The sequence below is a fragment of the Bos taurus genome, chromosome 5 (genome assembly GCF_002263795.3).
Source record: "Bos taurus isolate L1 Dominette 01449 registration number 42190680 breed Hereford chromosome 5, ARS-UCD2.0, whole genome shotgun sequence".
NCBI classification, from domain to species: domain Eukaryota; kingdom Metazoa; phylum Chordata; class Mammalia; order Artiodactyla; family Bovidae; genus Bos; species Bos taurus.
This window is the reverse complement of record NC_037332.1, coordinates 58913371-59041336: the sequence shown is the minus strand read 5'-3', so window position 1 is coordinate 59041336 and position 127966 is coordinate 58913371. Positions and strand designations below refer to the sequence as shown.

The 127966-nt window shown below is 36.2% G+C and overlaps 4 protein-coding genes and 7 pseudogenes across 4 annotated transcripts; 8 read left to right on the top strand and 3 right to left on the bottom strand.

The window, feature by feature from the left end:
• On the top strand, positions 10847–11786 carry OR6C305P (olfactory receptor family 6 subfamily C member 305, pseudogene; annotated as a pseudogene).
• On the top strand, positions 25219–26157 carry OR6C74 (olfactory receptor family 6 subfamily C member 74). The gene has a single exon (NM_001390548.1). The coding sequence runs from the start codon at positions 25219–25221 to the stop codon at positions 26155–26157; it is 939 nt and encodes a 312-aa protein (NP_001377477.1).
• On the top strand, positions 35570–36501 carry OR6C307P (olfactory receptor family 6 subfamily C member 307, pseudogene; annotated as a pseudogene).
• OR6C301P (olfactory receptor family 6 subfamily C member 301, pseudogene) lies at positions 58232–59001 on the top strand (annotated as a pseudogene).
• On the top strand, positions 65744–66684 carry OR6C291P (olfactory receptor family 6 subfamily C member 291, pseudogene; annotated as a pseudogene).
• On the top strand, positions 78684–79246 carry OR6C3SP (olfactory receptor family 6 subfamily C member 3S, pseudogene; annotated as a pseudogene).
• OR6C300P (olfactory receptor family 6 subfamily C member 300, pseudogene) lies at positions 91435–92358 on the top strand (annotated as a pseudogene).
• Positions 100702–101646, top strand: OR6C7 (olfactory receptor family 6 subfamily C member 7). The gene has a single exon (NM_001390664.1). The coding sequence runs from the start codon at positions 100702–100704 to the stop codon at positions 101644–101646; it is 945 nt and encodes a 314-aa protein (NP_001377593.1).
• OR6C271P (olfactory receptor family 6 subfamily C member 271, pseudogene) lies at positions 104922–105861 on the bottom strand (annotated as a pseudogene).
• Positions 116299–117234, bottom strand: OR6C3 (olfactory receptor family 6 subfamily C member 3). Its single transcript, NM_001390544.1, has one exon. The coding sequence runs from the start codon at positions 117232–117234 to the stop codon at positions 116299–116301; it is 936 nt and encodes a 311-aa protein (NP_001377473.1).
• Positions 117235–123874: 6640 nt separating this feature from the next.
• On the bottom strand, positions 123875–124813 carry OR6C1S (olfactory receptor family 6 subfamily C member 1S). The gene has a single exon (NM_001390546.1). It carries the CDS (start codon positions 124811–124813, stop codon positions 123875–123877), a length of 939 nt encoding a protein of 312 aa, NP_001377475.1.
• Positions 124814–127966: the final 3153 nt, after the last annotated feature.

The window sequence follows — 127966 nt, the reverse complement described above, 5'->3', positions numbered from 1 at the left end:
AGGAATACCCAGCAGGTTAAGGAACAGGATAAATGCCCACTAAACGAAACAAAAGAGGAAAAGATAGGTAATCTACCTGATAAAGAATTCTGAATAATGATAGTGAAAATGATCCCAAATCTTGAAATCAAAATGGAATCACAGATAAATAGTCTGGAGACAAGGATTGAAAAGATGTAAGAAAGGTTTAACAAGGACCTAGAAGAAATAAACAAGAAAGGTTTAACAAGGACCTAGAAGAAATAAAAAAGGGTCAATATATAATGAATAATGCAATAAATGAAATTAAAAACATTCTGGAGGCAACAAATAGTAGAATAACAGAGGCAGAAGATAGGATTAGTGAATTAGAAGATAGAATGGTAGAAATAAATGAATCAGAGAGGAAAAAAGAAAAACGAATTAAAAGAAATGAGGGCAATCTCAGAGACCTCCAGGACAATATTAAACACTACAACATTTGAATCATAGGAGTCCCAGAAGAAAAACACACACACAAAAAAAGACCACGAGAAAATATTTTTGGAGATAATAGTTGAAAACTTCCCTAAAATGGGGAAGGAAATAATCACCCAAGTCCAAGAAACCTAGAGAGTCCCAAACAGGATAACCCCAAGTCAAAACACATATTGATCAAATTAACAAAGATAAAACACAAAGAACAAATATTAAAAGCAGCAAGGGAAAAACAACATATAAAACATAAGGGGATCCCCAAAAGGATAACAGCTGATCTTTCAATAGAAACTCTTCAGGCCAGGAGGGAATGGCAAGACATACTTAAAGTGATGAAAGAAAATAACCTACAGCCCAGTTTACTGTACCCAGCAAGGATCTCATTCAAATATGAAGGAGAAATCAAAAGCTTTACAGACAAGCAAAAGCTGAGAGAATTCAGCACCACCAAGCCAGCTCTCCAACAAATGCTAAGGGAGATTCTCTAGACAGGAAACACAAAAAGGATGTATAAACTCGAACCCAAAACAATAAAGCAAATGGCAATGGGATCATACTTATCAATAATTACCTTAAAAGTAAATGGGTTGAATGCCCCAACCAAAAGACAAAGACTGGCTGAATGGATACAAAAACAAGACCCCTATATATGTTGTCCACAAGAGACCCACCTCAAAACAGGGGACACGTACAGACTGAAAGTTAAGGGCTGGAAAAAGATTTTCCATGCCAATAGAGACCAAAAGAAAGCAGGAGTAGCAATACTCATACCAGATAAAATAGACTTTAAAACAAAGACTGTGAAAAGAGAAAAAGAAGGATACTACATAATGATCAAAGGATCAATCCAAGAAGAAGATATAACAATTATAAATATATATGCAGCCAACATAGGAGCACTGCAATATGTAAGACATATGCTAACAAGTATGAAAGGGGAAATTAACAATAACAAAATAATAGTGGGAGACTTTAATACCCTACTCACACCTATGGATAGATCAACTAAACAGAAAATTAACAAGGAAACACAAACTTTAAACAATACAATAGACCAGTTAGACCTAATTGATATCTATAGGACATTTCAACCCCCAAAAATGAATTTCACCTTTTTCTCAAGTGCACACGGAACCTTCTCCAGGGTAGATCACATTCCGGGCCATAAATCTAGCCTTGGTAAATTCAGAAAAATTGAAATTCTTCCAAGCATGTTTTCTGACCACAATGCAGTAAGATTAGATCTCAATTACAGGAGAAAAACTATTAAAAATTCCAACATATGGAGGCTGAACAACACGCTGCTGAATAACCAACAAATCACAGAAGATATCAAAAAAGAAATCAAAATTTGCATAGAAATGAATGAAAATGAAAACACAACAACCCAAAACCTATGGGACACTGTAAAAGCAGTGCTAAGGGGAAAGTTCATAGCAATACAGGCATACCTCAAGAAACAAGAAAAAAGTCAAATAAATAATCTAACTCTACACCTAAAGCAACTAGAAAAGGAAGAAATGAAGAACTCCAGGGTTAGTAGAAGGGAAGAAATCTTAAAAATTAGGGCAGAAATAAATGCAAAAGAAACAAAAGAGACCATAGAAAAATCAACAAAGCCAAAAGCTGGTTCTTTGAAAAGATAAATAAAATTGACAAACTATTAGCCAGACTCATCAAGAAACAAAGGGAGAAAAATCAAATCAATAAAATTAGAAATGAAAATGGAGAGATCACAACAGACAACACAGAAATACTAAGGATCATGAGACTACTATCAGCAACTATATGCCAATAAAATGGACAACGTGGAAGAAACGGATAAATTCTTAGAAAGGTACAACTTTACAAAACTGGACCAGGAAGAAATAGAAAATCTTAATAGACTCTTCACAAGCACATAAATTGAAACTATAATCAGAAATCTTCCAGCAAACAAAAGCCCAGTTCCAGATGGCTTCACAGCTGAATTCTACCAAAAATTTAGAGAAGAGCTAACACCTATCCTACTCAAATTCTTCCAGAAAATTGCAGAGGAAGGTAAACTTCCAAACTCATTCTATGAGGCCACTATCACCCTAATACCAAAACCTGACAAAGATCCCACAAAAAAAGAAAACTACAGGCCAATATCACGGATGAACATAAATAAAAAATCCTTAACAAAATTCTAGCAAATAGAATCCAACAACACATTAAAGAGATCATACACCATGACCAAGTGGGCTTTATCCCAGGGATGCAAGGATTCTTCAATATCCACAAATCAATCAATGTAATACATCACTTTAAAAAATTGAAAAATAAAAGCCATATGATTATCTCAATAGATGCAGAGAAAGCTTTTGACACAATTCAACATCTATTTATGATAAAAACTCTTCAGAAAGCAGGAATAGAAGGAACATACCTCAACATAATAAAAGCTATATATGACAAACACACAGCAAACATTATCCTCAATGGTGAAAAATTGAAAGCATTTCTCTAAAGTCAGGAACAAGACAAGGGTGCCCACTTCTACCATTACTATACAACATAGTTCTGGAAGTTTTGGGCACAGCAATCAGAGCAGAAAAAGAAATAAAAGGAATCCAAACTGGAAAAGAAAAGACTCTTACTGTTTGCAGATGACATGATCCTCTACATAGAAAACCCTAAACAATCCACCAGAAAATTACTAGAGCTAATCAATGAATATAGTAAAGTTGCAGGATATAAAATCAACACACAGAAATCCCTTGAATTCCTATACACTAAAAATGAGAAAATAGAAAGAGAAATTAAGGAAACAATTCCATTCACCATTGCAACGAAAAGAATAAAATACTTAGGAATGTATCTACCTAAATAAACTAAAGACCTATATATAGAAAACTATAAAAGACTGGTGAAAGAAATCAAAGAGGACACTAATAGATGGAGAAATATACCATGTTCATGGATCAGAAGAATCCACATAGTGAAAATGAGTATACTACCCAAAGCAATTTATAGATTCAATGCAATCCCTATCAAGCTACCAATGGTATTCTTCACAGAGCTAGAACAAATAATTTCACAATTTGTATGGAAATACAAAAAACCTCGAATAGACAAAGCTATCTTGAGAAAGAAGAATGGAACTGGAAAAATCAACCTGCCTGATTTCAGGCTCTTCTACAAAGCCACAGTCATCAAGACAGTATGGTACTGGCAAAAAAACAGAAATATAGATCGATGGAACAAAATAGAAAGCCCAGAGATAAATCCATGCACCTATGGACACCTTATCTTTGACAAAGGAGGCAAGAATATACAATGGATTAAAGACAATCTCTTTAACAAGTGGTACTGGGAAAACTGGTCAACCACTTGGAAAAAATTAAACTAGAACACTTTCTATCACCATACACAAAAATAAACTCAAAATGAATTAAAGATCTAAACATAAGACCAGAAACTATAAAACTCTTAGAGGAGAACACAGGAAAAACACTCTCCGACATACATCACAGCAGGATCCTCTATGACCCACCTCCCAGAATATTGGAAATAAAAGCAAAAAGAAACAAATGGGACATAATTAAACTTAAAAGCCTCTGCACCAGAAAGGAAACTATAAGCAAGGTGAAAAGACAGCCTTCAGAATGGGAGAAAATAATAGCAAATGAAGCAACTGACAAACAACTAATCTCAAAAATATACAAGCAACCCCTGCAGCTCAATTCCAGAAAAATAAACGACCCAATCAAAAAATGGGCCAAAGATTTAAACAGACATTTCTCCAAAAAAGACATACAGATGGCTAACAAACACATGAACAGATGCTCAACATCACTCATTATCAGAGAAATGCAAATCAAAACCACAATGAGGTACCATTTCAGGCCAGTCAGAATGGCTGCGATCCAAAAGCCTACAAGCAATAAATGCTGGAGAGAGTGTGGAGAAAAGGGAACCCTCTTACACTTTTGGTGGGAATGCAAACTAGTACAGAAACTATGGAAAACAGTGTGGAGATTCCTTAAAAAACTGGAAATAGAACTGCCTTATGATCCAGCAATCCCACTGCTGGGCATACACACTGAGGAAACCAGAATTGAAAGAGACACATGTATCCCAATTGTCATCTCAGGACTGTTTATAATAGCCAGGACATGGAAGCAACCTAGATGTCCATCAGCAGATGAATGGATAAGAAAGCCATGGTACATATACACGATGGAATATTACTCAGCCATTAAAAAGAGTACATTTGAGTCAGTTCTAATGAGGTGGATTTAACAGGAGCCTATTATACAGAGTGAAGTAAGCCAGAAAGAAAAACACCAATACCGTATACTAACTCATATATATGGAATTTAGAATGATGGCAATGATAAACCTGTATGCGAGACAGCAAAAGAGACACAGATATATAGAACAGTCTTTTGGGCTCTGTGGGAGAGGGAGAGGGTGGGATGGTTTGGGAGAATGGCATTGAAACATGTATAATATCATATATGAAAAAAATTGCCAGTCCAGGTTCAATGCATGATACTGGATGCTTGGGGCTGGTGCACTGAGATGACCCAGAGGGATTATATGGACAGGGAGGAGGGAGGCGGGTTCAGGATGGGGAATACGTGTATACCTGTGGCAGATTCATGTTGATGTATGGCAAAACCAATACAATATTGTAAAGTAATTAACATCCAGTTAAAATAAATAAATTTATATTAAAAAATAAAATAAAAAAATAAGATAAAAAAAAAAGAGACAGAACTCAAATTCATTTATGTTTGATTCCATAGGCTTGTTCTATTCAGTTTCAACATTTCTCAGTAAGTTTGTGACCAAGAGTGGTTTACAGACATGCCAAGATAGTGATAAGTACTTTTTAGTGATTGTGTTTGAAGTTGCAAAAAGGAGTCTTTCAGGCTTTCAGACACTTAGAAACAAAAAGGCACTTTTAGTAACCTGATGCAGTACCAGGTTATATCAGACTGGTATTATAATTTGCAAGTAGTAGCTTGTCATTAATACGTGTGCCAATCCATTTAAAAAGCTGGAAAGGTCTGTAACATCACAGGGCAAATATATATTAATACTTGGAGGATGCTCCTTATACATTTACCATATGGCATATTATCAACATGAATTGTCTTGAATGATATAGACAATTTGTCAGATAAATTGTCTGACAGGCTAATCTCACAATCTCTCTCTCTGTTTCTCTCTCTCACACACACATACATCTTTAGCTCTACTCCAATCATTTTATTTATTTCTTTTTTCAGGTATAAAATCATCCATAAATCATAGTTTGGCATGAGGCCAAAATCAGTTCAGTAAAACTCAATTTAATAAAGTTTTCTAAATGTTTGAGAAAATATTCTTTTCTGTTACAGTTAGAGCTATGAAAAAATAAACCTGGGTCTTTGGAAGCCACTAAATATAGTATGTTTACATGACTATGAAAATAGTATAAAGAAAATCAGAAAATAATTGGGGAAGATAAATACCAATCACTTGTCTTGATTTCCTGTAGCCACCCTTAGCAAAAGCTAGATTCCCTTGAAATTTCAGGCTGGATTTTCTACACTCATGGTCAAAAGAAGTGTATGTAGTTGTTCTGCCTAATAAATGTTATCTCTGTATCACTATGTACTTCTCAGCCCATGGCAGCTTTTCAAACTTCTCTTGTCCTAGGAAAAATAATGAAATACAAACTCATTCAGGATTTTAATTAATAGCAGTGTGCCAATGCTTGTGTCTTTGATATATGTTTTAATTTTGACAGTAGTATCATGAATTTGTGAAAAAGCAACTGATGACTAACAAGCCTGAAATTTTTCAGTGTTTTTCCTTGAACACATTTGATCAGTCTTAATCCTTAAGTAATGGGAACCTGGGGGCTTCCCTAGTAGCTCAGACGGTAAAGCATCCGCCTGCAATGCATGAGACCCGAGTTTGATCCCTGGGTCCCCTGGAGAAGGAAATGGCAACCCACTCCAGAATCCTTGGCTGGAAAATCCTATGGACAGAAGAGCCTGGTGGGCTGTATGGACCGTGGGGTCACAAAGAGTCGGACATGACAGAGGGACTAACACAACAGAAACCTGAGCCTGCGTGCATAAAACAACAGCTAACAGATTAAACCTCTGAGAAGAAATTCTTTCTGTCTACTAGTCATTGAAGGCAAAATTTTGACAGTTACAGTTTATGAAGATTCAAGAGCGTGGGTAAAAATGTAGGCTTTTAGTTCAGAGTGCTGAAATTTTATACCCTAGGAATAAATATAATGAATTCATTATTTCTCAAAAATGATGAAAAACAGATTTGAATAATCTTACTATTTGTTGTGATCAAGGTCATCAGACTTTACCTGTGTGCTGTGATATAATAAATTCTATTTGTAGGCATAACTTGTCATCCAGAGCCTTTAACATTTGCAGATAGTTTTGAGTATAGATTAAAAAATTTGCAGGTATACCAGAGGGAGATAAAATGACCAAAAATAATGGAAATGACACCAATAGAGAGACCCAAGATGATCTAACCATATTTAAAACAGTCTGTAAATAGTTAATATTTCTTTAAATAACTAAGAAATTTGTAACTTAATTGATGTTTGGACAGTAATCAACAAATATCAGAGCTCTTTGAACAAAAAATTATTTTAATCTGGCTTGGTATGTGAAACTCTTCCTTAAAATCAATGTGTTTTTATGCTGGTATGACCTACAAATGTATCAGGATCCTGGATGTGTTCTATCTTGTGTATTCACCATTCCTTGTGCACTTTCTCATGATAATGACTGCAAATGACTCACCATCATATCAGTATTTCAGTAGTGAGAGGCAGTAAAGAGGAAGAGGAGGAATAACTACTTATACCAGAAGATAATCCATGGAACTGAATAAGATATCTTCTTTTAATATATCCTTTGGACAGAATTTAGTTATATGGCCACAATAAGTTGCAAGAAGGCTAACTATATACATGGAAAAATATTCATTCCACATAAGAAAGGTAGAGACTGCTTAGTTATTAAAGATCAGTCTCAAATCCAATAAAAAACATCACAAAAATATTTGGAGAAAAGAAACTGAGGTCATATATGACATGAAGTGGAAGCTATGTCTGGAAAATTAACACTGGTACTTTATTTTCCACAAACTGTGGACAGTTCCTACAGAGATGGGAATACCAGACCACCTGACCTGCCTCTAGAGAAACCTATATGCAGGTCAGGAAGCAACAGTTAGAACTGGACATGGAACAACAGGCTGGTTCCAAATAGGGAAAGGAGTACGTCAAGGCTGTATATTGTCACCCTGCTTATTTAACTTATATTCAGAGTACATCATGAGAAATGCTGGGCTGGAAGAAGCACAAGCTGGAATCAAGATTGCTGGGAGAAATATCAATAACCTCAGATATGCAGATAACACCACCCTTATGGCAGAAAGCAAAAAACTAAAGAGCCTCTTGATGAAAGTGAAAGAGGAGAGTGAAAAAGTTGGCTTAAAGCTCAACATTCAGAAAACGAAGATCATGGCAACTGGTCCCAACACTTCATGGGAAATAGATGGGGAAACAGTGGAAACAGTGTCAGAGTTTATTTTTTGGGGCTCCAAAATCACTGCAGATGGTGATGGCAGCCATGAAATTAAAAGACATTTATTCCTTGGAAGGAAAGTTATGACTAACCTAGACAGCATATTGAAAAGCAGAGACATTACTTTGCCAACAAAGGTCCATCTAGTCAAGGCTATGGTTTTTCCAGTGGTCATGTATGGATGGAAGAGTTGGACTGTGAAGAAAGCTGAGCGCTGAAGAATTGATGATTTTGAACTGTGGTGTTGGAGAAGACTCTTGAGAGTCCCTTGGACTGCAAGGAGATCCAACAAGTCCATTCTAAGGACATCAGTCCTGGGTGTTCTTTGGAAGGACTGATGCTGAGGCTAAAACTCCAATACTTTGGCCACCTCATGTGAAGATTTGACTCATTGGAAAAGACTCTGATCCTGGGAGGGACTGGGTGCAGGAGGAGAAGGGGATGACAGAGGATGAGATGGCTGGATGGCATCACCAACTCGATGGACATGGGTTTGGGTGAACTCCGGGAGTTGGTGATAGACAGGGATGCCTGGTGTGCTTCAATTCATGGGGTCGCAAAGAGTTGGACATGAGTGAACAACTGAACTTAACTGAACTTAACTGAAAGATTGTCCAGGAATATGAATAGTCACTTCTTTTTGAATTTGTCTACAATGTTAAGATGATTATGACAGCAGATTTCATTTTTTTTTTTTCTTAGAATTCTACTGAAACTTCTCCAGATGTTTTGGAATAACTTTTATTTGTCCTTTTGTGCATATATGTATATATGTGTATATACATGTATATACGGCTTCCTTATATGAAGGGAAAGAGTCGAATATGACTGAGCGACTGAACCGAACTGACTGATGGCTTCCCTGGTGGCTCAGAGGATTAAGCGTCTGCCTGCAATGCAGGAGACCTGGGTTTGATCCCTGGGTTGGGAAGATTGCCTGGAGAAGGAAATGGCAACCCACTCCAGTATTCTTGCCTGGAGAATCCCATGGACAGAGGAGCCTGGTAGGTTATAGTTCACGGGATTGCAAAGAGTCAGACACGAATGAGCGACTTCACACACACATATATGTGTATAATATATATAAATGTATGTATACTTCTTTAATAATAATAATGTGTATTTTAGAAGTTGGAAATAATAATCTCGATATTTTCAATGCAGTAAGCATTGTTTTATCTAGTACTTCTCACAAAACCTTAATCACTTTATATGCTTCCTGTTGAAGATACCAAGGAAGTAATAGTTCCTTAGAGATGTCATTAATCTTTTTTATTAAAAAAAATGAAGTATATCTGCTATAAAATTATTTGTACAAAATGTACTCTTAAGAGGAGAGTTTTGAAAAATATAACTCTTTCAACTTGATCCTGACCTTCAAATTTTTATCTGTGCAAACCTGAACAATAGGACTGTCCCACTTCATGTATGTTCATTGATGAGAATAGATATCTATAGTTAATATTTCTGGAATTACATGTTACTCATATATTTGAATACCCTTATAATAAGGAAACATATGCCTCCTAAACTTTGTCAGTAAGTCTAAGATTCAGTATGCGTTTGAAATGTACCAACTGGTGACTCATCTCTCAGGCTATGCTGAACTCAAATTTGTTCTTATTTTTATCTCTATGACAAAAGAATAAAGTGGTAAGTGTAAATAATAAGAGCAGATGGAGAAAAATTTCAAATGGTCAAAATTTTCTCCTTATAATTTTTATTTCCTAATTTTTACTAAGCTAATAATTTTCACTTACTAATTTATGTATTTTAATTTGAAAATAACTTGCATATTTTCAGTCTTTTTTCAAATTTTTCCTTAGTTTAACTCTATCTCTAAAAACCCTTCTTAATGTTCTACTTTTGCATAATGCTTTGCTTTTCCTCTTTTTTCTACTTCTTAAGCCTTCTACAGTTTCCTGAACACATATTTGCATATTTCTATCTGATCCTATATCCTGCATTCTTATTTTTACTTTTTCTTACATGGACTCTCAGATTTGTAACACAGAAGAAAACATTAGTTTCTTATAACATATACTGAAAATTTCATACTATTTCTGCTAATTTTGTTTCAGGATTCCAAAAGGAGAATTTTGAGAATGGTAACAGAAATAGAGAAAGTACATGACAATAAGTGCAGCAAATAAGTACATTCCCAATTTACCATACTGACTTATCAGAACTGGATCCCATTAGCCATGCAAGTAAAGCAAATGAGTATCAGGCATTTGACTTGATTAATTAGTAAAATGGTATAGATATGTTAGTCCTGTTCATTGATGGTGGCTAGGACTGTGTGTGTGAATGTGTGCATGTGTGTATGTATGTTAAATGCATAAGGGCTGATATACATGTAATGACAGGTATCATTTTGCTTTAATAATGCAAAGCGTTCAATTAAACAGGTACTGGCATTCATCCCAACCCTTGCAATAAAATCAACAGAGGAAAAAGCATTTTTGTATGCTTAAAATGTTTATTTAAGTTCCCTTCAACTTATTCACGTATTATCAATCAACATTTATTTCCATCATCTAGGATTTTCCATCATCATCACAATTTTACAATTGTGAATTAAGACTGAATCATCTGTTATATATGCTGGAAATGCAAACTACCATTCCTCCTGGCATAACCATTTTTAAAACACAAGTGTGAATTGTGTTACTCTATCTGAAACATAATTTTGCTAAATTTTCTTTGAACATTAGTTACCAATATTATTTTTTTCACTAAAACCATTTTCTTTTTTTCCTACATAGAACTGGAAAAGTAGAGGATATTAATGGAAAATTATACAAGAGTGACTGTTTATTTTAGCAGGTTTGACTGATGACCCATGATTGAAAGTCATATTATTTATCTTTCTACTTATCACCTACTTGCTGAGCATCACTGGCAACATGATCATCATCATATTCATCCTAGTGGATCCTCACCTCAAGATACCCATGTATTTTTTGCTTCGGAATTTTTCCTTCTTAGAAATTTCCTATACTACTGCATGCATCCCTAATTTTCGAGTTATGATGGCAACTGGGGACAAAAACATTTCCTATAGTAGATGTGTTTCTCAAGTATTCTTTGTCTTCCTTCCTGGAGCTTCTGAGTTTTACTTGCTAGCAGCTATGTTCTATGACCACTATGTAGCCATCTGTAAGCCCCTGCATTACACAACCATCATAAACAGTAAAATCTGCATTCAGCTTGTCTTCTGTTGTTGGACTGCTGGCTGCTTTATCACCTTTGTGCCTTTCCTCTTAGGTCTAAAACTATTTTTGTGTCTCCAATGTTGTTGAGTATTTCTACTGTGACACAACTGCCCTCATGCAGATCTCCTGCTCAGACACACATATAATTGAGACAGTGGGATTCATTTCTGATGCAATGACTCTTGTGGTCACATTAGTAATGGTGATAATATCATATACCTATATTGCAAGAGCAAGTCTAAAAATTCCTTCATTGAACCAGAGGGAAAAAGCTTTTACAACATGTTCTGCTCACATGATTGTGATATCTCTTTCCTATGGCAGCTACATTTTCATATATGTAAAACCTTCAGTCCAAGAAAGACTATCTTTTTCCAAGGGAATTGCAGTGCTCAATACCTTTGTTGCCCCACTTTTGAATCCTTTCATCTACAGCTTACAGAACCAAGTGAAAATGGCCTTCATGAATACGATACAAAGGGTTGTTTCTTTCTTATACAAACGAATATTATATTTCACTTTATATAAATGAAATAAAGAGTGGGGTCTATAGTAATAACATTGTATCCAATTATAGCTTCTGATACATGTTTTCTCTTTTATTTCCATTCATCTTTGTACCTTTCAAGCTTTATTTTTTCAAAAATCTTTGTTACAACACAGCTTTTTCCTATGTTCTTCAATAGATATTTTTTTTTAAAAAATCACTTTCTTTTCTTTTATAAGCTGGAAGAAGTATACCTAAGTTTTCAAACCATCTACTTGTCTATGAATTCTATTTAGTCAAGAATACAATACTTTTTATTTAAATTATATTTAATGTAGCATGCAATGTAAATGTTATTGCTATCCTTTATTTGTACTTAGTTATAACCTACTTAAGCTAATATTTCTTTATGTTCCTTTGTAATACTACCAATATATTTGTACATAGTCCTTTTGATTTAATGAAAGAAAATTGTTGCAGAGATTAACCCTTAGTGTTGATGGTCAAACTAGAGGTGTTTATTTTTTTTTAATGATTGTTATTTTAAAATAATTTTCATAGAAACTAGTTGCTTAGTTTGTATTTGAGAATTGGTAGCAGGCAATGGCACCCCACTTCAGTACTCTTGCCTGGAAAATCCCATGGATGGAGGAGCCTGGTGCGCTGCAGTCCATGGGGTCGCTAGGAGTCGGACACGACTGAGTGACTTCACTTTCACTTTTCACTTTCATGCATTGGAGAAGGAAATGGCAACCTACTCCAGTGTTCTTGCCTGGAGAATCCCAGGGACAGGGGAGCCTGTGGGCCGCCGTCTATGGGGTCACGCAGAGTCGGACGCGACTGACGCAACTTAGCAGTAGCAGCAGCATTTACAAGTACTTAAATTGCAGATGAAAATGTATTATTTTACTAGCCTATTTTAAAAGTTAATAATAAAACATAATGAATATAACATATTAATATTATAATAATATATAAAATAAATATAAATAATAATATTAAATAATAAAATATTAATAAAACATAATAAAACATATTTGGTGTTTCCATATATAAAAACACACCTTTCAGTAACTTGGGATACTTCTGAAACTTATTGAGAGGTGCATGTAAATAACTGTTAAATAAAGAAAACAATGCTAGTCAATATATTATTTTCAGATTATTGTAAGTGTCAATGTATAGTTACATAGCTATGTCTCCTCCCAGGGAAACCAAGATGACAGAATAAACTAATGTTTTTTTAAGGATTTTTGAATTCTTAGTCATAAAGTGAGTGGAATTTGGGGAACTCAAATCAATTTGTGTGTCATGACCAAAGTTTGAAAATATTAAATAGAGTAAAAAAGGTTTTCCCAGGTACACATCATTTTCATGATTTTTTTCTAGAAATGTTTGTGCATTTGACTATAATATCTTTTTCATTTCCTTTTAGTATTTTGATTTTGAATTTGAATAAAAGTTTTTGATTTGAATAAAATATGTTTGAAAAATGCTGTCTTATTACAGACCAGAAAAATATATAGCCAGGGAGAAAAATACATATAGTATATAAGTGATAGGACAATTTTACATGTTTTGGTACAACCAGTTAATGAATTATATCTTAGAAGATATGTGTCAGGTATATGATTTCAGGAATAACATTTTAAACATTGGTTATCATTTTATTTCATCATTATTTCATTTTGAGAAAATATATCTAATGATCTTGGAACACTATTTAACTTTTAGAAATTTTAAGAGCACAGAATATGAAAAAACATGTAACATATTGGGACAATCTTATACAAGTAAAACCTAAGGCTCTCTCACTGTTCTTTTTAGTTTTGATTCTGTTATGTGTGAGTCAGGAAGAATTTGCTTAAAAAACACTATCCAAGTTAAACCAATAACTTATCATGGAGCTATTCTGAAATGTTTAACTCATATATTTTTAAATGTCTGTCATTTACTACTCATATTGCATAGATGCTCTACAATTCAGGGTCTAGCACTTCTAGAATACAACTTACCCATTCCTATTCTGCCCACTCCCAGGAAGATTAAAGTTATGTTATCTGTCTTCTCTGCCATTTTGCTTAGTCTGTATCATATCACATTTCTTTATATCTAATAGACCCACAACTGTTAGCATCTGAATTTGAATCTCCAGATAGTTTAATAGTGCTTTTTTTTAAAAAAAAAATCTGTTCTTGAACAAGTAACACAGTTTCTTCAATACAAGGTCAGCTGAGCTTCTACCTGAAGTACTGAAATGCTTTACCTTGAAAATGCGTTCAGCTTTTCTGCTGGACAGCAAACATGATATTAAAATAAGATCTCTGTTTTTTTTTTTTTTTTTTTTTTGAGAACTCAATAAAGTCACTGGTAGGGGTTTTATATATGAGCAAAATGATAGTTCAGTAAGTATAAGATAAGATCATTTTGAAGGGGACAGAGCTAAAAAAGAGAATCACACATGTCAATGTATGGGAAAACCTACCACAATATTGTAAAGTAATTAGCCTCCAATTCCAATAAACAAATTAGTTTAAAAAATAAAATAAAATGTGCTGATGATGGAAAAAAATAGAATCATGAAAACAAATTTAGAAAGATTTTAGTTTTCAGTACTCCTTTAGAGGAGTACTAAATTATGTAATGATTAGTAAGTGATTACTAGTAATAATGATTAGAAGTAGTGATTAGGGAAAGTTACTCAGTAATATCTGACTCTTTGGGATCCCATGGACCATACTCCATGGAATTCTCCAGGCCAGAATACTGGACTGATTGAGCCACCAGGCAGGTTCAGTGATTAGTAAGAGGAGAAATATAATACATGGAGGTGGACCAAGAAAAGTGGGAAAATATTACTAAAATTATTTTCCACAGATGCTTAAATTCAGACCTTAGAGAAAACAGTTAAAAAAGTAATGGCTTCCCAGATGGCCCAGTGGTAAAAGAATCCACTTGCTAAAAAGGAGATGTGGGTTTGAACCCTGGGTTGGGAAGATCCCCAGGAGAAAGAAATGGCAATCCACTCCAGTATTATTGCCTGGTAAATCCCATGGACTGAGGAGCTGGGTGGGCTACCACTACATGGGATCACAAAGAGTTGGACACGACTTAGAGACTATACAAGTGCATCATAGAAATACTGGATATAGAGTATCTGTAATAGAAAATCAAACTGTTAAAAATAATGTGCAAGTATTCAGTTCAGTTCAGTTGATCAGTCGAGTCCGATTCTTTGCGACCCCATGAATCGCAGCACGCCAGGCCTCCCTGTCCATCACCAACTCCCTGAGTTCACTCACACACGTCCATCAAGTCGGTGATGCTATCCAGCCATCTCATCCTCTGTTGTCCCCTTCTCCTCCTGACCCCAATCCCTCCCAGCATCAGAGTCTTTTCCAGTGAATCAATTCTTCGCATGAGGTGGCCAGAGTACTGGAGTTTCAGCTTTAGACTCATTCCTTCCAAAGAATACCCAGGGCTGATCTCCTGTAGAATGGACTGGAAAGTATTAGGTCTAAGTAAAATAGATAACTCAACAGTTTTCAACCATTTTAACTTCCAGGATTTCTCAGTTAAAATATTTGAGAAATGTCTGTGTGAATAAATCTAACCAGTTTATAAATGGCAAAATACTCAAGTGTACAAAAACAGTAGAACTAAAGAGTTAAAGGAAATGTAGATATTTCCAAAAATAATACAATAAGGGCCATAAGAAGTTATAGAAGACTGCTGCCTCTTGGTGAAATGACCAACATATTAATGACAAAAAATACCTAACCCAGGTTTTGAAAATCACGTGGATATACAAGCCTACTTCCTATGGTTTGTACAACAATAAATGAGTTGAAGGAATTACAAATTATAAATAGTACACATATTTTCCCATGTATCATAAGGAAGATGATAAAGGAAAGCATTTTTGGTTTCTGTTTCACTCAGCTTTCTTAAAGTTCTGTCCTTTTATATGATACAGATTTTGAAAGCATAAACTCATTACTTGGATTAAAGATAAAACAATATAATAAATATATCTGCAGGTTAATACATTTAGCAAAAAATAAGATACTTATTAAAAAATAATAAATGAGATTTTCTGTGTTAAATGAACACTGGTGGTTATAAGGGCTGTAAGTTAAATTCAGATACTGATGGAAAAATAAAATGTGAAAAGTATGAAGTGAAGTGAAAGTCACTTGGCCGTTTCCTACTCTTTGGGACCCCATGAACTATGCAGTCCATGGAATTCTCCAGGCCAGAATACTGGAGTTAGTAGCCATTCCCTTCTCCAGGGGATATTCCCAACCCAGGGATCAAACCCAGGTTTCCCACATTGCAGGCGAATTCTTTACCAACTGAGCCACCAGGGAAGCCCATGAAAAGTATAAATAACTTTGTGTAGAAATATGTGTAGAAATAACATGTATTCCATGGGTAGAAATAACATGGACTTAAAAGTCTATTATTGAGAGGAGCCCTTAGGACCATAGATTATAGTTGACTTTAATATTTCAAATGTGCTTCAGTAATTTTTTCTTAGATATCACTATAAGTGACTAACATGTTCTTTAAAATAACTCTTTAAAATATTCATAGAGTAAGGAATCAAATTGTAAACAATAAGGTAATTTATGTATTGGCAACTAGAGCTATACAAGCTCTTAAAGAGGGGAATATCTGTTAGAATATAGCGATCTCTAGGTCTGTCTGTTATAAGACTTCAGCTCTTATATGACATTTTATGCAGGGAAAAATACTTCCTCATGGTTAAGATTCTGCAAATGCCTTTCTTTGTTGTCAACCGCAAAAAAAAAAAAAAAAACACTTCTATTGCCATTTTAATTATCTTTATTGTGTAGTTTTGTTAAGATTCACAAAAGGGAAATAAGAATCAATCATGGAAATAGAGTTCATTTGACTTGGACTGATAGCTTAAACTTTACTGAAAATTGTTATTTTCCTGTTTATGTTTCACAAATAGGTGGTTGAGTATAAATTCTTGAGATAAATCAAAAATTTATACTCTTTACAATGTTGAATCCCTACCTAAAATGTTTAATGTAATTTTTAGTCCAAAATTTCTCTTTTTGAAATATATATTCCTAAAGTTTTTTTTTAGTATTTATTTATTTTTTCCCTTTTTTATTATTATTATTTTTTTACTTTACAATATTGTATTGTTTTTGCCATACAATTTGGAAGATTCCCAAAAGTGGGAAAAAATAATTAGCTACACAATGGCACCCCACTCCAGTACTCTTGCCTGGAAAATCCCATGGACAGAGGAGCCTGGTAGGCCGCAGTCCATGGGGTTGCTAAGCTGAAGACTAAGCGACTTCACTTTCACTTTTCACTTTCATAGATTGGAGAAGGAAATGGCAACCCACTCCAGTGTTCTTGCCAGGAGAATCCCAGGGAAGGTGGAGCCTGATGGCCTGTCGTCTTTGGGGTCGCACAGAGTCGGACATGACTGAAGCAACTCAGCAGCAGCAGCAGGAAATTGTTTAGTCTTACATCACAGTTAACTACTACTACAGTTAACTACTGTGATGAAAGACTAAAACTGTGATGAAAGACTAAAAAATTTCCTCAGTTCAGTTTAGTTCAGTTGCTCAGTCGTGTCTGACTCTTTGCAACCCCATGAATCACAGCATGCCAGGCCTCCCTGTCCATCACCAACTCCTAGAGTTCACTCAAACTCATGTCCATCGAGTCAGTGATGCCATCCAGCCGTCTCATCCTCTGCCATCCCCTTCTCCTCGTGCCCTCAATCCCTCCCAGCATCAGAGTCTTTTCCAATGAGTCAACTCTTCGCATGAGGTAGACAAAGTACTGGAGTTTCAGCTTTCGCATCATTCCTTCCAAAGAAATCCCAGGGCTGATCTCTTTCAGAATGGACTGGTTGGATCTCCTTGAAGTCCAAGGGACTCTCAAGACTCTTCTCCAACACCACAGTTCAAAAGCATCAATTCTTTGGTGCTCAGCCTTCTTCACAGTCCAACTCTCACATCCATACATGACCACAGGAAAAAATATAGCCTTGACTAGATGGACCTTTGTTGGCAAAGTAATGTCTCTGTTTTTGAATATGCTATCTAGGTTGGTCAAAACTTTTCTACCAAAGAGAAAGCGTCTTTTAATTTCATGGCTGCAGTCACCATCTGCAGTGATTTTGGAACCCCCAAAAATAAAATGTCTGATGAACAAAGGTAGTGGAGGTGATGGAATTCCAGTTGAGCTATTTCAAATCCTGAAAGATGATGCTGTGAAAGTGCTGCACTCAATATGCCAGCAAATTTGGTAAACTCAGCAGTGGCCACAGGACTGGAAAAGGTCAGTTTTCATTCCAATCCCAAAGAAAGGCAATGGCAAAGAATGCTCAAACTACCGTACAATTGCACTCATCTCACACGCTAGTAAAGTAATGCTCAAAATTCTCCAAGCCAGGCTTCAGCAATATGTGAACCGTGAACTTCCTGATGTTCAAGCTGGTTTTAGAAAAGCCAGAGGAACCAGAGATCAAATTGCCAACATCTGTTGGATCATGGAGAAAGCAAGAGAGTTCCAGAAAAACATCTATTTCTGCTTTATTGACTATGCCAAAGCCTTTGACTGTGTGCATCACAATAAACTGTGGCATCAAGAGATGGGAATACCAGACCACCTGACCTGCCTCTTGAGAAATCTGTATGCAGGTCAGGAAGCAACAGTTAGAACTGGACATGGAACAATAGACTGGTTCCAAATAGGAAAAGGGGTACGTCAAGGCTGTATATTGTCCCCTGCTTATTTAACTTATATGCAGAGTACATCATGAGAAACGCTGGACTGCAAGAAACACAAGCTGGAATCAAGACTGCTGGGAGAAATATCAATAACCTCAGATATGGAGATGACACCACCCTTATGGCAGAAAGTGAAGAGGAACTAAAAAGCCTCTTGATGAAAGCAAAAATGGAGAGTGAAAGGTCTGGCTTAAAGCTCAGCTTTCAGAAAATGAAGATCATGGCATCCGGTCCCATCACTTCATGGGAAATATATAGGGAAACAGTGGAAACAGAGTGTAGCTAATTAATTTCTCCACTTTTGGGAATCTTCCACATTTTATATTCCTATGTTCTATGACTACATTGTTGTGATTCAGACTCTTTCATTGCCTGATCAATATGTACAGCAAATGTGCTCTCAGCTTGTACTTGGCTCCTGGGAACTGGATTACTAAATTAATCTTTTGATAATTTGAGCACAGATCATAATTATTTTGATGGTATTTGGGTATCCAGTTTTTCCTGTAGTATTGGGTTGGCCAAACATTTCATTCAGATTTTTCTACTGGATATAACATCACAGAAATACAGACATATCGAGCCAAAATTTCAGAATCAATTATTCTGGAACTCTGGACACAAGCAAATGTTTACAACAACCAAGTGAGTGCTGAATAAAGAAAAATCGACTGAAAACCATAGGAGAGGTTTGCAGCATTTTTATTTTCCCTTGTCCAGCCCCCTCACTGGGTTTGCATTGGTCCTGATGGTGGCAACCCCATGTTCACTGTATGGGAACTTGTTTACTAAGTTGAAGTAAAGTAGAACAGACCTTATTCTCACTTCTGCATTTTATGATTTTAATAGCTTAATTAATGTGTGGCTTGCTGTGATTTTCCTTATTCTAAATAACATTCATGTATGTTTCTAATTCCATATTTATAAATTTTGCTCTCAGAATTTTGTTATTGCTAACTTAAAGAATGGCACTCTAATATTAGGAAGTTCAAATATCCCCCATACATGTAACTACGCTTGGAAGGAGGAGAAAGGTAAAAGTACTCTTCATGTATATGGGAAACAGGCATTTCAACAAGAGTTGTACATCGAACCTAGAAACAATCCATACTGACATGGCTGGAAGCAAAAAGTGTTCCAGAACAGATGATGCTGAGGAAAGAGAAAATGAAGATGGAAGCTTACCTAATGTATTTGTTATTTTTGAGGATATAGCTGCACTTCTGGATTCTGGCCTGAGTTGGGAATACTGAAAAATATGTAAATACTTATGCAATTATTTTAATGTAAATTGATCCCTGTGGATACAAAATATTGTTAAATAGAGAAAAAGCATGTAGACAAAGATGTTGCTCAGCTTGAAAAAAATTTCATTGTCAAAATTGTGTAAATTAAGATAAAACTGATGATCATTATAAAAGTATGAAAATATAATAAAAATGAAAAATATTAATAGAAATTATTTTTGTGGTGGTGATTTAGTCTCTACATTGTCTCAGACTCTTTACAACCCCATGGGCTGTAGCCTGCCAGACTCCTCTGTCTATGGGATTACCCAGGCAAGAATACTGGGAAGTCTCCTCTGTCTCCTGCATTGCAAGTAGATTATTTACCCACTGAGCCACTGGGGAAGCCAACAAGAATACTGGAGTGAGTTTCCATTTCCTTCTCCAGGGCATGTTCCCAACCCAGGGGAGAATTAAGTATATAAGAAAATGAATAACTTATTTTTCATACTAGAAATCCAATAGCATAAACGGAAAATGTCATTTAAGAAATAGTAATAAATATCAAAAGGGACAAAAACTGACACTGGAAATCTCCAGAGAATAAGAGTTAATGATAGGTGAGGGATGAAGCAGGAGGCTACTAATTTTCATTGGCAGAGTTCCAGAATTTTTCACTTTTTGAATTTGCATATATATCTTTAATTTTTTTTTTTAAAAAAAGCAATTTTATTAAAGTGGTACTTCAGGTTGAAAAATAACACAATAATTAAACCACTTTTTAAATATTTTTAAATTTTTATTTATTTATTTGGCTGTACCAAGTCTTAGTTATGGCATGTGGGATCTTTGATTTTTGTTGCGGCATGCAAACACTTGGTTGTACCATGTGAACTTAATTTTTTTTTTTTTTTTGGAAGCAGAGGTCATTACAGAGTATTGAGTAGAATTCCGTGTACCATCTCCTCTAAATTCTGTCCATTCTTACTGCCCAGACTTGCTGTTGCTATGCTTGGTCATATTTAGTGAATTTGCCTTATTTCTTGTTCTGTTCTATCTTCATCAAAATTTTAGAATAAAGTTCATCAGCTCTCCTATCAAGATAATTCCATTTTTAATTCATCACATATATTTATTCAGTTAGTACTTAGTACCAGGGTTCTTCCAGATCCTAAAATTATATGGATGAAAAATATAATAGACAAGGTTCTACTATGATGCAACTGGAATTTTGTAGGAGAACCAGATTTAAAAAGTGAAGAAATGACATGTAGAAATAAATATTGATAGAATTATAAGCAATAAAAGTCTATACATAAAATCCATGAGAAGAGAAATGTCTCCTCACAAATGGTCACTTAGCAAATTGACTTTTTTATGGAGATATATTGGGTTGCCCAAAAAGTTAATTCAGGCTTTTCCATGAAAATGTTAAGGAAAAATCTGAATGAACTTTTTGGCCAACCCAAGATAATCTGAGGTCTCGAGTTTGGTGATGGAGTGAGAGCAGAGATGGGGAGAGAGGTGACAAAGAGCTCGAGAATGAAATATAAAAAGAAAAGAGTGGAAGAACGTGAAGATAGGACAGGAAGGAAGTGAGGAGTTATACCAAGGATTCTTTGCTGGTCCCTGGTACCTTGCCATTCAATTAGGTTTCAGGATATAATTTTAGCACAGATGTGGAATAATATGAATTAAATTTTAGAGAACATATTTTTATTTTCTCTGTAGAAAATGGATTGGATGAGGGAAGGAAGCAAAGATTATTTAGACATCTCCTACAGGCTATTATTAAGACTAGGTGGAAGGTAATGGTTTATTGGATTAGAATGGTGGCAGTTGTAGCAGACACCATCTTCTAATTACAAAATGTTTCCTGCTGGACTGAAAAATAGATAGGTGCATTTCACTTTTCTTTTCTTCTTCTTTTGTTTTTAATGTATATTTGTCATGGACATGTAGGGTAACTTAGTATTTTTTTTTTAATTCCTATGGTTTGCAACTTATGAAAATGAGAAGTGAACGTGTAGTCCCTCAGTTGTGTCCAACTCTTTGTGACCCCATGGGCTGTAGCCCACCAGGCTCCTCTGTCCATGGGTTTCTCCAGGCAAGAATACTGGAGTGGGTTGCCATTCCCTTCTCCAGGAGATCTTCCCAACCCAGGGACTGAACCCTTGTCTTCCACATTGCAAGTAGATTCTTTACCATCTGAGCCACCGGGGAAGCCCTCATACAACTTAGAGCTGCCTTAAAAAAAAAAAAAAAAAAAAAAGTGTTTTTGTCTTGTTCTATATTGATCTGATCTGATCTGATATGGAGCTTATGGATTATAATTTCTCCACTCAGTCATTTTTCAGATAGTCTTAACATCTTGTGCAGTGTTCTCCAGGGAAAACTTTCCTTTAAAAAAAATGTTTTAAATCAGTTAATCCTCTTGAGACACATGACATACTGCTTAAAAAAGGATGATACCTATAATCTTAAAGCTACAAAATAAACAACTGGGCTTTCCAAGTAAGACAGAACCGTTTCAAAATAAAAAGGAGCCTGAAATCTTCACCTTTTATTTATTTTTTCTTAACTGCTTAAAAAAAGAAAAAAACTATTTGTTTTGCTCTAATCTTGAAAAATATGCTCTAAGTTAAATAAAACATAAATTGGAGAATATTTTCTATCTTAAAAAAATGAGAAGAAATGAAACTGTGTTTCTTACTGTGACAGAATCCTTGAATTTACACATTTGAGTGTGTATTACTGAAGCTAAGGTTGTTTGGATAAGAATGCAAAATAAAAGGATGGGTTAAAGCAAAATATAAAAACATGGTGGATAAGCAACATTAGAAATTGCCTCTATCCTGGAACTCAGGTCAAAAGAAGAAAGTCAACAATGAAATTGCTACTAAAGACATTAAGGTTTGGGGGAAAAGTCTGTTTTTGTTTTAATTATAATAACTTTATTGCATGAAACTGGGAGAAATATTCAATCCCTGTTTATCAGTTGAAATAGGATGGCATGCAATAAGAAATATTCTTCTTTCACAAATAAGCATTAAATTAACTTTTAAAAGTTACATTGAAGGAATCAATTGTTCTACTGTAATAAATCTTTGAAACTTTCATTTCCTAGAATCTGGCTTTCAATATATATTCTTCTCAGCATTAAACAGAATCTCAGAAATTCTCTTTATTAAATGAATGCTGTTTACCTCAGATAATTGTAAATGAGTGTTCCTTTAGTGCACAGAGTCAGTGTAAATAATGTGGATTATGACACTGGACTGAACTTGGGAAATTATTTTTGTATTTATCAAGCAGTCATATTGAATTTAATAGAATTTAAGCCTTTCAAGAGCTGTCTAATTTTAATATTATAAGAGAATCTCTTATCTTGTACCTGTAAATTGTCAAAGCGGTTATGAAAGCCCTTGGGACTGTGTGCTTGTGCTTAGTCGCTCAGTAGTGTCCGACTCTTTGCAAACCCTTGGTTGGTAGCCCACCAGGCTTCTCTGACCGTGGGGATTCTCCAGGCAAGAATACCAGAGTGGGTTGCCATGCCCTCCTCCAGGGCATCTTCCCAACCCAGGGACTGAACCCAGGTCTCCTGCATTGCAGGCCGATTCTTTACCAGCTGAGCTACCAGGGAAGTCTCCCTGGGACTGTAACAGTAGTTAAACAATGACTATTTTACTTTTACCCAGCAAGAATTTATTTGAGGTATTAGGAAGAAAATAATGTTGTCAAGGAGTTTAGAATACTTGTTTAGAATGTTTAATTTAGGGTTAGGCTAGTGTGTGTGCCTAGTTGCTTAGCTGTGTCAACTCTTTGTGACTCCATGGACTGCAGCCTGCCAGGCTCCTCTATACATGGGATTCCCCGGGAAGGATACTGGAGTGGATTGCCATTTCCTTCTCTAGAAGATCTTCCTGACCCAGACACAGAAGCTGGGTCTCCTGCATTGCAGGAAGATTCTATACCATTTGAGCCACCAGGGAAGCCCCTACAAAATAGAGTAACCATTTATGAATCTACCTCTGACAAAATACTCTGGCAGTTTATATAGCTCATCACAATTTATTGATATTTGCCTATACATTTCACCTTTAAAATCAACTAACTTTATATTTCTAAAATCTCACTGAGTATAAATTTTACTTAGAATATAAACACATTTAGAAGAAAGGATCCATTGAAGAGGATAGAAAACAAAGGAGGTAAAAGAAGGAAGACAAAAATTTTAGTTGCATTGTATTCATTTATAATCATTTGAGATGTTTGCATATTAAGTCCAGAATTGTAATATAGAAATATAATAGGGATAAAATAGTTTCAGATATGACATCATATTATTCTTGAGGAAAATATTTTCATTCTCTAGAAACAATTGATGATACACTTTTGTGGTGATGAATGTAAGATGTAAGGATGATTTTGAAGAAGACAAAAAAATAAGAAAACAAGATGGAGAACAGAATTTCGAATTGTCATGTATTGAACCAGAAAGAAATGAGGTTAGAGGTGAATAAATAAGAAGTGGCGCCCATGGCGACAGGGGGAGACACATGAGGCAGTGATGCACCAGGCACGTCTAGATAATCTTTTATTGTTTTAAATACCTTATTCGAGAACCTTGCTCATTACTGCAGATATTTAGTAAAGTGTGCTATATAACACACTCCATGCAGGATGATATACTTTGTATCTGCTTGAGTGAATATCGGAAAAAAGAGCACAACCGGAGTGAGTAAGATGAAAGTAAATTCAAATCTTCAGGTAGAGTAGGAAAAGCAGAACTAAAAGTAGTCATGAGGATTTAAATATTGAAGTTTATAGAAGTTTGGTAAAAGTAATTCCCACTTTATATAGGCTAGGGATATTTAGGTCAAGTTACATTAATTTTTAAAGGTGAAAATTTCACCTCAGGTGAAATCTGACTTTCAGAATTATAAAGTTTACCTTAAACTGTAATAAACACAAAAAGAGATGTTTGGCAGAGTAGAATTAATCATCTTTCTGTAAAATGAAGATAATGACATTTAACCTTTCTTAAGTAAATGGCTTTCTGAAGATCTTTGGAGGCTCTGTGTAGCTTTAGAATCTGTGACCCAAGAAAATAGTTCCATCACTTTGTATTTTCATCTGTATAAAAATAAATGATTCTTTTAATAAATAAAGAAGAAGAAAGTTATGTAAATAATTTAATGTATACTAAATAGATTGGAAACTTTGAAAATACAAGTTAAGATACTATTTTTTTCTCTTTGTTTCTATTTTTATAAGATTATCAATGTACTATGTTTTCCTTTGGGAACACATGAATTTATGACACTTGAGAAAACAAACAAAAAAACCTCATGAATTGCACTCAGTGAAATTTTGAATAAAGATTATATGAGTACATTTTTATAGGCTGTTATGCCTTTCTGATTCTTCTTTCTTTCTTTTTTTAAATAGAAGTCAGCAATGAAAAACCACACAACAGTAACAACCTTTATTCTTCTTGGACTAAGCAATGATCCACAATTACAGGTGGTTATTTTTCTTCTCCTTTTTTTCACTTACTTATTGAGCGTCACTGGAAATCTAATCATCATCACCCTTACCCTGCTAGATTCACACCTCAAGACACCCATGTATTTCTTTCTTCGAAATTTCTCATTTTTAGAAATCTCATTCACAACTGTCTGCATCCCCAAATTTCTTGTCAGTATGGCAACAGGTGATAAGACCATTTCTTACAACAATTGTGCAGCACAGCTGTTTTTCACTATTCTCTTGGGTGCAACCGAATTTTTTCTTCTGGCTGCCATGTCCTGTGACCGCTACGTGGCCATCTGCAAACCCCTGCATTACACGACCATCATGAGTGACAGAGTGTGCAACTTACTGGTCTTTGCGTCATGGTTGGCTGGTTTCATAATAATTTTTCCACCACTCCTCGTGGGTCTCCAGCTTGATTTCTGTGCAGCCAACACTGTAGATCATTTCTTCTGTGATGTATCTCCTATATTACAACTCTCCTGCACAGACATAGATAAAGTAGAAATAATGATGCTTCTCTCAGCCATTTTAACTCTCCTGGTTACTCTGGTGTTAGTGATTTTCTCCTACACAAACATCATTAGGACTATTCTGAAGATACCTTCTTTTCAAAAAAGGAGGAAAGCCTTTTCTACATGTTCTTCTCACACGGTGGTTGTGTCCATTTCTTATGGAAGTTGCATCTTCATGTATGTGAAACCCTCTGCCAAGCAAAGAGTGTCTTTAAATAAAGGGATAGCTCTGCTCAGTACTTCTGTTGCCCCCATGTTGAATCCCTTTATTTATACACTGAGAAACAGACAAGTGAAATATGCTTTTAAGCTCATGATCAAAAATATTGAGGCTTTCTTAATAAAGTGAACAACATTAGTGACATTCTTGAGTTTATAAGTAAAATAAATCAAGAAGTGTGAAGTGTGTTGTGCATCTCTTCTATGTTTGTGTTTTACATAATATTACTATCTTCCATGACTTACAATGTTCATTGTGACTTGCCTAAAAATCCCAGTCTAACTTTCACTTCTATTTTCTCCTCATGCTCAGATCACATATACATTTCTTAATATGATCATATTCATTTGCCTTTTGATTTGGTGACTCTGTTGATTTCCTTTAAAAATTCCCTCAGAGGAAGATAAAGTGAGACTTCAATTATCCATGTTCCTTTCCACCGTTCAGAAATTTAGATTTCAGTTTGGTGCATATTCTATGCAGAGTTTAGTACCCCACCTAGATTTGATCACCTAATCAGCTTTTCTGCAGTGGATTCCAAGTTTGAATTCTGAATAGAAATTTGGAACAAACCAATTTAATGCATTTCTTAAACTACACACATTGATAGTTTCAAATTTTCAACCAGGCTTGGACTACTGGTATATGTTTAGAAACAGATTGAAGAAAATCTAGAGATGTTAAGGCAATACTGCCTTGCAATAACCAGATAAATTATTGCTAACATTAACTAATTATTTACAATGGCCAGGTTTGTGAAATGTACTAGCCTGCATCTTGAAAACAGCATAAGACATGTATTATCATGCTCACTTAAGAATAACAATCTGTAGCCTATTTAAAGCTTAAGTAACTCGCTGGATTAGAATAATTAATATTGTGAAAGTGACCATAGTACCCAGATTCTTTCCCTGATTCTGGGAAAGACTGAGGGCACAGGGAGAAAGGGGTGGCAGAGGATGAGTTGGTTGGATGGCATCATCAACTCAATGGACATGAATTTCAGCAAACTCCGGGAGATAGTGAAGGACACAGAACCCTGGCATGCCCCTGGAGGAGGGCATGACAACCCACTCCAGTATTCTTGCCTGGAGAATTCCATGGACAGAGGAGCCTGGTGGACTACAGTCCGTGGAGTCACAAAGAGTTGGATGTGACTGAAGTGACTTAGACTGCAGGCATGCATGCACAAAGGAAGGAAGAAGGTACAATGGAGAAATGACCATCTCTTAGTTAAGTTTTTAATATCCATTCATCCATGACGGTCATACCTTGGTGGTGGCAAATTATGCTATAGTTAACATGGGGGCCCTTATATCTTTTTGAATAAGAGTTAATTTTCTTCAGATAAATGCCAAGAAGTGGAATTTCTAGATCATATAGTAGTTCCATTTTTAATTTCTTTGTGAACTTTATAGTATTTCCTATAGTGGCTACATCATTTACATTCCCACCAATAATTCACAATTGTTCTTTCTCTACATCACTTGTTATTTGATGTCTTTTTGTAATAGTCACTCTAAAATGTGTGAATTGATATCTCATTGCAGTATTAGTTTGCATTTCTCCAATTATTACAATTTTGAGTTATCTTTTCATGTGTTAGTTGTCCATCTGTATTCCTTTGTTAAAAAATGTCTATTCAGCATTTCCACATATTTTGCCAATATTTCAAGTTAGGGATCAGCTGGTTGCATCTACACTATTTTGGTTCTAGATACTAATCTCTGTCAAGTATTCAGCTCTTCAGACTGCAATTTGACCATATTTATTGGGCAAACTGATGAGTAAAAGTGAGATTTCATCTCTCTCATCTCTTCCTGATCCCTGGGACCTAGTTAAAGGATGTAGTCACTGAATCCAACTGTTCCCAGAAAGGAGTTATCTCCTTTCATTTCTTCTTGGTAGTCATCAGAATAAGGAGTTTGGGGATAAAGAGATACACATATCTACTTGGAAAACCCAAGATTCCATCTAGATTATTCTTGGGAATGATATTTTACTTTCCCCTAACTACATCCCCTAGTCAGTCTGGTTGGCACAACTTCCAGGTGGCAACATCTTCACAGGGGAGGACCTTATGGATTTGCACTTAATTCTGGTCCAGTTCAGTTCAGTTCAGTCACTCAGTCATGTCTGACTGTTTGCAACCCCATGGACTACAGCACGCCAGACCTCCCTGTCCATCACCAACTCCCAGAGTTTACTCAAACTCATGTGCATTGAGTCAGTAATGCCATCCAACCATCTCTTCCTTTGTCGTCCCCTTCTTCTCCTGCCTTCAGTCTTTCCCAGCACCAGGGTCTTTTCAAATGAGTCAGTTCTTCAGATCAGATGGCCAAAGTATTGGAGTTTCAGTTTCAGCATCAGTCCTTCCAATGAATATTCAGGACTGATTTCCTTTACGATGAACTAGTTGGATCTCCTTGTAGTCAAAGGGACTCTCAAGAGTCTTCTCCAACACTACAGTTCAAAAACATCAATTCTTCAGTGCTCAGCTTTCTTTATAGTCCAACTCTCACATCCATACATGACTACTTGAAAAACCATATCTTTGACTGGACAGACTTTGTTGGCAAAGTAATGTCTCTGCTTTTTGATATACTGTCTAGGTTGGTCATAACTTTTCCAAGGATCAAGCATCTTAATTTCACGACTGCAGTCACCATCTGCAGTGATTTTGGAGTCCCCAAAAATAAAGTCTGTCACTGTTTCCACTGTTTCCCCATCTATTTTCCATGAAGTGATGGGACCAGATGCCATGATCTTAGTTTTCTGAATGTTGAGTTTTAAGCCAGTTTTTTCACTCTTCTATTTCACTTTCATCAAGAGGCTCTTTAGTTCTTCACTTTCTGCCATTAGGGTGGTGTCATCTGCATATCTGAGGTTATTGATATTTCTCCTGCAATCTTGATTCCAGCTTGTGATTCATCCAGCCCAGTGTGTTTCATGATGTACTCTGCATTTAAGTTGAATAACAGGGTGACAATATACAGCCTTGACATGCTCCTATCCCTATTTGGAACCAGTCTGTTGTTGCATGTTCAATTCTGCCTGTTGCTTCCTGACCTGCATCAGATTTCTCAAGAGGCAGGTCACGTGGTCTGGTATTCCCATCTCTTTCAGAATTGTCCACAGTTTGTTGCGATCCAAACAATCAAAAGCTTTGGCATAGTCAATAAAGCAGAAGTAGATGCTTTTCTGGAACTCTCTTTTTCCATGATCCAGTGGATGTTTGTAATTTGATCTCTAGTTCCTCTGCCTTTTCTAAATCCAGCTTGAACATCTGGAAGTTCAGTTTGCATATTGCTGAAGCCTGGTTTGGAGAATTTTGAGCATTAATTTACTAATGTATGAGATCAGTGCAATTTTGTGGTAGTTGGAGCATTCTTTGGCATTGCCTTTCTTTGGGATTGGAATGCAAAGTGACCTTTTCCAATTCTGGTTAAGTTTCATTAACAGGAGCTTGTCATTCAGTCACTTGACTCTTCTGAAAAAAAGTCTGAGTGTGAGTAGGTGATGTTGGAAACACTGATGAAATTATACTAACTGAAAAGGAGCACCAATTTTTCTGGAAGTGCAGGGACAGAATAACCTAGCATTTAGTGAGAAAATACCTTCAGTTCAGTTCAGTCGCTCAGTCATGTGCGAATCTGCGACCCCATGAATTGCAGCACGCCAGGCCTCCCTGTCCATCATCAACTACCGGAGTTCACTCAAACTCACGTCCAACGAGTTGGTGATGCCATCCAGACATCTCATCCTCTGCTGTCCCCTTCTCCTCCTGCCCCCAATCCCTCCCAACATCAGAGTCTTTTCCAATGAGTCAACTCTTCGCATGAGGTGGCCCAAGTACTAGAGTTTCAGCTTTAGTATGATTTCTTCCACAGAAATCCCAGGGCTGATCTCCTTCAGAATGGACTGGTTGGATCTCCTTGCAGTCCAAGGGATTCACAAGAGTCTTCTCCAACACACATAGTTCAAAAGCATCAATTCTTCAGCGCTCAGCTTTCTTCACAGCCCAGCTCTCACATCCATACATGACTACTGGAAAAACCATAGCCTTGACTAGACAGACCTTTTTTGGCAAAGTAATGTCTCTGCTTTTGAATACCTTAGACCTTAGCAAACATGAGTTGGGACAAACATTTATGATCTTTGTCAGTAAGAACTATCCCTGGAGCCTCTCTCCAGAAGAAAAACACTCCATTGAAGATCTCTTGAACAGTTGCAAACAACTTAGGTTTACATTACAGTTGATTCTGCAATCCTCACTCAGAAAGGTTATCAAGATAAAAGACACAATAAAGGAGGTCACTAGCAGCACCCTGCCACCATCCTAAGGCAAAATATTTCTTGATGCTTTTCCCACCCCTACTCTCAGCCAGTGAGTAAGGGTGAAGAATACCACATGTCTGATGGCATGAACAAATAGGACAGATTGGATTGATTAAGGATTAAATTGGATTAAATTAAATAGGACAGACTGAATTAAAACATTCCATCCACAACCAAGTTACATGATGGGAACCCTTGAGGCCTACCAGCCAAGTGGAAGGCTATGCTGGTAAAATAAGATTTTAATCTGGGTGCCTCTTGCAGCAAAATTGTAAACACTTTCTTTTTAAGAAACCTCATGCACACTTAGGTTTGTATTTCTTGTGTGAAGACTGAGCATTTGGCTGACTCTTCTGAAATATTTGTGACTTGCACCTTAGGAGTGAGAGAAAAGTCCTCCAGTTTAATTAGAGAGCTCACCAGAATGATGTACTTAGGAGAAATTTCAACAGAAGTCAAAATGCTTTAGAAATGAGGGGTGGCTTTATTTGTATATATGTCTGTACCTCTTGTGGTCAGTCTTGTCCTGGACTGCCTTCTCAAGAATGTTTTACAGCTTTGGCAGATTTTTCATTTCCTTCAGAAAATTAAAAACATTGTCTTCTAATTGGACAAGTTTAGGCAGATTTTCCCTTTAAAAAGTTGAGAATTAACTAACCTTGGGGTTCCTCTGAGGTTATTGTTGATAGAGGAGCATATTGTAAACAACATCCCTAGGGGTTCTCATGGAATTTATAGGAAAAGGGGAAATGTGAGAACATGAAGCTCATGCTTTCACCTGTGTAGTGAATAATAAGATTTCCGTCTCTGTGGCAGTAGGCTGTGTTCTTTTGTCAATATTTGTGAAGTGGTGATGGGCTAACCTGTTTGCCTCTTAAGTGGAATAAAACTTCATATTGTTCTTAGATTTGCATAATATCCTGTATTTGGTAGAGTATGAGAAAGATAAATGTCACAGTTGTTTAAAAATTGTTTATTTTTATCTCATTTAAATATTCAGGCTGGTATGCTAAAAACTCTTCATTAAGTCATTGTGTTTCTATGCTGATGTAGGCTATGATTGGTTCAGGGACCTGGGTGTGTTCTGTCTTGTTGATTCACCATTCCCACTGAGATTTTGAATACTCATTGCTCAGAATACTTCCATCCCAACTGCATTAGAACAGTGGGGTTGGGGGGAGAGAAAGAGGAGAACAAACTCCTTCTATCAAAGAATATGCCAAAAAGTTGCACAAAGTATCTCCATTTACATCTTCTGAATAGAATTTAGTCAAATAACCACAACAAGTTGCAAGAAAGGCTAGCTACATGTACACGTAGATGAATATTCTATTTATAGTGAAGAAATGGAGAATGCTCAGTTATTGTGAACTATTAATTTGCATTCTACTAGACAATACCACAGACACTATTTGGAAAACAAAAAAGAACAACTTTTCTTTGGGCATGCCTGAATTGTTAATAATTATGCATTTAGCCTAAGTTACAAATTTATCTTGTTTTCTATAACAAGCTATGTTCCCCATCTAATGTTCTTACTATTTATTACTAATTAAAATAAAATAATCTCTTTTCTTTTTCCTTTCAAATCTTTATCTTTGTATCTGGGATTTCAAAACATGAATGTGTGGAAGGGCAATAATATATTAGACAAATTATACTTAATTCTTTGGAAATACATTAAAAGCAGTTATATCTATATAGACATTAAATTATTTAGTGCCTAGAGAGAACACTTTATAATATACAAATTTGTTGTCCATTGGGAAATAGTGTTCATGAATCTCATCCTCCTGAGAATTCTCCATCATCTTTAGATATTTTCCTTCGGGGCACAGAAGGCATAAACACTACAAGAGTTTACTAATTTGTTTGGCACTCTGGGTAGTACATAGAAAAGTATTCAGTTTATAATGGGGACTTTAAAGTAGTAGCCTAAAAACTGTGTTAAAAGATCTAATCAAATTGTTTCAAACTTTGCAATATATGTAACAAACTATAATCACAGATTATGAAGTGGAGTGAAATGCATTTGGAGAGGAATGAAATATCAGTACACTGTTCAGCATGATGATGAAAACAATATTGAGGCAAAGATATGTCAGATGAATCAATATGTATATATGTCTTCTGTAAAGAAGGTGTTGGATTTTTAAATGTTTTTGGCAGACTGATTTAGGACTCAACATATGAAAAGAATTGGTATGTTTTAAAATGTAAAGATAATATTTTCTTTTATATACATATATGTGTATGTATGTATATACACATTAGTTCTATTTTACCTTATTTTTGTTAACCTTTTAAATTTTGATTTAGGGGAAAACAGTGAAAGAAGTGTAATGCAACATAACAAAAATTTACTCTTGAAATTCTTTCTTTTGTGTGTGTGTGTAATTTAGCTGGTATTCACAATATCTAACACAACTAACCCTAACTGTGTTCATAGACCTTCTTTTTAATGGTTTGTAATGTAAAATTTTATAGTGTCTGTTGGGGAATCATTGCTGTGATATGATTGGTGAACCTGGACAAAGGAATGATGTAACATGATAAAATTCTTATAAGATTATTTAGATATATGCATTCTACAATCATTGCCATTATGATAAGTTGTGTAAATGAGAAAAAAATTATAACAGATTGATGCACAGTTTTCTGAATGTTCAAATAATGTCCAAGAAAAATGTCATCTCTTTTCATTCGTAAATTTCTATATATTAATATGTATGGGTTTGATACATGAATTTGAGCAAATGCACTATATTCTGGCTTCTAATTATTCATAAAAATGTTTTACTACTAAGAGGACAGCTTTAGAGAGAACACATTTTCAATTAATCTTCATGTCCACTTTTACTGGCTGTGCAAACCTAAATAATGTCTCACTCAATATATGCCAGTGAGGGGAATAGTTGTAAATAGACAATATTTCTTTAATTGCACATTACCCAGACACTTAATATCCTTACAATAGGGACATATGTGTCTCTTAATATTTGTATCACCCTATTATGTGATTCATTATGTATTTAAATTTACCAATCATCTTTTTTAGACTATGCTGCTCTCAAAATTGTTCATGTCTGTATTTTAGATAGAGAACAAAAAGGTAAGTATAAGGAATATAAGCAGATGGAGAGAAATTTCATTCATAAAAATTTCCTCCTTTAATATTTACATATTTTAACCTTACTTTAATTTTTCCTTCAAACTCACTACCCTATCCTTGAAAACCTTTTCTTACCTCTCTTGATTTACATAGAGCTTTACCATTATGTTTATATTTCTCTTCTCTTAACTTCCTCCACTTCATACAATCTCATGATGCCATATTTATATTTCTCTCTTTGCCTCTATATCACTTATCCTTATTTTTCACTTTATTATACCACATCCATTCTCAGAATCATAACCTGCAGAGGAAAACTGCAATTTCTCAATACACGCATTGACTTTACAGACTGTACTTGCAGATGTTGTTTTAGCATATAAAATGGAAAGGATAGGTTACATCAGAGACTAAGGAGATGGAAATACTATAAAGAACAAAAAATAAGACTTAAAAAATTCTATTTATTTAGCTAGTTATTTTTGGCTGGGCTTTCCCGGTGGCTTATATGGTAATGCAGTAGACCTGGGTTGGATCACTGGGTTGGGAAGATCCCCTGGAGAAAGGAATGGCAATCCACTCCAGTATTCTTGCCTGGAGAATCCCATGGTCAGAGGAACCTGGCAGCCAGTCCATGGGGTCCCAAAGAGTCGGACACAACTGAGCGACTAACACGTACACATTTTTGGCTATTCTGGGTCTTTGTTGCTGTGCGGGCTTTCTCTAATTCCTGGGAGTGTGGTCTACTCTGTATAGTTGTAGTGTATGGGCTTTTCATTGGGGTGGCTTCTCTTGTTGCAGAGCACAGGCTCTAGAGTTCAGGCTCAGTAGTTGTGATCCAAGAGCCTACTCACTGTGCAGCATATGAGATTCTCTTGAACCTGAAGTTGATCTGGTGTCCCCTTCATTGCATGGTGAACTCTCAACCACTGGGCCACCAGGAAAACCCAAGAACAGAAAATAAGACTATTTCCAATGCCCCATATTAATTTATATGAAATCCGATCAGGATAGCTATGAAGATAAATGAGTCTAAAATCAGGCATTTGAGTTTGGTTAATTGAGTAAAATGGAAAAGATGTACTGCTGCTGCTGCCGCTAAGTCACTTCAGTCGTGTCTGAATCTGGGCGACCCCACAGACGGCAACCTACCAGGCTTCTCTGTCCCTGGGATTCTCCAGGCAACAACACTGGAGTGGGTTGCCATTTCCTTCTCTAATGCATGAAAATTCAAAGTGAAAGTGAAGTCGCTCAGTCGTGTCCGACTCTTCGAGATCTCATGGACTGTAGCCCACTAGGCTCCTCCATCCATGGGATTTACCAGGCAAGAGTACTGCAGTGGGGTGCCATTGTCTTCTCCTAGCTCTGTTTATTGAGGATGAATAGTGTGTGTGTGTATGAAACCTGGGCTTCAATGATAGATATAATTTTGGTTCTAGTCTGAGAACTTAACCGGAAATGGCATATATCCAAACTCATGGATGATATAAAGAAAAACAAAGCATTTATTATACTTTAAAAGTTCTTTATATCCCTGATTGACTTATGTAAAAACTATAAACAATTACTAGTTATATAGATGATTCTCTAAAAGAACTGCAAGCTGAACTTTTAATTAATCTATCCAGATATTTTGCACATGCATCTATAACTATATCTGAAAAAAAAAAAAACACTTTTAAAACATGAATGGGCATTGTTTTGCTATGATGAAAAATTGCTTTGCTGCTGCTGCTAAGTCGATTCAGTCGTGTCAGACTCTGTGCGACCCTATAGACAGCAGCACACCAGGCTTCTCCATCCCTGGGATTCTCCAGGCAAGAACACTGGAGTAGGTTGCCATTCCCTTCTCCAATGCATGAAAGTGAAAAGTGAAAGTGAAGTCGCTCGGTAGTGTCCCGCTCTTAGTGACCCCATGGACTGCAGCCTACCAGGCTCCTCCGTCCATGGGATTCTCCAGCAAGAGTACCAGAGTGGGTTGCCATTACCTAACTTTACCTTAAATAGTGATTATTCCTGTTATGTCTCCATTGGGTTCATATTTTTTTTCTTTTTCTTCTATTCAGACAGAGCAATTGTCAGAAAACTGGAATGGGAAATCATACAAGGGTGGTAGTGTTTATTCTAGCAGGTTTAACAAGTGACCCACAAATGAAAATTGTTTTATTTATCTTCCTCCTACTCACCTACTTGCTTAGCATCACTTGCAATCTGATTATCATCACGCTTACCCTGGTAGATACTCACCTGAAGACCCCCATGTACTTTTTCCTTCGAAATTTTTCCTTTTTAGAAATTTCATATACTACTACATGCATTCCTAAATTGCTGGTTATGATGGCAACAGGAGACAAAACCATTTCCTATAACAGTTGTGTGAGTCAAGTGTTTTTTGCCATTCTTCTTGGAGCATCTGAATGTTACTTACTGGAAGCAATGTCCTATGACCACTATATTGCCATCTGTAAGCCCTTGCATTACACAACCATCATGAACAGTAAAATCTGCATGCAGCTTGTCCTCAGTTGTTGGGTTGCTGGATTCTTTGTCATCTTTCCACCACTCCTCTATGGCCTAAACCTTGACTTCTGCGCCTCCAACGTTGTTGATCATTTCTATTGCGACTCCACTCCCCTCCTACAAATCTCCTGCTCAGATACAAAGTTAATCGAGATGATGGGATTCATCTCAGCTGTGGTGACACTGGTGATCACACTGGTAATGGTGATTATATCATATACCTGTATTGCCTTGACCATTCTAAGAATTCCCTCAGCTAGTCATAGGCTTTTTCAACATGTTCTTCTCGCATGATTGTAATATCCCTTACTTTCGGCAGTGGCATCTTTATGTATGTTAAACCTTCAGTCAAACAAAGAATATCATTTTCCAAAGGAATTTCAGTGCTCAACACCTCTGTTGTTCCATTTTTGAATCCTTTCATTTATACCTTAAGGAACCAACAAGTGAAGAAAGCCTTCATGAATATGATACATAGAGTTGTTTCTTTCTCAAAGGAATGAATATGATTTGCACTATACATAAAGAAGATAAACAAAAGGGCATCAGTCAACAACAGCATATCCAATGTAGTTCTAATACACATTTCCTCTGCTTTTCCTCTCATTTCTACAACATTAATCTTTATCTAAAGCTTTATTTTTATACAAATTTTGTGCTAGAATTTTAATTTTATTTATAGTCTTCTATAGAGATTTATTTTGAATCTCACCTTCTTTGTACATGTGAAAGAAATTTAGACACATTTTTAATTTTTCTTTATCTCTTAGTTCTAGTTAGTCAAGCCTAAAAGTATCCTTACATTTGAAGTATATTTAAATCAGCTTGTGATGCCATGTTATTACTATCTTTTAGTTGTTATCACTTAATACCTACTTAAATCTAATATCCATTTATATTTTTCATACTACTCATTTATTAATGCATATTCTATTTAAATAATAGAAAATTAAAACATAAATTAATATAATGTTCATATTCATATTTTAAATGTTTATTAAAATATTATTGTTTTAATACATTCTTTAGAAATTGGTTCTTTATAAGAAAGTGTATTTGAACATTATCTTTTGAGCAAAATAAATGATAGGCAGGAAGAAAACTACATATAATATGTAATTGACCAGACAATTTCATATGTTTATTTAAAAACCATAAAATGAACTATACTTTAAAAGCTATTTGGGTCTTAAACATAATTTTAGGGAAAATGTGTATTTAAACCAATTGTTACATTTTTGGTGATAATTCAAGTATCATTTTTATCCATTTTGTGAAAGTCGAGCTAATGACTCTGAAGCATTATTAAACTTTTAGAAATTTTAAGAACACAAAAGTTGAAGAACATACATATATACATTTTGAGACAATCAAATTTAAATAAGACTTAAGGCTCTCTAAATTCCTGACTAATTTTATTCTGTTATGTGCTAATTGGGAGGAATGTCCTTTGAAAACATAAGTTCAAGTTATACCACTACTTTATCATTGAGCTATTCTGAAATATTATATATATTTTAAAGTTCTATCATCTACACTGTATTTAACATAGAGCATGTACTGAAACTCTTGATAAGGATCCAGCAGTTTTAAACTAAAATGTCCCAATTCCTATTTCTTTCTGTACCAAGGTAGATTAAAGTTACATCATCTGTCATCTTCATTATTTCAGTTTGTCTATGAAATATCAATTTGATTATTTCTAATCATGCTGGTACCTGAGGATTCGGGATCCTGAATCCTCAGAGAATTTTCTACTACTTTTTGTTTGTTTTTGATTAAATTATATCTCTAACACAGCTTTTAAATAGAAGTACAACTTACTTCTTAAGAAGGCTTACATGTGAAATGCTAAAATACTTTATCCTTAAATGCTTTCATCTTTTCAGCTCTACTGAAGTAGCTGAACAACAAATATAGAATTAGAGATAAAAACTCAGTTTATTGACTACTCAGTAAATGACAGAAACTGGTAGGTGTTTTATGTAAATCATATAATTTTGGAAACAACTGTGTGATATAAAAATTATTATCATTATGCATAAGAGCAAGGAAAAACTCAGTGAAGCTACTAGAAAGAAAAATCAAGAAGACAATCCTATTAATAATTGCATCAAAAAGAATAAATTGCTCAAGAAGTAATTTAACCAGGGTTGTGAAATATTTCTAATCTGAAAGTGTAAAACATTGATGAAAGGCATTGAGTATGATGCAGATATATGGAAATATATTCTGTATTTATGGATTAAAAGAATTAATTATGTTGTTAATATATCCACACTACCAAAAGTTATCTATAGATTTAATAAAATCCCTGTTAAGATCCCTATGACATTTTTCACAAAACTAGAACAAATAATCCTAAAATTTTATGGAATGACAATAGATCCCAAATAGTCAATGAAATTTTCAGAAAAAAGAACAGTGCTGGAGATCTCACGCTCCCTTACTTCAGACCACACTATAAAGTTACAGTCATCAAATCAGTATGGTCTTGCAAAAAAAAAGAAAAGAAAAGAAAAAGACACAGAGATCAATGAAACAGAATAGAAATCCCAGAAACAGTGCATGATGCCTAAGTCACTTCAGTCATGTCCAACTCTTTGTGACCCTATGGACTGTAGCCCACCAGGCTCCTCTGTCCATGAGATTCCCCAGGTAAGAATACTGGACTGAGTTGCCATTCCTTAGCAAACAATTCAATTAAAAATTGGACAGAGGGCCTTAATAGACATTTATTTTTTCCCCAAAGAAGACGTACAGATGGCCCACAGGCACATGAAAAGGTGCTCTACATCCCTGATCATCAGGAAAAAGCCAATCAAAACCACAATGAGATACCATGTCAAACCAATCAGCATGGCTATCATCAAAAAGACAGTAAATAATACGTGTTGGTGAGAATGTGGGGGAAAGGCAGCCCTGGTGCACTGTTGATGTGAATTTAAACTGATGTAGCCATTGTGGAGAACATCATGGCAATTACTCAAAAATTAAAAATAGAACTACCATACAATCCAGCCATTCCACTCCTGAATATTTATCTAAAGAAAGCAAAAACACTAATTTGAAAAAAAAAGATGCACCCCAATGTTCATAGTAGCATTATTTATAGTAGCCAAGATATGGAAATAACCTAAAGTCCATCAAGAGATGAATGGATAAGGAAGAAGGGATGCCTGTATATAGGCAATTATTACTCAACCATGAAATGAAATGAAATTTTGTCATTTGTGGAAACATGATGAAGCTGAAGGGTATTATGCTTAAGGAAGTAAGTCAGACAGAGAAAGACAAATGCCAAATGTTTCACTTATACGTGGAATCAAAAATAAAACAAACAAATTTAACAGAACAGAAAGAGACTGACAGATAGAAGAAACTAGGGTTACCAAAGGGAAGAGAAGTTGGTGGAGGGTTAAAATAGGTGAAGGGGATTAAAAGATATGAAGTGCTATTTTTAAAACAAATTACTTAGGGAGATGAAAATTTCAAGAGTAGAAAGATGCTGAGCTCACCTCCCCCAATGAATACATCGAAAACACATCTACCTATGGAACAATTCTCACTGAAAACAAATTGGAGACTGCCAGAAAGATTGCTATACAACTAAAGGTGTAAAGAAAGATCCCCTCAGAGTCAGGTAGAAAGGAAAAAGAAGCAGTCAGGTAGGGAACTGCACCCTTAGTAGGGGACACTGAAAAGGGCAGAGGTTACATGGACTCAGAAGTCCTCTCTGGAGAGTGAGTAGTTTGAACCACATATCCACCACAGTCCTAGAATCTAACACTAGGAAAACAAGTTTCCTTGGCTGACTTGAAAACCCATGGAGCTGGCTGCAGGTCTTCGAGAATCTTAGACTCTGTGAAGAGCAGATATACTTGCTTGCTCCTGAAACAAGGTAGAAGAGGCAGATTGAGATTGCCTAGGACTTTGGTCATTTTCCCATACTGGCCACATGTGTGCCCTGGCCAATGTCAAGTGTTCACTTCAGCTCCTCTTGCTCCATGGTGCAGCTCCCAACTAGGGCAAGGGGATAAAGTCAATTCAGACCTGGCACTACATCTGAAAAAGGTAGGGGTGGCCTTTGCTGGTGGTACTCATAGAGGTAACATATCAGGTCCAGTCTTGAATACTACTGTGCCAGAGCCACCCAAGATCACACCCTGGCTTGCAACAGGTGCCCATTCTGGCCCCTCTTACTCCAGCTCTAGCCCCTTCTGGATAAAGGTGTTGATGATGAGAGGCAGGGAGAGCACACACTTAAAGGGAACAGGAAATCAGATTTAACCTGACCCTCAGTGCTTCTTCTTCAGCACCAAGGGACACTCCATATCCCTAATGGGGCTGTGTTGGCCTCTGACCACAGAAAAAGCCCCAGCTTACATCTGGCTCTGACTCTAGCCCCTTCATCTCCAACTGCCATCCCACCAAGTTGATAGCTGCCAGCACAGTCCAGGGGAAATAAGATTTGCGCTCACTTCTGATCCAGATCTCTGACCAAAGTCACTAGGCACACACAGACTGTCTAGTGATGCACCCACACAAGACAGCCTTCAAGACAGCGATAGATATGACTGTTTCACCGGATTTCATAAAGACAGAAATTTAAGCCACAAGAAGATGGAGTAATTTGTTTCAAATCAAACAAAAGAAATTTGAACAAACAACTAGTGAAATGAAAAAAATAATTTAACAGATAAACAGTTCAAAATATTAGTAATGAAAATGTTAACTGAACTAGGGGAAACAATAGATGAACAGAGTGATAATTTTAACAAGGAACTAGAAAATATGAAAAAAGAAAACTATCAGAACTGGCTCTTGTTCAGTTGCTCAGTTGTGTCTGACTCTTTGGACTGCAGCATGCCAAGCTTCCCTGTTCTTCATTATCTCCTGGAGTTTGCTCAAACTCATGCCCATTGAGTGTGTGATAACATCTAATCATCTCATCCTCTGTCATCCCCGTCTCCTCCTGCCTTCAATCTTTCCCAGCATCAGGCTTTTTGCCAATCAATCAGCTCTTCACATCAGGTACCCAAAGTATTGGAGCTTCAACTTCAGCATCAATCCTTCCAATGAATATTCAGGACTGATTTCCTTTAGGGTTGACAGGTTTGATCTCCTTGCTGACTAAGGGTTCTCGAGAATCTTCTCCAGAAACATAGTTTGAAAGCATCAGTTCTTTGGCATTCTGCCTTCTTTATGATTCAGCACTCACATGCATACACGACTACTGGAAAAATTATAGCTTGACTATATGGATTTTTGTTAGCAAAGTGATGTCTCTGTCTAGGTTTCTCATAGCTTCTCTTCCAAGGAGCGAGTGTCTTTTAATTCAATGGCTGCACTCACCTTCTGCAGTGATTTTGGAGCTCAAGACAATAAAGTCTGTTACTGCTTCCACTTTTTCCCTATCTATTTGCCATGAAGTGATGGGACCCAATGCCATAATCTTAGTTTTTTGAATGTTGAGTTTTATCCAGTCTCTTCTTTCACTTTCATCAAGAGGGTCTTTAGTTCCTCTTTGCTTTCTGCTGTTAAAGTGGTATCATCTGCATATCTGAAGTTGCTGATATTTCTCCTGGAAATCTTGATTCCAGATTGTGTGGCATTTCATATGATGTACTCTGCATATATGTTTAAAAAGCAGAGTGACAATATACAGCTTTGGCATACTCCTTTTTGAATTTTGAACCAGTCCATTGTTCCATGTCCAGTTCTAAATGTTTTTTCTTAAACTGCATACAGGAGGCAGGTATTCCATTCCAGGGGGTCTGGTATTCCATCTCTAAGTATTTTCCACAGTTTGTTGTGATCCACACAGTCAAAGGCTTTAGCATAGTCAATGAAGCAAAAATCGATGTTTTTCTGGAATTGTCTTATTTTTTCTATGATCCAGTGTATGCTGGCAATTTAATCCCTGGTTTCTTTGCCTTTTCTAAATCCAGCTTGCACATCTGGAATTCTCAGTTCAAGTACTGTTGAAGCCTTTTTTAAAGGATTTTGTACATAATCTTGCTAGCATGTGAAATAAAAGAAATTTTAAGGGAGTTTAAACATTGGTATTGCTTTTCTTTGGGATTGGAATGAAAAATGACTTTTTCCAGTGCTGTGACCACTGCTGAATTTCCCAAATTTGCTGGTATAATGAATGCAGTACTTTGACAGCATTAACCTTTAGGACTTGAAATAGCTCAACTGGAATTCCATCACCTCTACTAGTTTGATTTGTAGTAATGCTTCCTAAAGCCGACTTGAGCCACATACAGGATGTCTGGCTTTAAGTGAATGACCACATGATCATGGTTATCTGAGTCATTAAGCACTTTTTTTTTACAGTTCTTCTGTATATTGTTGCTACCTCTTGTTAATATCTTCTGCTTCTGTTAGGTCTTTGAGCATTTTTTGTCCTTTATTGTGCCTATCTTTGCATGAAATGTTCCCTTGATATCTCCAATTTTCTTAAAGAAATCTCTAGTCTTTTACATTCTATAGTTTTCCTCTATTTCTTTTCATTGTTCACTTAAGAAGGCTTTCTTATATCCCCTTGCTATTCTTTGGAACTCTGCATTCAGTTGGGTATATCTTTCCCTTTGCCTTTCACTTCTCTTCTTTGCTCAGCTATTTGTAAGGCATCCTCAGACAACTATTCTGCCTTCTTCATTTTCTGTTTCTTGGGGATGGTTTTGTTCACCGCCTCCTTTACAAGGTCATGAACCTCTATCCATAGATCGTCAGGCACCCTAACAGGTCTAATCCCTTGAATCTATTCATAACTTCCCTTGTGTAATCATAAGAGATTTAATTTAGGTCATCCCTGAATGACCTAGTGGTTTTCCCTACCATATTCAATTTAAATCTGAATATTGCAATAATTGATGATCTGAGCCACAGTCAGCTCCAGGTCTTGTTTTTGCTGACTGTATAGAGCCTCTCCATCTTTGGCTGCAAAGAATATAATCAGTCTGATTTCGGCATTAAACATTTGGTGATGTTCATGTGTAGAGTCGTCTTTTGTGTTGTTGGAAGAGGGTGTTTGATATAACCAGTGTGTTCCCTTGGCAAAGCTCTGTTAGCCTTTGCCCTGCTTCATTTTGTACTCCAAGGCCAAACTTGCCTGTAAGGACTAAAGACATACATATCCGTTAATTATAATCATAAAATAAAGGATCATGAGAGAAGACACATGGACAGAATAAACAAGTTAAACAAATATGAAATATCAGTCCAAGTAAACAGGTTTTGAAATATATATATATTATATAGTATGAGAAAAATAGCATAGCATGTAAAGCAAAAAATAATTTGTTTCTATCTTTAATAGTCATGCTGTGAAAGGTTATTGCTGAGCCATTAAAGATGCCAGGATTCTTGGCTGCAGGAGGAGAGGAATTCAATCCAGGCCAGTGATAAAGCTTGATTTCTGAGAGCTTTTGTGTAATCAAGTTTTATTAAAAGTATAAAAGAGATAGAGAAATCTTCTGACATAGACATCAGAAGTGGGCAGAAAGAGTGCCCCCCTGCTTGTCTTTAGCAGAAAGTTATGGTGATAGACAGGGAGGCCTGGCGTGCTGCAATTCATGGGGTCACAAAGAGTCAGACACGACTGAGCGACTGAACTGAACTGAACTATATACCTACTAGCAGGCTGCTAATTAGAGAAAGGAAATATCTCAAAACTCAGAGAAAGGCAACAGGCCTCTCACCCACAACATGCATTTTGAGACAACATTGGCACAAGGTGAGTCATCCCGGGCCATAAAACGATTGACATGAATCTTGAAGAAAGGCAGGTTTCCAAGCAAATACATAGTCTTATTAACATAGATTAGGAGAATAATTGTATGAGTAAAGCATACTGGTTTGTTGAGCCATTATCAGTTCTAGTCTTAGTTGGAACAGACTTGAAAAAAGATAGTTTAGTTAAGTTCAGTTCAGTCGCTCAATTGTGTCCGACTCTTTGCGACCCCATGGACTGCAGAACACCAGGCCTCCCTGTCCATCACCAACTCCTGGAGATTACTCAAACTCATGTCCATTGAGTCAGTGATGCCACCCAACCATTTCATCCTGTCATCCCCTTCTCCTGTCGCCTTCAATCTTTCCCAGAAACAGGGTCTTTTCAAATGAGTCAGCTCTTCGCATCAGGTGGCCAAAGTACTGGAGTTTCAGTTTCAACATCAGTCTTTCCACTGAATATTCAGGACAGATCCTTTAGGATGGACTGGTTGGATCTCCTTGCAGTCCAAGGGACTCTCAAGAGTCTTCTCCAACACCACAGTTCAAAAGCATCAATTCTTCAGCACTCAGTTTTCTTTAGAGTCCAATTCTCACATCTATACATGACTACTGGAAAAACCATAGCCTTGACTAGATGGACTTTTGTTGGCAAAGTAATGTCTCTGCTTTTTAATATGCCATCTAGGTTGGTCATAACTTTTCTTCCAAGGAGTAAGAGTCTTTTGATTTCATGGCTGCAGTCATCATCTGCAGTGATTTTGGAGTCCCCCCAAAAATAAAGTCTGCCACTGTTTCCACTGTTTCTCCATCTATTTGTCATGAAGTGATGGGACCAGATGCCATGATCTCTATTTTCTGAATGTTGACCTTTAAGCCAACTTTTTCACTCTCCTCTTTCACTTTCATCAAGAGGCTCTTTATTTCCTTTTCACTTTCTGCCATAAGGGTGGTGTCATCTGCTTATCTGAGGTTATTGATATATCTCCTGGAAATCCTGATTCCAGCTTGTGCTTCCTCCAGCCCAGCATTTCTCATGAGTACTCTGCATATAAGTTAAATAAGCAAGGTGACAATATACAGCCTTGATGTACTCCTTTCCCTATTTGAAACCAGTCTGTTGTTCCGTGTTCAGTTCTAATTGTTGCTTCCTGACCTGCATACAGATTACTCAAGAGGCGAGTCAGGTGGTCTGGTGTCTAGGGTAAATACCTAGCTCATTAACATAGCTTAAGGAAAACATTTCCACAAGGAAAACTCATTGGTTAGCTCCAGGTTTGAGAAAAGTTAAGTTTAGGTGGAACCAGGTGTCGTCATTGCAACACAGAACTTTTTAAAAACCTCTTTTTAATTTTGTATCAGTTCAGTTCAGTTAGTCACTCAGTCGTGTCTGACTCTTTAAGACCTCATGAATTGCAGCACGCCAGGCCTCCCTGTCCATCACCAACTCTCAGAGTTCACTCAAACACATGGCCATTGAGTTGGTGATGCCATCTAGCCATCTCATCCTCTGTCGTCCCTTTCTCCTCCTGCCCCCAATCCCTCCCAGCATCAGAGTCTTTTCCAATGTGTCAACTCTTTGCATGAGGTGGCCAAAGTACAGGAGTGAGAAGGGGAAAAGAATCTGGCACTTGTAGCTTGTTTCCTCCTTTTGCTTAAGAAAGATAAAAAAAACTATCTGACAGTTGCAGCCTATTTTCTCCTTTTGTGGGCCCCTAGCCTTCCTGTCTGTTACCCTCTCATTTGGTATGCTAAAACTCCTCCATAATGTGATTCTGTCTTTATGTTGGTATGGTCTACAGTCCTGTCAAGAACCTATGTGTGTTCTATCTTGTTCATTCATCATTTCTACTGTAATTGATCATAGCCATGGCTACAAAGGGCTTGCCATCACATCTGCATTTTCAGCAGTAAGGGGAATCAAGAGGAAGAGGAGTGAAAATTCCATTTTTCAGAGTATGATCCTTGGAAGTTGCACAGATATCTCCATTTACATTCTTTGGACAGAATTTTGGCACATGGCTGTAATATGTTGCATGATTGGCCAGGTATAGACATACATACTGCTGCTACTGCTAAGTCACTTCAGTCGTGTCCAACTCTGTGTGGCCCATAGACGGCAGCCCACCAGGCTTCCCGTCCCTGGGATTTTCCAGGCAAGAACACTGGAGTGGGTTTCCATTTCCTTCTCCAATGCATGAAAGTGAAAAGTGAAAGTGAAGTCGCTCAGTCGTGTCCGATTCTAGCGATCCCATAGACTGCAGCCTGCCAGGCTTATCGGTCCATGGGATTTTCTAGGCAAAAGTACTGGAGTGGGGTGCCATTGCCTTCTCCTAGACATACATAAAGAGTTTAAAACTATAGAAGTGGAGAATGCTTAGTTATTATGAACCTTTAGTTGAATATCAAATAAAAAATATCACAAAGACTATTGGGAGAAAAAACAGTTTTTGAAAAAGAAACTGAGGTCATATAGGACATGAAATGGTAGGTGTATCTGGACAATTAATGATACTGCATTTATACTGAGGTATAATGTTTCCTGGACAGGCTAAACATCTTATATTGTTACTTCTTGTTATCAACATAAGCAATCTTTTCTTTTTCTGCTTCCAGAACCTACCTATGTGTTTGGGATTTCAAAACATGAGTGTGTGGAAGAAAAATTCTTGTTGGAGATACCTATACTGAGATCTCTGGGGACATAGTTAAAGATATACATTTTTTTAATATATAATTTTACTGCTAAAAATATTTAGTGCCTGGGGAGAACACTTGAATAATAAATGTTTGATCTTTGCAATTGTTGTCCTTAGATTTCCTATCTTCCTGAGAATAATTCACAAATTTTAGATATCTTCCTACAAAGCACAGAAAGCATAAATACTCCATGGGTCAAGTGTTGCTTTATTTTATGGCATTTTGGGTGATACTTAAAAAAATATTCAATACATAAATATGTATTTATTTATGTATCTTTCTAAGAATTTGTCCATTTCTTCTAGATTGTTCATTTATTTTATTTTATTTTTTAATATAAATTTATTTATTTTGCTGCTGCTGCTGCTAAGTCACTTCAGTCGTGTCCGACTCTGTGCGACCACATAGAGGGCAGCCCACCAGGCTCCCCCATCCCTGGGATTCTCCAGGCAAGAATGCTGGAGTGGGTTGCCATTTCCTTCTCCAATGCAGGAAAGAGAAAAGTGAAAGTGAAGTCACTCAGTCGTGCCCCACTGTTAGCGACCCCATGGACTGCAACCTACCAGGCTTCTCTGTCCATAGGATTTTCCAGGCAAGAATACTGGAGTGGGGTGCCATTGCCTTATTTATTTTAATTGGAGGTTAATTACTTTACAGTATTGTATTGGTTTTGTCATATATCGACATCAATCCACCACAGGTATACACGTGTTCCTCATCCAGAATGCTCCTCCCTCCTTCCTCCCCGTACCATCCCTCTGGGTCGTCTCAGTGCACCAACCCCAAGCATCCAGTATCCTGCAGCGAACTTGGACTAGGAATTCGTTTCATATATGGTATTATACGTGTTTCAATGCCATTTTCCCAAATCATCCCACCCTTTCCCTCTCCCACAGAGTCCAAAAGACTATACATCTGTGTCTCTTTTGCTGTCTCACATACAGGGTTATTGTTACTATCTTTCTAAATTCCAGATACATGTGTTAGTATACTGTATTGGTGTTTTTCTTTCTGGCTTACTTCACTCTGTATAATGGGCTCCATCGCTTCTTGGCCTTTTGGCTAAGATCAACTGTATAATAGGCTCCAGTTTCATCCACCTAATTAGAACTGATTCAATTGTATTCTTTTTAATGGCTGAGTAATACTCCATTGTGTATATGTACTACCACTTTCTTATCCATTCACCTGCTGATGGACATCTAGGTTACTTCCATGTCCTGGCTAATATAAACAGTGCTGTGATGAACATTGGGGTACACGTGTCTCTTTCAATTCTGGTTTCCTCTGTGTGTGTGCCCAGCAGTGGGATTGCTGGGTCATAAGGCAATTCTATTTCCAATTTTTAAAGGAATCTCCACACTGTTCTCCATAGTGGCTGTACTAGTTTGCATTCCCACCAACAGTGTAAGAGGGTTCCCTTTTCTCCACAACCTCTCCAGCATTTATTGCTTGTAGACTTTTGGATCACAGCCACTCTGACTGGCATGAAATGGTACTTCATAGTGGTTTTGATTTGCATTTCTCTGATAATGAGTGATGTTGAACATCTTTTCATGTGCTTGTTAGCCATCTGTATGTCTTTTTTTTTTTTTTTTTTCTTCTTTGGAGAAATGTCTATTTACTTTTTGGGCCTATTTTTTGATTGGGTAGCTTATTTTTCTGGAATTGAGCTGCAGGAGTTGCTTGTATATTTTTGAGATTAGTTGTTTGTCAGTTGCTTCATTTGCTATTATTTTATCCCATTCTGAAGGCTGTCTTTTCATCTTACTTATAGTTTTCTTTGTTGTGCAGAAGTTTTTAAGTTTAATATTGGAAATAAAAACAAAAATAAACAAATGGGACTTAATTAGATTGTTCATTTAGTAATGGAAAAATTTAATATGATAATCAAAAAACCTGAAGAAAAACAAAGTGCTAATCAAAATATGCACAAAGTTACCTTAAAATGATCTGAGAGAAGAACCGTATGTTGAGGAGTTGAGTGAGATCCGTTCAGAGAAGAATGGAATATCAGTGTGCTGTGTTCAGTATGATGACAAAAGTATTAACTACTGAGCAGAGATGATTTTGTGTGAATAAATCTGTGTATATATCTTCTTAAAAATTGTTTGAAATTTTAAGTATTTTGGGGAGACTGATTTAGCACTGAAAAACATGAAAAGAATTGGTATGTGAAAATTTTTAAATTTAAAAACTGGATTTTCTTTTAGATATGTTTTAATTCACTTTTGTTCTATTTTTATCATTAAACATTAACCTCACTTTCCCTCACATTGTTTTAGGAAAGTCATATGGAATACACAGGTGATTTATTATTGAGAAACTTTTCCTTTTCAAATATATTTCATTTTCATAATAGCTAATACAACTAAACATTATTGCATTCATAGGCTGATTTCTAATGGTTTTGTAATTGAACTTTATTATTATTATTATTTTTTTACAGTGTGTGTTGGGGAGAGTTTCTGTGTTAAATTGTTGAAGTTGAAGACAGATAATTTGACATGGTAAAAGTTTGATTTAGGTGTTTAGTATATGCATTCCTACAATTTTTGTCTTTGAGTCACGTGTGTAAATAAATATTTATTATTGATTGCTCCATAATTATTTGCATATAAAGTGAATGTCCAGGAAAAATAATAGTCTCTTCCTTTACCCATATTTATCTACATTATTAACTGTGTGATTTTGACAGCAGATCTTACTACCTTATCTTAGAATTCTCCTATAAATTCCTCTGGATATAACTGAAAACAACTTTCATTTGTCCATATATGATTATTTTTATTTGCATAGTTGTATTTTCAATAATAGCATATATTTCAGAGATTAGAAATAAACCTGGAGGAAAAAAGAAAAACAAATTAAAAGAAATGAGAACAATCTCAGAGACCTCCAGGACAATATTAAACACTACAACATTCGAATCATAGGAGTCCCAGAAGAAGACAAAAAGAAAGACCGTGAGAAAATACTTGAGGAGATAAGAGTTGAAAACTTCCCTAAAATGGGGAAGAAAATAATCACCCAAGTCCAAGAAACCCAGAGAGTCCCAAAGAGGATAAACCCAAAGCAAAACACCCCAAGATGCATATTAAACAAATTAACAAAGAGCAAACACAAAGAACAAATTTTAAAAGCAGCAAGGGAAAAAAAAACAAATATCACACAAGGGAATTCCCATAAGGATAACAGCTGATCTTTCAATAGAAACTCTTCAAGCCAGGTGGGAATGGCAAGACATACTTAAAGTGATGAAAGAAAATAACCTACAGCCCAGATTACTGTACCCAGCAAGGATCTCATTCAAACATGAAGGAGAAATCAAAAGCTTTACAGACAAGCAAAAGCTGAGAGAATTCTGCACCACCAAATCAGCTCTCCAACAAATGCTAAAGGATATTCGCTAGACAGGAAACACAAAGAGGGTGTATAAACTCGAACCCAAAACAACAAAGCAAATGGTAACCGGATCATACTTATCAATAATTACCTTAAAAGTAAATGGGTTGAATGCCCCAACCAAAAGATAAAGACTGGCTGAAAGGATACAAAAACAAGACCCAAATATATGTTGTCTAAAAGAGACCCACCTCAAAACAGGGGACACAAACAGACTGAAAGTGAAGGGCTGGAAAAAGATTTTCCATGCAAATAGAGACCAAAAGAAAGCAGGAGTAGCAATACTCATATCAGATAAAATAGACTTTAAAACAAAGGCTGCGAAAAGAGACAAAGAAGGTCAGTACATAATGATCAAAGGATCAATCCAAGAAGAAGATACAACAATTATAAATATATATGCACCCAACATAGGAGCACCACAATATGTAAGACAAATGCTAACAAGTATGAAAGGGGAAATTAACAATAACACAATAATAGGGGGAGACTTTTATACCCCACTCACACCTATGGATAGATCAACTAAACAGAAAATTAACAAGGAGACACAAACTTTAAATGATGCAATAGACCAGTTAGACCTAATTGATATCTATAGGACATTTCACCCCAAACAATGAATTTCATCTTTTTCTCAAGTGCACATGGAAACTTCTCCAGGATAGAACACATCCTGGGCCATAAATCTAGCCTTGGTAAATTCAAAAAATTGAAATCATTTGAAGCATCTTTTCTGACCACAATGCAGTAAGATTAGATCTCAATTACAGGAGAAAAACAATTAAAAATTCCAACATAGGGAGGCTGAACAACACGCTACTGAATAACCAACAAATCACAGAAGAAATCAAAAAAGAAATCAAAATTTGCATAGAAATGAATGAAAATGAAAACACAACAACCCAAAACCAGTGGGACACTGTAAAAGCAGTCCTAGGGGGAAAGTTCATAGCAATACAGGCATACCTCAAGAAACAAGAAAAAAGTCAAATAAATAACCTAACTCTACACCTAAAGCAACTAGAAAAGGAAGAAATGAAGAACTCCAGGGTTAGTAGAAGGAAAGAAATCTTAAAAATTAGGGCAGAAATAAATGCAAAAGAAACAAAAGAGACCATAGCAAAAATCAACAAAGCCAAAAGTTGGTTCTATGAAAGAATAAATAAAATTGACAAACCATTAGCCAGACTCATCAAGAAACAAAGGGAGAAAAATCAAATCAATAAAATTAGAAATGAAAATGGAGAGATCACAACAGACAACACAGAAATACAAAGGATCATAAGAGACTACTATCAGCAATTATATGCCAATAAAATGGACAACGTGGAAAAAATGGACAAATTCTGAGAAAAGTACAACTTTCCAAAAATGGACCAGAAAGAAATAGAAAATCATAACAGACCCATCACAAGCACGGAAATTGAAACTGTAATCAGAAATCATCCAGCTAACAAAAGCCCAGGTCCAGACGTCTTCACAGCTGAATTCTACCAAAAATTTGGAGAAGAGCTAACACCTATCCTATTCAAACTCTTCCAGAAAATTGTAGAGGAAGGTCAACTTCCAAACGCATTCTTTGAGGCCACCATCACCCTAATACCAAAACCTGACAAAGATGCCACGAAAAAAGAAAACTACAGGCCAATATCACTGATGAACATTGATGCAAAAATCCTTAACAAAATTCTAGCAATCAGAATCCAACAACACATTAAAAAGATCATACACCATGACCAAGTGGGCTTTATCCCAGGGATGCAAGGATTCTTCAGTATCTGCAAATCAATCAATGTAATATGCCACATTAACAAATTGAAAAATAAAAAACATATGATTATCTCAATAGATGCAGAGAAAGCCTTTGACAAAATTCAACATCCATTTATGATAAAAACTCTCCAGAAAGCAGGAATAGAAGGAACATACCTCAACATAATAAAAGCTATATATGACAAACCCATAGCAAACATTATCCTCAATGGTGAAAAATTGAAAGCATTTCCTCTAAAGTCAGGAACAAGACAAGGGTGCCCAATTTCACCACTACTATTCAACATAGTTTTGGAAGTTTTGGCCACAGCAATCAGAGCAGAAAAAGAAATAAAAGGAATCCAAATTGGAAAAGAAGAAGTAAGACTCTCACTGTTTGCAGATGACATGATCCTCTATATAGAAAACCCTAAAGACTCTACCAGAAAATTACTGGAGCTAATAAATGAATATAGTAAATTTGCAGGATATAAAGTCAGCACACAGAAATCCCTTGGGTTCCTATATACTAGTAATGAGAAAATAGAAAGATAAATTAAGGAAACAATTCCATTCACCATTGCAACGAAAAGAATAAAATACTTAGGAATGCTGCTGCTGCTGCTGCTAAGTCGTTTCAGTCATGTCCAACACTGTGCATCCCCATAGACGGCAGCCCACAAGGCTCTCCCGTCCCTGGTATTCTCCAGGCAAGAACACTGGAGTGGGTTGCCATTTCCTTCTCCAAAGCATGAAAGTAAAAAGTGAAAACGATCGCTCAGTCATGTCCGACTCTTGGCGACCCCATGAACGGTAGCCTACCAGGCTCCTCTGTCCATAGGATTTTCCAGGCAAGAGTACTTAGGAATATATCTACCTAAAGAAACTAAAGACCTATATACAGAAAACTATAAAACACTGGTGAAAGGAAAAAAAAAAAAAAAAGGACACTAATAGACGGAGAAATATATCATGTGCATGGATTGGAAGAATTAATATAGTAAAAATGACTATACTACCCAAAGCATTTTATAGATTCAATGCAATCCCTATCAAGCTACCAACAGTATTCTTCACAGAACTAGAACAAATAATTTCAAAATTTGTATGGAAATACAAAAAACCTCGAATAGCCAAAGCAATCTTGAGAAAGAAGAATGGAACTGGAGGAATCAACCTGCCTGACTTCAGTCTCTACTACAAAGCCACAGTCATCAAGACAGTACGGTACTGGCACAGAGACAGAAATATAGATCACTGGAACAAAATAGAAAGCCCAGAGATAAATCCAAGCACATATGGACACCTTATCTTTGACAAAGGAGGCAAGAATATACAATGGAGAAAAGACAATCTCTTTAACAAGTGGTACTGGGAAAACTGGCCAACCACTTGGAAATGAATGAAACTAGAACACTTTCTAACACCATACACAGAAATAAACTCAAAATGGATTAAAGATCTAAACGTAATATCAGAAACTATAAAACTCTTAGAGGAGAACATAGGCAAAACACTCTCCAACACACATCACAGCAGGATCCTCTATGACCCACCTCCCAGAATATTGGGAATAAAAGCAAAAATAAACAAATGGGACCTAATTAAACTTAAAAGCTGCACCAGAATGGAAACTAAAAGCAAGGTGAAAAGACAGCCTTCAGAATGGGAGAAAATAATAGCAAATGAAGCAATTGACAAACAACTAATCTCAAAAATATACAAGCAACTCCTACAACTCAATTCCAGAAAAATAAGCTACCCAATCAAGAAATGGGCCAAATAACTAGACATTTCTCCAAAGAAGACATACAGATGGCTAACAAACACATGAAAAGATGTTCAACATCACTCATTATCAGAGAAATGCAAATCAAAACCACTATGTGGTACCATTTCACCCCAGTCAGAATGGCTGCAATCCAAAAATCTACAAGCAATAAATGCTGGAGAGGATGTGGACAAAAGGGAACCCCTTACACTTTTGGTGGGAATGCAAACTAATACAGACAGTATGGAGAACAGTGTGGAGATTCCTTAAAAAACTGGAAACAGAACTGCTTTATGACCCAGCAATTCCACTGCTGGGCATACACACAGAGGAAACCAGAACTGAAAGAGACACGTGAACCCCAATGTTCATCGCAGCACTGTTTATAATAGCCAGGACATGGAAGCAACCTAGATGTCCATCAGCAGATGAATGGATAAGAAAGTGGTGGTACATATACACAATGGAGTATTACTCAGCCATTAAAAAGAATACAATTGAATCAGTTCTAATGAGGTGTATGAAACTAGAGCCGATTATACAGAGTGAAGTAAGCCAGAAAGAAAAACACCAATACAGTATACTAACGCATATATATTGAATTTAGAAAGATGGTAACAAATACTATGTATATGAGACAGCAAAAGAGGCACTGATGTATAGAACAGTCTTTTGGCCTCTGTCGGAGAGGGAGAGGGTGGGATCATTTGGGAGAATGGCATTGAAACATGTATAATATCAAATATAAAACGAGTCGCCAGTCCAAGTTCGATGCACGATACTGGATGCTTGGGGCTGGTGCACTGAGACGACCCAGAGGGATGGTAGAGGGAGGGAGGAGAGTTCAGGATGGGGAACACGTGTATACCTGTGGCGGACTCATGTTGATATATGGCAAAATCAATACAATATTGTAAAGTTAAAAAATAAAATAAAATAAAAAAGAAATAAACCTGGATTTTCTAAACAGAGAAAACATTGTCTTCTCTATCTCCCATCACAAAAACTTGATTATTTTATGTGTTTCATCAGGAAGATACCAAGGAAGTTACATTTCCCTAGAGATATCATTAATCATTTTTTGTTTAAGAAATATGCTATATTTGGTCTAAAACTATTTATACACACTTTGCCACATCTAAGAAGACAATTTTTAAAAATATACTCTTTCAGCTCTTCATCCCATTCCCCAGTTGCTAGCTATACAACCCTGAATGATTCACTCTCACTTGAAATATGCCTGTCATTGAAAATAGTTATATCTTGGCAATATTTCATAACTTACATGTTAGCCATACATTTTATTATTCTGATCATATGGAAATGTATGCCTTGTAAACTTTTGTCAACAATTCTGAGATTTATTATGTGTTTGAAATTCATCAAATACTTACTCCTCATCTCTTAGGTGTGTTGATCTCAAAACTGGTCATCGTTTTTAGTCTGTGCTGTAGACAAAGAATAAAATGGCAAGTGCAAATAACAATTAGATGGAGAGAAATTTCATTGGTACCTACTTTCTTCTTGGAAATTTTATTTATTAATTTTATATACTAAGTTGCACATTTTAATAATATTTACAGTTTTAATTTTATTAAATTTTACTTATTTACACAATTTTAACAGCTTTCCTCAAATTCACTGCCTTATCACTAAAAATCCAACTTACCTTACTAGGTTTCCATAAACTTCATCTTTATATTTCTCTTGCTTTTCATTATGACACCTCATATAATTTTCTGAGTACATAGTTATGCATTTCTATCCATTCCTAAATCCTGCTTTTTTTTTTTTTCCATTTTCACTTTAGCTGACCTACTCTTAGAGTCAAACCATGTAGAGGAAAACTGCTGTTTTCTTGTTGTATATTCAGGTCATCAGAATATTCTTGCTTATATTTTTTTAAGAACACAAATTGGAGAGGATGAGGATGGTGACAGATATCAAGGGAATGTAAATACCAGTAAGGACACCAAATAAGTATATTCCTGATGTCTCATATTCATATACATAAAAGTGGATCTCATTTGCCATGAAAGTAAATGAAACATTAATTAGAAATTTGAATTTGATTGAGTAAAATGGCAAAAGTGTACTAGTCCTATTTATTGATGATAGCTAGGGGTGTGTGTGTGTGTGTGTGTGTGTTTGTGTTAAATACAAAACATGAAGTGATGACATGTATTCAGGTCCTCTTAAGCAAAATAGAAAATGACTTCTATCATAATTCTTGTACAAAATACAGGCTGGAAAAACGTTTCTATGCTTTAATAGTCTGCTTAATTTTCCTTGAATTTATTCACTTAAAATCAACCAACAATTAATATGATCACATATATTATTCAGTGGTGAAATTAGAAGGGAAACTTTGAATCAACTGTCCAGATACCCTGGAAATGCAAAGGATTGTTCTTCCTGGCATTAACCATTTTTATAACATGAAGGAGCCGTGCGTTCAGATCAGATCAGATCAGTCACTCAGTATGTCCGACTCTTTGCGACCTCATGAATCGCAGCACGCCAGGCCTCCCTGTCCATCACCAACTCCTGGAGTTCACTCAGACTCACATCCATAGAGTAAGTGATGTCATCTCGCCGTCTCATCCTCTGTCGTCCCCTTCTCCTCCTGCCCCCAATCCCTCACAGCATCAGAATCTTTTCCAATGAGTCAACTCTTTGCATGAGGTGGCCAAAGTACTGGAGTTTCAGCTTTAGCTCATTCCTTCCAAAGAAATCCCAGGGTTGATCTCCTTCAGAATGGACTGGTTGGATCTCCTTGCAGTCCAAGGGACTCTCAAGAGTCTTCTCCAACACCACAGTTCAAAAGCACCAATTCTTCGGCACTCAGCCTTCTTCACAGTCCAACTCTCACATCCATACATGACCACAGGAAAAACCATAGCCTTGACTAGACGAACCTTTGTTGCCAGGGTAATGTCTCTGCTTTTGAATATGCTATCTAGGTTGGTCATAACTTTCCTTCCAAGGAGTAAGCATCTTTTAATTTCATGGCTGCAGGCACCATCTGCAGTGATTTTGGAGCCCAGAAAAATAAAGTCTGACACTGTTTCCACCGTTTCCCCATGTATTTCCCATGAAGTGGTGGGTCCAGATGCCATGATCTTTGTTTTCTGAATGTTGAGCTTTAAGCCAACTTTTTCACTCTCCACTTTCACTTTCATCAAGAGGCTTTTGAGTTCCTCTTCACTTTCTGCCATAAGGGTGGTGTCATCTGCATATCTGAGGTGATTGATATTTCTCCCAGCAATCTTGATTCCAGCTTGTGTTTCTTCCAGTCCAGCGTTTCTCATGATGTAGTCTGCATATAAGTTAAATAAACAGGGTGACAATATACAGCCTTGACGAACTCCTTTTCCTATTTGGAACCAGTCTGTTGTTCCATGTCCAGTTCTAACTGTTGCTTCCTGACCTGCATACAAATTTCTCAAGAGGCAGATCAGGTGGTCTGGTATTCCCATCTCTTTCAGAATTTTCCACAGTTTATTGTGATCCACACAGTAAAAGGCTTTGGCATAGTCAATAAAGCAGAAATAGATGTTTTTCTGGAACTCTCTTGCTTTTTCCATGATCCAGTGGATGTTGGCAATTTGATCTCTGGTTCCTCTGGCTTTTCTAAAACCAGCTTGAACATCAGGAAGTTCACAGTTCACATATTGCTGAAGCCTGGCTTGGAGAATTTTGAGCATTACTTTACTAGTGTGTGAGATGAGTGCAATTGTGCAGTAGTTTGAGCATTCTTTGGCATTGCCTTTCTTTGGGATTGGAATGAAAACTGACCTTTTCCAGTCCTGTGGCCACTGCTGAGTTTACCAAATTTGCTGGCATATTGAGTGCAGCACTTTCACAGCATCATCTTTCAGGATTTGGAATAGCTCAACTGGAATTCCATCACCTCCACTAGCTTTGTTCGTAGTGATGCTTTCTAAGGCCCACTTGACTTCACATTCCAGGATGTCTGGCTCTAGGCCAGTGATCACACCATCGTGATTATCTGGGCTGTGAAGATGTTTTTTGTACAGTTCTTCTGTGTATTCTTGCCATCTCTTCTTAATATCTTCTGCTTCTGTTAGGTCCATACCATTTCTGTCCTTTATCGAGCTCATGTTTGCATGAAATGTTCCTTTGGTATCTCTGATGTTCTTGATGAGATCCCTAGTCTTTCCCATTCTGTTGTTTTCCTCTATTTCTTCTTGCTATTCTTTGGAACTCTGCATTCAGATGTTTATATCTTTCCTTTTCTCCTTTGCTTTTCGCTTCTCCCGTCTGAAATTTCAATTTGCTAACTCTACCTTAGACACTAGTTATCCCCCTTTTCATTTTCCAAATGGGAACATTGTTTTCTTCCTTTCCACTTTTTTTTTCTCTATGTAGACTTCCTAAAGTAGAGGGCATTAATGGGAAATCACACAAGAGTGACAGTGTTTATCCTGGCAGGTTTGACCGATGACCCACAAATGAAAATAGTATTATTTATCTTCCTACTTCTCATCTACTTGTTAAGCATCATTGGTAACCTCACCATCATCACTCTCACTAAGGTGGATCCTCATCTCAAGACCCCCGTATATTTTTTTCTTCAGAATTGTTCCTTTTTAGAATTATTCTTTACTACTACTGCTGCTGCTGCTGCTAAGTCACTTCAGTCTTGCCCAGCTCTGTGTGACCCCATAGACGGCAGCCCACCAGGCTTCCCTGTCCCTGGGATTCTCCAAGCAAGAACCCTGGAGTGGGTTGCCATTTCCTCCTCCAATTCATGAAAGTGAAAAGTGAAAGTGAAGTCACTTACTTGTGTCCGACTCTTAGCGACCTCATGGACTGCAGCCTACCAAGCTCCTCCGTCCATGGGATTTTCCAGGCAAGAGTACTGGAGTGGGGTGCCACTGCCTTCTCTGACTACAACTACTACTACTTCATGCATCCCTAAATTTCTAATTATTATGGAAATGGAGGACAAAACTATTTCCTATAATGGTTGTATTGCACAGTTGTTTTTTAGCTTATTACTTGGAGCATTTGAATTTTACTTGCTGGCAGCTATGTCCCATGACTGCTATGTTGCCATCTGTAAGCCCCTGAATTACACAGCCATCATGAACAGTAAAATCTGCACACTTCTTATCTTCTGTTGTTGGATTGCTGGCTTTTTGATCATCTTTGTACCTCTCCTTTTAACCCTAAACCTTGCCTTTTTTGCTTCCAACATTGTTGATCATTTCATGTGTGCCCCAGCTACCTTCCTGCAGATCTCCTGCTCAGACACACAGCTCACTGAGACAATGGGATTCCTTTCTGCTTTGATGACTCTTGTGGTCCCATTATCAATGGTATTCACATCATGTACCTATATTGCATTAACAATTCTGAAAATCCCTTCAACTAATGAGAGGAAAAAAGCTTTTTTAACATATTCTTCTCACATGATTGTGATATTCTTTTCTAATCATAGCTGCATCCTCATGTATGTTAAACCATCAGTCAAAGAGAATCTTTTTAAAAGTGAATAGCACTACTCAATACCTCTATTGCCCCACTTTTGAGTCCTTTCATCTATAGCTTACAGAACCAACAAGTGAAAAAAGCCTTCATGAATATAATACACACAGTTGTTTCTTTTTCAAACAATTGAATATGTTATTGCATGATGTATTAAGGAAATAAATGAAGGTGTCGATAATAATAATAATAATAGTGTATATAATTGTAGTTTCCTCCCTTTTATTACATTTGACAATCATCCTTCTCTCTTTTCACCGTTATTTTTACAAAAGCCTTGTTTCAATGAAGCTAATTTTCTTCATGTTCTTCAATAGAAACTTTTTTCTCATCTCTTCCTTTTCCTCTGATTATATGAAAGTAGTTATCCCAGTTCTCAAAGTGTTTCTTTTTTCTTTGAGTTTTAGTTATCAGGAATATAAACTAGTTTTATGTAAGTTATATTTAATGTAGCAAGCAATGTAAATATTATATTACATTTGTGTTTAGGTTCAGTTCAATTCAGTTCAGTCACTCAGTCGTGTCTGACTCTTGGCGACCCCATGAACTGCAGCATGTCAGGCTTCCCTGCTGCTGCTGCTGCTGCTATGTTGCTTTAGTCGTGTCAGACTCTGTTCGACCCCATAGACGGCAGCCCACCAGGCTGCCCCGTTCCTGGGATTCTCCAGGCAAGAACACTGGAGTGGCTTGCATTTCTTTCTCCAATGCATGAAAGTGAAAAGTGAAAGTGAAGTTGCCCAGTCCTGCCGGAGTTTAGCGACCCCATGGACTGCAGCCTACCAGACTCCTTCATCCATGGGATTTTCTAGGCAAAAGTACTGGAGTGGGGTGCCATTGCCTTTCCATCACCAATACCCGAGTTTACTCAAACTCATGTCCATAGTGTCGGTGATGCTATCCAACCATCTCATTCTCGGTTGTCCTTTTCTCCTCCTGCCTTCAATCTTTCCCAGCATCAGGGTCTTTTCTACTGAGTCAGCTCTTCACATCAGGTGGCCAAAGTATTGGCGTTTCAACTTCAGCGTCAGTCCTTCCAATGAATATTCAGGACTGGTTTTCTTTAGGATTGACTGGCTTGATTTCCTTGCAGTCCAAGAGACTCTCTAGAGTCTTCTCCAACACCAAAGTTCAAAAGCATCAATTCTTTGGCTCTCAGCTTTCTTTGTAGTCAAACTCTCACATCCATACCTGACTACTGAAAAAACCATAGCTTTGACTAGATGGACCTTTGTTGGCAAAGTAATGTCTCTGCTTTTTAATATGCTGTCTAGGTTGGTTGGAGAAGGCAATGGCACCCCACTCCAGTATTCTTTTTTTTTTTTAATTTAATTTTATTTTTAAAATTTACATAATTGTATTAGTTTTGCCAAATATCAAAATGAATCCACCACAGGTATACATGTGTTCCCCATCCTGAACCCTCCTCCCTCCTCCCTCCCCATGGAAAATCCCATGGACGGAGAAGCCTGGTAGGCTGCAGTCCATGAGGTCATTAAGAGTCAGACACGACTGAGCGACTTCACTTTCACTTTTCACTTTAATGCATCGGAGAAGGAAATGGCAACCCACTCCAGTGTTCTTGCCTGGAGAATCCCAGGGATGGCTGAGCCTGGTGGGCTGCCATCTATGGGGTCCCACACAGTTGGACACGACTGAATCGACTTAGCAGCAGCAGCAGCTAGGTTGGTCATAACTTTTCTTCCAAGGAGAAAGTGTCTCTTAATTTCATGGCTACAGTCATGATCTTCAGTGATTTTGGAGCCCCCAAAATAAAGTCTGTCACTGTTTCCATTGTTTCCCCATCTATTTGCCATGTAGTGGTGGTATCAGATGCCATAGTCTTAGTTTTTTGAGTGTTGAGTTTTAAGCCAACTTTTTCACTCTTCTCTTTCACTTTCAAGAGGCTCTTTAGTTATTTTTTGCTTTCTACCATTAAGTGTGGTGTCATCTGCATATCTGAGGTTAAATATTAACATTAATTTACATTTTGTAATACTACCAATTTATTCATGCATAATCTATTTAATGAGCTGAGAGAAACGTGTAGCAGAGATTAAACATTAATGTTATTGTTCAAATTAGGAAATATTTTAAAAAATGATTGCTATGTCACTTTCTATAGGGACTAGTTGTTTAGTTTCTATTTGAGAATTGTTAAGTTTTATAATAGTTCAATTATGAAAGAAAAGTGCATTATCTTGCCGGTTTATCTTAAAAATTAAAATTAAAAATGAAATACAATGTTTACATACCCAATAAGCACCCCCTTCAATAACTTGGGACACTTCTGAAGCTAATTGGAGACTGAATGTAAATATCTGTTAAATGAAGGAGAGCAATGCTAACAAAATGTATTCATTTCTTTAAGAGTGTCATACACATGGACATAAAAATATATGCCTATATCTCCTAACAATGAAACAAAATTAGTAGAATAAGCTGAATTTTTCCTTCCTTAGGTAATTTTGAAATTCCTATGCTTAATATTCCTATTATACCTTCATTGGTAATAATCTGGATTTTATTCATCAAAGCAATTTCTATATTTGACCAAAATTTTAAAATATGAAATATGATTAAAACATTTTCACAGAGGCTGATTCATGTCAATGTATGGCAAAAACCACCACAATGTTGTAAAGTAATTAGCCAATTAAAATAAATTAATTAATTAAAAATTTTTCACAGGTACACAGTATGTTACATGATTTTTTTGCCAGAAACATATAAGCATTAAACCATAATATATTTTTTACTTCTTTTTTACTTTAACTATGGGTCTTGATTTGAATAGTATCTAAAAGAAGAGAATAAAATGTAGTCAGTAAGAAATATACATATATTATGTAATTGATTGGATTATTTTAAAGATTTCTGTTCAGCTTGGTAATGAGGTGAACATTAGAAGACATTTAATTCATAAATAGTATTTTTGAAAGAGTAAAATAATGGCATTTTCTCTTGATTATTTGTGTATCTACATTTTCCATTTTGAGAAAATAGATATAATGCTCATGGAGCATTATATAACTTCTGTAAGTTTTAAGAGCACATAAGTGAAAATAATATATATATATATATGTTATATATATGTATGCATGTTCCATATTGAGACAGTCTAACATAGGAGAAGATTAAGAATCTCTCAATATTCTCAAGTTATGATTCTGTTATGTGTTAACCAAGATAGAGTTTGATTAAAAATACATTGCCTTCCAGTTGAGCCATTAATTTTTCATTAGAGTTCTCTGAAATGCTTCATTTCAATATTTTCAATAGTTACTTACCATAAAAGATACACTCACACTCCTAATAAGGACCTAGCATTATTGAGGTCTTCTCTTCCCAATTGCAGGCAGATTAAAATTATATTCTCAATCTTCTCTACCACTTCTAATAGTCTATGATATATCACCTCCCATTAGCACTGACCTCTGAATTCTGATTCCCCAGTAGTTTAATAGTGTTATTGTTGTTTTTAATTGTCCTGAATATGTAGCACAGCTTGTCAAATTTAGGTAGAACTTCTTAAGAGAAAGTAGGACTCTTTGTGACCCCATGGTCCATGGGAATTTTCCAGGCCAGAATACTGGAGTAGCTAGCCTTTCCCTTCTCCAGGGGATCTTCCCAACCCAGGGATCGAACCCAGGTCTCCTGCATTGCAGGCAGATACTTTACCAGCTGAGCAACAAACATTTAGAATATATTGGTGGTGGTTTAGTCACTAAGTCATGTCTGACTATCGCAACCCCATGGACTGTAGCCTGCCAGATTCCTCTGTCCATAGGATTCTCTGGGCAAGAATGATGGAGTGGGTTGCTATTTCCTTCTCCATGGATTCTTCCTGACCCAAGAATTGAACCCAGGTCTTCTGCATTGCAGGCAGATTCTTTATCAACTAAGCTACTAGGGAAGCTCTTTAGCATATATTACAGCTATTCTTTTAATATCATTAGAAAGTATAATTCAAAAGTCATATGCCTTGACTCTTTAAAACATTCCTATTGTAGGAGTCACACTGGAAATATTTTAAAAAATGTGTTTTGGCAAATAGGGACTATACAAAATATTTAACAGGAAAGAACTCTTAGAATATCATGATCTCAAAAGCAATTTGCTGCATGACTGTATCATATGATACTTATGCAGAAAAAAATAGTTGCTTACAAATAGGATTCTGAAAATGTTTCTTTCTTAGCTTGTCAGTTTAATATTACTTTTCACTAGTTATCATGTGGTTTCAGTAAATACATAAAAGAAAATTGAGAACCAATGACTGGAGATAGAGTTCATTCAGCTTAGACTGACAGATTGACCGTATTGTAAATTGTTATTTTCCTGTTTCTATTTTGCAAGAGTAATAATATAGACTATGATTGAGAGCTTATCCTCTTGATCCTGCTGAATTTTTTCCTAAACATTTTAATATATTTTTTCCTCTGAAATTTCTCCTTCTAAAGAATCTCATCCCCACTGGTCTATAAATTCCTGATAACCATTGTGAAGTGAAGTGAAAGTCAGTCAGTCGTGTCCAACTCTGTGACCCCATGGAATACAGTCCATGGAATTCTCCAGGCCAGAATACTGGATTGGGTAGTTGTTCCCTTCTATGTTTCTTTTTGTCTTCTTTTATGAACCTTTATTTGTCTACTTCTAATTATTGGCTAAGTATTCCTTGGACTCTTCATACCAATTATTTTACATTGGTAATTAGCTCTTCATTGAAATTATTTCTCATTATTTTCAAACTGTAAGGTAAATATGTGTGGATATTCTTGAGTCTCTTTTTATTTCTGTTATTTTCATGGCTTCTGTTCTCTGAATCTCTCTCTGGTATGATTATGAATTTTCTTTCTTTTCTTTTACCGCATACTCAAAACTGTATGCAAGTGTTGAGGGCTCTGGATGATGATTAACACTACACATAAGATGTAATCTATGATTGTCCACAGTTAAGGCAGGAAATCTTAACCAAAATAACATATAAGATTATTCAAACCTGTGTTTCACATATTTTTTGAGAAATGATGGATTCATTGTGCTTCTTAGGGAATAAGATTTCCGTGCTCGGAGCTAAACACCTAAGTTCTGACCCAGAATTTTCCACTTTGACAAAGCTTAAATGTTGAATTTTGGCTTCAGAAATGAATAGACAGCAGAAATTTCTTGAGAATCTTCATAAGTAGGTGCTTTTTTTTTTGTAAGTGTATTTTTTGTTAATACTACCAGTTTATTTGTGAATACATTATCTAATGAAATTAAAACTAATTGTAGCAGAGATTAACCATTATTGTTATTGCTCAAATTAGAGTATGTTTAGTTTAAAAATCATTGTCTTAAAGCATTTTCCATAGAAACTAGTTGTCAGTACCTATAAAAGAACTTTTAACATTACAAGTATTTCAATTACAGATGAAAAATGCCTTATATTGCTGGCTTATTTTATTTTTATTGAAGTATAATTGCTTTACAATTTTGTGATAATTTCTGCTGTACAAAGAAGTGAACCAACTTGTATATACATATATATACATGTATACATATATCCTCTGTTCCTTAAGCCACCATCCCACTGTCCCCATCCCACATCTCTAGCTCATCACAGGGTACCAAGTTGTGCTATAGAGTAGCTTCCCACTAGCTCTCTGTTTGACATATGGTAGTGTATATGTGTCAGTCCTCTCCCAATCCATATCACCCAGCCCTGCCTCTGGAGAAGGTAATGACACCCCACTCCAGTAATCTTGCCTGGAAAATCCCATGGATGGAGGAGCCTGGTAGGCTGCAGTCCATGGGGTTGCTAAGAGTTGGACATGACTGAGAGACTTCACTTTCAATTTTCATTTTCATGCATTGGAGAAGGAAATGGCAACCCATTCCAGTGTTCTTGCCTGGAGAATCCCGGGGACGGGGTAGCCTGGTAGGCTGCCGTCTATGGGGTCGCACAGAGTCGGACACAACTGAAGTGACTTAGCAGCAGCAGCCCTACCTCCTCTGTGTTCACATGTCCATTCTCTATGTCTGCATCTCTATTTCTGCCCTTCAAACAGGCTCATCTGTAACATCTTTCCAGATTCCATACATACGTGTTAATATGATGTTTGTTTTTCTCTTTCTGACTTACTTTACTCTGCATGACAGAGTCTAGGTGCATTCAGGTTACTACAATGACCCAATTTTATCTTATTTTTTTATGGCTGAGTAATACAGCCATGAAATTAAAAGACGCTTACTCCTTGGAAGAAAAGTTATGACCAAGCTAGATAGCATATTTAAAAGCAGAGACATTACTTTGCCAACAAAGGTCCGTCTAGTCAAGGCTATGATTTTTTCCAGTGGTCGTGTATGGATGTGAGAGTTGGACTGTGAAGAAAGCTGAGCGCTGAAGAATTGATGGTTTTGAACTGTGGTGTTGGAGAAGACTCTTGAGAGTCCCTTGGGCTGCAAGGAGATCCAGCCAGTCCATTCTGAAGGAGATCAGCCCTCAGATTTCTTTGGAAGGAATGATGCTGAAGCTGAAACTCCAGTACTTTGGCCACCTCATGTGGACAGTTGATTCATTTGAAAAGACTCTGATGCTGGGAGGGATTGGGGGCAGGAGGAGAAGGGGACGACAGAGGATGAGATGGCTGGATGGCATCACTGACTCGATGGATGTGAGTCTGAGTGAACTCCAGGAGTTGGTGATGGACAGGGAGGCCTGGCGTGCTGTGATTCAAGGGGTCGCAAAGACTCAGACACAACTGAGCAACTGAACTGAACTGACACTAGGATATTTGGTAATCCTCTCTTCTAGTGTATTCCTTGTGATTTCTCTTGTAGGTCTCCTGGAAGGAGAAAAACAAACAAGCAACTGAAGAATGAGAAACCACACAGAAACAATAGAGTTTATCCTCCTGGGGCTCAGATGACTCACAGCTTCAGGTTGTGATCTTTGTTTTTCTGCTCATGACCTACATGCTCAGCATCACTGGGAACCTGACCATTATCACCCTGATCCTGCTGGATGCCCACCTCCAAACCCCCATGTATTTCTTCCTCAGAAATTTCTCCAACTTAGAAGTGTCATTCACAACTCTCAGTATATCCAAGTTCTTGGCCACCATTATTACAGGAGATAAAACCATTTCTTTTAATGATTGCATTGCTCAGTTATTTTTTCTCATTCTCTTGGGAGTCACTGAGTTTTACCTTCTGTCTGCCATGTCCTATGATCGTTACATTGCTATCTTCAATCCCCTGCATTACATGACCATCATGAATCACAGAGTCTGCACACTGCTTGTCTTCTCTTCCTGGCTAGTTTCATTCTTAATCATATTCCCTGCACTCATGTTGCTCTTAAACCTTGATTACTGTAGGTCTAATATTATTGACCATTTTGCCTGTGACTATTTTCTGTTGCTTCAACTGTCTTGTTCAGACACAAACTTTCTCGCAATGATGGGGTTTTCCTGTGCTGAGTTTACTCTAATATTCACTTTGGCATTAATAATTCTGTCCTATACATACACCATGAGAACAATTTTAAGAATTTCTTCTACCAATCAAAGGACAAAGGCCTTTTCCACATGTTCTTCCCACATGATTGGCATCTCCATCTCTTATTGCAGCTGCATTTTTATGTACATTAAAACCTCAGCACAGGATAGGGAGTGGCTGTAAGTGGCTTGCTTTGAGTAAGGGAGTGGCTGTGCTAAACACCTCAGTAGCCCCCATGCTGAAGCCCTACATTTACAGCCTACGGAATCAGCAAGTCAAACAAGCCTTCACGGACATGGCAAAAAAGACTATTTTTTAGAAGCAAATGAAATGATGTGTTATAATAAATTAGAGACATTCTGCAAGGAAATTTTTTAAAAAATATATAGTGAAGAATTTTAATAAGTTATTCAAATCAAAATGGCTTCCATTCCATCTTGTTTATTCTCTTTATTCCTAGGAGTTTAAAATCATATTTGTTTATACATTTCTCTTTCAATTTAAACAACTTTTCTTATGTCTTTCTGACTCCCATTCTTATGAACATTTTGTTAGTTGCAACTTCTTAAATTAAAAATTGTTTAATATAAATTCCTGTTTTGAGATTGGATGTGATATTTAGTTTACTCAACACGGGAAATATAATCTTATTAATTTCATTTACAGTATATTTGACAGAAAGTCTTTTGACCATTTTATAGTTTTTAAAAAATTTATCTGTTTATTATTTATTTTTTGACTGCACTGAATCTTCATTGCTACTTGTGGGCTTTCTCTCATTGAGGCAAGACGGAGCTACTCTTTGTTGCAGTGCATGGGTTTCTATTTACAGTGGCTTCTCTTGTTGTGGAGCAACAGCTCTGGGCATGCAGACTTCCATAATTGTGGTGCATGGCATCAGTAGTTGTAGCTGGTAGGCGCTAGAGTACTGGCTCATTAGTTGTGGCAGAGGGAACTAGCTGCTCCATGGTATATGGGATCTTCCTGTCCCAGGGATTGTACTTGTATCTCCTGACTGGCAGATGGATTCTTAGCCACTAGAGCCTCAGGGAAGTCCCTTCACTATTTATCTGGGGAAATGTTTTTAAATGCTGTATGCTGCTAAGTTGCTTCAGTCGTGCAACCCCATAGATGGCAGCCCACCAGGCTCCCCTGTCCCTGGGATTCTCCAAGGAAGAATACTAGAGTGGGTTGCCATTTCCTTCTCCAATTCATGAAAGTGAATGTGAAGTTGCTCAGTTGCGTCCAATTCCTACCAACCCCATGGACTGCAAGCTACCAGGCTCCTCCGTCCAGGGGATTTTCCAGGCAAGAGTACTGGAGTGGGTTGCCAATGCCTTCTCCCAAATGCTGTATAGTTTATTGAAAAATGTGAATATTTTCATTTAAAAACTGAAAGATTATTTATGGCACACGTTGATAAGGTATGTCCCAATACTTTCTTCACCACCCTTATGGCAGAAAGTGAAGAAGAACTAAAGAGCCTCTTGATGAAAGTGAAAGAGGAGAGTGAAAAAGTTGGCTTAAAGCTCAAATTTCAGAAAACTAAGATCATGGCATCCGGTCCCATCACTTCATGGGAAATAGATGGAGAAACAGTGGAAACAGTGCCTGACTTTATTTTTTGGGGCTCCAAAATCACTGCAGATAGTGACTGCAGCCATGAAATTAAAAGACACTTGCTCCTTGGAAGAAAAGTTATGACCAACCTAGATGGCATATTGAAAAGCAGAGACATTACTTTGCCAACAAAGGTCTGTCTAGTCAAAGTTATGTTTTTTCCTGTAGTCATGTATGGATATGAGAGTTGGACCAAATTTTCTGGGAGAAATATCAATAACCTCAGATATGCAGATGACACCACCCTTATGGCAGAAAGTGAAGAGGAACTAAAAAGCCTCTTGATGAAAGTGAAAATGGACAGTGAAAAAGTTGGCTTAAAGCTCAACATTCAGAAAACGAAAATCATGGCATCCAGTTCCATCACTTCATGGGAAATAGATGGGGAAAGAGTGGAAACAGTGTCAGACTTTATGTTTTTGGGCTCCAAAATCACTGCAGATGGTGACTGCGCCATGAAATTAAAAGACACTTACTCCTTGGAAGGAAAGTTATGACCAACTTAGATAACATATTCAAAAGCAGAGACATTACTTTGCCAACAAAGGTCTGTCTAGTCAAGGCTATGGTTTTTCCTGAAGTCATGTATGTATGTGAGAATTGGACAGTGAAGAAGGCTGAGTGCCAAAGAATTGATGCTTTTGAACTGTGGTGTTGAAGAAGACTCTTGAGAGTCCCTTGGCCTGCAAGGAGGTCCAACCAGTCCATTCTGAAGGAGATCAGCCCTGGGATTTCTTTGGAAGGACTGATGCTACAGCTGAAACTCCAGTACTTTGGCTACCTCGTGCAAAAAGTTGACTCATTGGAAAAGACTCTGATGCTGGGAGGGATTGGGGTCAAGAGGAGAAGGGGGCAACAGAGGATGAGATGGCTGGATGGCATCACTGACTCGATGGACGTGAGTCTGAGTGAACTCTGGGAGTTGGTGATGGACAGGGAGGCCTGGCGTGCTGCGATTCATGGGGTCACAAAGAGTTGGACACTGCTGAGCAACTGAACTGAACTGAACTGAAGCCCCAAAGAACTGATGCTTTTGAACTGTGGTGTTGGAGAATACTCTTGAGAGTCCCTTGGACTGCAAGGAGATCCATCCAGTCCATGTTAAAGGAAATCAGTCCTGAATGTTCATTGGAAGGACTGATGCTGAAACTGAAACTCCAATACTTTGGCCACCTGATGCGAAGAGCTGACTCATTTGAAAAGACCCTGATACTGGGAAAGATTGAAGGCAAGAGGAGAAGGGGATGACAGGATGAAATGGTTGGATGGCATCACCAACTCAATGGACATGACTTTGAGTAGTCTCTGGGAGTTGGTGATGGATCAGGCCTGGAGTGCTGCATTCCATGGGGTCGCAAAGAGTCAGACACAACTGAGCAATTGAACTGAACTGAACTGAACAATTTCTTCATTAATTAAAAACATAGACTTTTAACATATGTACTTTTGTATCTATAGTGCTAGATAGATCACTATTTATTTCCACATCCCATAGTAACTCAATAGACGTCAGTAGACATACATATATGTAGTATAATATGGTGAAGAAATAACCATTTTAGATATGTAGGATTAAGTTCACTTTCTCGAATTCCACAAAAAGTAAGCTACATTTACTGATCTAGCTGAAATATATACACAGTTCCTTCCCAAGTTCAGGACTAGTTTGAAACAGGGCATATATCTAAATTATTTAATCCCTAAAATATTTATTTGTTTATTTATACCTTAAACTACATATGAAAATTGGAGTATTACTCAACATTAAAAAGAATACATTTGAATAAGTTCTAATGAGGTGGATGAAACTGGAGCCTATTATACAGAGTGAAGTAAGCCAGAAAGGAAAACACCAATACAGTATACTAACACATATATATGGAATTTAGAAAGATGGTAACAATAACCCTGTATATGAAACCGCAAAAGAGACACTGATGTATAGAACAGTCTTTTGGACTCTGTGGGAGAGGGAGAGGGTGGGATGATTTGGGAGAATGGCATTGAAACATGTATAATATCATATATGTAACGATTCACCAGTCCAGGTTCGATGCACGATTCTGGATGCTTGGGTCTGGTGCACTGGGACGACCCAGAGGGATGGTATGAGGAGGGAGGAGGGAGGGGGGTTCAGGATGGGGAACACGTGTATACCTGTCAGGGATTCATGTTGATATATGGCACAACCAATACAATATTGTAAAGTAAAAACAAACAAACAAACAAAAAAAAAACTCAAAAAAATCACTTAAGTTTTGTAGAAGCTAAAATCTTCATAACAAAGCAAAATCTCCTCTTTTTATAGAAAATTAGGATTTCATGTGCTAAAATACTCTTCCACTTATTAAGGCCTTAATAGGTGCCTAAAGTATTTGGAAAGGTGGGTGTGTGTGTGTAGGTGAAGTGATTACAGATACCAAAAAATACCCTCATTTATATAAGGCACATTTTTGTAATAGCAAATACAAACCTAAGTAGTGGTGCAACATTCTTAATAATCATTAAGAGATACACACTCTTGAGAGATATACCACAGGTTTTCTTTTTTTAAAAAAGGGAGGGGTGAGGATGCCAGTGATGGAGAATTGAAGGGGATTTAAATGTTAAAGGGAAGTTAAGAGTGGGTTCTCCATTTCTTTCAATCCTATCTCAAATACAATTTTTATGTTAAATAAGGTGAATATCTGAGAAACTTAAGGTTACTATAACCTCTAAGTATATATTTCCCCATCAGTAAGTCAGGTGTAAGTTCAGGTAAGCCAGGTATATATAACTTACTACAGAAATGCAGCCATGAATTTAAAAGACGCTTACTCCTTGGAAGGTAAGTTATGACCAAACTAGATAGCATATTGAAAAGCAGAGACATTACTTTGCCAACAAAGGTCCATCTAGTCAAGGCTATGGTTTTTCCTGTGGTCATGTTAGAGTTGGACTGTGAAGAAGGCTGAGCGCCGAAGAATTGATGCTTTTGAACTGTGGTGTTGGAGAAGACTCTTGAGAATCCCTTGGCCTGCAAGGAGATCCAACCAGTCCATTCAGAAAGAGATCAGCCCTGGGATTTCTTTGGAAGGAATGATGCTACAGCTGAAACTCCAGTACTTTGGCTACCTCATGCAAAGAGTTGACTCGTTGGAAAAGACTCTGATGCTGGGAGGGATTGGGGGCAGGAGGAGAAGGGAACAACAGAGGATGAGATGGCTGGATGGCATCACTGACTCGATGGATGTGAGTCTGAGTGAACTCCAGGAGTTGGTGATGGACAGGGAGGCCTGGCGTGCTGGGGTTCATGGTGTCGCAAAGAGTCGGACATGACTGAGCAACTGAACTGAACTGAACTGATAGAAATGAAAATGAATTTGTAAAGCATATAACATAATTAGCTATCAATAAATTATAATAATGTTTATTAATATTATCCTGCATATATAACCACTACAGATATATACCAATTATACTTTTGAGGTGATAAGAACTCTTAATATAATATTTATCCACTTAAAATTTAAAGACACAATACAGTGTTGTTAACTATAACAAACTTTATGTGAATTGATTAGCAATATCCTTATTTGCCTCTGCCTCTACCCACTGGTAACTACCATTCCACTATCGGAATCTATGAGTTTAAGAATTTTAGGTTTATCACCTAAGTGAATTTGTGCAGTTTTTAACATTTTATGACTGGCTTATTATACTTAGCATAAGGCCCTCACGCTTCATCTGTGCTGTTCTATATATTGAGATATTGTTCCTTTTTTAAGGCTGAATATTAGTCCAATACTATCCCATTAAATACATTTACTGTATTTTCTGTATCCATTCATCCTTCCCTAGACATTTGGGTTTGTTTCCATATGTTAACAATTGTGAATATCGCTGCAGTGAACATGACAATGCTATTACTTAGATACCCTGATTTCAGTTATTTTAGATACATATCTGGAAATGGGGTTGCTAGATAACATAGTTCTATTTTTAAATTTTGAAGGAAATCTGTACTGTTTCTCATAGAGGCTGCACAACATGCATTCCCACCGACAAGGTATCAGGATTCTACATTCTTCGCACGGTCATCAACACTTGTCTTTTATCATCTTGATAACAGCCATCCTAACAGGTGTGAGGTGAGTTAACATTGTTCTTTTGATCTTCCTTTCTCTGAACATCAGTGACATGAAGCATCTAGCATATATCTGTTGGCCATTTATCTCCTTATACTTGTATGTCTTCTTTGGGAAAATGTATACTTGAGTCTTCAGTCCTTTTATTATTAGGTTTTGGGGTTTTGTCCTGGATTTGTTCTACTGAGTTGTAAGACTTGTGCACATATTTTAGACATTAATCCCTTGTCGGATACAGTGTTTGTAATATTCTCTTCTATTCTATAGATTGTCGCCTCACTCTGCTGTTTGTCAACTCTTGTTTGGTGGTGAAAGTGCTTTTTATTTTCATGTAATCCCACCGTTCTATCTACTTTGGTTGCCTATGCTCCTGGGTCATATCCATTAAATCATTGCCTAGTCCAATATCATGCAGCTTTTCTGCTATGATTTCTTCTAAAGGGTTTTAAAACTTTATGTCTTACATTTAAGCTTTAATCTGTTTTGAGTTGATTTTGTGTACAGTGTAAAATAAGGGTAGAATTTCCTTCTTTTGCATGTAGATGCCCAGTTTTCCTATAACCACTATTTGTTTTCAATAATTAGCTTAACATTGGGCTCCTTTATGTACGTTCACACTTTTATATAAAGCAGTCATATTTTCAATGCTTTTCTGCAAGTCTTTTCATATTTGAAAAACTTTCCTCTCTTCTGCAAATACTACTATGAGATGTTTACTTACAGTTTCTTTAAATGTTCCTTTTCTTTTAAATTATTAGTCTTTGGTTTTCAGTCACCCTCTTTGAAAAGCCTGTATTTTCCCCTCCGTGGGTTTTTGGCACCCTCTTCAAAGATCATTTGACTGTATGTACCTGAGTGTTTTCTGGGCTCCCCATGCTGTGTAATTGGTTAAGATGGCTATTGTTATGCTAGTACTCTATCAATTTAATTATCATAGCTTTCAATATATTTTGAAACCTGGAAGCCAGCTTTAGGTTTTATTCTCAATATTTATTTGGCTATTCATGGTCTTTTGTGATTCCTTATAAATTTTAGAATGTTTTTTTCTGTTTCTGTAAAAAATATATTGCCATTGGTATTTGACAAGACTGCACTGAATCTGTTGATTTTGTTGGGGAGCAGGACATATACATAATTTTCCTCATCCATGAGTACTGAATGTTTTCTTATGTGTTTATGCCTTTAGTTTCATCAAAGTTTTGCATTTTTCAGTGTATGTATCTTCTACCTCTTTAGTTAAGTTTATTCCTAAATGTCTTATTCCTTTTAGTACTATTGCAACTTGCATTTTTTACTTAACTTCTTTTTCAGAAAGCTTATTGATAGTGTAAAATGCAAGTTACATTTTTAATGTTGATTCTATGTTCTGCAACTTTTAAACTTTTTTACAAACTGTGTAGAGTTTTCTATTATAAATCATGTCACCTGCAAATAGAGATGACTGGTTTACTGATTGATCAATTTTGCCCAATTATTGTGACTAGTTCTTTCTGTACTATATTGAATATAAGGGCCTCATTGCTTGTTTCTAATTTTAGAATAAAAAGTTTTCAGTTTTTAATTTGAGTATAATGTTTCATCCTTTTGTTGAGGGTGGAAAAGGAGAGTGAAAAAGTTGGCATAAAACTCAACATTCCAAAAGCTAACAGCATGGCATCCAGTACCATCACTTCATGGCAAATAGATGGGGAAAAAAGTAGAAATAGTGACAGATTTTATTTTCTTGGGCTCCAAATTATTTTTGGCTGTGTACGGTGACTGCAGCCATGAATAGAAAAGACACTTGATCCTTGGAAGAAAAGCTATGACAAACTCAGTGTATTAAAAAGCAGAGACATCACTTTGCCAACTAAGTTCTGTACTATGGTGCAAAATTCTTATTGGAAAGCAGATTAAAAATAATAGAGCCATTTTGTACTACAAAACATAACGGCTCCAGCCATTGATCAATAATGGATATTAAGGATGAAAAAAATCAATTCAGCATATTTCTGGAGTATCACTGCAAAAGAAAAAAAAAAATCCCCAGATCTAAACCTGGATTAAGCCTCTATCATGAAGATGAGGGTTTAATCTAGTGAAGCACTACTGTGCATGTGTCCTTCATGAATAATATAGAGTTTCTTGTTGCTTGTTAATTTAGCTCAGGGTAAACACATTCATCATATCCCTATCACAACAAAGCTGATATCAGAATGTGTAATATATAACTGTGTTATATAACTAAAAATTGCTGAGAGTAATATTAAATGCTCTCACAACAAAAATAGTAAATAGGAACTATGTGAGTGATGGATATGTTTACTAACCCACTGTGATAATCATTTCACAATATATACATGTATAAAATCAACATGTACATTTTAAACTTACACAATGTTATATATCAATTGTGTCTCAATAGAGTTGAACAAAAGATGAAATGGACAAAGGTATCAATCATTTTGATATAGAGACACATCTGCCAAAATGCTCCTTTACTGAGTTAAATAAAAACAATACATGTTCTGTCACAGATACGAGTTATGCTATTTTCTTTTACTTTTCTTTGTACTCTTTCCTAATGCCTCTCATCCTGTAAATAATTCTCATGCAGAGTTCCCCCCAGCAGTGATATAGTTCTGCATTAGTGACTCTATTATTATTTTATTATATTAATTCAATACTGCATTCTTTATATTAAATAAAGTTATTTCATTGAAATATCTAACTGTATTTAATATAAAGTAGCTATTATATGATATGTGTTACTTATATATTAATAATTATATAACAATGTATGGCATATTATTAGCTGATTACATATAATTTTCACTATCAAAGTCTTGGGGAAAAATAAAAACAACAACAAAGGAAATAAAGAACAATAATTCACTGACTAGAACCTGAAAGAAACAAAAGATTGTATTTCGTGATATTTCTCACTAGTATGTCTAAGACATGATAAAGACATGCAAAGGCCAAGATGAACAATAAGATGGACAAAATTGACACTGCAATTAAATATTGCTATTGATAGTGAGGACTCAGTTAACCCACGTAACAGCAATTTTTAAAAACTGTGAGGACATTATGTGCATTATAATAGTTATCATATAACTTAGAAATGTGAAATAACCTTGTTTTGTGAAATGCCAAAAGTAATAAAGTCAAAGGATAAGCAAAAAAATTGTATATGTAGAAAATTTTCATATATAAAAATTAAAAATAAAATAGGTTAAGAGTGTTATTTTGTAAGATTTTACATCTATTTTATTACTCATGAGATAAATAATTGTGATTAATGAAAATGATCATTTTGTAGATGTCATCATTGAGGTCTTCTGTGGGATGAACATAACCATTCTCAAGGGAGATTGCTATAAAGGAGAGTCAGAAGGTTACTGAGAACACCAAGTGTGTCTTCCAGAAATCCCCCATGGTCCACAGCATAACACAGATGTAGCCTGGACTTTGGTCCTAGGAGATCAACACATGTCTTTATTCATAGGTCAAAACAACTAGATTTGAGTATTTGGCTTTCAGTGCAACCAGAGGGACCCCAGATCCTAGTCCTAGAATCTATACTTGTAAAACTAAATGTTTCCATATCCCTTACAATTCTTTCTGTAAATATTTCTCCCTTAAACTTCTAGACCGATGTTACTGAAGAGGATAGTATATTTCTACATCTTCTTAAGGTTTATGAACATTTCTATTCTCATGAATCATCATAAAACAGAGAAAAAAAATCCAATTTGATTACTGCGACATTTGATAGTATCTAGCAGAGAAGCAATGATTTTGAATTCTATTATTAATAGCAGAAGTATGAATATATGAAATAAGGAAAAGGGAGTTTTCACAATTTTTAGCAAACCAAATACACAGAAAGATATATGCAGCAGAGCTGGGAAGTAACTAAAGACGTGTGAATAAATAGGAGAGGCTTTGCTATACATATCTGGAATATCCCTTTGAATCAGTCTTCTCATGCACATGAAAAATGTGGAGCAGAACTACAAGGGAATAAAACCTTTTTTCATAAAGCTTAATAGCTAAGAGACAATGATATTCAAGCAGAAAATGCACTGGGCTACAATATGGGTAACAGAGCTGCTAAGATCTGAGGCAAGGAGTTTTCAATTTATGCTTCGGTGCAAAATGAAAAGTATATAAATACTGCATATCATTTTAAGCTAAAGCATAAAACTGTTTCCACATGTACATTCCTAGCACATCATCAGTTGAGTTCAGTTCAGTTCAGTCCCTCAGTCGTGTCCGACTCTTCACAACCCCATGAATTGTAGCACGCCAGGCCTCCCTGTCCATCACCAACTCCTGGAGTTCACTCAGACTCACATCCATCGAGTCAGTGATGCCATCCAGCCATCTCATCCTCTGTCGTCCCCTTCTCCTCCTGCCCCCAATCCCTCCCAGCATCAGAGTCTTTTCCAATGAGTCAACTCTTCGCATGAGGTGGCCAAAGTACTGGAGTTTCAGCTTCAGCATCATTTCCTCCAAAGAAATCCCAGGCCTGATCTCCTTCAGAATGGACTGGTTGGATCTCCTAGCAGGCCAAGGGACTCTCAAGAGTCTTCTCCAACACCACAGTGCAAAGCATCAATTCTTCAGCACTCAGCCTTCTTCACAGTCCAGCTCTCACATCCATACATGACCACAGGAAAAAAACATAGCTTTGACTAGACAGACCTTTATTGGCAAAGTAATGTCTCTGCTTTTGAATATGCTATCTAGGTTGGTCATAACTTTCCTTCCAAGGAGTAAGCATCTTTTAATTTCATGGCTGCAATCACCATCTGCAGTGATTTTGGAGCCCCCCAAAATAAAGTCTGACACTATTTACACTGTTTCCCCATCTATTTCCCATGAAGTGATGGGACTGGATGCCATGATCTTCGTTTTCTGAATGTTGAGCTTTAAGCCAACTTTTTCACTCTCCACTTTCACTTTCATCAAGAGACTTTTTAGTTCCTCTTCACTTTCTGCCATAAGGGTGGTATCATCAGCATATCTGAAGTTATTGATATTTCTCCCGGCAATCTTGATTCCAGCTTGTGTTTCTTCCAGTCTAGTGTTTCTCATGGTGTACTCTGCATATAAGTTAAATAAGTGGGGGGATAGTATACAGCTCTGACGTACTCCTTTTCCTATTTGGAACCAGTCTGTTGTTCCCTGTCCATTTCTAACTGTTGCTTCCTGATCTGCATACAGATTTCTCAAGAGGCAGGTCAGGTGGTCTTGTATGCCAAATATTAAGGATTTCAATGGAATTATAAGACAAATCATTGAATAAGTGAATATGTCCCTTATTAAAATAATTAGGTTATTCTATTTATTGTAAATACATATGTAAAATATATACAGTATTCTCATATTATCTTTATAATTACATTCATAAATATGAATAAAATAAAATTAGTAACTAAATTATTTCATCATTAAACATTTATTTTATTTGCTACATAAATCATTAATTTCTTGTATCATAAAAGTATTGGGTTGTTACTTTAGATTTTTATGTTTCATTTTGATCTTGTGAAGGAAGTGAGATCATCCATTTCTGTTTTAGGTGGTAGTATCTTCTAACAAATAGATAACAGAAAAAAAGAAAAACGTATATTTTATAGGATTATTCTAACAAAACTACAATGATTTAATTGGACAAAGCAAAAAAGCATTTATTTATTTCACTTATCATCTCTCTATAATTCAATTTACTGTATGAAGATTTCCTATTATCTCCCAGATTTAGAATCATAGAATTAGTATGTAAAGCAGGATCCAGAAATATGTTTTAAGTAATAATGCAAATAAGATAATCAAAATAAAATACCATTGACATGAATTATAGAGAAAGTTTTAGAACTGCATTAATGATGATGATATTGGTCACAATGAATTATACCTTTCATCTATTCACTCTAATGTACTTTCCACCTAAGTATATTTAAAAGAAAAAAAAAAAAAGAGAGAGAAAAATGAACCATACAGTGACCACAGAGTTTGTCCTCCTAGGCCATTCTGATGATCCTGATATTCATATTGTGATTTTCCTCTTTTTATTTATCACATATGTATTAAGTGTCACTGGGAAACCTGACTACAACCACCCTAACCTGGGTGGACTCCCATCTCCAGATGCCCATGTATCTCTTCCTCCAAAATTTCTCTTTCTCAGAAGTCTCCTCTACTGTTGTGTGCATCCCTAGATTTCTGGGGGCAAATATCATCAAGGACAGGACTATTTCTTTTTTTTTTTTTTTTTATTCTTCCAATTTTATTTTATTTTTAAACTTTACATAATTGTATTAGTTTTGCCAAATATCAAAATGAATCCACCACAGGTATACATGTGTTCCCCATCCCGAACCCTCCTCCCTCCTCCCTCCCCATACCATCCCTCTGGGCCGTCCCAGTGCACCAGCCCCAAGCATCCAGCATCGTGCATCGAACCTGGACTGGCAACTCGTTTCCTACATGATATTTTACATGTTTCATTGCCATTCTCCCAAATCTTCCCACCCTCTCCCTCTCCCACAGAGTCCCAAAACTATAGACATCTCATAACAAGGACAGGACTATTTCTTACAAATGTGCAGCCCAATTATTTTTCTCTATTTTCAAGGGGGTGTGACTGAATTTTACATTCTAACTGCCATTGTCATATGTTGCCATCTGCAAGCCCCTGTATTATACAACCATCATGAGCAGGAAACTCTGCCACCAGCTTGTGCTCTGTGCATGGCTGGGCGGGTTTCTGACCATTTTCTCACCCCTTATGCTTCTCCTCCAGCTGGATTAGTGTGCTTCCAATGTCATTGATCAATTTTTGTGTGACTATTTCCCCCTTTTACAATTGTCTTGTTCAGATACATGGCTTCTAGAAGTAATGGGTTTTTACTTTGCTTTGGTTAGTTTGCTATTCACATTGGCATTAATGATTTTGTCCTATACATACATTATCAGGACTATTCTGAGAATTCCATCTGCCAGTCAGAGAAAAAAGGCCTTCTCTACTTCTTCTCACATTATTGTCATCTCCATCTCTAATGGAAGGTTCATTTTCATGTATGCTAATCCCTCCCCAAAGAAAAGACATCATTGACAAAAGGGATAGCTATTCTCAATATACCCTGAGAAACCAGCAAGTGAAACAAGCCTCCAAAGACATGGTCTATAAAGCAGTCTTTTCTGCCAATATATATTTTTTTGGTCAAAAATAAAGGACACTTTAAAGAACAATCAGGTTAAATCCTGAAATTCCTAACCATCTATTCTGGTAACCTGCCACATGACAGTTAATATATTTCCCAATCTGTTACTTTTACTTCCAAGCTAAGCTTTTCCAGTGCATTGCTTATTGACATTTTATAAAGTTATTCCTCCTACAGAATTTTTGTAGATTGAAATATATTTCTTTAAGACAAAGCTCATTGTGAAAAGATCATTTTAGTTCTGTAAATCAGTCCCTGAAAGGATCCAATGAAGTACCAGACTGTACTTCAAATGTAGAGTTTCAAAATGAGTGTGTAATTTCCTATGTATTTTCAAGGTGAAAACTGATAGTTTCCTATGGTGTAAAGAAGCAATGTATTCTGTGTGATAGTACACGAAATTCAGTCCAAAGAGATAATATGTACTCGTGCATTGCACTTTTAGAGTTTTTTTTTTTTTTTCCGTGAAACTCAATATATATATGTTGAAGGTAAATATTGATCATGATATTATGTATTTTTATAGAATTTATATGTGAATTCCATAAAAATACATAGTAAATTATATTTAGAATCAAATAATTAAAAATAATTGTAATATAACTAAAACACTGCCACTTTCCAGAACTTAATACTCATGTCTATGACAATTACTTTGAATTCTTTGTCAAGTGTTCTTAAACTTACATTTACTTAGGGTCTATTTTTTGAGATTCATTTTATTTGCATCACTTTCTCTTCTTTATGTTCCTTGTAAACTTTTGTTGTTATGTACACATTTGATAAAACAGCCACCTCTCAGTCTTTTAAAGCTGGATTTGTTCAGGGGAAACCATCACTACTCAGTCCACCTAGAGACTCTGCGGGCCTCTTCAATCTTTACTGAGGATGTCTATCCTCAGATTTGTGTTTGGAGATTCCTCAGCAAGCTGACTAAAGGTGGGTTCATATCTATTTTGATTCTATTGTATCTACAGTGTCCTATAGTACCTAAGACAGCAGGTTCTCAATGTTTGTTTAACGAATAACAATGATTGAGTCAAAAGATGTGGAGATTTTTTTGGTCATTTCTAAAATTTGATTAAAGGTCGCTGGGACTTATGGCCTCCCCTGTCCCTGCTGCTTGGTTTGCTGGGTGTACAACCGGCACATCTTCTCAGGAGGATGTTGACTGTCCAGAATCTGAAAAAGTCTTGGTTAGCAACAAAGCCTTCTTGCAGTTTGGTAGATGATGCCTCTCTGGGGCCGTGATTGCCCCCTTTCGGCTCTGCCTGCCCTCGCCTGTCTGGGCCGGGCTATCTCTGCTCAGTCCTTTGTTCTGTGAGTGGGCCTGACGGTGTCTTAGCTTAGTGCTTTTTGCGAGGTGGCTATCCCACAGTCTGGTTTGCTAGTCCAAGTTAGTTCCCTCAGACTGCCCTTGGAGCATTAAGACCCGGTCCTTACTCTAAGCAAGGTAGCCCATGTCTCCTTGACCAACCCCAGCTTGCTAGTGGTGGATGCAGGCATCTGCACTGCTTCTTCACTGGGGGAGTTACCCTTGGCACATAATCTGTGGGTTTTATTTACTTATTTTTTCTCCTGGTTATGTTGCCCTCTATGGTTCCAAGGCTCACCACAGACTCGGCAGTGAGAGTGTTTCCTGGTGTTTGGAAACTTCTCTCTTTTTTACGATTCCCTTCCCTGGACGGAGCTCCATCCCTACCTCTTTTGCCTCTCTTTTTATCTTTTATATTTTTTCCTACCTCCTTTCAAGGACAATGGGCTGCTTTTCTGGGTGCCTGATGTCCTCTGCTGGCATTCAGAAGCTGTTTTGTGGAATTTACTCAGCGTTCAAATGTTCCATTGATGAATTTCTGGGGGAGAAAGTGGTCTTCCTGTCCTATTCGTCCACCATCTTAGGACCCCCTGTCCCAACACTACACCTAAAGCAACTAGAAAATGAAGAAATGAAGAACCCCAGGGTTCATAGAAGGAAAGAAATCTTAAAAATTAGGGCAGAAATAAATGCAACAGAAACAAAAGTGACCATAGCAAAAATCAACAAAGCCAAAAGCTGGTTCTTTGAGAGGGTAAATAAAACTGACAAACCATTAGCCAGACTCATCAAGAAACAAAGGGAGAAAAATCAAATCAATAAAATTAAAAATGAAAATGGAGAGATCAAAACAGATAACACAGAAATACAAAGGATCATAAGAGACTACTATCAGCAATTATATGCCAATAAAATGAACAACTTGGAAAAAATGGACAAATTCTTAGAAAAGTACAACTTTCCAAACTGGGCCAGGAAGAAATATAAAATCTTAACAGACCCATCACAAGCACGGAAATTGAAACTGTAATCAGAAATCGTCCAGCAAACAAAAACCCGGGTCCAGATGGCTTCACAGCTGAATTCTACCAAAAATTTAGAGAAGAGCTAACAGATATCCTACTCAAACTCTTCCAGAAAATTGAAAGAGTTTGAGTAAGAGTTGAGGAAGTTAAACTTCCAAATTCATTCTATGAGGCTACCATCACCCTAATACCCAAACCTGACAAAGATGCCACAAAAACAAAACAAAACAAACAAAAAAAAAACTACAGGCCAATATCACTGATGAACATAGATGCAAAAATCCTTAACAAAATTCTAGCAATCAGAATCCAACAACACATTAAAAAGATCATACACCATGACCACGTGGGCTGTATCCCAGGGATGCAAGGATTCTTCAATATCCACCAATCAATCAATGTAATACACCACATTAACACACTGAAAAATAAAAACCATATGATTATCTCAATAGATTCAGAGAAAGCCTTTGACAAAATTCAATATCCACTTATGATAAAAACTCTCCAGAAAGCAGGAATAGAAGGAACATACCTCAACATAATAAAAGCTATATATGACAAACCCACAACAAACATTATCCTCAATGGTGAAAAATTGAAAGCATTTCCCCTAAAGTCAGGAACAAGACAAGGGTGCGCACTTTCACCACTACTATTCAACACAGTTTTGGAAGTTTTGGCCACAGCAATCAGAGCAGAAAAAGAAATAAAAGGAATCCAAATTGGAAATGAAGAACTAAGACTCTCACTGTTTGCAGATGACCTGATCCTCTACATAGAAAACCCTAAAGACTCCACCAGAAAATTAATAGAGCTAATCAATTAATATAGTAAAGTTGCAGGATATAAGATCAACACACAGAAATCCCTTGCATTCTTATACAGTAATGATGAGAAAACAGAAAGAGAAATTAAGGAAACAATTCCATTCACCATTGCAATGAAAAGAATAAAATACTTAGGAATATATCTACCTAAAGAAATAAAAGACCTATATATAGAAAACCATAAAACACTGGTGAAAGAAATCAAAGAGGACACTAATAGATGGAGAAATATACCATGTTCATGGATTGGAAGAATCAATATAGTGAAAATGAGTATACTATCCAAAGCAATCAAAGATTCAATGCAATCCCTATCAAGCTACCAATGGTATTTTTCACAGAGCTAGAACAAATAATGTCACAATTTGTATGGAAATACAAAAAACCTCGAATAGTCAAAGCAACCTTGAGAAAGAAGTATGGAACTGGAGGAATCAACCTGTCTGACTTCAGGCTCTACTACAAAGCCACAGTCATCAAGACAGTATGGTACTGGCACAAAGACAGAAATATAGATCAATGGAACAAAATAGAAAGCCCAGAGATAAATCCACGCACATATGGACACCTTATCTTTGACAAAGGAGGCAAGTATATAGAATGGAGAAAAGACAATCTTTTTAACAAGTGGTGCTGGGAAAACTGGTCAACCACTTGTAAAGGAATTAAACTAGAACGCTTTCTAACATCATACACAAAAATAAACTCTAAATGGATGAAAGATCTAAACATAAGACCAGAAACTATAAAACTCCTAGAGGAAAACATAGGCAAAACACTTTCTGACATAAATCACAGCAGGATCCTCTATGACCCACCTCCCATAACATTGCAAATAAAAGCAAAAATAAACAAATGGACCTAATGAAAATTAAAAGCTTCTGCACAACAAAGGCAACTAAAACAAGGTGAAAAGACAGCCTGCAGAATTGGCGAAAATAATAGCAAACAAAGCAATTGACAAAGGATTAATCTCAAAAATATACAAGAAACTCCTGCAGCTCAATTTCAGAAAAATAAGCGAACCAATAAAAAAATGGGCTGAAGAACTAAATAGACATTTCTCCAAAGAAGACATACAGATGGCTAACAAACACATGAAAAGATGCTCAACATCACTCATTATCAGAGAAATGCAAATAAAAACCACAATGAAGTACCATTTCACACCAATCAGAATGGCTGCGATCCAAAAATCTACAAGCAATAAATGCTAGAGAGGGTGTGGAGAAAGGGAACCCTCTTACACTGTTGGTGGGAATGCAAACTAGTACAGCCACTATGGAGAACAGTGTGGAGATTCCTTTAAAAACTGGAAATAGAACTGCCATATGACCCCACAATCCCACTGCTGGGCACACAGACCGAGGAAACCAGAATTGAAAGAGACACGTGTACTCCAATGTTCACCACAGCACTGTTTGTAATAGCCAGGACATGGAAACAACTTAGATGTCCATCGCAGATGAATGGATAAGAAAGCAGTGGTACATGTACACAGTGGAGTATTACTCAGCCATAAAAAAGAATACATTTGAATCAGTTCTAATGAGGTGGATGAAACTGGAGCCTATTATACAGAGTGAATTAAGTCAGAAAGAAAAACACCAATACAGTATACTAATGCATATATATGGAATTTAGAAATATGGTAATGATAATCCTGTAAGCGAGACAGCAAAAGAGACATAGCTGGATAGAACAGTCTTTTGGACTCTGTGGGAGAGGGTGAGGGTGGGATGATTTGGGAGAATGGCATTGAAACATGTATAATATCTTATGTGAGATGAATTGCCAGTCCAGGTTCAATGCATGATACAGGATGCTTGGGGCTGGTGCACTGGGATGTCCCAGAGGGATGGTATGGGGATGGTAGTGGGAGGGCGTTCAGGATGAGGAACACGTGTACACCCATAGTGGATTCACGTTGATGTATGGCAAAACCAATACAATATTGTAAAGTAATTAGCTTCCAATTAAAATAAATAAATTTATTTTAAAAGAAAATTAGATTAAAGGAATCTGAATTGTAAATTTTTGCAGATTTCCTAGGTTTTATGCTTTTATTATTTACAAGAACTCAGCACACCAATCAAACTAAAAGAGGCCTCTGGATAGTAGATACTTAATTAGCACCATTAAGGGAAAATGACCTGTGAAAATTCTTGGAACATATTGAAGGCTTTAAAATGTATTTAATCTATTTCTCTCATGCCTTCTATGGGAATTCACTGAGCATGATACTGTATCTCATTCTTCTTTTCATTTTTCTCTAATCTTTTGAATAACTTATTTTATACTTAGTAGCTTAGTGAGCCACTTTATGGGGACATTTTATTACACAAGAAAGGAAATGTAGTGTTTACACATAAGATTCATTCATCCCAATATTTCAGTCAGCAAGGTCAAGAAATGTCTATACTTTAGGGAAATCCTGATGTATCAAATTCAGAAAAGCTCTTCCAAAAATTTTGCAAATCTTCCATATGTTTCTGCCCTACTTCTCATGCTTTTCTATCTATTTAGACATTGTCCACCAAGTTTATTAATTCAATAGTGGTACAAATATTAATAATATATGTATAATCCTTAGAGTATTTTCCTCTTGGCTCTGTTGGCACATTTGATTCACTGAAGTACTTCTCATGAACCATGGGCATATGTTGTGATAAAACTGCATGTGGCTTATACAGGTTAAAAATCCATATAAAAACCATGTCCATAAAGAACCACAGTAATAATATCTTGCTACCCTTCACCAGATGGTGACTGCAGCCATGAAATTAAAACACGCTTACTCCTTGGAAGGAAAGTTATGACCAACCTAGACAGCATATTGAAAAGCAGAGACATTACTTTGCCAACAAATGTCCGTCTAGTCAAAGCTATGGTTTTTCCTGTGGGCATGTATGGATGTGAGAGTTGGACTGTGAAGAAGGCTGAGCACCAAAGAATTGATGCTTTTGAACTGTGGTGTTGGAGAAGATTCTTGAGAGTCCCTTGGCCTGCAAGGAGATCCAACCAGTCCATTCTGAAGGAGATCAGCCCTGGTATTTCTTTGGAAGGAATGAGTCTAAAGCTGAAACTCCAGTACTTTGGCCACCTCATGCAAAGAGTTGACTCATTGGAAAAGACTCTGATGCTGGGAGGGATTGGGGGCAGGAGGAGAAGGGGACAACAGAGGATGAGATGGCTGGATGGCATCACTGACTCGATGGACGTGAGTCTGAGTGAATTCCGGGAGCTGGTGATGGACAGGGAGGCCTGGCGTGCTGCGATTCATGGTGTCGCAAAGAGTCGGACACGACTGAGCGACTGAGCTGACTGACTGATCCTTTACCATTTTTGCTCCCATGGCTACAAAGCAAAATGCATCAAAGAAAAATAGCTATAGAAAGAAAATAAGTGCAAATGTGTTGAGATAGAGTATTTTTACAAATGCTGAATATCTTAACCTAAACTTGAAATAGTTACCAATATTTTTAAATAGTTTCTGCCACTTAATGTGATGCATTTGTAGAAATAGAGGTAAGATTGTAAAGTAAAAGCCAATGCAATCTTTCCTTTTCTTAGCACTGATTTATTAATCCTTAGCTTAGCATTTCATCAGGTGAAATAAATAATGAATAATTTGGGGTTGCCATTTCTTCTTGTATATATCAAGGATTCTGAAGAATGAGTCTGTTTAAGTTTCCTGTTTGTCAAACTAATTAATTAATTTTCAGAAAATTATTCTGAGTTTGGTCCTGCTCATTGAATATATGTCTGATAAGTATCACATGCTTCAGTTTCAGAAGGAAATAGTATAGAATTCCAATTTGATGTTTAACTAACTGTATGCTTTTGCTTATGATAATTAATCTCTCATTGTCAGTTTCTTCAAAGGTAACAAAAGGTTATTTCAGTGAGTCAGTGAGATCAATGAGATAAGTACATAAACAGCATTGTCTCTCAAATAAGTTTCCTCCAGAATGGTTGCTATTGTTTTATAGTGGGACCATCTTCCTCAAATGTAATAATTGATTTTATTTGTAGGAATAATAAAGAGAACAGGATTTACTGTGTGGGAATGCATGCTTTATAATTTTATATAATTTAATTTTACTTTTACAAGTTAGCCATCACAATAATTCTATGAAATATTATCCTCATTTTCACAGTGGGGAAGAAAAAAACATATAACTCAGAGAGAGATGTATTTTTAATCCAGACCTCTTGGAATGCAAATCCCCAATAATCTCACACAAATTAATTAAAATTAAGACCCAATGCTATATTTTTATAAGAATTTCTTTTCCTGTTTAGGTTAAAAATTATCTTCAAATATAGATACTAGTTAACAAACAGACATTTAGGGAGAAATATAATATCTCTATGGAAACCCACACATTCTAAGAGTGATTTACATGATTATATTTTCTTCCTTCATTATTCCTAATCATATGGGTTTGTGTGTTGATCTGACTAATTTGATTTGACTCCCCTTTTCCATTAAGAAAACGAAAGTTTCCTTTTTTCAGAGGAGTCAGAAAAACAGAATTCTGAACTAACTTTAGGACTATTCAAAAATAGTCTTAAGGTAATAATCTGAAAGTAATCTAAATTGACTCTTCTTATGAATTTTTTAATACATTCATAATGAAGTTCTTACATGGTATTAGATGTCAGCAAGTGCAGTCAGCAGTGGAAGAAATCATTCTAGAAAAAAAATTAAGGTTGTTATAAATCCAAACTATTACCCAAGGTATAAAATTTAACCAATATTCTGTTCTCTTCTATGACAAATTATCCTAACTTATAAACCTAACACCAATAAAAAGATCCTTAATTAATAGGGAAAGACAGATAATTGGAATTCTGTGTAATAATGCCAAAGCTCCACACGTGGCTCAGTGATAAAGAATCCACCTGCCAGTGCAGAAGATTCAAGAGACCCAGGTTCTTGATCTGGGGTTGGAAAGATCCCCTGGAGGAGGAAACAGCAACTCACTCCAGTATTCTTGCCTGGGAAATCCCATGGATAGAGGGGCCTGGAGGGCTAAAGTTCATAGAGTTGGCAAAGAGTTGGACATGACTGAGCATGTATGCACCTTTATTAATACTGATGGTGCAAACTCTTTTGAGTTTATATTTGTTCATAGCATTACTTATGACTTCTTAGGAGTCTTAAAGTTAGGAATAGTAAAGTCAGTACATATAGAGAATGTGAGAAGCTAACTTTTGTTTCCAATTATATTGTGGAATTTATGGAGCTTCCCACCCATGTCTCACAATTTAGATAATAAGGAAAACAATGTCTCAACCCCTAATAGACGTTTACATAGTGTTGCTTTTTCAAATTGTAGCATTTAGGGAATACTGGTGATCTTTTCTCAAAGAAGCCATTCTTATAATTTACTATGAAATAGCAAATGTGTCCTAAAAATCATTTCCAGTTATTTTATTTAACCCCAAATTTTATTTAACTCAATGGCAAATATTTGCTATTATATAGATTGATTTTCATTTTCAAAGTTCCACAAGCCTAATTTGACACTGAGCTATCCAAGACCCTAGAATTCATTAAAAAGAAAGAGATATAAAGGAACATGAAGGTTGCTATCTTAAGATCCTTGGGTCTAGAAAAAATGTGAATGAGCCATTGGTAAGGAAAGTATGAAATGATGACTTATAGACTTGGATATATTCTTTATAACATTACCAAAAACATCCCAGGAATGGTTGACACCTCACACCCCAGAAATGATTTACAGATTAGAGTCATAAATAGCTGTTAATTGCAGAGGATTGTTCATTGAGAACAATGACTTTCAAATTTTAAATATCTATCAAATACTTGAGTTGCCATACATTTGCCTAAGAAATTATGCTTGTAAGGCTTGCTTTTCTTATAAATGCTCTTAAACTTTTTTTCTCTAGTCATTGAAGATTATCAAAAGCATAGGTTCATTTTAAAGTGAACATCACATTTTTTCCCAGTGCACTGGCCACCATTGACCTCAGTTGGAATTTTCCCTAAATCAGCAGCAGCTCTACTTTCTGCTATACAGAGGAGTAAATGAAAAGAGAGCTCAGGTTTGTAGAGAAAAAAAAATTGTGAGAATTTTCACAATGTTACAATAAATTACACAGTACAAATCAACAAACCCACACCTTGAAATTAAGTATGCTATTGTAAAAAGTTCTATCCTGACACTAGAATGTAAAAGCTACAAATCAATGAGAATTCACAAAATGAATGATATTGAAATTTGTTATTGTTGTTGTTATTCAGTCACTAAGTAGTGTCCCGGTTTTTGCCACCCCATTGACTGCAGCATGTTAGGCTTCCCTGTCCTTCAGTATTTTCTAGAGATTGCTCAGATTCTTGTCCATTGAGTCAGTGATGGTATCTAACCATCTCACCCTCTGATGCCCCATTCTCCTTTTGCTTTCAATCTTTTCCAGCATTAGGGTATTTTTCAATCAGTTGGCTCTTCACATTAGGTGGCCAAAGTATTGCTGCTTCATTCACCAACAGTCCCTCCATTGAATATTAATGGTTGATTTCCTTTAGGATTGACTGTTTTGATCTCCTTGCAGTCCAAGGGACTCTCAAGAGTGTTCTCCAGCACCATCATTTGAAAGCATCAATTCTTGGGCGCTCAGCCTTCCTTATGGTCCAACCCTCACATTCATACATGACTACTGAAAAAACTATAGCTTTGACTATATGGACCATTTTGGTAAAGTTATATCTCTGCTTTTAAATATGTTGTCTATGATTGTTACAGCTTTTCTTCCAAGGAGCAAGCATCTTTTTATTTCATGGCGGCAGTCATTGTCCTTAGTGATTTTGGAGCCCAAGAAAGAAAATCTGTCACTGCTTCCACTGTTTCCACATCTATTTGCCATGAATTGATGGGACTGGATGCCATGATCTTAATTTCTTAAATGTTGAATTTTAAACTAGTTTTTTCACTATCTTCTTTCACCCTCATCCAGAGGCTCTTTAGTTTCTCTTCACTTTCTGCCATTAGAGTGGTATCATCTGCATATTTGAGGTTGTTGATATTTTTCTGGGCAATCTTGATTCCAGTTTGTGCATCATCCAGCCTGGTGTTTCACATGATGTACTCTGGGGTTTCCCTGGTGGCTCACAGGTTAAAGCATCTGTCTGCAAATAGGAACACCCGGGTTCGATCCCTCAGTTGGGAAGATCCCCTGGAGAAGGAAATGGCAACCCACTCCAGTATTCTTGCCTGGAGAATCCCATGGAGGGAGGAGCCTTGTAGGCTACAGTCCATGCGGTGGCAAAGAGTCAGACACAACTGAGTTACTTCACTTCACTTCACTCTGCATAGAATTGAAATAAGCAGGGTGACAAAATACAGCCTTGATGTATTCCTTTCCCAATTGGGAACCAGTCCATTGTTCCATGTCTGGTTCTAACTGTTGCCTGTTGACCTGCATACAGGTTTCTCAACAGACAGGTAAGATGGTCTGGTATTCCCATCTCTTTAAGAATTTTCCACAGTTTGTTGTGATCCACATAGTCAAAGACTTTACTGTAGTCAATGATTCAGATATTGAAATAAACTGGTTAAATGATTTCTGCTACTGTTAGTTATGAAGACAAATAAAGACTTTATTGCTCTTTCATGGATTATACTAGTAGCCTGACAAAATAGAATTTCTATTAAAGGAATATTATTGTAGATAAAATACAAATATAATGTAAAAATCAGAATATACACATATAGATAGAGAGAGAATGCTAATAGTATGTAGATAGAGAGATTTGGAAGAAAAAAGTGTTCTCCTGAAAGTAATGTTTTATTTTAGATATTGACATGAAGAAGGCAATGGCACCACACTCCAGTACTCTGGCCTGGAAAATCCCATTGATGGAGGACCCTGGTAGGCTGCAGTCCATGGTGTCACTAAGAGTCAGACAAGACTGAGCGATTTCACTTTAACATTTCACTTTCATGCATTGAAGAAGGAAATGGCAAGCCACTGCAGTACTCTTGCCTGGAGAATCCCAGGTACCGGAGAGCCTGGTGGGCTGCCATCTGGGGGTCCTACAGAGTCAGACACGACTGAAGCAACTTAGTAGGAGCAGAACCAGATATTGACACAATTTGGTTTTCTTAGCTCATGACACAGATCCAATATACTTAATGGCCACTCTGCCTCCTTTCTACTCTTGACTATCTAATAATATCTGAGAAGACCACCAAAACAGATACATGACCAGGATTCCTTTATTCCATTATCTGGGGCTTCACATGAGTAGGAGGTTGAGAAGGTGATTGTGAGTTTGATTCAAAACTTAGAAATCTGTCACATAACTCAAGATTCATCTTCCATGATTTTCCTTTTTGAAACATATGCACTGAATGGCCTTTTTCCTGACACTTTTGCCTTTTCTATATTACACTAGGAAATAATCATTATATGAGAAACTAGGTGACAGACATTAGGATAGGATGATTTACTGAGGTTGAAGAAAAGACAGAGAGTATCCCAATAGGAGGGGATCCTGTGGAGACTCTTTTTAAGAGTCAAGAGGTAGCTTTTCTCTTCCTGTATTTCCTAGGTTAAGAAAAAACATAGATTATAATCCTTGCTTTTCATGTGAAGGATATGTTGTTTGTATAAGACTTTTAAAAATATTTTTAGCCTGATGCCAATTTGCAAACTAGGGATTTTATAAAGTAACATTCTATGTGAAACACAAATCTGACATGTCATAAAAACTTACTTCAAAACAAGTTATCTATTTCATTAACTTTTAAACAATCTCCTGAATTATGTTAGCAGGGCATAGTAGGTTTCCTTTCAGAGCCAAATCCCAGTGCTATACTTGTATAACCCCCTTTTCTGTGTTTTCTGTTTGTGTTTTCTCCTGGAGGTTACTCAAAAGAAGAAGAAGAAAAATGAGAAACTACAAGAAATAACAGAGTTTATCCTCCTGGGGCTGTCAGATGACCCACAACTTCAGGTTGTGAGCTTTATCTTTCTGCTCATCACCTACATGCTCAGCATCACTGGGAACTTGACCATTATCACCCTGACCCTGCTGGATATCCACCTCCAGACCCCCATGTATTTCTTCCTCAGAAATGTCTCCTTATCATAAATTTCATTCAGAACTGTCAGTATACCCAAGTTCCTGGCCACCATTATTACAGGAGATAAAACCATCTCTTAGTGATTGTATGGCTCAGTTATTATTATTATTATTTTTTTTCATTTTCTTGGGAGTCACTGAGTTTTATCTTCTGGCTGACATGTCCTATGACCGTTACTTTGCCATCTGCAAGCCGCTGCATTACATGACCACCATGAATCACAGAATCTGCACACTGCTTGTCTTAGCCTCTTGGTAGCTTCATTCTTAACCATATTCCCATTAGTAATGCTCTTCCTTCAACTTGATTACTGTAAGTCCAATGTTATTGACCTTTTTCATTGTGATTATTTCCCCTTATTATACCTTTCTTGTTCAGACACCAAATTTCTAGAGATAGTATGGTTTTCCTGTGCTGTGTTTATTCTCTTGTTCACTTTAGCATTAATAATTCTGTCCTACACATATATCATCAGAACAATTTTGAGGATCCCTTCTACCACTCAGAGGACAAAGGCCTTTTTCATGTGTACTTCCCACATGATTGTCATCTCCATCTCTTATGGCAGCTGCATTTTCATGTATATGAATCCATCAGCAAAGGACAGGGTGTCTTTGAGTAAGGGGGTGGCTGTGCTAAACACCTCCATAGCTCCCATGCTGAACCCTTTTATCTATACCCTAAGGAATCAGCAAGTCAAGTGAATCTTCATGGGCACGGCAAGGAGGACTGTATTTTTCTAAAGCAAATGAAAAATAAAAGTCATGTTTTATGAATTAGACACATAGGAATGGAAAGCTATTAAATGAAAATCCAGGAATTTCAGAATCTATTAATATCCACACAGCCTCCCTAGATTCATATTTCATCAATCATATTTTTATTGCCAGCAGTTTATCAAGGATATTTGCATATGTATATTTTCCTTTTGCCATTCAAATTTGAATTCTTCATATATATATATATATATACACATATACACAAATATGTGCTTATACAGTATACAGTTTTTTTTTCCATTCAATTTGTAATCCTTCTCTCATGTAGTTTTCTTCCTTTAGGGCTAGTTTTTCTAGTCCGTTACTATGAGAGTGGTTTTATTTCCTTCTTTGCAACACCTTTAATTTCATTATTTCACACTAATTTTTAGAAAATTAAAGTCAGAAAGAGACAGAGCATGTACACACAGAGAGAATAGTGTTTTACAATCTCATCAGAAGTCAGGTTTTCTAGAAATTAAATGCATATTAAATCATATTTAATCTTATTTTTAATTTACTACACAGAGACTATAAACATAATCTGACAGTCTTATTAGAATCTTGCACACACTCTCCTTTTCATACTGTGGCCTACTTTGTAACTATGTGAAAAACAGTACAACTAAAAGAAAAATGTAATTACATTTTCTTGAGAAATCAAAAAACGTTTCCCATTATGGAGTTTAACATTTTCTGTGCTGTTGTTCAGTCACTCAGTCATGTCCAATTCTTTGCGACCCCATGGACTGCAGACTCCTCAGCTGCAGAAGACTGCACCCAGGTTTCCCTGTTCCTTACTGTCTCCTGGAATTTGTTCAAACTCATGTCCATTGACTCGATGATGCCATTCAAACATCACTATATTATTCTTCAATTCAGAGGGATGGTATGGGGAGGGAGGAGGGAGGAGGGTTCAGGATGTGGAACACATATATACCTGTGGCGGATTCATTTTGATATTTGGCAAAACTAATACACTTATGTAAAGTTTAAAAATAAAATTAAAAAAATAAATAAAAGAGACTTTACAAATATTAAAAAAATAAAATAAAATAAAGCATAAAAAAAAACTATTATAATGAATAGTTGCTTAGGGAAAATTATGATACAGACCCTGCTTTGGGGGAATGCCAATTTTAACATATATACAATAACAATTCTTTTAAAAAGCCTGAAGAAACTGGTAACTTAAAAAACTTGAGAGCTGTGTGTTAAGTTTTTAGGTGGGCAATATGAGCAACCCAGGAGACAGTGCCTCAAATAACTCTGAGAAAGTTGAGAAACTGTTCCAAAGAGGTACGGGTAAGGATAGTATATATGTGATTTTGATATGCAATTAAGCACATATTTATTTTAGAATTTCTGCTGGTCTTACGAAGCTTCTGCCAGTCATGAGAAACAATTTGCTGAAGAATTTTAGTACTTTTCTAGATATGAGGAGGTACAAGAATTGGGCTCATAAAATCAGCTCCTTAGTGTATCTAACTATCTGAAGACCTGTCCTGGCAGTTTTCCTGAAGCAGAGAGTGCCTCATTTCTTCTCTCTACCCTCACTCCTTCAGGGAGTGTTGAAGGTCAGCAGTTGCAGCAGCACATGATTTAATCCTTGTAGAGGTTATATGGCAAGTACCCATGCCAACTGCCAATTTGTAGTTGCTTGATACCAAATATGACTACATTTGCTACGTTTAGTTGTATACTTAAATAAATGCTTGATGTTAACCTGGTCTTTTGATAATCAATAACTAAGGTGTTTTTATTAAATATCTTTCTCATATCTGTGGCTATTTTAGGAAAATAGCTTATACATACAATTCTTTTAATTGCCTCTTTAAGTGATTTGCCTAATCAGTATTAGAGAAACTAACAGTAGCAAAGTTTTACTATACACAAAATTGAGATTTTCTTGTTAAAAATGCTTATTTTAAGCATTAGAGTATGACATTATATGGAAAATGTACTGATTTGAATTTATATGAACAACTGTACAAGATCATGCAATTCTGGCCCTGAACATTTTTTTTCTGTTTTCCATGAAGTCAAAAATTGAAATAATAGGAGTTGCTTGTATATTTGTGAGATTAGTTGTTTGTCAATTGCTTCATTTGCTATTATTTTCTCCCATTCTGAAGGCTGTCTTTATACCTTGCTTATAGTTTCCTTTGTTGTACAGAAGCTTTTTGTTTAATTAGGTCCCATTTGTTTATTTTTGCTTTTATTTCCAATATTCTGGGAGGTGGGTCATAGAGGATCCTGCTGTGATGTATGTCGGAGAGTGTTTTGCCTATGTTCTCCTCTAGGAGTTTTATAGTTTCTGGTCTTACGTTTAGATCTTTAATCCATTTTGAGTTTATTTCTGTGTATGGTGTTAGAAAGTGCTCTAGTTTCATTCTTTTACAAGTGGTTGACCAGTTTTCCCAGCACCACTTGTTAAAGAGATTGTCTTTAATCCATTGTATATTCTTGCCTCCTTTGTCAAAGATAAGGTGTCCATATGTGCGTGGATTTATCTCTGGGCTTTCTATTTTGTTCCATTGATCTATATTTCTGTCTTTTTGCCAATATCATACTGTCTTGATGACTGTGGCTTTGTAGTAGAGCCTGAAGTCAGGCAGGTTGATTCCTCCAGTTCCATTCTTCTTTCTCAAGATAGCTTTGGCTATTCGAGGTTTTTTGTATTTCCATACAAATTGTGAAGTTATTTGTTCTAGCTCCGTGAAGAATACTGTTGGTAGCTTGAGAGGGATTGCATAGAATCTATACATTGCTTTGGGTAGTATACTCATTTTCACTATATTGATTCTTCCAATCCATGAACATGGTATATTTCTCCATCTATTAGTGTCCTCTTTGATATCTTTCACCAGCGTTTTATAGTTTTTATATATAGGTCTTTAGTTTCTTTAGGTAGATATATCCCTAAGTATTTATTCTTTTCATTGCAATGATGAATGGAATTGTTTCCTTAATTTCTCTTTCTGTTTTCTCATTATTAGGGTACAGGAATGCAAGGGAGTCAATATATAATGAATAATGCAATAAATGAGATCAAAAACACTCTGGAGGCAATAAATAGTAGAATAACAGAGGCAGAAGATAGGATTAGTGAATCCGAAGATCAGATCATATCAGATCAGTCGCTCAGTCATGTCCGACTCTTTGCAACCCCATGAATCACAGCATGCCAGGCCTCCCTGTCCATTGGTAGAAATAAATGAATCAGAGAGGAAAAAAGAAAAATGAAATAAAAGAAATGAGGACAGTCTCAGAGAGCACCAGGACAATATTAAACGCTACAACATTCAAATCATAGGGGTCCCAGAAGAAGAAGACAAAAAGAAGGACCATGAGAAAATATTTGAGGAGATAATAGTTGAAAACTTCCCTAAAATGGGGAAGGAAATCATCACTCAAGTCCAAGAAACCCAGAGAGTCCCAAACAGGATGAACCCATGGCGAAACACCCCAAGACACATATTAATCAAATTAACAAAGATCAAACACAAAGAACAAATATTAAAAGCAGCAAGGGAAAAACAAAAAATAACACACAAGGGAATTCCCATAAGGATAACAGCTGATCTTTCATTAGAAACTCTTCAAGCCAGGAGGGAATGCAAGACATACTTAAAGTGATTAAAGAAAATAACCTACAGCCCAGATTATTGTACCCAGCAAGGGTCTCATTCAAATATGAAGGAGAAATCAAAAGCTTTACAGACAAGCAAAAGCTGAGAGAATTCAGCATCACCAAACCAGCTCTCCAACAAATACTAAAGGATATTCTCTAGACAGGAAACACAAAAATGGTGTATACATTCAAACCCAAAACAATAAAGTAAATGGCAACAGGATCATACTTATCAGTAATTACCTTAAAAGTAAATGGGTTGAATGCCCCAACCAAAAGACAAAGACTGGCTGAAAGGATACAAAAACAAGACCCCTACATATGTTGTCTACAAGAGACCCACCTCAAAACAGGGGACACATACAGACTGAAAGAGAAGGGCTGGAAAAAGATTTTCCATGCAAATAGGGACCAAAAGAAAGCAGGAGTAGTAATACTCATATCAGATAAAATAGACTTTAAAACAAAGGCTGTGAAAAGAGACAAAGAAGGTCACTACATAATGATCAAAGGATCAATCCAAGAACAAGATATAACAATTATAAATATATATGCACCCAAAATAGGAGCACCGCAATATGTAAGACAAATACTAATAAGTGTGAAAGGAGAAATTAACAATAACACAATAATAGTGGGAGACTTTAATACCCAACTCACACCTATAGATAGATCAACTAAACAGAAAATTAACAAGGAAACACAAACTTTAAACGATACAATAGACCAGTTAGACCTAATTGATATCTATAGGACATTTCATCCCAAAACAATGAATATCACCTTTTTCTCAAGTGCACATGCAACCTTCTCCAGGATAGATCACATTCCAGGCCATAAATCTAGCCTTGGTAAATTCAGAAAAATTGAAATCATTCGAAGCATCTTTTCTGACCACAATGCAGTAAGATTAGATCTCAGTTATAGGAGAAAAACTATTAAAAATTCCAACATATGGAGGATGAACAACACACTGCTGAATAACCAACAAATCACAGAAGATATCAAAAAAGAAATCAAAATATGCATAGAAATGAATGAAAATGAAAACATACAACCCCAAACCTGTGGGACACTGTAAAAGCAGTCCTAAGGGGAAAGTTCATAGCAATACAGGCATACCTCAAGAAACAAGAAAAAAGTCAAATAAATAATCTAACTCTACACCTAAAACAACTAGAAAAGGAAGAAATGAAGAACCCCGGGGTTAGTAGGAATAAAGAAATCTTAAAAATTAGGGCAGAAAAAAAATGCAAAAGAAACAAAAGAGACCATAGCAAAAATCAACAAAGCCAAAAGCTGGTTCTTTGAAAGGATAAATAAAATTGACAAACCATTAGCCAGACTCATCAAGAAACAAAGGGAGAAAAATCAAATCAATAAAATTAGAAACAAAAATGGAGAGATTACAACAGACAACACAGAAATACAAAGGATCATAAGAGACTACTATCAGCAATTATATGCCAATAAAATGGACAACGTGGAAGAAATGGACAAATTCTTAGAGAAGTACAACTTTCCAAAACTGGACCAGGAAGAAATAGAAATTCTTTTTTTTTTTTTCTTTTTTCTCCAATTTTATTTTATTTTTAAACTTTACATAATTGTATTAGTTTTGCCAAATATCAAAGTGAATCCGCCACAGGTATACATGTGTTCCCCATCCCAAACCCTCCTCCCTCCTCCCTCCCCATACCATATTCTTAACAGACCCATCACAAGCATAGAAATTGAAACTGTAATCAGAAATCGTCCAGCAAACAAAAGCCCAGGTCCAGATGGCTTCACAGCTGAATTCTACCAAAAATTTAGAGAAGAGCTAATGCCTATCCTACTCAAACTCTTCCAGAAAATTGCAGAGGAAAGTCAACTTCCAAACTCATTCTATGAGGCCACCATCACCCTAATACCGAAACCTGACAAAGATGCCACAAAAAAAGAAAACTACAGGCCAATATCACTGATGAACATAGATGCAAAAATCCTTAACAAAATTCTAGCAATCAGAATCCAACAACACATTAAAAAGATCATACACCGTGACCAAGTGGGATTTATCCCAGGGATGCAAGGATTCTTCAATATCCGCAAATCAATCAATGTAATACGCCACATTAACAAATTGAAAAATAAAAACTATATGATTATCTCAATAGATGCAGAGAAAACCTTTGACAAAATTCAACATCCATTTATGATAAAAACTCTCCAGAAAGCAGGAATGGAAGGAACATACCTCAACATAATAAAAGCTGTATATGACAAACCCACAGCAAACATTATCCTCAATGGTGAAAAATTGAAAGCATTTCCCCTAAAGTCAGGAACAAGACAAGGGTGCCCAATTTCACCACTACTATTCAACATAGTTTTGGAAGTTTTGGCCACAGAAATCAGAGCAGAAAAAGAAATAAAAGGAATCCAAATTGGAAAAGAAGAAGTAAAACTCTCACTGTTTGTAGATGTCATGATCCTCTACATAGAAAACCCTAAAGACTCCACCAGAAAATTACTAGAACTAATCAATGAATATAGTAAAGTTGCAGGATATAAATTAAATTTCATGCACTCAATATCACATGCTGTTTCTGAAGTTGCCTCATGTATCTCAGTCATTTTGCCTTTTTACATTTTTTTATCCATATTTACAAAACTGACTCACATGTATCTTTTAATGATGCCTCATTGGCGCTCTCTTTGCTTAGATTCCCCTGGGCTAACAGGAGACAGATAAAATAAATCCAGTTCCATGTGTATGACATACATAGAGAAGAACATTCCTATTTTCTGTTTTTCAAAGAAGAATTTGTAGAATATGTTAGGCTCTGAAGCCTAAGGAAAATGTTACTTAAATTGTATAGATAGATTATCATAGAATTACAAAATATTCACATAAAATCTTTGCATTAATACAAAGAAAATGTCTTAGTAAGTAGTGTTTCATATTATATGAAAAGGAGCAAGTGTAAGAAGTACTTTATGAGTCTGCCCAGGTGTAATTAAGTTTTTACACAGAGCTTGGGTAACAGACAAAGAGCAACTATGCATTGCATTATAATGAAAATATTCCTCAAATTTTGCAGCAGCAGGAATGAAGGATATTGTGGGTCAAATATTACCAGTCTAAACATAATGAGAACTATAAACCTTGAGAGCCAAAACAAAGTTAAATCACCATACTTGATTTGAGAGTACAAAAGAAACCAAATAAGTTGCCAACTCAATTCACCACCTCTGAATTTATCTAAATATGGAAGTAATCAGACTTTAAAATTTGAGACTAAATCATCAAGAAGAACCAGGGAGTAAGTATCTTTGATATTTTCCAGTATAATAATATGATTCCTTCTCATTAAAATGTTTTAAAATAGCATTTGTTTATGGGTTTGTGAATTCAAAACCTTTTTGATATTAAAATGTGATTATTTACTAACAAGAAAACTATTCATAGAGTCCTAAAGAACCAGCGCAGCAATAAGTCTAGGGCTTTTCATTAACTTTTCTTAAGTTAAATGGTTTTCTGTTACAGAAATGAAATGACCTTCTCTACGTAAAGGAATATCTGCTTCCCAGTAAAAGTTTTGACCATCTACTTAGTCACTTTCTAAAGCATATTGTAAAACAAAAGAAAACTGATGTGCTCATTGCATGAACTAAACTATTTTTACACAATATTTATTTTAGTAGCAGAAGTTACACTCTCTTGTCCTTCCGGCCTTTTATCAGAAATAGAAAACAATGATGTGGGAAAGGGTTGCATCAACCAAACCCATAAAAGTAGAGAACACCAAAAAAATATTCCCATGGAAAACACATATTCTAAAGTGAGATATTTACTATGTACAAGAGTCATTTAAACTTGTGAAAGTTTCCTAAACAAAGTGGGCTTCAACTGGATGCTTGGGGCTAGTGCACTGGGACGACCCAGAGGAATGGTATGGGGAGGGAGGAGGGAGGGGGGTTCAGGATGGGGAGCACATGTATACCTGTGATGGATTCATTTTGATATTTGGCAAAACTAATACAATTATGTAAAGTTTAAAAATAAAATTAAATTAAAAAATATATATATAAATGTGGAAGAGGGCTACATAGCCTCTGTAAGATTATAAACTCTGTATTTAGATTATCTACAAAGCATACTGGTTTTTATAGTACTGAGTAAAGGAGAAAAATAAATTAAATATTATCATATTATCACCAAAGAAGCTAAATATTTTAAAGAATAATTTGAAGTCTTAATAAAGAAAACAGTAGAAGAAATGTCCCAGTTTAAATGTTAACACGTAACTTTTATTTCATCCATGGCCTGTGAGAGTGTATTTTTGAAGATGAGAGCTCAATATTTAACTTCAGATAATATTCATTACTTGAATGAAAGGTTGAAAGGAAACTGGAGAAGTTACTGTATGGGAAGAGAGGTTTTCAATGTCAAACACTACTTCATGATGGAAGCTTTAAAACTTTTGTATTCTATCCGCAAATATCTTTTAACGTTTTTTAAGTCCTATAGGGAGAGCATATTGGAGAAGGAAATGGCAACCCACTCGAGTACTCTTGCTTGGAAAATTTGATTGGACAGAGGAGCCTGGTAGGCTACAGTCCATAGGATTGCAAAGAGTCAGACATGACTGAGCAACTTCAGGGAGAGCATACATTTTCTGTTCTAATGAGAGAGAAAAGAATCAGAAATGAAAAACCACACAAGACCCACAGAATTCATTCTTCTGGGGCTATCAGATGACCCAGAGCTTCAGATTGTGATTTTTCTCTTTTTAATCATCACATATATATTAAGTGTCACTGGAAATTTGACCATCATCATTCTCACCTTGGTGGACTCCCATCTACAGACACCTATGTATTTTTTCCTCAGGAACTTCTCTATATTAGAAATCTCCTTTACAACTGTCTGTATTCCTAGATTTCTGGGCACAATTATCACCAGGGACAAAGCAATTTCATACAACAATTGTACAACTCAGCTGTTTTTCTTCATTTTCTTGGGTATCACTGAATTTTATCTTCTAACTGCCATGTCCTATGATCGCTATGTAGCTATCTGCAAACCCCTGCATTACACAACCATCATGAACAACAGAGTCTGTGTATTGCTTGTCTTTTGTGCTTGGCTGGTGGGGTTCTTAAACATTTTCCCACCAGTTATTCTTTTTCTCCAGTTAGATTACTGTGGTTCTAATATCATTGATCACTTTACTTGTGACTATTTCCCTCTCTTGCAACTATCATGCTCAGACACATGGCTCCTTGAAGTGATTGGATTTTACTCTGCAATAGTGATTCTGCTTTTTACTTTGGCATTAATAATTCTATCCTACATGTTCATCATCAAGACAATTCTGAGGCTGCCTTCTGCCAGTCAGAGGAAAAAGGCATTTTCTACATGCTCCTCTCACATGATTGTCATTTCCATCTCTTATGGAAGCTGTATATTTGTGTATATCAACCCTTCAGCAAAAGAAAAGGCATCCTTGATGAAAGAAGTAGCAATTCTGAATACTTGTGTTGCTCCTATGATGAATCCGTTTATATATACACTGAGGAACCAGCAAGTGAAGCAAGCCTTTAAGGATACCATCCAAAAGTTTATCTTTTTCTCCAGTAAATGCAACTAACTGTAGCATTAAAAAATGAAGTTCTGGTCAATTATTTCTTCATTCATATTCTCTCAAAACTCTTTCACTACAGTTATATGATTCCTTTTTATTTATTCCTATTCTGAACTTCCCCGCAAGTTGAACCAAATAAATTGGATAAAGCTGAATATTGCTTCAGAATTTTCTGTAAATTTTTTATTCATATGTTTTTGATGAAGTATAAAATGTTACAACATAAGACATTTTGTTTGAGAAAATGAATCTCAGGAATAATGTGGATTTCTGAAAATTTCACTCTTCAGTTCAGTTCAGTTCAGTTCAATAACTCAGTCGTGTACGACTCTTTGCGACACCATGAATTCCCTGTCCATCACCAACTCCCAGAGTTCACTCAAACTCATGTCCATTGAGTCAGTGATGCCATCCAACCATCTCATCCTCTCTTGTCCCCTTCTCCTCCCACCTTCCTTCTTTCCCAGCATCAGGGTTTCTTCAAATGAGTCAGTTCTTCACATCAGGTGGCCAATGTATTGGAGTTTCAGCTTCAATATCAGTCCTTCCAATGAAGATTCAGGAATGATTTCCTTTAGGATGGACTATTTGGATCACTTTGCTGTCCAAAGAACTCTCAAGAGTCTTCTCCAACACAACATTTCAAAGCATCAATTCTTCAGCACTCAGCTTTCTTTATAGTCCAACTCTCACATCCATACATGACTACTGGAAAAACCATAGCTTTGACTAGATGGACCTATTAGTCATACTACCTTATTTTAAATAAGAAATAATATATGGGTCAATGTTTAGGAAAATTCTAAGACAGGAGGTTGGTGGACGATCCTTCGCTCACTGGGAAATCTGACCCACCACCTATTTTTGTTAAAAGTTTTATTGAACACACCTGAGCCCTTTCATTTACATGTTGCTCATAGCTGCATCAAAAATAAAGACAGGAAGAACTGAGTAATTGCATCAGGGACACTATGCCTGCAAACCCTAAATTATTAATGTATTACCCTTTTACAGAAAAAGTTTGTGTTGATCCCTGCTATTGATAATCAAAATGATTATACTGATAACAAACATTTAAATTAAACACCAAAGAGTTTGTATAGAATGATGTAGAGAGCTGCATTATCTGATAATATCAGCGTAGGCTCCTATATAAATTTTGTAAAATTTTTACAGATTTTTAATTCCCAGAACTAACCTATCTATTATTTATGGTATATATTTATTGAGTGAATAAGAACTCACAATCCTCAATCAAGTCTAAATTTCACCATGTGAAAATACAGGTTGAGCTTAGAAATTATAAATGTTTCAGCATGAGGGAAGGAGAAAGTAATGGCATGACTTCCCTACAATGTGGAATACTCAGTATTATTTTTATAAGTTGTTTTTCTTGTGTTTCATCAAATGATAGATCTAAGACTCTCAATTGAGTATGGTATGTGAATATCAGGAAAAACTTGCCTCTGAGTTATGGTTACAGTCTTTGTATAATAATGGTTTAAAAATGAGGGATGTGTTCCCTATCCTGAACACATGTGTACGTGTGGCAGATTCATGTTGATATATGGCAAAACCAATACAATATTGTAAAGTTAAAAAATAAAATAAAATTTAAAAAAAAAACAAAAAAAAATAAGGGATGAGTTTGAGTACCTTTCATCATTATATAAATTTTCGACTTCATGGAAAACAGAAAAGAAAAAAGTGTTTAGGGCCAGAATTGCATGATCTTGCATGATTATTCATATAAATTCTGATCAGTACATTTTCCAATATGATAATGCTTAAATAAGCATTTTTAACAAAAACCCTCAAGTTTATATATGGTAAAACTTTGCTCTTGTTACCTTCTTTACTCCTATTGATTAGGCATATCACTTAAAGAGGCAATTAAAAGAATTGTATGTACAAGCTATTATCTCAGAATAGTCACAAATATGAGAAAGTTATAACACCCCTTAGCTACTGATTATCAAAAGATCAGCTTAACATCAAGCTTTTATTCAAATATACAACTGACCACAGTAAATGTGGTCATCTTTGGTATCCAATAATATTTATTTTGTCAGCTACAAATTGGCACTTGTCATGAGTGCTTGCCATCTGTCTCTGCAAGGGTTAAATTATGTGCTGTGCAGCTGCTGATGTTCAACACCGCCTGAAGGAGTTCAGTGTGGAGAGCAGGACTGAGGGATTTTGTGCTCTGGGAAAACTGGCAGGACAGGCCTTCAGATAGTTAAACAGCCTCAGGAGCTGATTTTATGAGCCCAATTCTTGTGTCTCCTCATATCAACAAAAACACTAAAATTCTTCATGGTGATGATTGTTTCTCATAACTAGCAGACTTTTCATGAGTCGACCAGAAACTTTCTACAAAAAGAAATGTGTTTGAATACATGTACTCCACTTTTAACAAATCATATATATACTGTCCTTCCCCTATACCTCTTTACATCTGTTTCTCACAGATATCTGAGGTCTGTCTCCCGGATTGCAATCCTCATATTGCTCCAAATAAAATTTAACTTGCAACTCTCACGTTGTGTATTGTTTTTAATTGATAATTTCTTCAGGTATTTTAAAAGAATTATTATGATACATATGCTAATTTTGGAGTTCCCCAAGAAGTGGAGGCTATTTCATAGTTTTCCCTAATAGCTTTCATGTTTTCTTCATTATAATAGTCTTTGAGCTGATAAATTATACAGCACAGAAAATGTTAAATTAAGTAATGAGAAAGTTTTTTGATTTCTCAAGAAAGTGTAACTACATCATTCTTCTAAGTTGTACTGTTTTCCACATAGTTCCTAAATTGGCCACAATATGAAAAGGAGAGTATATGTAATGTTCTAATGAGACTGTAAGATTATGTTTATTATCCTTGTGTGGTAATAAAAAATAAGATTAAACATGATACAATATTTACTCAATTACTGAAAAGAGTAATTCTGGTGAAATCACAAAATGCTATTATCTCTTGCATTTTAAAATTTCACCAGAAGAAAAGTACATGAGAGAAGGTTTGCAATCTGAATGGAAAAAAAAAAATGTGTATGTATATATATATGTACATATATGAAAAGTTCAAATTTAAATGGCAAAAATAAAATAAACATATGCAAATATCCTTAGTAAACTGCTGACAATAAAAATATAAATGATGAAAATGAATCTAGGGAGGCTGTGTGGATATTAATAAATTTTGAAAAACCTGGAGTTTAATTTAATTGCTTTTCATTCATATGCCTCGAATTCATGAAACAGGGACTTTTATATTTTCATTTCCTTGAGAAAAACATAGTCTTCCTTGCCATGTCCATGAAGGCTCTCTTGACTTGCTGATTCCTAAGAGTGTAGATAAAGGGGTTCAGCATGGGTGCTACTGAGGTATTTAGCACAGCCACTCCCTTGCTCAAAGACACCCTGTCTTTTGAAGATGGATTCACATACATGAAAATGCAGCTGCCATAAGAGATGGAGATGACAATCATGTGGGACGAACACGTGGAAAAGGCCTTTGTCCTCTGAGTGGTAGAAGGGATCCTCAAAATTGTTCTGATGACATATGTGTAGGACAGAATTATTAATGCTAAAGTGAACAAGAGGATAAACACAGCACAGGAAAACCCCAGTATCTCTAGGAATTTGGTGTCTGAACAAGAAAGGTATAATAAAGGGAAATAATCACAAGTAAAATGGTTGATAACATTGGACTTACAGTAATCAAGCTGTATGAAGAACATGAGTATTGGGAATATAATTAAGAATGAAGTCAGCCAAGAGGCCAAGACAAGCAGCGTGCAGACTCTGTGATTCATGATGGTCAAGTAATGCAGCAGTTTGCAGATGGCAATGTAGCAGTCATAGGACATGGCAACCAGAAGGTAAAACTCAGTGACTCCCAAGAAAATGAAAAAAAAATAACTGAGTCATACAATCATTAAAAGAGATAGTTTTATCTCCCGTAATAATGGTGGCCAAGAACTTGGGAATAGTGACAGTTGTGAATGAAACTTCCAATATGGAGAAACTCCTGAGGAAGAAATACATGGGGGTCTGGAGGTGGATATCCAGCAGGGTCAGGGTGATAATGGTCAAGTTCCCAGTGATGCTGAGCATGTAGGTGATGAGCACAAAGACAAAGATCACAACCTGAAGTTGTGGGTCATCCGACAGTCCCAGGAGGATAAAATCTCTTATTTCTGTGTTGTTTCTCATTTTACTTCTTCTTTTAAGTAACCGTCAGAAGAAAACACAAAGGGAAGACACAGAAAAGGGGATTATCCATGTATAACAATGGGATTTGTTTCTGAAAGTAAACTTACTATGCCATGCTAACATAATTCAGGAGATTTTTAAAAACAAGTTAATAAAAATAGGTAACTTACTTTAAAGTAAGTTTTTACCATATGCCAGTATGTGTGTTTCACATAGAATATTTCTTTATCAAATCCCTGTTTTACAGGTTGGAATCAAAGTAGAAATAATTTTTAAAAATCTTATCCAAATCACATACCTGAATTGAAAAAGCAGGGGTCATCACCTAGATCTTTCTAAAACCTAGGAAATACAGTAAAATAAATGCTACCTGTTGACTTGTAAAATGCCCCACCCCCCACACTTAGAGGATTCCCTCCTTGTTGGGAAAGACTTCGTCTTTTTTCAAGCCCCATAAAATCATCCTATCCTAGTTTGTGTCAGCTGGTTCCTTGTATTGCTATTCTCTACTGTAATATAGAAAACCTAAATGTGTCAGGAAAAAGTCACCCAGTGGATATGTCTCCAAAATGAAAGTCATTGGAATGAAATATTTAATAACCTGATAGTTTTCTAAGTTTCCACTTAGACTCATATTAACTTCCCAACCTCATACTCCTCTTCTAAGGCCCCAAATAATGGAATAAAGGAATCCAGACAATGGATTTGCTTCAGCAGTCTTCTCAGATATTAGACAGTCAAGAGAGGAGGCAGAGTGGATGTTTAGTAGATTGCATCTGTGTTATGAGTTAAGGAAACCAAAATGTGTTGTTCAGTCTCCAAATAGTGTCTGACTCATTGTGACCCCGTGGACTGCAGCACGCCAGACTTCCCTGTCCCTCACTATCTGCTAGAGTTTGCTCAAGTTCATGTCTATTGCATTGGTGATGTCATCCATGCCATCATGCCATGGTGATGCCATGCCTCTGATGTCCTCTTCTCCTTCTGCCCTCAATCTTTCCCAGCATCATAATCTTTTCCAATGAGTCAGCTGTTGGCATCAACTGGCCAAATTACTGAAGCTTTAAGTAGATAGCAGCAACGGAGCTGCTCTGCTACATCAGTCAGCTCAGTTCAGTTCAGTTTCTCAGTCCTGTCTGACTCTTTGCAACCCCATGAATTGCAGCATGCCAGGCCTCCCTGTCCATCACCAACTCCTAGAGTTCACTCAAACTCACATCCATTGAGTCAGAAACGCCATCCAGCCATCTCATCCTCTGTTGTCCCCTTCTCCTCCTGCTGCCAATCCCTCCCAGCATCAGAGTCTTTTCCAATGAGTCAACTCTTTGCATGACATGGCCAAAGTACTGGAGTTTCAGCTTTAGACTCATTCCTTCCAAAGAACACCCAGGACTCATCTCCTTTAGAATGGACTGGTTGGATCTCCTTGCAGTCCAAGGGACTCTCAAGAGTCTTCTCCAACATCACAATTCAAATGTATCAATTCTTCAGTGCTCAGCTTTCTTCACAGTCCAACTCTCATATCCATACATAACTACTGGGAAAACCACAGCCTTGACTAGATGGAAGTTTGTTGATTCCTATGCAGCTCTGCTACATAGGAAATCCCAAACCAGAATTAGGTCATCTATGAATGGTTTAGCACCAGGTTCCCTACAAATTGGGCGCCGTGATGGGTGATGGGGTGACTACATTTCTGCCTGCATCCAGTCCCAGGATGAAGGGCTCTCTGCACCTGACCCTGGTCCCAAAGAACAGGGTGGCGCTCCCTTTGGGACCCCGCGGAGTCCTGCCAGGAGGGATGTTGAGGGACCAGCTATCCAAGGCCAATCAAGGCTCCTGTGATGCTGACATATCATTCTGCATGGGCAGGACTCTCACTTAGAGGTGTTCAGTCATAATCCCACAGATGGTTGCTTCGCTCCATTGGCTCTTCAGCTAAGCTCTCAACCAAAGTATATGGATATCTGAAAACAAACATTACCTTCCAGAGAATATTTTTTCTTCAAAATTTATTCCATCTAAATGTTACTAGTATTTTCTGTCCGTTTCTGTTTCTCAGAAGTGTCCAACACTTTGCAGCCCCATTGACTGTAGCCCACCAGGCTCCTGTGCCCATAGAATTTTCCAGGCAAGAATACTGGAGTGCAGGTGCCATCTTCTACTTCAGGGGATCTTCCCCATCCAAGTATTGAGCCCAAGTCTCTTGCAAATCTTGCATTGGCAAACAGATTATTTACCAACTCTGCCACCTAGGAAGTGTCTACATTAATATTCCCTTAATAGAATCTCTATTTTGTCAGTGTATTAGTATAAACATGAAATAGCAATGAAAACCTTTATTTTGTCATTCCATTTAACGGTAATAATAATGAATTTATGTTAAAAGGAAGCTGAGTTTCCTCAATAAATTCAGGCAACCCAGAATTTGATACATATTTACAAATATAAAAGTCATTGTTCTCAGTTAACAAAAATCATCTATAATTAACAACTGTGTCTAAGAGTCATACATGACTGAGCGACTGAACTGAACGGAACTGATGACTCTGATCTGTAAACCACTTCTGGAATGTGAGGTGTTAACCATTCCTGGGATGGTTTTGGTAAAGTAATGAAGAATATATCCAAACTTCTAAGACATTATTTCCGAGTTTTTTTTTTTTTTCCTTACAACTCATTCAAGCTTTTTTTTTCCCTTAGTCCCATGGAACTTAGGATAACAAGTTACATATTCCTTTCTGTCCCTTCCTTTGTAATGAATTCTAGTGTCTTGGATAAGGGCTTCCCAGGTGGCACTGGTGGTAAAGTACATGCCTGCCAATTCAGGAGACATAAGAGATGTGGGTTCCATCTTTAGGTTGGGAAGATGCCCCGGAGGAGGGCATGGCAATCCACTCCAGTATTCAGCCAGGAGAATCCCCATGTACAAAGGAGCCTGGCAGGCTACAGTCCATAGGGTCTCAAAGAGTCAGATATGACTGAAGTGACTTAGCAACAGTGTCTTGGATCTCATTGTCGAAACAGGCATGTGGCTCATTGAAAGTGAAAATTAACCTATATGATAAACAAATGCTGGCCATTGTGTTAAATAAGATAACTGGAAGTGATTTTCACGACACATATGCTATTCCATAGTAAAGTGTAAGCATGGCTTCTTTGAGAAAAGATCACTAGCATTCCCCAAATTCACCAATTTAAAAAAGTGACAATATTTAAATGTCTATTAAAGATTACATTCCTTATTTTATATAAATTGTGAGACACGAGTGGGAAGCTCTCTAAATTCAACAATATAATTGGAAACAAATTAGCTTCTCACATTCTCTATGTGTACTGAATTTTCTCTTCATAACTTTAAGACTCCTAAGGAAATCATAAGTAATTCTATGAACACATATATCCTCAAGGCAGTTTTCACCCTTTGCATACGACACAGTATTACACTTCCTTATCTTTTCCTTTCACTTGAGGATCTTTTTCTTGGTGTTAGGTTTATAAGCTAGAATAACTTGTCACAGAAGAGAACAGAATATTTATTAAATTTGATATATTGGGTAATAGCCTGGTTTTATAACAACCCTAACCTTTTTCTAGAATGATTCATTCCACTCCTGATTGTGTTTGCTGACATCTAATACCATGGAAAAACATCATCATGACTGTAAGGGGGAAAAAAAAATTCATAAGAGTTAATTTAGATTATTTTCAGATTATTACTTTATGACTGCCTTTGCTAGTCCTACAATTAGTTCAGAGTCCTGTTTCTCTCAGACCCCTAATTTAAAAAAAAAAAAAAAAAGTCCTTGTTTCTTTCTTAATGAAAAAGGGAAATCAAATTAAAGCACCAATAAGTATGAATAGGAATAATGAAGAGAAAACTGTAAAGGCCTAAGTCACTCTCAAAATCTGTATATTTTCCTAGAAATGTTGCTTCTCCCCTAATTGTCTATGTTTTAACTGTTATCTATGCCTGAAGACAATTTTTAACTTAAAAAGGAAATAAATTCTTATAAAAATATGGCATCAGGACTTAACTTTAGTTAAAAATGTGTGAGGCTATTAGGGATTTGTATTCCAAGAGAAATTATTAAAAATACAACTCTCTGAGTTGTATAGGTTGTTATAGGTTTCTTTTCCACTATGAACATGACTATTATATTTCATGGAATTATTATGAGGGCTAATTTAATTAAAAGAAAAGTGATATTATATAAAAATTTTAAGGCATGCATTCCCAGAGTAAATACTATTTTTATTATTATTCCTAAAAGTAAAATCAATTATTACCTTTGAGGAAGATGATCCCAATATAAAAAATAATAACCATCTTTGAGGAAACTCGTTTGAGAGACAATGATAAGATTTATGCAGTTATCTAACGGACTCATAACAATATTTTTATGTAATGTTTGAATAACCTAACAATGAGAGGCTAAATTTTAAACAAAATCATATAGCTAGTAAATAGTCAAATTGGTATTCTAAATTCTTTCTGCTTGAACTGAAGCATGTGTTATTTATCAAACATATATTCAATGAAGAGGACCAAACTCAAAGAGTAATTTTCTAACAATGAATAAATAATTAGTAAGACAAACAGAAAGTATTAATGTGCTCATTCTTCATAACCCTTGATATTTACAGAAAGGAAAGGCAACTCCAAATTATTCATCTCCATGTAATGAAAAGTTAAGCTAAGAATGTATAAATCAATGCTAAGAAAAAGTTGTCATTGGCTTTTACTTTACAGTCTTACCCTTTTTTGTACAAATGCATCACTTCAGGTGACTGAAGCTATTTTAAAAACTTGATCACTATTTCAATTTTAGGATAAGATATCGAGCATTTCTAAGAATACTTTATCTCACCACATTTGAAATTACCTTATTTCTATAGATAAATTTCCTTGATACATGTTACATGGAAGCCATGGGAGCAAACACAGTGAAGGGAAGCAAGATATGGAGTTACTGTGGTCCTTTCTGGATGTGATTTCTATATGAATTTTAACCTGCATGAGGCAAATGTTGCTTTATCCACCATATGGCCAAGGCTCATGGGAAATACTCCAGCGAATCAAATGTGACAACAGGGCCAAGAGGAAATACACTAAGGATTATAAACATATTATCAACATTTATATCACTATTGAAACAGAAAACTTTGTAGATAATATCCAAACAGATAGAAAAGCATGAGAACTAAGGCAGAAGCATATGGATTATTTTGCTTACTATCTATGTGAAGATATCTAAATGTACAGGATTTTGGAAGGGATTTCCTGAATATCCTAAATCACCATTTCTCTGAAGAATAGACCTTTTCCCCCTTGCCGACTAAACTACTGTGATGAATGAATCTTATGAGTAAACATTACATTTTCCTTTATGTGATAAAATGCCTCTATAAAGTTGCTCTCTGTGCTACTAAATAAAAGAAAAATTCAAAATCAAATACAGCATAATAAAAATAAGAATGAGATCAAATATCATACTCAGTGAATTCCAATGAAATTTATGAGAAATTTTGGATTAAATACACTTTAAACTGTTCAAACTCTTCAAAAACACTTTTCAGGGTTTTTTTTCCATAATAATAGTACTAACTGTTGAGAAGGATCTACCAGAGGTCCTGTTTTCATCTGATTGATTGTTAGTGTTACAGTAATTAAGGAAAGCATAAAATCTAGTAATTTTACAGGAATTTACAACTCATATTCCTTTTAATCTAATTTTAGAAAGGCCAGAAAATTAAATAAACCTCATCTATTGACTCAATCACTGTTATTCATTCAAAAAATATTTATTGAGATTCTTCTAGCTTTAGATACTATAGGAGCACTAGAGACACTACAGGATCAAAATAGATATGACCCAAACTTTAATCAGCTTACCAAGGAATCTCCAAACACAAATATAGAAGATATTGTCATGGGCCATTAACAGGTTGGAAAAGAATTTCCAGACATATAGAATGAGAGGGAAATAAAGTTTATTAGAGTGGGAGATGCTGATTAGAAGAGATACTACACTTGATCTTAGTTAAAAGGCTGAGAGGCAATAGACTTAGGGACATGGGGAGAGGGGAGGAGAGGGTGAGAAAGAGCAACATGGAAACTTACATTACCATATGTAAAATAGATAGTCAAGGGAAATTTGCTGTATGGCTCAGGAAATTCAAACAGGGGCTCTGCATCAAAAGGGTTGGGATTGGGAGGGAGTTGGGAGGGAGGTTCAAAAGGGAGGGGATATATGTATAGCTATGGCTGATTCATGTTGAGCTTTGACAGAAAACAGCAAAATTCTGTAAAACAATTACCCTTCAATAAAAGAATAAATAAATTTTTTAAAAAAAGAAAGAAAAAAGAATGAGAGACGCTGTTACAACAGTGAGCCAGCTCAAGGGAGAACCAACGTTGAACAGTCCTTAGTCCACTTTTATACCCAGGGTACAAGTACAAGGAATGGGATAGGTATCTTGAGGGTCACTTGCTGATTGAATGAGACATGCATATTGGGTAGGGAAGAGTAAGGCAAATACCTTCCTTGTGTGGGGTAGGAGGGGAGACAGGTTATACTGCTCAGGAGGACCTGAAATCTGTTAATAGTTATGACATGGGGGAGGGAAGGACCATATGTGTCTGCTTTTTCCGTTCCTGCATTCCAAGACCCTTTTTGGTTTTATCTGCTTTTTAGTCCCTGGGTCACCACATTCCTCCCTTCCTTTATTTTTAGGGCCAATTCTTTGGCCCCTGTTCATACCCTGTTCATGTCTAACTATCTACCTATTGCCCCCTTAGGCATTTGGGAACTGAGTCTCAGGAGAAGAGGAACGATGACCACTCTGGCTTCTTCAGGCTGTACAGGGGTGTCATGGGGCTCTGGGCTCCCTTTGCCTGCTTCTTTGTCAGTGTGCATTTATGGAGGGAGATGAGAGTCCATGGAATGATAGGGTGATTTGTTTCAGCATTGTCTTTGGGTTGGTCAGAGGATATTCTTGTTGTACTACCACTTGGAGATTTCTTGTATTCTAGAAGAAACAAACTTAACAAAAAAGTTAAAGGTATATGGCCCAAAGATTAAAAGAAGTAGGAAAGCTGCTCAGGTGCTAGCCAGGAGAACCAGGGCCAGACATTGGTTTGTGACATTAGTGTTTCTCTAGGTACAAGAAGATGCAAGAATTTGGGCTCATAAAATCTTTACCTGAAAACATCTTACTATCTGAAGGCCAGTTCTTCTGGGCTTTTCCCAGAGCACAGAGTGCCTTATTTCTGATCTCCATCCTGAGCTCCTTTTAAGGGGTGTTGAAGGTCAGCAGCTTGCAGTGGTCATGATATAATCTTTGTAGAGGCAGCTGGCAAGTGCCAACTCCTAGTCAGCAGGGTCCACATATTGACCATGCTTTGAGTGCATTTCATGCCCATTGTGCCCCGCAATGCTGGGAAGGCTCATTCCAGGTCCGGGGAAGATTTCATTGATCTTCACCACTCAGGGTGCTGTTATTGGACCAGGTCTTGTGAGCAGCAAAAGTCTCTGGACCATACCTGTCTTACTAGCCTCTTGGTCCAGGAAAATAGTCCCTCTTGTTGCTTCTTCCCATATCTAGAGTTACATTATTACAATCATTGACATCATGGAACTGCTTATCAGCATTTTATCACAGGCTCAGTCACACATTTATTAACATAAGAAACAATCTTCTGATACAAGAGACATAGAAAATAGTACAGCTAGCAGCTGGTAATAAGGTCACAAGCAAGAATTTAAGTCAAGAAATTTCATTAGGTATAGCCCAGCACATCCTGGGTGATCTGACTTGGTTAAATGACTATAGACAGGTGTGACTCTCCTGGTTGTACATCGAAAGGTTGGTTATAGAAATAAGCTTAAGAAACAAACTTAGAGTGTCCTTTTTAATAACTTAATTAAACCTTTATCAATATAACGTAACAGTAAGGAACTATCTCAGGAGTGAGTCGTAGTAAACACACACCTTAATTAACAAAACTAGAACTTAATATTAAGTGAAATATAATTTTTTTGTCATTGTGAGGGCATTAACCCTGTAGCCAGGGAAGGCTTTAACCCATCAAATAAAAATGAGATTTGTCGGGGAGCCTGAAAAATCCAAGCGGCCATCTTGGATTTCCCATAGCCCTGACTCTTTGATATACAGCTATTGTTAACTCATTTTTAATTCTCTAATTTAGGAGTAGATTATTGCCATGTTTTAAGGACATCAAATAGCAAAAGTCTAACAGTGAAGGGTTATTTCTTGTAGAAGCAGAATGAGCTTTTACATGTATCATAATCTTTAATAATTCTTATTTACTTTACCAAAGTAACAAAAGATTTAAAAAACAAATAAAATACTTAAAGGCAAAGAAATTCATAATCTGTTATTGAAAGCTTCATTCTAAGAAAACTTTGTTCTCTTAACATAGAGAATGGCTAAATTCCATCCTGTTACCAGTTTACCAGATAACAAACAAACAAAAGTTTTTATTGGTTACTCTTAGAAAAGTCTTTTCCATAAATCTTGAAATAGCTGTATTCTTGCAAAGGCATCACAGTGAGACCATAGAAGGCATGTTAAAATCTGATTAAATTGCAATTGACAAAGTAGCTTGGCCATTGCTGTGATACGTAACACTAATATGATAACTATAATTATAATTGAGCACATTTTTATCAGGGTATATCAGATCTATACGAATTCCACATAATTTTAGTATATATATATATATTAGTAAGTCAACCGTATAGTATGATCTGAGAAGATTTATCATCCCTTCAACAATATTTCCCATGTAACCTAACATGTCTAATGAACCCAGGTGGTTTAATAGCTCTTTGGGTTGTCTCAGGGGCCCTCTGAAGCATCCCAAAGTCATGCTCATAAAATATGTGAGTCGCCCCCAAATCTCTTGGTGGACTTGATGATGATGAAGTCCTGAACAAATCCAACTCCAAAATACTGGAGTGGCAGTTGAACCGCCACTTGGTGTAGGTAAAAACATCAAGTTACAAGGGAAAAGAAGAAACAGAAAATAACCCAATCAAATAAAATAAACCTCAAAATTTTTACCCTAAACAAATGGAGATTTTTAAACACTTAACAAAGACATCAAAATAACCATCACAAATATTATCACTAAATTCAGAAAAGTGGCAGTGTTTTAGTTTTATTGAAATTATTCTGAATTATTTGAATGAATTTTTTTCCAATATAATAGCAAACATGTGAATTATATACAAATTACATGATATCATGATCAATATTTACCTTCAAGACATGTATTGAGTTTCACAAAATAAATATCTTGACATTAAAAGTCTGATGCATGAGTACATACCTCTTTGGACTGAATTTAGCGTATGCCGACTAAAAAAATATAGTCACAACCTGAAAGAAGAGAGCTATTTTATTTGATGGGAATGTTTAGGACTCTGAGCCCAGGAAACAGCACCTCAGTAGCTCTGAGAAAACTGCTTCAAGAAGACAGGAGAGGGAGTCACACTATAAACAAGTTCGCAACAAAGAGAGCAGGCAGTCTGAACACCAAAGATCAGGTATCAAATTAAGGAATTTAACATTCTAGGTATGGGAAGATGCAACCTCTAGGTCCACTGAATTAATTCCTTTCATAAACACCTCAGCTGCTACTGCTACTGCTAAGTCGCTTCAGTCATGTCCGACTCTGTTTGACCCCATAGATGGCAGCCCACCAGGCTCCCCCGTCCCTGGGATTCTCCAGGCAAGAACACTGGAGTGGGTTGCCATTTCCTTCTCAGCTATCTGGGGCCAAATCCGGTTCCCTTGTTCACCTTAAAGAGTTGCAAGTGGCTACTTCTTGCATCACCCCTAGGTACTCAGCAATCACCATGAGGGAATGAGACTCTACTGGTTCTCAGTTTTGGGAGCTCTCATTCACATTTGGAGACCAGAAATTGCTGATGGCTGTGACGTTTCTTGTTTGTTGATATGACAGGAGATATTTTCACTTCACACATAATATCACACAGAATATATAGATTCTTTAAACCATAGGAAATATTAATGTCCATCTTGAAAATACACAGGAAATTACACACTCATTTTGAAACTCTATATTTGAAGTACAAGGTGGTATCATAGGATCTTTTCAAGGACTGTTGAAGAGAATTAAAGCCATCTTTCACATTGTGCTATGTATTAAAGAAATACATTTCATTCTTACAAAAGTTCTGCATGAGAAATAACCTTATTATATTTTTAAATGTCAAAAAATAATACACTGGAGAAACAGGAATGGAAGTAGAAGCAGCAGACTGGGAAAATAATATATTAACTGTCAGGTGGCATGTTAAGAGACTATAAAGACCAACCATAGTTATACAGACTTTAAGGAATTTCAGGAATTAACCAAACTGCCATTTAAAGTTGACCAAAAAATCATTTATTGGCAGAAAAGACTGCTTTATAGACCATGTCTTTGAAGGCTTGTTTCACTTGCTGGTTTCTCAGGGTGTAGATGAAGGGGTTCAGCATGGGGGCCACAGAGGTATTGAGAATAGCTACTCCTTTTGTCAATGATGCCTTTTCTTTGGCTGAGGGATTAGCATACATGAATATACAGCTTCCATAGGAGATGGAGATGACAATCATGTGAGAGGAACAAGTGGAGAAGGCCTTTTTTCTCTGACTGGCAGATGGGATTCTCAGAATAGTCCTGATAATGTACATATATGACAAAATCACTAAGGCCAAAGTGAATAGCAAGGTAACCAAAGCAAAGTAAAAACCAATTATTTCTAGGAACCATGTATCTGAACAAGACAATTGTAAAAGGGGAAAATAGTCACATGCAAAGTGATCAATGACATTGGAAGCACAGTAATCCAGCTGGAGGAGAAGCATAAGGGGTGGGAAAATGGTCAGAAACCCACCAAGCCAAGCACAGAGCACAAGCAGGCTGCAGAGTTTCCTGCTCATGATGGTTGTGTAATGCAGGGGCTTGCAGATGGCAACATAGCGGTCATAGGACATGGCGGTTAAAATGTAAAATTCAGTCACCCCCATGAAAATAAAGAAAAATAGTTGGGCTGCACAATTGTTGTAAGAAATAGTCTTGTCTTTGGTAATAATTGCCCCCAGAAATCTAGGGATGCACACAGTAGTAAAGGAGATTTCTAAGAAAGAGAAGTTTCGGAGGAAGAAATACATTGGTGTCTGGAGATGGGAGTCCACCCAGGTTAGGGTGATGATGGTCAGGTTTCCAGTGACACTTAATACATATGTGATTAATAAAAAGAGGAAAATCACAATCTGAAGCTCAGGATCATCAGAAAGGCCTAGAAGGACAAACTCTGTGATCACTGTGTGGTTCATTTCTTTCTCTTTTTCCCTTCTTTTTTCTTCTTTTAAATATATTTAGATAGAAAGTGTATTAAAAGGAAGTGATGAAAAATATAATTCATGATGACCAATATCATCATCATTTCTAAAAGCATTCTATCTAATTCATGCCAATATTGTTTTCTTTTAATACCTTATTTACAATTTTTCTTAAAATGTATTTGTGGGTCATGTTTTATATAATAGTTCTCTTATTCTAAATCTAACAGGAAAAGTTAGGAAATCTTTATATGAGTCATATTATTCAGAGATGATAAATGAATTTGATACTTTTTGCTTTGTCTAGTTTATGCAAGTCCTTGCAGTTTTGTTGGGATAATCCTATAAAACATACATCATTTTTTGTCAGGTATCAGAAAACACTGCCATCTAAAAGAGAAGTGGATGATCTTAATTCCATCATAAGATATAAATGAAACTTAAAAGAATAAAGTAACAACACCTTTTATGGAACAAGAAATCAATTCACGATTTTCTTAGCAAATAAAATAAACTTTAAAATATTTAATGATTAGATAATTTAATTACCAGCTTTATTTTTAAAATTTAATTTTATTTTTAATCTTTACAATATGATATTGGTTTTGCAAATTGGGGTTTATGAATGTAATTATCAACATGAATAGGCTATAGGTATTAGATATTACTTACAAGAAAATATAATTATTTTATATATTAAATATCATTCACTTAATGGTTTATCTGATAATTCCTTTGAAATCATTAATGTTTGACATTCTCTAAGATTTTCTATGTATATATGTATAGAAACTTTATATATATAGAAGACTGTGTATATTTTTGAGCTTAAAAGAATATGCAGTATTTATCAATTTTTTATTTTGCACTGAAGCACGAACTGAAAAATAACTACTTGCCTCAGATAGTAGCAGCTCCATTACCCAGACTTCAGCCCAGTATATTTTCCATTTGAACATCTTTGCTTCTCAGCTATTAAACTTTATGAACAACTGTTTTATTCCCTTGGAGTTCTACCCCATATTTATCTTTTACATGAGGTGACTAATCCAAAAGGATATTCCAGAAATGTAGAGGAAAACCTCTCCTATTAATCCAAAGCCATTCAGCTGATTCCCAGCTCCACTGGATGTTTCTATCATTCTGCATATCTGGTTTGTTAAAATCATAATAGCTCCCTTATCTTATTTTAGATATTCACATTTCTGCTGTGAATAATAGAAGATAAATCATCACTACTCTGCCAGACACTAGTAAACATCACACAAATCAAATTTGATTATTTTTTATCTATTTTATGATGATTCATGAAAAATAAAAATGGAACATCAAAAACCTTAAGAAGATATGGAACTTCTATCATCCTCTTCAATAACGTTGGTCTAGAAGTTTAAGGGAGCAATATTTAAAGTGAGAACTGCAAGTGACATGGCAACGTGGGGTATTAAGTGTGTAGAGTCTTAAACTAGGATCTGGCATTTAGTTGCACTAAATGCTCAAATATTCAAGTTTAGCTGTTGTGACCTATGAAGAGAGACCTGTGTTGATCTCCTGGGAACAAAGCCCAGGCGACAGCTGTGCTATGACGTGGAACGTCAGGGATTTCTGGAAGCTACCATTGGTGTTCTCAGAGCCTCCTGACTCTCTTCTATAGTGAATCTCTCTTGGGAATGTTGATGTTCATCCCACAGAAGAGTTCAATGAGGACTTCTACAAAATAATACTTTTTTCATTTATCACAATTATTTACTATTTTTGAGTAATAAAATAGATGTGAAATCTTACAAAAATAGCACTCAGTCGACTTTAGTTTTAGTCATATTCTTGGCACATGAAAGTTTTCTACATATACACTTCATTACTTATCCTTAGACTTCATTGTTGTTGGAGCTTCAAGGTTCTTTCATAATTCTAAGTTATATAAGAACTTTATTAAATATTAAGAGTAACAAGGGAAAAATAACCTACAAGGGAACTTCCATCAAGTTATCCACTGACTTTTTAACAGAAACTCTACAAGCCAGAAGGGAATGACATGATATATTTAAAGTGATGAAAAGAGAAGAACCTACAATCAAGAATACTCTACCCAGCAAGCCTCATTCAGATTTGATGGAGAAATCAAAAGATTCCAGATAAGCAAAAATTGAAAGAATTCAGCATCACCAAACCAGTTTTACAACAAATGCTAAAGGAACTTCTCTAAGCAGGAAACAAGACAAGGAAAAGACCTACAAAAAATAAACCCAAAACAATTAAGAAAATGATAATAGGATGATACATATTGATAATCACCTTAAATGTAAATGAGTCAAATGCATCAACCAAAAGACATAGACTGACTGGGTGGATGAAAACCTGTGCATGTATGTACTTCCAAATACTATATCTCTCTGCTTAACCTCCCAAACAGTATGGAATCATTTTATATTATTAGGTTCCTGCATTGATCTTTAAATGCTCTCTGGCTAATGATTGTGAAAATTGAAAAACATCTTTTACTATTGTGATTATGTAACTATTACTCCTTAATATCATTGTATCATGATTGGGCAACAATAGAATTCTATATCATCAACACTAACATTTAATAGGAAAACCTATAATCACCTTTTAAAATAAAGATGCATATCTGAAATGTCTTGGAATTTTTTGAAAAATACAAATGCCCAGGTATTGCTTTTTTTCTCCAAAGCTCCAGATACGATTCTAAGGAGCAGCCATGTTTAAGAAGAACTGGACCACAGGATGATCTTTTACTTTTATCTAGTTGGTTTCACTTTTTCTATTTGATATTCAGTGCTCCCATCTCATTTAGCTTTTGTTTTCAGATTTCTCCATCTCTTCTACTTTTTTTTATGTCCTTTTCTCAAGCTTTTATCAAGCATAGTAGAACAGTTTTCATATACATATATATACATAGTATTTGTAGCGTATATATATATATCTCTCTCTCTCTCTCTTAGAAAATTATGAATTTTTTCCTAAATAAAAAATCTGACATTTTGATTCAACTTGACTTCATATTAATAAAATTCTATATTTCTAATTATAAAAATAGATATACAACAAGCAACAAAGTTTTATTATATCACACAGAGAACTATAAACAATATCGTGTAATAAACTATAATGGAAAATAATTTGAAAAATAATATATGTGTATATGTGTAACTGAATTACCTGGCTATGTACCTGAAACACTGTAAGTCAACTATACTTCAATAAAGTACATATGCTAAGAAATTTTAAAAAAGAAATGGAGCTTTATGGTACTCAAGGATGAGATTCTGCAAAGTATTTTAAGATCACTATAGAAAATTATTCTACACTATAAAGTCTTTTAAGCATGTAAAAGACTATGTAAATAATCAATAACATGTCACAGACCATAACAATGTTTACTGAGCTTAGAAAAAGATTAGAAACTCATACATATATATATATATATAAATTCTTTACATTTTTAATAGTAGTTCTGATAATAATGAGAAGGAGAAAAAGAAAGAGGAGGGTAGAGATAATTTTTTTTTCAGCAATGACTATAGTCTGGGATAACCCAGAGGGATGGTATGGGGAGGGAGATGGGAGGGGGGTTCAGAATTGGGAACACGTGTACACCCGTGGCAGATTCATGTTGATGTATGGCAAAACCAATACAATATTGTAAAGTAATTAGCCACTAATTAAAATAAATAACTTAAAAAAAATCTATAGTCCAGACCTAAATCCCAGGGACAGGGGAGCCTGGTGGGCTGCCGTCTATGGGGTCGCACAGAGTCAGACACGACTGAAGCGACTTAGCAGCAGCCACAGCAGCAGCAGACCTATTTTAATTGTTTTCTTCATATTGCCTCTTCGAATCCTGCCAACAGCTTTATGAGGTACCTGTAAATGTTATTCTCTTGCAGAAATATTTATCTTATCTTTTTCTCTGAAAATATTTTATAAGATTGTTGCCCAATTGGTCAAAGTTTATGGGAAATTTTAAGACAGCAAGTGGATAGACTATCTATAGCCTATTGGGCAATTTTGGCTCATGAACTATTTTTATTAAAAGCTTTATTAGACATACTTTAGGCCTTTCATTTACATGTTGTTCATAGCTGCATCCACACTACAGAGAGGGACAGTTAGTTACCTCAAGGACTCATGGTCTACAAATTCTAAATTATTAATATATGACCCTTTTATAGAAAAAGTATGTCTTGACTGGTGATATTGATAATCAAAATGCTCATACAGATTGCAAACATTTATAATAACCACTAAGGAATTTGCATAGTGTTATGTACAGAGCTGTATTATCTGATAATATCAACATAAACTCTCTCATATCTTTTGCAATAATTTTACAGTTCTTTTAATTACCAGAACTACACCTCTCTACAGTCTATGGTATAATTTTTTTTTTAGTTATTAAGAAGTCACAGTTATCAATCAAGTCTAACTTCAGTATTTTCACATTTCCAATTAAGCTTAGAAATTATAAATGTCCAACATGAGGGGAAGAAAAAGTAACTGCATGACTTCCCTACAGTGTGGAAATCGCCTCAGTATGGTTTATAAGTTATTTTCTGTGTGTTTCAGCAAATGATGTATCTAAGACTCTCAACTGAGTATTGTACAAGAATATCAAAACTTAGTTCAATGAATTATGATTACAGTCTTTCTATAATAATGGTTTAAAAGTGTAGGATGAGTTTGAGCACTCTCCATTATTATTTCAGTTTTTGACTTCATAGAAAACAGAAAAAAATGTTCAGGGCCAGAATTGTATGATCTTGTACAATTGTTCATATAAATTCTAATCAGTACATTTTCCATATGATATCATACTCTACTGCTTAAAATAAGCATTTTTAACAAGAAAATCTCAGTTTTGTGTATAGTAAAACTTTGGTACTGTTAGTTTCTCTAATACTGATTAGGCATATCACTTAAAGAGACAATTAAAAGAATTGTATGTATAAGCTATTATCTCAAAATAGCCACAGATATGAGAAAGTTATTAAAAAAAAACTTAGTTATTGATTATCAAAAGACCAGCTTAACATCAAGCATTTATTTAAATATACAACTGACCATAGCAAATGTAGTCAAATTTGGTATCCAGCAACTACAAATTGGCAATTGGCATGGGTACTTGCCATATAACCTCTACAAGGATTAAATCATGTGCTGCTGCAACTGCTGACCTTCAACACTCCCTGAAGGAGTGAGGGTAGAGAGAAGAAATGAGGCACCCTCTGCTCCAGGAAAACTGCCAAGACAGGTCTTCAGATAGTTAGATACACTCAGGAGCTGATTTTATGAGCCCAATTCTTGTATCTCCTCATATCTAGAAAAGTACTAAAATTCTTCATGGTACAAATTGTTTCTCATGACTGGCAGAAGCTTCATAAGACCAGGAGAAATTCTAAAATAAATGTGTGCTTAACTGTATATCAAAATCACATATACACTATCTTTCCCCCGTACCTCTTTGGAACAGTTTCTCAGAGTTATTTGAGACACTGTCTCCTGGGCTGCTCATATTGCCCACCTAAAAACTTAACACACAGCTCTCAAGTTTTTAAGTTGCCAGTTTCTTCAGGCTTCTTAAAAGAATAGTTATTATATATATGTTAAAATTGGCATTTCCCCAAAGCAGGATCTATATCATAATTTTCCCTAAGCAACTATTCATTATAATAGTTTTTTGAATTGAAGAATAATATAGTGATGTTTGAATGGCATCATCGACTCAATGGACATGAGTTTGAACAAATTCCATGAGATAGTAAGGAACAGGGAAACCTGGGTGCAGTCTTCTGCAGCCGGGGAGTCTGCAGTCCATGGGGTCGCAAAGAGTTGGACATGACTGAGTGACTGAACAACAGCACAGAAAATGTTAAACTCCATAATGGGAAACGTTTTTTGATTTCTCAAGAAAATGTAATTACATTTTTCTTTTAGTTGTACTGTTTTTCACATAGTTTCAAAGTAGGCCACAGTATGAAGAGGAGGTTGTGTGCAAGATTCTAATAAGACTGTCGGATTATGTTTATAGTCTCTGTGTACTAAATTAAAAATAAGATTAAATATGATTTAATATGCATTTAATTTCTAGAAAACCTGATTTCTGGTGAGATTGTAAAACACTATTCTCTCTTGTGAGCACCTGTTCTGCCTCTTTCTGACTTTAATTTTCTAAAAATTAGTGTGAAATAATGAAATTAATTTATATAAAAAAAACTAATTTTTCTATTACCATAAAAAAATGTTTCAAAGAAGGAAATAAAATCACTCCCATAGTTACAGACTAGAAAAACCAGCCCTAAAGGAAGAAAAGTACATGAGAAAAGGATTGCAAATTGAATGGAAAAAAACTGTATACTCTATAAGCATATATTTGTGTATATGATGTGTGTATATATATATATATATATATATGAAGAATTCAAGTTTAAATGGCAAGAAGAAAATATACATATGCAAATATCCTTGATAAACTGCTGGCAATAAAAATATGAATGATTAAAAATGAATCTAGGGAGGCTGTGTGAATATTAAGAGGTTTTGAAATTCCTAGATTTTCATTTAATTGCTTTTCATCTTATGGGTCTAATTCATAAAACAGGACTTTTATTTTTCATTTACTTGAGAAAAATACAGTCTTCCTTGCTGTGTCCATGAAGGCTCGCTTGACTTGCTGATTCCTTAGGGTATAGATAAAGGGGTTCAGCATGGGAGCTATGGAGGTGTTTAGCACAGCCACCCCCTTGCTCGAAGACACTCTGTCCTTTGCTGATGGATTCATATACATGATAATGCAGCTGCCATAAGAGATGGAGATGGCAATCATGTGGGAAGAACAGGTGGAAAAGGCCTTTGTCCTCTGATTGGTAGAAGGGATCCTCAAAATTGTTCTGATGATATATGTGTAGGACAGAATTATTAATGCTAAAGTGAACAAGAGAATAAACACAGCCCAGGAAAACCCTACTATCTCTAGAAATTTGGTGTCTGAACAAGAAAGGTATAATAAAGGGAAATAATCACAACTAAAATGGTCAATAACATTGGACTTACAATAATCAAGCTGTAGGAAGAGCATTACTAATGGGAATATGATTAAGAATGAAGTCAGCCAAGATGCCAAGACAAGCAGTGTGCAGACTTTGTGATTCATGATGGTCAAGTAATGCAGCGGCTTGCAGATGGCAAAGTAACGGTCATAGGACATGGCAGCCAGAAGATAAAACTCAGTGACTCCCAAGAAAATTAAAAAAAATAACTGAGCCATACAATCATTAAAAGGGATGGTTTTATCTCCTGTAATAATGGTGGCCAGGAACTTGGGTATACTGACAGTTGTGAATGAAATTTCTAATAAGGAGAAATTTCTGAGGAAGAAATACATGGGGGTTTGGAGGTGGGCATCCAGCAGGGTCAGGGTGATAATGGTCAAGTTCCCAGTGATGCTGAGCATGTAGGTGATGAGCAGAAAGATAAAGCTCACAACCTGAAGTTGTGGGTCATCTGACAGTCCCAGGAGGATAAACTCTGTTATTTCTGTGTAGTTTCTCATTTTTTCTTCTTCTTCTTTTGAGTAACCTCCAGGAGAAAACACAAACAGAAGACACAGAAAAGGGGATTATCCATGTATAGCACTGGGATTTGGCTCTGAAAGGAAACCTACTATGCCCTGCTAACATAATTCAGGAGATTGTTTAAAAGTTAATGAAATAGATAACTTGTTTTGAAGTAAGTTTTTATGACATGTCAGATTTGTGTTTCACATAGAATGTTACTTTATAAAATCTCTAGTTTACAAATTGGCATCAGGCTAAAAATATTTTTAAAAATCTTATAAAAACAATATATCCTTCACATGAAAAGCAAGGATTAAAATCTATGTTTTTCTCAAACCTAGGAAATACAAGAGGAGAAAAGGTACCTCTTGACTCTTTAAAAGTGTCTCCACAGGATCCCCTCTTATCGGGGTACTCTGTGTCTTTTCTTCAACCTCCATAAATCATCCTATCCTAATGTCTGTCACCTAGTTTCTCGTATAATGATTGTTTCCTAGTGTAGTATAGAAAAGCCAAATGTGTCAGGAAAAAGGCCATTCAGTGCATATGTTTCCAATAGGCAAATCATGGAAGATGAATCTTGAGCTACATGCCAGATTTCTTAAGTTTTGAGTCAGACTCACACTCACCTTCTCAACCTCCTACCCATCTGAAGGCCCAGATAATGGAATAAAGGAATCCAGGTCATGTATCTGTTTTGGTGGTCTTCTCAGGTATTAGATAGTCAAGAGTAGAAAGGAGGCAGAGTGGCCATTAAGTATATTGGATCTGTGGCATGAGCTAAGGAAACCAAAGTATGTCAATATCTAAAATAAAGCATTACCTTCTGGAGAACATTTTTTTTTTCTTCCAAACCTCTCTATCTACATACTATTAGCATTCTCTCTCTATCTATATGTGTATATTCTGATTTTTACATTATATTTTTATTTTATCTACATTAATATTCCCTTAATAGAAGTTCTATTTTGTCAGGCTACTAGTATAGTCCATGAAAGAGCAATGAAGTCTTTATTTTGTCATCATAACTAACAGTAGCAGAAATCATTTAACCAATTAATTTCAATATCTGCCTCATTAACTACAGTAAAGTCTTTGACTGTGGAAAATTCTTAAAGAGATGGGAATACCAGACCACCTTACCTGTCTGCTGAGAGACCTGTATGCAGGTCAACAGGCAACAGTTAGAACCAGACATGGAACAACGGACTGGTTCCAAATTGGGAAAGGGATACATCCAAGCTGTATTTTGTCACCCTGCTTATTTCAATTCTATGCAGAATGAAGTGAAGTGAAGTAGCTCAGTTGTGCCTGACTCTTTGCAGCCCCATGGTCTGTAGCCTACCAGGCTCCTCCCTCCATGGGATTGTCCAGACAAGAATACTGGAGTGGGTTGGCATTTCCTTCTCCAGGGGATCTTTCTGACCCAGGGATCGAACCCAGGTCTCCCACGTTGCAAGCAGATGCTTTAACCTCTAAGCCACCAGGGAAGCCCCAGAGTACATCATGTGAAATGCCAGGCTGGATGATGCACAAACTGGAATCAAGATTGCCCAGAAAAATATCAACAGCCTCAAATATGCAGATGATACCACTCAAATGGCAGAAGGTGAAGAGGAACTAAAGAGCCTCTGGGTGAGGATGAAAGAAGAGAGTGAAAAAACTAGTTTAAAATTCAACATTTAAGAAACTAAGATCATGGCATCCAGTCCCATCAGTTCATGGCAAATGGAAATGGAAAAAGTGGAAGCAGTGACCCATTTATCTTTCTTGGGCTCCAAAATCACTAAGGACAATGACTGCAGCCATGAAATAAAAAGATGCTTGCTCCTTGGAAGACTATGACAATCCTAGACAACATATTTAAAAGCAGAGATATAATTTTACCAAAAAGGTCCATATCGTCAAAGCTATAGGTTTTTCAGTAGTCATGTATGAATGTGAGGGTTGGACCATAACGAAGGCTGAATGCCCAGAAATTGATGCTTTCAAATGATGGTGCTGGAGAACACTCCTGAGAGTCTGTCGGACTGCAAAGAGATCAAACCAGTCAATCCTAAAGGAAATCAACCATGAATATTCAATGGAGGGACTGTTGGTGACTGAAGCAGCAATACTTTGGCCACCTAATGTGAAGAGCCAACTCATTGAAAAATACCCTGATGCTGGAAAAGATTGAAAGCAAAAGGAGAACGGGGCGGCAGAGGGTGAAATGGTTAGTTAGATACAATCACTGACTCAATGCACATGAATCTGAGCAATCTCTAGGAAATAGTGAAGGACAGGGAAGCCTAACATGCTGCAGTCAATGGGGCGGCAAAAAGCTGGACATGACTTAGTGACTGAATAACAACAACAATAACAAATTTCAATATCATTCATTTTGTGAATTCTCATTGACTTGTAGCTTTTACATTCTAGTGTCAGGAGAGAAGTTTTTGCAGTAGAATACTTAATTTTAAGGTGTAGGTTTGTTGATTTGTAGCATGTAATTTATTGTAACATTGTGAAAATTTTCACTTTTTTTTGTTTGTTTGTTTTCTCTACAAACCTGAGCTTTCTTTTCATTTACTCCTCTGTATAGCAGAAAGTGGAGCTGCTGCTGATTTAGGGAAAATTCCAACTGAGGTCAATGGTGGCCAGTGCACTGGGAAAAAATGTGATGTTCACATTAAAATGAACCTATCCTTTTGCTAATCCTCAATGACTAGAGAAAAACGTTTAAGAGCAATTGTAAGAAAAGCAAGCCTTACAAGCACAATTCCTGTAGGCAAATGTATGGCAACTCAAGTATTTGATAGATATTTAAAATTTGAAAGTCATTGTTCTCAATGAACAATCCTCTGCAACTAACAGCTATTTATGACTCTAATCTGTAAATCATTTCTGGGGTGTGAGGTGTCAACCATTTCTGGGATGTTTTTGGTAATGTAATAAAAAATATATCCAAGTCTCTAAGTCATCATTTCATACTTTCCTTACTAATGGCTCATTCACGTTTTTTCTAGTCCCAAGGATCTTAGGATAGCAAGCTTCATGTTCCTTTATGTCTCTTTCTTTTTAATGAATTCTAGTGTCTTGGATAGCTCAGTGTCAAATTAGGCTTGTGGATCTTTGAAAATGAAAATCAACCTATATAAAGCAAATAT

Excerpts from the sequence above, each read along its gene's own strand:
- OR6C74 (NM_001390548.1), top strand. The coding sequence starts at position 25,219 with ATGAAAAACCACACAACAGTAACAACCTTTATTCTTCTTGGACTAAGC.
- OR6C7 (NM_001390664.1), top strand. The coding sequence starts at position 100,702 with ATGAAAAACCACACAAGACCCACAGAATTCATTCTTCTGGGGCTATCA.
- OR6C3 (NM_001390544.1), bottom strand. The coding sequence starts at position 117,234 with ATGAACCACACAGTGATCACAGAGTTTGTCCTTCTAGGCCTTTCTGAT.
- OR6C1S (NM_001390546.1), bottom strand. The coding sequence starts at position 124,813 with ATGAGAAACTACACAGAAATAACAGAGTTTATCCTCCTGGGACTGTCA.